Source organism: Balaenoptera ricei, chromosome 8 (genome assembly GCF_028023285.1).
Source record: "Balaenoptera ricei isolate mBalRic1 chromosome 8, mBalRic1.hap2, whole genome shotgun sequence".
In the NCBI taxonomy this organism is placed as follows: domain Eukaryota; kingdom Metazoa; phylum Chordata; class Mammalia; order Artiodactyla; family Balaenopteridae; genus Balaenoptera; species Balaenoptera ricei.
This window is the reverse complement of record NC_082646.1, coordinates 12,928,940-13,069,965: the sequence shown is the minus strand read 5'-3', so window position 1 is coordinate 13,069,965 and position 141,026 is coordinate 12,928,940. Positions and strand designations below refer to the sequence as shown.

The following is a 141,026-nucleotide window of genomic DNA, read 5'->3' as shown; positions in this document are numbered from 1 at the left end:
GACTTTAATAATTGTAAATGTTGGTCCCTCTTATTGTTCGACCCACGAGTACTGGAATTTTTCTCTGTATCTCTAGAATCTAGCAAATGCTTGGCACATAGTTGAGATCGAGGGTTGACTGTGAAATAAATGGCTAAATGAATGTATGAATGAAAAAACAGTAACCACAGATTAGGGGCTTGAGGGTAGTTGCTGTACCACACGTGGAGGTGCTCCTCCTTGGGAAGCTGGGGCGCCCAAAGAGGCAGAGAGCTGGAGTTTTGATGGGCGTTTTCTCTGTCCTCCCCACCCTCAGTTTTCTCTTAGAGACCAGAACTCCAGGGGGTGATGGAGACCACCCAGGGAGTCTGCCAAGCCCAAGGCAATTTGTGCCCTGCTTCCCTCTGGAACTCCCAGAATGTCCTGCACCAGCAGCGGGTGGCCGCTGCAGAGCGTAAGGGAGAGGCCTGAGATACTGCCTCTGGTGGCAGCCTTCCCCTGCTACCCTTTTGGTTCCTGGCCTGTGGCTGGAAACAAGGAAATCCAGAGTGGCCCCCAATCTGAGAGATGAGGGCTGGTGGGACAAGTCAGGGCTAGCAGGAGGGAAGCAACCCAATAATCAAGATAAATATTATTTTACTGTAGCACTTAAAAAAAAAAAATCAAGTTGGCAATCATGGCTGCCTGGTTTTATAAGTAAAGTTTTATTGGAACCAGGGTTGGGATTACAGTGAGGTGAGTGAGACAAGGTTGTGTAAGAGCTGGGCTGGATCTTGCCTCTATTAAAACTTTAATATCTTGTTTCAGTTTGGGGAGGATGAATTCCAGAAACTGAAACAAAATTCCTCCTCCTGGGATTTCAGTTCCCATTCACCCCCTTGGCAGACCTCCTGGACGAAGCTCTGTACAACTATATAGAGTGGCCTCATCCGGGGAACAGATCACGCAGGTCACCTGGCCAATAGCCACTTCAGTGGCAGATGCAGCAAAGGCAGAAATCAATGCCCAAGGACCACAGAGGACAAGCTAGCCCTCAGGGGAGGATACGGGAGCCCTTGCTCAGGGCCATGATGTTACATTAAACCCCTGCCATGTACGAGGCGTCCTGGGGAGGAGGCAAGAGTAGAGAAAACCGGAAGCCCTGATAGGGAGTTTGAATCTGGAATCTGCTGCGTGTTGACCCCAAAGAGACTTAAGTTTTCAAAGGGAAGTGATTCAATTACCTTAACTTGGCAAGGTGAAAACTTCTTTGCTCTCAGTAGACATTGGGCTTCAGAACCGTATTGGTTATGTATTGCTGCATAACAAATGATCTCAAAACTTAGGGGCTTAGAACAGAAATCACTTTTATTCTCTCTCACAAGTTTCAGTGGGTCAGGGACTCAGTGGAGACACAGCAATGACAGCATGTCTCTGCTCCGTGTGGCCACAGCTAGAAAACCCGAAGGCTCAGGACTGCAGTTATCTGAGGGCTTCACTGGGTCTGAGGATCTGCTTCTAAGATGATGCACTCGCACAGCTGGCAAGTTGGTGCTGGCTGATGATGGGAGGGTTCGTTCCTGTCCACGTGGGGCTCTTCACAGGGATACTTTAGTGTCCTCATGGCATGGTGCTGCCTTTCCCCAGAGTGAGCAGTGAGAGACAGAGAGAGAGAGAGAGAGAGATCGAGATCTTTTTATTATCTTGCTTTGGAAGTTATTTAGCCTCGCTCCTGCCACATTCTATTAGTTAGAAGTGAGTCACTACATTTGGTCCACGTTCAAGGAGGGGGGAATTAGACTCCACCTTCTGAAGAAATGACTGTCAAGATATTTTGAGGACATTTTAAAAACCACCGCAAGAACGAAGTTGAATTCAGTTATAGAGAGATAAAGAAATTCACACTTCTGCATATCTCAGTTATGACTATATGTTTAAACCTGCTACATCCATCCTAAATACTTCTTGGATCTGACCGTTCCTCACCATCTGCACTGCTACTTCCTTTGTTTGGGTCACCATTATCTCTCACCAAGACTCTGTAACAGCCTCAGAACTATCAGGACTTCTCTGCTTCACTTTGTTTTCTACCCCATGGCCAGAGCACCTTCTTTCTAAAATGCAGATGAAAAATATCACTTCCCAGCTTAAAACCATGGCTTAATGGTTTTTAATGGCTTATTTTTTTTAAACTGACACATAATTCACATACCAAAAAATTCAATATTTTCAAGTATACAATTCAGTGATTTTTAGTAATTTCGCAGAATTGCTGAGCCATCACCACAATCAATTTTAGAACATTTTTATCACCCCAAAAAGAAGGAAACCTGGTACCCATTGGCAGTCACTCTCTATATCCCCTCAACACCTCTATTCCTAGGGAATCACTAATCAACTTTCCATTTCTGTAGATTTGCCTATTCTGCCTATTTTATTTAAATGGAATCATATAACATGTGGCCTTTTGCATGGCTTCTTTCACTTAGCATCGTGTTTTCAAGGTTCATCTGTGTTGTACCATGTGTCAGTACTTCATTCCTTTTTATGGCTGAATAATATTCCATTGTATGAATAAATCAGATTTGGTTTTTTGGCACAGAGCAGGCATTCAACATTGTTAGTCCCCTTCTCCTTGCATTAGAAAATTCTGTCTCAGACTGACCCTTAATTTGTTTCTCTGTGAATTTCAAATATCCGGTCTTGCAGCCACAGGAAATACATCTTTCTTATCCACGATGTCTGTCTCATATTTGGAGTCTCTGCCCTTAAAAGCCTCTCCTCTGCAAACTCCACATCTTCACTTCCTTCAGCAGCTCTGCTCCAGTCACCCACGCTGATGGGGGCGTCACCTAGACTTCCTTGTAAGGCAGATCCACCCCTGGGTACTGGCTGAATTATCTGTGGTTTTAGGTCATTTCTGTCAGCATGGGAGCCCTGTCTGATTCACTATACCTCGTAGAGCCTTTGCACATGGTAAGTACTCAGTTAAGATGTGTTGACTAAGCCTGCCTCCCTTGGTCAGAATGGGTCCTCTAGCCCTGAGTCCCTCTTCCCTCCCTTGGCTGCTCCTTGAGACCAGGGAGTGAGGCAGATAGTAGTACTGTAGCATCATTCATTCATTCATTCATTCATTCTTTCAACATTTACTGACCACATACTGGTGAACCAAACACCATGCTAGGGACCTTAATAAGAAATCTGTTATTTCCCCAGGGCCGCAGTAACAACGTACCACCAACTAGGTGGCTTAAAACAATAGAAATGCACTCTTTCACAGTTCTGGAGGCTAGGAACCCCAAATCGAGGTGACAGCAGGGTCATGTTCCCTCTGAGGTTCAAGAGAAAAATCTGTTCCATGCCTCTCTCCTAGCTTCTGGTGGCTTCTGACAATGCATGGTACTCCTTGGTTTGTAGAGTCATCACTCCAGTCTGTCTCTGTCTTCACATGGCATTCTCTTGGGTGTCTGTTTCCAAATTTCCCTCTTCTTAAAAGGACACCAGTCACATTGCATTTAGAATCCATCCTACTCCAGTATGACCTCATCTTAACTAATTGCATCTGCAAAGACCCTATTTCCAAATAATGTCATGTTCACAGGTTCCGGGTGGGCATGAATTTTGGGGGGAGACTATTTAACGTAGTACAAGAAATGATTCCAGCTGTCAAGGAGTTCATTGTCTAGTGGAAGGGGGAGCAGACACACTAACAGGAGTGATGGAGTGAAGGGCATGTTGGAGCAGAGAGCTCATGACAGGGGGAGGGAGAGTAGGAGGAGGGGAAAGGAGGACATTTGAACCAAGTCTCCGAGGGGGATAGGAGTTGGTAAGGGAAAGGATGTAAGATGGGTATTCCAGGCAGAGGAAACATCATGAGTAAAGGCCTGGAGAAATGCCCTGGGATGAGTAGAGAACTACTAGGAGTTCGTGATGCTGGAGCATAAGGTGGGGATCAGGAAGTGATGATGAGAGAGGAGGATGGGGAACTGAGCAGGGCTGTGGAGTGCCTTGAACATCACTGGCCTTATCCTATAGGTGATTGGAAGCCATCAAAAAGTTTTAGGCAGGAAAATGATAAGGCCAAATATATTTAGAAAGTGACTCTGGTGTCTCTGTGAGATGAGCTGGAGGGGTGAGACTGGAGGTCACTGCAATGGACCGAATGTTTGTGTCCCCCTTGAATCCATATTTGAAATTCTAACACCCAATGTGATGGTGTTAGAAGGCTAGGCCTTTGGGAGGTAATTAGGTCATGAGGATGGAGCCCTCATGAATGGGATTAGTGCCTATATAAAGGAGACCCCAAGGGAGTGCTTTCACTCTCTTTTCCACTATTTGAAGATACAATAAGAAGTCTGCAACCTGGAAGAGGGTCTCATCAGAACCCGATCCTGCTAGTACCCTGATCTCTGACTTCTAGCTTCCTGAATAGTAAGAAATAAATTTCTGTTGTTTGTAAGCCACCCAGTCTGTGATACACCATTGTAACAGCCTGAGCTGACTAAGCTAACAGCCTGAGCTGACTAAGCTAACAGCCTGAGCTAACCAGCAAACTGGTTATAGGCTGTTGCTAGTCCAGGCTAGAGATGTGAGGCTGTCAACTGCTGTTGTGGACCTTGTCCAGTTTGCATGGACTATTCTAGTGATAAACACCATGGACTTGCACCACAAATTCCATTTTGCAGATAGAACTTGACCTTTGTAAAAGGAAGGCAGAGAAAGGAATCAGAAATTGTTTTCCCAGAGCAAAGGTTGGATTTCCAGAGGCTCTGAAGCCAAGGCTGAATTTCTCAATGAGCTAGCTGGGCTCCACTTGGCATTTAGACATCCCAGGGTTTGCTTTCCATTGATTTTCCAGCGGAAGCCTTCTCCACATCCCTGGTCTTTTCTTACATTCTCAGTCCTCTGTCAGGTGCTGTTTCTGGCAAAGACCTGAAACCTCTCAAAGTGCCCAGCTGGTAAGGGAGCCCTTGGGGCCTGAGTGACCTGGGGATGCCCCTGTCCTGTACGACTGTGTAATGCACCTCTTTCCTGGGCTACGGAGATCTTCCATGGGCCAATGCAAATGTGAGTGGCTAGGAAATCCAAGCATTGCAGGACCCTCATCTTCCCAGCCCACCTGTGCCCTTGATGTTGGCTGTTTGACGTGAGAGGCCCTCTGCCTTTTAGTACATTGTGATGCAACCTACTTTCTCCAGTCTAGACAAAGGAGATATTCCACGGGCAGCTGTAGTTGTGAGTCTGGGATGTTAGTGTCACTGTGAGTGGGAGGTGATTGGCAGTTGAAAGGCCTAGGGGACAGGCTGTGGGACCACCCCTTGTCTGGTGGAAATAGGGTGATAAAAGACGTGTGCAAAAATGCAATCCAAGAGAGACAGAATAAGGGGATGGCTGAGGGAGTGGACAATTCCTGTGGCAGCCCAGACAACTGCTTTTATTGATTCGTTCTACAGGGAAACACTGTGAAAGGCTGAAATGGACCAAAAAGATAATTAGGTGTCCTGACTAGCATATTCTTCTTTTTTTCAACTTTTCATTGTCTTTGAGCTATTTTACAGCTCTGCAAGTGGTAGAAAACCGATAATAATGCAAAGGCTTGTTGTCTTTAAAAATGTAATTGAATTGTGTTCAGTGGAATGCAATTGGTTATTGCCTGTGGATAGACCCATTTTACATCTATTTGTAAATTCATGTCAGCATTCCTTATTTGCATGTTGTTATGGACTGAATGTTTGTGGCCCTCCCCCCCCCCCCCCGCCCCGCCCCCAATTCATATGTTGAAGCCCAACCTCCAGTGTGGCTGTATTTGGAGATGCAGACTCTAAGGAAGTAATTAAGGCTAAGTGAGGTCATAGGGTGGGGCTCTGATCTATAGGATTAGTGTCCTTATAAGAAGAGATACCAGAGACCTCATTCTCTCTCCCCCTTCCCTGCACAGGCACATACCAAGGAAAGGCCACTTGAGGGCATAGTGAGAAGGCAGCCACCTACAAGACAGAAAGAGAGCTCTCACCAGAAAGGACCCTGCTGGCATCCTGATTTTGGACTTCCAGCCTTCAAACTATGGGAAATAAATTTCTGTTGTTTAAGCCACACAGCCTGTGGTATTTTGTTATGACAGCCCGAGGAGACAAAGACATACATATTTGAGGTTCTTTTGAGTTTTCCTTTGAACGAGTTGTAATATCTCAGTGGTTCCCTCATTAATTAATGAATGAAATAAGATTTTCGATACAGATTGATTTTATATTTGTATGTGAGAGTCATGATTTTATCTTTAGGACAGAAGTTATTCTTTGACCATTAACCATTCAGCTTCCGTGGCCCAGGCAAACTGTGCTGATGGTTGGGAATACGAAGATGAATTTAACACAGTCCATGTCCTTACAGGGCTGGTTGTCTGGTAGAGGGCAGGCAGGGAGGCAAATCAGTGATTGTCATAGGGTGACATTGCTGAGGCTGCATTGGAGGAGGTGGCTTCAGCAGGGATTTCAGGCAGGATTGGGTTTTTCTCAGTGGGAAAAGCATGAGTTTGGGAATCAGACAGGTCTAGGTCCAAGTCCTAAATCCACCACTTCAAAGCTTTGCAATTTCAGATAAATTAATTTTCTTATCTGTAAAGTAAAAATAGTATTTTAGTCTTAAGGGGTTGTGAGAAATAAACAAAGGTGCTGTGGACAAAGTGCTTAGCCCAGAGCCTGGCAGGTAATAAATACTTGATACATGTTTGTCTTTTCATCCCTCCTTGGCTGGGATCTCAGAAGTGTAAGGAAGGCCCCCACTTCCTTTTGCTCCCTGTTAGATGACACCTGAAATTCCTTCAGAAGAGGAAAACCCTTTCATTACACAGCTAGCAAAGGGCTTGCAGTGTAAACAGCCTGGGACAGGAAATACAGTGACTGCAATGCATGTTAACAAGTAATTTGCTGATCCCAGGGCTTCCGCCTAGAGAAAGTTTTGATAAGAATAACCCCTTGCCTGTGAGTGCCTTGGAAAGCACTTTCACATCTCTGACCCCATTTAATCCTCCCAGCGCCTTCTGGAGAGGGTAGGGCCGGGATAATCATGCTCTTTTCAGGGAAGAGGGGATGTGGGCCCCAAGCAGTGAAACTAACAACTTGCTAGCTCCAGGTTCGCCAGCTAGACCTGGGACTCTGGACTCAAACAACTCACCCTTTCCTCCAAAGAGCAAGAGAAGGGAGAGAAGGAAGGAGGGAGGAAATGGAAGGAGGGGAAGGAGTCGCTCTAAAGAAGGGAACTGGGAGACCCGAAACGCAGAGAAGCTCGGGATCAGCTCTGCTTGGAGGAGACAGAGCCTCTGAGGGTGGTAGATCAAGGTTCTTCAACTACGAGCTGCCTGATTTTTAACCACATTGGGTCTCAGTTTCTTTTTTTTTTTGGTAAAATGGAGGTAGTAATGTCTATTTCACAGGGTTGCTGTAAGAATAAATAGGATAAAGGAAGCCAAGTGTCAGGCACAACACTAGGGGAGAGGGCTGCAAGCCGCACAAGGGCAGGGACGAATCTGCCTGTTCACCGTTGGATCCCCAGCAATCCGTAACGCGCGGGGTACACGGGGGTGCTCCATAAGTGTTCATTAAACGGATGAATAAATGAGTAGCATGTGCTCAATAAAGGGCCACCATTGGAATTGTGCCGGAGAAATGGGGTTGCCTGTGGAACTAACCAAGTCTGGGGACATGGAGGGGAGGCTGGAGGAGCTGGGTCTGCAGGCATCTCCAGGTGGCTGTGAGGAGGACAGGCTCAAGGAAGGACTTGAGTTCTTGGGCACCAAGCCTCTGGGACACCTCAGCTGTGAATCAAGGGGCCAGGAGCCAGCTTACTCTGCACCCAGGCACACAGTAAGCCCCAGAGTGCAGAGGGATACTGAAGCCCAAGTCCATGCAGACAGGCAGGGGCAGCTCAAGTGGGTGGTCCAAGGGCCATGCACACAGCCCCTGGGGGGTGGGCAGAGAGAGCTTTGCTGGGGCCCCTGTGCTCAGGGTTGGGGGGGTTGGTCACCAATGGCCAGAAGGACCCAAAGTGCAACTGCATTTCCTGAACACTGCCTCTCCTCTGCCAGCCTGGCCTCACAAGAGGTTAGGATGTTCCATCAGGAGCATTTCCGTTCCTCCTATGACACTCCTGGGACCATGGATTCGTGCCCAGATCTCTAGTGGATTTCTGTGGATTCAGATGTTTTTGACAGAGCCTGTCTTTAGGAGAGGCCAGTGGGACCCTCCGTCCCCGAGCCTCAGAAGTCTCTGGTTGGCCTCCATCTGCATCTTCACTTCTGCTGTCTACAGCCTTCTCCACCCACTGTCTGGCTCCTTCCCACCATCATTTACCCTTGCTCAACTCTCCTTACGCAAAACAAAACCAAACCCTCTCTCCCTCACCCCTACCTGTCTCGTCTCATAACATCTTATCCTTTTTCCTCCATATCTTGCTGTCTTATGTTCTCATCTCTCCTTTACTTCTCAGGAGATATCCCCCCACCCCGCCCCACTCCAACACCCCACACCCTGTTTCTAAATCCATCCAATGGTCATTCTCAGGATGTTTCTGGAGCAGCATTGGACAACGTGGACCTCTGCCTCCTGCCCCCACCCCCGCCCCTCCTGCGCCCCCGGATTCCCTGACATGAGTCCTCCCTGCTCCCTCTGACCGCCTGGCCTCTCCTCTCTTGGTCTCCTTGCCGGTTATTCTCCCTGGGCCCCTCCCTTTCCTGGGGATGCTCCTGGGGTTCTGTCCAAGGTCCTCGCCTCCTCTCTCTCACACCTTCTCCCAGCCTGAGCTCATCCTCCCATGGCTTTAATTACCATCTGTAGGCCCATGACCGCCTCTCCAGTGTGGGCTTGTCTCAGGAGCAGCAAACCCATACGCAGAGCAGCGTGCGAACATCTCTGCGTGGATGCCTCAGAGGCACGTCCATCTCCACATGCGCACGCTTGACCGAACGCATTGTAAACGCCCCTCCCTGCCTTCCCACCGTGGTCACCCCCTCAGTGAACATCCGTCAGAGATCTGGGCGTGATGCTTGGAGCCATTCTCTCTTTCACCCTCCAAGTTCAGTCCTGTTTGATTTGATCCAGTTTTCCATGAGGCTTTCCCCTCCTAATTAGCTTCCCAATCCACTCCCTTATCTCCTTTCCAGTGGCCCCCACCCTGGCATGGAGGCCTCCTTCTGTTCCAGCCTCTGCCCGGGCTCCCTGCCTCCGGGCTCGCCTCTGCTCACTCCCCTCAGCTCAGCCGGTCTCAGGCTCTGCCTCATGCCTTTTGCTTTCTGTCAGGAACGTTCCCTTCCTTCAAGGTTCCCTCAAGGCTCGCCTCTTTGAAGATTACTGCCAGAGTTAGAAGGAGTGGTTCTGGAGCCGACGGACCTGGTTCAAACCAGAGATCCCCATCATTTGTGACTTTGGACAAATTTCATAACCACTCTAATCTCGGTTTCTCCCTGCGTAACTGTGGTCACTGTATCACAGATTGTTGCCAATCGAGTGTGTGTCTCTAGCTGGTTTGTGTTCTAGAGAATGGTGCCAGTTGCTGGCAGACAGACAGGAATCTTTGTTTTGGAAAATGACGCACTTTGGAGTGTGACAGGTAAAGCTCTCCAGCCAGCCCTCTCACCCACCCCCACAGAGTGAAATCCGGGAAGAGGGGGCCAAAGTGGCGCAGGTGTGGGGAGGGTCTAGCAGTGCACTGGAGGGCAGAGGCTGAAGGGAGGACTCAGAGGATGTGCCTGGGGGAGGTGGAACTTGCAAGAACAGGTCTGGGTTTTAAATTTCCAGCTGTTTGCTGGGCTTAGAGAAGCGCCCATCTTTTCCCCAGCTACTCTCAACTTTCGGTAAAGTTCTAAGTCCCTCCTTATGTTAGTAATGTTTGGGGGAAAATTAAGGAAAAAGCAGAGCCACCCCACCTGTCATTTCTTTTAGGAAGCCTTCCTTCCTGGATTCTCCCTGCACCCACCCCACCGCTGGTTAAGTACCCCCCTTCTGTAGATCAACAAGAAGACAAAAAAGGCATGAACTCCAGAACTGAGGCAGAACAGGATTGAGAGAGAAGAGGACATCAGAATGAGAGGGAATCATGAAAATGCCAGGTCCTGGCAATTCTCGGGAATCTTGGAGAGCATGGGGAGGGGAACCATATTTATCTGAAGACTAAAGGAAAGGGTGATTCTCAAAGCCTTAAAGGGGCTTCAAGAGAGCATTTGGATCATTGAGAATTAAATTAGATGATGTACTTAAAGCTCCTAGCACTGAGCCCAACACCTAGGATACTCTTCAAAATTTGGGAGTTGCTATTTTTCAAACACATGATAATGTCCTATTTTGTATTTGGCAAGGGTACAAAAATCTCATCAGAAGTGAGGTGGGCACACATCTGCAGGAGCAGGTGTGGACCTCTCCTGTATCTTCCCTGGCACCCAGTCTCCCTGGTGGGGATGCACAGCCTCTGGTCATGGTCTCCAGGCAAGGGACGGTCTTACCATATTTGGAAATGTCCAATGTTGTTGTTATCGTCAGCTACTATTATTTTTAATAACACTGTTCTTCATTCTCTGTGTTCCCGGAGCATTTACTGTCGGTCTCCATCCTCTGTCGCTGAGTACTAATCTTAGATGACTATTTTTCTCTTTAGATATAAGAAACCTGGCTGGTTTTCACGTGTGGTTTATGAAAATAGAATGACTATTTTTTGGTTGCGTCGTGTATTCTGTCTCCTGCCTCCAATTATACTGCAAGCTCTTTGAGTCAGAAATCGAACGGACAGTTTTCCTTTGGTTCCTTTTGTCTTACACACAATAGTGGCTCCACAGATGTGTTGCTACTGTGGGTGTTAATTCCCTCCCTGGTTGGACCCCGAGAGCCCACACCTGGGCAGGAGGCTGGGATAGGCCCCTGTTCTGTTTTTGTCTGTTTCTTTACTCCAGTCTCTTGAGATATTCTGAGGTGCCCAGATGTGGTCATGGAGAGAAGGAGACAAAGAAGGGGGTCTTTGAGAGAGAAGGGTGAGCAGTGAGAAGTGAGGGACACCCCTAGGGCGTGGAGATTGCTTTCAGTCACAAAGTCTACTTCATGAGATCTCAACCAGAGACATGGTCCTTGGTTGAGGAAGTGTGTACACTTGTGAGCCATGTATAATTATTGAATTATAGAAGACTGACATCTTCTAGGCTGGAAAGGACCTCAAGGTCATCACATCCAACTCCGACCCACTACCAGAATCTCCTCTTATATCTCTGCTAGGTTTTATTCAGTCTTGAACATTTCTAATGATAGAAAGTTCGCTGCCATCAGAGCAGGAACTTTTGGTTACCTAATCGTATCTCTTCTCTGTCACCCCATTTCCCTTCCCAATGAATGATTTTGACAAGGGCATGGGTACATGACATAATTCTAGCTAATGAGGTGGAGGAGAAGCCTGCTAGGGGCTTCTGGGAAAGGTTTCCTCCCTTTTTAAAAAGACACAAGAAGAGCTGGTCTCTTCTTCTAGTAGAAAATTGAGCCTAGATGTGATGCCTGGAACTGTGGCCGCTATCTTGTGACCGTGAGGAAAGCTATGTTGAAGGCAGGGTGGAAAGACTGAGGCTAACAGAGCAAAAACATTTAAAAATAAAACAAATAAACAAGCAAGCAAGTGAACAAACAAACAAACAATGGGGGAATTGGTGTAGTCATTGAACAGCTAAGTTAAACAGCATTGGGTTGTATCTACCAATTTAAGCAAACCTCAGAAGCTGCTAACTCATTTTAAACATGTAGTCAATGAAGTTTACATGAACTGCAAATAAACCAGGACTCTCTCAACCTAAATGTATGTGACTGAATTCTGAACCTAAATAAAGGACTTTACATTTGTCTCTGTTAAAAATTTTTTTTCATTTCTGTTAAATTTTATTTTTTGGTTTTGATCTAAGCTCTTATCTTTTACAGACCTTTTCAATGACGAATTTAATGATACAGAATATTCCTAGTTCCTTTCGACTCTACCTCTTTTACCCATAAGTTTTCAATAAGCACACTTTCTTCATCCAAACAAATGATGAGAGCTGAAGCAAAGCAAAAGAGAGAGTCTGTAAAACTACACTGGAACCTCAGGGCACCAATGTACAGACATTTTGAACCTACCTTGCTGTACCAGGTAGCCCATATTTCTCTATCTTGTCCACATTTGGAAAAATGCCTTGCTGAAATCAGGGTGTAGTGACTATGATATACGGATTCACCCCGCTTTATAAAAATGGAACTCAAATTAGCAGACCTACGCTGGGTCAGTGTGCTCCCGGGGTTATGACCTTCTCTGTACAAGTTTGTATGTGGTGAGGGGATGGTCAGTCTTCTCTGCAGACATAGCTGGGTCCACAGTCCTGGCTTGGGGATGAGGACTGAGGTCAGGGTGGGGGGGCGGGCGGGGCTAGAGGCTGGGCACCTGGCTGGAAATGTAGAATGATAGCATAAGTTTTTTCTTGTCAAAGTCCAGATAGGTTATCTCAGGCCTCTCAGACAAGCTACACACACTTCGGCTGCCTTCCGCTGGACATTTCTCCTCCTGAGCTTCCTGACCCGCTGCCAGGGTAGGGCTCAATCTGATTGATCCCAGAAATAGATCCCCAGGGGGCTCTTGAGAAGGGAAGACTTGGTGGGGGAGATGGTGGCCCCCTGAAGCCTCTTCAGCCCATGGGGGGCCTAGATGAAACTGGGAATTCTGGGAGAAAAGATTTATCCTATCCAGGAGATAGGGACATTCCTGAGCTGCCCTGGCAGTGACCCACTCTTGCTCTCCATCCATGATTGTGTACAAGAGCCAGCCTGGTCCCCTCCTTGCATTCTTTGGCCCAGGAGCAAGAAGAAGGCTGACTCTGAGATGACCACGTCCCGGTCCAGTGATCTGGGGACTGGGACCGCCAGGCCCCGCTGCCCCCTCCCAGCTCTCCAGGGCCTGCTAGCTTGTGGGCAGATGTGAGTAGGGGGGACAGATGGCACCTTTATAAGGCCCAGCCCAGATGCCCCCAGGGCCCTCTCAATCAATGGCACTTGACACTCTGGAGATACACTCTGCTCCAGGCCCGAGGGTTGGAGGTTGCTGGAAGATGGGAGCCTCTCCCTGGCCTTCCGGGTCGGCTCTTTCCCAGTCAGAGGAGAGCCCGGTTGGAACAGAAGCTGTGTAGCTCCTGCAGGAGGAGGATCTCATAATTTGGGGGCCCCCAGGTTTCCTGGATCTCTTCCCCTGATTGTGAGCAAGGGGACCTGGCCCGATAGATATCCCAAGCTCTGAGCGGCCAGCAGAGTGAGTGGCTTGACCTTTTTGGTGACCTGCCTACAATGCCTGAGCTGGTGGGGAGTGGGAAGAAGGAACTTGCTATTTGAGTTTGGGGGTGATTTGTGGGGTGCTGGAGACCTGGCGGAGCCACCTCATGGGGTCAGCTCTATTGTCCTCTTCCTGTGACCCTAACGGTCAGCTCCCCAGCAGGAGAGGAGAGGCAGCAGTCTCGGGCCTGGCTTCAGGGAGGTGGGGGGCGGAGAGCAGTCAGGGCTGGGGCTCTGTCTGGAAGCATCAGAGAGAGGGTGGGGAGTGTGAGGTGCGGGGGAGAGATACACACTCGGGCATGCCCGCTCACTCTCACCCAGATTCCATGCATTCAACCAACTATAGACTCACAAAAGCAAAGCCCCGTGTGTGCCGGAGGGAAGTGGAGCCTGTGGGTTCTGTAGGTCTGGGTGGAGGGGACTGGCATACAGGACGAGGCTTCTGTCCCGGGCTGGCCCAGAGCAGCAGCTGGGGGCTGGGGTGAGCGTGGGAGAGGGGACAGTGTCTTCTACATGGATGGCCATTAGAGGCAGGTACAGAGTCCAGGGAGGTCAGTGAAAAGAGGCGTGGGGAAGTGGTCAGGTGGGCGGCCAGCTCCAGGTAGTGGTCTTCCCAGAGGAAAGGGTAGCTCTGGAGGGCCAGGGGCCCGGCAGGTCTCATCCTGGAGCTCCAGGGAAAGACAGGAGGGGAAGAGGGAGGGCAGGGAAAAGAACTGGTGGTAACGGGGTCTGCCGCCCACTGGGCACCTCCCAGTCCGTCCCCTCCTCCCTGCAGTGTGGGAGAGGGTCGTTACTCTCCCTACTCCAGCGTTGGGTGGGGGGGAGTTAACCTGCTCACCCATGGCCACACGAAAATAAGTGGCAGAGCGGGGTCTGAACTCAGGTCTGTCCAGGGCTGACCTCCCCCTGCTGCAGAGGAGGGTTTAGAGGAATGGAGGGGAGGAAGGAGGAGAAGGGGGTTCTCTCTGGGGCGAGAAGTGAGTAGCAATGGGGCGGCTGGGATCCTGAACTGATCTGCACTTGGCTCCCCACGACCCTGAGCCCTGGCCAGTATGTCTCGGGGTCCCCAGTCACTCCATCCTGTTCCCACTCCCACCTGAAGTCCTCCAGCGGCTTCCTCGGGGGAGCTCACCTTGGGGCTGAGGACTCCCTGGCTGCAGTGCCTCGGGGCAGGGGCACGCTTCCAGGGCTGCCCAGCAGGGGGAGCTCTGCCCCACCAGCCCACATCCTAGGGTCTGACTGGGCTGGAGGGGCCGAGGCAGCAGCTTCCATTCTGCCCTCTGAAGACAGCTGAGGCCAATGAGTGGAGGAGCCTGGCCGGCTCTGGGGGAGGCTCCCCGGCCCTCTTCTCCCTGGCCTGCCCGGCCTGCACAACTCCTGGCCTCCCAAGAGGTTGGACATAAGACTTGGGCTGGGCTTCCCTGGTGGCGCAGTGGTTAAGAATCTACCTGCCAATGCAGGGGACACGGGTTCGAGCCCTGGTCAAGGAAGATCCCACGTGCCATGGAGCAACTAAGCCCGTGCGCCACAATTACTGAGCCTGCGCTCTAGAGCCCACAAGCCACAACTACTGAGCCCGCGTGCCTAGAGCCCGTGCTCCGCAACAAGAGAAGCCACCGCAATGAGAAGCCTGCGCACCGCAACGAAGAGCGGCCCCCGCTCGCCGCAACTAGAGAAAGCCCGCGTGCAGCAACAAAGACCCAATGCAGCCAATAATAAATAAATAAATTTATAAAAAAAAAAAAAAAAAAAAAAGGCTTTGGCAATTCGGCTCCCAAGCCCCTTCCAGGGGTGAGCCTGGGCCTCCCACCTCCTCCAGGCCTAGAGGGGAGGAAGAACATGTGAGATTGTGAGGGGTCCTGGGAGAAAAGGCCGTCCTCAGGAAGGGGAGGAAAGACCAACCAGGGCCTGGGAGCTTGCTCAGGCTGCACACCCCCTGCGGGGATTTGCGGGGGGTGTGTCTGGGGGTAGCGGGTAAGGTGGCCACTTGCTCCCCAGGCATCGCTCCACCTTCCACCTCCCACCGTGCCCCGTGCCTGGCCGCATCTGGGCCATGGCCACTCGGGGCTCAACCAAGGAGGCTGGCCTGGCGTGGGGAGCCCGGGGGCAGGAACTTCCCTTGCCCACCTCACCACCCCAAACACTCCACAGACACACTTCAAAGTCTCCACTGCCGAACGCGCCTGCGGAGGAGAGGGGCAGAGGCCAGGCATTTTGGGGGCACCTCTATCTGCGCCGTCCAGTATGGCAGCCCCTAGCCGTGTGTGTCTGTTTAAATTAAAATGAAAAATAAGATTACACTGACATCCAAGTCCGTGGCTAGTGGCTGTGTACTGGAGAGCTTAGATACAGAGCACCTGCATCAGCGCGGACAGTCCTATGGGGGCCCTGGGGTGTGTGGGGGGCGCTGAGCCACGAAGCAGGTAGGAGCAGGTTGCTTTCCTCACAGTGTGTTTCGGGGGGCAGGTGATCTGGAGGGTGGGGTGCTGCCATCTGAAGCCCTGGGACTAGGGAGTCAGGGACGGGCTTTTTTGGAAGGGGGGCAGACATCCAAGGGAGGGTCCAGTGGGTCCCAGCAGGTGGGGCAGGCCAGCAACGTTGAGCCCTGCCTGTGTACCTAGGCTCTGAGCTCCCATGTGCGCATTTACAACCTGAGAAGAATAATTCCCATCAGATGGTGTAGGAATGGGGGCCTGAGAGAGGCCAGGGCTGGCCGTGTGGCCTGGGGGCAGGTCCCGTCACCTCCGGAGCCTCAGTCACTCCCTGGAAAAGCAGGACCAGTGGAGGCTCTGGTGAGCTGAGCGCTCAGGGCTGTTGGCTGTGGGAAGCAGTGCAGACGGAAGATCTGTGCTGTGTCTCCCGTCCGGAGGGGCCTCAGAGGGCCTTGAGTTCTACTTCCTAGGTTCTTTAAAATTATAATGCATGCGGAGCCTGCTGCCAAAGGAGGATTTGAGGCCGCTAACCCCTTATTTTACAAATGAGAAAACAAGCTTCGGGAGGTTTAGGGACTTACTCAAGTCACGTCTTCCTGAAGTTCTCTGATGTTTGGAGCCAAGAAAAGTTTCATAAATGCAGCCTCGGCCTTCCAGCTCCACCTCCCACCCCATCTAGACGCCACCATCCCCTTGAGGGATGTGGGGCTGGGCCGAAGCTGAGGGTGAGGACTCGGGCCAGAGGCTTGGGGAGAAGCGGCCGCCGGGGCAGGAGAGCCCAGTCTGGAGACAGAGCTGAGTGTCTGGTGGGGGTGATGGGAGGGGGCTTTCAAGTGGCCAGTGCATCCTGGTGAGGATGAGGCCCAGAGATCTGGGTTCAGGTGGAGCCTGTGTGCCGAGTGACCCCTTGGGGGTGTTAGGACTCCTGTCCTACAGGGCAGCAGTAGGCCTTACTCCCTGGACACCTCTGCCCTGGTCTCTACACACTTCCAGCCCTGGGAGTGCTACTGTAGTAGCAGTAGTATTAAGAGCAACAACTTACTGACCGCCAGCTCTAAGACAGGCATCGTACTAGGTATTTCACCTGCATTCTCTCCTTTAATCCACTCAACAATCCTATAAAGTAGATTAGAGTCCCGTTTAACACATAATGTAGCTATGTGTCAGAGAGGTTCAGTGACTCGCCCAAGGTCACACAGCCAGTAAGGGGTTGGCTGTTATAGTTTTCCAGCTTGTTGTTTGAATCCCAAGTGCTGGGAGCTTTCCATCAAACGCAATGGCCTTTCCAGCACCAGGCTCTGGCTGAGAATGTGCTTCCCGGGGTGCTGGGATGCAGGACTTTGGCCTGTCAGGGAGAGTTACAGTCTGTGGGGGGGGTGGTGCGCTCCTGGAGAGTCTGGTCTTTGATGGGGGAGCCCAGCTTTGATCTCCTTTTGAAGTTCCGGCCTCTGGAACCGGCAACTTCAGTGGGGAGGGCCCAGGGAAGGGGGAGATGAAAGGGCAGAGGCAGCCGGGGTGGGAGAGAGAAGGGAGGGCGTGGGGGGCCGTGAAGAGACATGAGAGAGAAACAGATGTGAACCGAGAAAGGGGGCGAGGCAGCTGGTGAAAGGGAGAGTGAGAGGCCGGTGGGGAAGAGGGACTGGGGGCAGGAAATGCTGCGGGCAGACAGAGGGACTGGCCAGGCCCGGGGCGGAGAAAGGAGACAGGGCCGAGTGGGCTGCGTGGGGCAGGAAGGAGGCGTGGGAGGGGGTGGCCTGGGGGCAGAGGCAGATCCCGGGGCCCCAGCTTCCAGCCTCTTCTGCCCGGAAATCTGGGCTGTGGGGTGAGCCTGTGCCATGGGCCCCACCGGTCCCTCACCTGCCATCCTCCCTCTCCTTCCAGGCGAGGCACCTCTCTCTCAGGCTAGTTCGCCAGTTGTCGGTGTCTAATGGTCTGGAGGTTCCAACAAGTTTCTGGCCAAGGCCTCATTGATGGCATCAGATGGCCCAAGGGTTGGGGTGAGGGGGAAGGGAGGAGCTCCCATCCTGGATTTCCCTGGAGTTTATGGCTCAGGCCTGCGCCCAGGCAAGGGGGTGGGGAGAGATTGGGGGGCGGTTTCTGCCCGCGGCCCGTGCACCTGTTCCTGTCTGACATCTTCCTTCCTCCTGCCGGGAGGGGAAGTGAGAACACGTGGTGGGAAGGGGCCAGTGGCGGGAAGCCAGCTAATTCCCGGCTCGGCAGCCTCCTTCCGCTCCACCAAGCCGCCAGCTCGGAGCCCCCTGCCCACCCCGACCCTGTCCCTAGCTCTGTGCTCCCTCCCCGCCACACTGCCCAGCCTTGATTCGTCACAGTTTCTCCCCTGTCCGGGGCACCCTGGTCCAGCACCTTTCAGACCCTGGACCCAAACAGAGGGCCTCTCCGGGGCCCAGGATGGCACCCTTAGCTCTGCCGACGGTGGGAATGTGGGTGAGGTGGGGTGGGCCGTGGGGGAGGGGAAAGGCAGCAGAACCCCTCCCTTTCCTGGGTTTCCGCCAGCCGCACCCAGGATTATATCCACCCCAACTCCCTGTACTTCAGAGGGGCCGGGAGGGCTTCCAAATTAGGATTTATGGGATTAATGGCTTTTTTTCTGCCTCCCCCTGCCTGTCTCCCTCACTGCAAACCTCACGCTCTCCCCGCCCCGGGCGGTGGTGTGGGCCCTCCCTGGGGCCCAGACCTCACAAGAAGGCTCTGCAATAGCTGAGCTGCTTCCCTTGGTTAGTGGGGGCGGAGGGGAGGCCAGAAACCCTGCCTGGCGCCCAGCCCCTTCCTCACGCCAGCCCGCAGCACCCTTTCCTTGGCGAGGGGGAGGACCTGTCAGAGTAGGTAGACAGCCGATCCCAGTGGCAGGTTCTCCGAACGTGGCTGTGCAGGGGCCTGGGGGAGGTCCCTGCATCCCTTTGGGTCTTCACTCCTCCATACCCGCTGCAGGGGTTTGAGGCTCAAGGCAATCGATCTGCAGAGGCGGCTGGGGGATGACGTGTTGCAGGAGCACAGAGCTTGAGAGGCAGTGGGGTGGAGATGGGTGGCATGTGCGGGAGCAGAGTCTTGGCCCTTCTTGGGTCCCAGGACCCAACTGGCTCCTAGTTGGTGGGGAACGGTCTGCAGGGGCCACCAGTGAGTCCCTCCTGGGTCCTCCCCCCATGCCAGCCCTCACACGTCTTGTGGGACTTTTCTCACACTCAGCACTGCCATGTCGCTCCTGGCTGATCCTTCCCTTCTCCATCCTGCCCCTTTCTTTATCCTCTTCCACCCTGCTCATCCCCAAACCATCTCAAGTACAGGGCCCCGAGGTCAGCTTTCCTCATCTGTAGCTGGAGGGGGGAGGGGGGGCGGGGTGGACCCTTTGACCCAAGTCTCCAGCCCTATGATTCTACTGTCGCAGCTTGAGGGGCCTTCAGCTTACTTTAATCCCTCAAGAAGGCTCACGTGTTTGCTGAAACCCCTCTGACCTCACCATCTCCCCAAGTCAATATCTGAGTTCTCAACCCTGTGGCCTCCAGGTGACTCAGGATCCATGCTGCGGAGGGAGGCCTGCTCACCACACCCTGCAGAGCCCAGCTGGTCCCTTTTCAGCTCAGGGGCCCTCGGTTGTCACTTTGCTGGGAGCCCTTCAGGGGATAGGAACTTTGCCTCGAACTGTTCAGCTGAGCCAAGAGAGGTCAAGGTCAGGAGGAAATGTGGGTATGCAGCCTTGAGCCATGGTAAGAAAATGTGGCACCCAGGTGCCCATGATGGCTAAGGGGCGTCAGTGTTGCAGGGAGTGAGGCCACTTCTGGGAGAGGCATGTGCCCATTGGACCCATAGAAGGATAAATGGGGGCCGCTGGAACAAGAAGGAGCCCTAGTGATTATTTCCAACCTCTCTGTTTCACAGGTGGAGAAACTGAGGCTCCAAAAGGAGAAATGAAGGTAACACAGTACATTGGTGGCAGAAGGGGACTACATTCCAGACCTCTGGGCTCCTGGTCCAGGTTCCTTCTCCTGCACCTGTCTGGCTCTCCCCCCCACCCCCCTTTATTCATTGCTGAAGCCCCCAGCTCTGCATCGCTCCAGCCCTCTGTGCAGCTGGGCATTTGCACTGCTGGGAAGTGTGGTGGGCAGAGTGTACCTGTGGTCCAGAGGCAGGGTGGGCCACTAGGGGTCATGTGCTAGGGTGGGCTCAGCTGGATGGTGGCATATTCCACAACCTCTTCAGACCCTAGCATGGTGCTCCGTGGCCCTGGCATGAGTTCCAGGGCTGATGTGTCCAGCTCTGCATAGTGGATGTCAGTGTTCTTTGGACCAGAGCCCTAGGAATGAGGCAGAAGGGAGAGATGGCAGGAGGGGGTGGGGGAGGGGAGTAAGGACCAGATGAAGCGCCCCAGGGCCAGGAGTTGGGATGAGATGGGGAGGTGTGGGAGTGAGGTGGGTGCGTGAGGAGAAAAGGGAACCAGGGAGGATTGTACAGTATGGAGGGAAGGAGAGTGAACCAGAAAAACAATCAATCACCACAAGCATTTGTATGCTCCGCTACGCTGTGTCCCCTTGGACTGATGTGGGGATGGGCAGAGGAGGGTGGGTCCCGCTCCTGGTCCCACTGCACTTGCCTCCCAGAGACTATTTGGGCCACCCCTCTCATTTTGCAGAGGGAAGAGAGTGAGGCCAAGAGACGGGAAGTGATGTGACCTTCCAAGGTCACATGGAAGTAGCTGGCAGAGCAGCGGTGGCATAAAGTCAAACTTGGAGTCAGAAGACCTGGCTTTGGATTTTAGCTGGACCACTTGCCGTGGCTGGTCAGATTGTTCAACCCACCTGAGCCTGGTTTTTCATCTGTAAAACGGGGGAATAAAACAATTCATTACATGAATCACTGTTAGAACCCAGAGCTCCAACTTCCACCCTGAGCTCTTCAGTGGCTCTGTATTACTTGACTCTTAACTTGACTTGGAAATTACTAGAGTCTACGGCCATACCACCCTGAACGCGCCCGATCTTGTCTGGAAATTACTAGATAAGAGGACTCGGAGGGCAGGGGCTGCCATGAAGTTGAAAGGGCAGAGACCCTCCCGGTCTCGCATGGGCATTAGCTCTACTGATGGCCCCTGCTATGGCTGTGCCTGGCCCCTCTCCCTCACAGGGCCTCGGTTTCCCCTTCGGCAAAAGGATCCGTGATCTCCGAGAAGCTTGCAGCTCTTAGCCCTGGACCGTTCCTCACAAGCTCCTCTTCCTCAGCTCACTGCCGACGTTTAGGCAGGCATACGGATGGACCTGTCTGCAGAGCAGGGGCCGAGGGAGAGAGGGCTCTCCCCAGGTCGGAGGGCAGGGAGGGGGGCTCCCCGTCATGCGAGGCAGGCCCCTGTGACCCAGGCTGGTGCCCACTCTCTGCCTCTTGGTGGAGCTCCCTGCATGGCAGGAAGGACGAGTGTCCTGATTTCAGCAGCGTCTGTCTGGTGCCCATCAGTGACTGCAGTCAGGAACACGAGGCTGCGCTAAGATTAGAGCAATTAGCTCCTGATTTCTCAGAAGTGAAAGTCACACCCTGATGCCTTTCCTTCCTCAGCCCCCTGTGCTTCCAGAGCCTGCCTGGAGGTGAGGGTGGAGGAAACACCTCTTTTCCAGGAGGAAGGGGTCTGGGGGAGGAGGTTGGAGGTACAAGAGGCCAGAGGTAGAAGGAAGGGGAAGGGGGCTGAACAGATGGGAGGTCTGGCTCCCAAGCCATGAATTGGAGGGCCGGTGAGGGTGGCCCAGGGCTGGGAACGTGGGCTCAAGGCAAGCGGGGCGGCATGTGAGTAGGAGTTGCTGAGGGCATAAGCCCTGACTCCCTTTGTCCCCGCGGGGCCCTGGAGGCAGGCGGAGCGTGGACACCACAAGTCGGGACTCCCATAAGGTGGGAGGGTGGCTGGCACTCTGGGATGGTGTGAAGACCATCCTGCGGAGGCTGGGGACGGATGCACTAACTCTGTCCTCGTTCCACACACCCAAGGTGTGGCAGGATGAACGGACCCTACCTCTTGACCTTCCCATCAACATGAGGATGCCTGTGGACAGGTGCTTCAGGGGGATGTGAGGCCGGGGGTGTCCTGGGGCTGCCAGACTCAGGCAGGGACCCCTCAGTGGGATTCCCACTGAGGCTGTCTGCTGAGAGACCACCAGCAGTGGGCCCAGTAACTTCTCTATGTGGGCCCTTCCCAACTGAGGGCCATCTGTATGGAGCAGGCTTGGCTCTGATCCCCACAGAGGCCTGGGAGATTATGGGGTGATGGCAAAGGTGGTTTGGGACCATCTCATGCAGGTGGGTGGAGGGGAGTTCTCCAAGGCAGGTGGGGCTGCCCTGGAAGCCCTGGCACTTTGCCTTCTGTCTTAGCAGAATCCATCTCCAAGAGGCAAGGGAGGAGTGCCCTGAGACTCCTGCTTGGACTAGGGGAAACTTTGGCGACAGGTCAGGGAGTCAGCACCCTGTAGGCCAGGCGTGTCCCTGGCCCCAGGCACCAGCCTTTCTCAGGCTCTGCTCCCCATCTCATCCCAGAAGGTACACACCTCTTGGTAGAAGTTTGGGGAACTGGTAGAAGTCTCACCCTGAGTTGGCCCCTGGCAAACTCAACCATCAATTCCATCCAAAGGTCATTCCTGCCCTGGAGTTCCCACACTCCCTGCTTGGTCGTTGGAGCAGCCATGGAAATGCAATGCTCAGATCTGCCGCGGGGAGCATGGCTGAACGACAACCCAGCCGCCGCCTGGCTGGATCCACCACGGCATTTGCAGAGGCCACATGTCCCCTGGCTGCCCCCTCCAGTGACTGAGCACGGCCGGTACTAGTGGAGACCCATTCCTGAGGGGCAGGACTCCTCTAAGGCTGGCCTGAACACTCCCCTTTGGCCCCGGGCAAGCTTCCCAGAGCTGAGCTGAAAACTGAGGCTCCTCCTTCCTTCCCCTCTCCTTTCTCAGGGCCAGACCTGTGTGGAGGTCAGAAGCCTGCCCCGCCTTCTCCTGTCCCCTCCCCTTTATCTGTCACAGGTGTTTCCCCCAATGAAGCTCTTGTACATCAAATCTTGTCTTGCTGTCTCTTCTTGGAGGCCTCAGATGATCAAAAGTGGTACCAGGAGTGGTCTGAGAAAATAGATGCAAAAGCGAAAGTGGAGATTTGGGTCTGGCTCACTCACTGCCTGGCAGCAAGGAGGCCCCACCTTGAGTGGAAAATAGGACCCAGAGAGTGCCTGGCACAGTGTGGCAGCCCAGGGGTGAAGCTTCCACCAGCGGGGGCCTGGGAGGACATCATGGTGGAGGGGAACGCTCTCTCAGGCACAGTGATTCAGGCTTTGAGATGCGCGGGAAGCGACGCCGCAGGGGCAGCAGAGTTGGCTGGTTATTATTTAGTGATGTTGGCACTTACAGAGGGTTCATGAGAAACTGAGGGCCATTGACAGTTAAAGACTCAATGTGAGAGCTAGAGACCCTCTCAGGGAGCTTACACAGAGGCCCCATCTCCTCCAGCCGTGGGCAGTGGACACAGCAGAGAAGCAGATGTAGGACGTGAGAGCGGGAATCACGGGGCTCCAGAGATGCTCAGCCACGCCAGCTTTGTTATGCTAAGTGTGAGCTCAGGCTGGAAAAATCTGCAACTCTGAAACTGTGTTGAGGATAAAGGGATAGAAGCCCCCCACCCTGCCGGAGGATGTGTCCCTCAGAGCACATGGAGGTGCCCAGCCTTCCCCCATAAGAGCTAACACCATTCCAGGCTTGCCCTGCGAGGCGAGAGGTGCCCCCCCCCCCCCGAGAGCTGCCTCCACCTGTGTTCCTGGCTGCCAGACTAATAACTAAGCTGGGGACAGCGGGACCTGATGAGGGAGGAGAGATTACACCCAAGGAGCAAGGACTGGCACACACTTCTAGCACGTTCCAGCAGAAGCCAGGCGAGCATTCCTGGGTGGGATTTGGGGGGATAAGCAAGACTGCATTGACCTGCAGGGCCCTTTCTCAGGACATGGGATTCAACAGCCTGGCAAGGACCGCTGAGAACAGGGCAAATTCACTGCTAGGGGATATGGCATTCCCCAGTGCAGAACTGGAATTGACATGCTGACACCACAATAAGCCCATGGTCTGCGGGACAAGGGCCAAGTGGAGACCTCTGAGACTGCCCCCACCAGCCAAGAGAGTAAATCAAAAGTGATATGGTACCCGAGGTCGGGGAGAGATCGGTGTCGTCGTAGAGCCCTAAAGGACACAGGGATGGGGGTCCCTGTCTCATCTCCATTTAATTCCTCAGTCTGGCCTCACAGGATGCTAGAGGATCACTGTCGACCACCAAAGGCTCCATCAAGCGGCAGCCCCACTGTAGCTCCCAATGCCAGCTGAAATGCCAGCTCGGTGGCAATACTCTGAAAGGCCTCTACATGGCGCCGTGGCCCGAACAGGAAGAATGCAAGGGATGAAAACAGGTGTGACCCCACTCACCATCACTCCCAATGACCCAGCCGGTGTCCCCCCCCAATGACTCTGTGTGTCTGATTCCATCTTGGCGTCTCCTTCTTGGGGGACCTGAACCAACACAAAAGCTTCAGAACTCCATCCCTCCAAATGTTGTTGCATCCAGTCTTCCGCTTCTAGCCTGGGCTGTCCATCCTCACAGGACTGAGGAGATGGAAGCCCCTCTCCTTAAAGGTAAGGCAGTGCTTCTTCCTCCCACCTCTTCGACGCATCTACTTTGGAGCCTCTGGAAGTCCTCCCTGAGATCTAGTCCTGAGCCAGCCAGCTCTTCAAATGGTACCTGCCACCTGAGTGGACTCTTAGCCCAGAAACCTCGACAGAAATTGAGGGGAGGGTCACGCCTTGCTTAGTGCCCTGGAGCGTGTGGGAAGCGTGGGGCCTGGGCCACCCAGGCTGGGGCCACTGGGCTTGGACGAGCCTCTAGTTGCCGGCCCCTCAGACCCCTGCAGCCTCCCCTCTGGAGCCCTGCCTCGGTGAATGGTGCATGCTCTCTGCCCGGCTCCCTCTCACTGCTTGTTGGGAAGGAGAATTGATGACAACATCAATAACGTGACTTGTATACAAGCTGCACTGCCAACAAACCTGAGCGCTGGGGATAAATCCTCTCCTGGCCCAGTGATTGTTCTGTAAGCCAAAAGGAATTACACTTCTCTTGGCAGCAACACCAGCGCCTCCCCAGGATGCCGGCGTTGACCTCCGTACACCACCCCACAGGCCATTCTCCCAAGCGTCCATCCACCTTGATGCCCTAATCCCGTGGCCTCTGGGTTCAGGACACAGAGTGCGCCCATCCCCCAGCCCCTCCTGCCCGTGGCGAGGTGGGTGGACACTAGCTTACTCTGCCCTTCGTCCCAAGGTCACCTTGTGTCCTGAATGCTTCAACTCATTTGGGGTTTCTGTCAATCCAATATGGCAGAACCTGGGGAGGCAAGGCTATCAGGGAGGGGACAGGGTCAGAGCCGTGTGCTGGGGTCTGGGGCTTGTATGAAAGAGAAGAGGGGGAGGAGGGGTCATGGTGGTGGGCGGGGGCTGTCCTGGAGCTGGAGCTGCCAGGCTTGGCCTGGTTCCTGCCGTGCCCCCAGGGAGGGCTGTGCCCGCCAGGCTGAGGGGGCAGCAGTCAGAGAGCAGGGCCGAGAAGTCGTTAGTGGGGATTAGGGCCAGCTGCAGCTGTGCCATTACATCACAGCGACTTTTATGCCGAGCCTGGGCCCACTCCTCAGGAGATCCCGCTGGAGTCTTCCATGACTTTCCAAATCACTCCCTTCCATCATCTTCCCTCTACTCCAGGCCTCAGGCCCCCTGCCTGCCCTTTCCTGTTTCTTTCTCCTCTCCCCCGCTTTCTCCTTTCATCCAGGGCTCTGACAAGGTTACTGACCCCTAACTCGGGGCTGAGCTGAGGAAGGGGAAGGCTGATTTGGAGAATCCTGAGGGGGAATGGCTTTCTCTTTTCTGGAAACACTGGGGTCTCCGCACTCCCTCCTACCTTACCCAGTTTCAGGCCTGGGGATAATGTGCTTTCTCACTGTCCTGAGGCAGGGGTGGGTAAGATGAGGCTCTCCAGGTGGGAGATTCCACCCTGCCAGGTGCTGGTTGTGTGGCCCAAAGTGACACCCGATCTCCCACTCAGGACTCTAAACCCAAGCTCTCAGGGCTGCCTTGCGGCTCTCAAGGCCCCTAGAGCTGAGGGGCAACCAGGCAGCAGAGCTGGGCGTTCTGCTGTGTGCAGGAAGCCTGGGGCCTTGGAGGGCCCTGCATGAGCTGGCGCCCACTCTGAGGCTCTTCAAGCCTCTCCAGGTAAACTCCCCACAGGTCTGGCCATCACCGTGACTGCTGTGTGGTAGGGCCTGGACTTGGGAGCCAGAGGACCAGGGGTTTGAATGATGCTTTCCCCAATTACTTGCTGGATGATCTTGGGCAAACCTCTTCATTTCACTGAGCCTCAGTTTCCTCATCTATAAAATGGGGGCAATAATAGGATTTATCACACTGATTGCTGTGAGGGCTAAACAGAGTCGTGTTTGAAAAGTCTCAGCAAAGTGTCTGGCATGCAGTCCGTGCTCAGAACTGTCACTAGACTCCCTTTGCTGGAACTGGCAGGGCCAGGCAGTACAGGCGGGGACACAGGGGTGTGGGCACCCTCACAGGGGAAGGGGTTGTCCAGCCGCTGTCTGAGGAATGGACTTTGTGTCCACTGTGAGTTCTAACTCACTTCCCAGCCTCGAGGTTGATTGAGGAATAACAAACGGCTGGTAGTCTTCTTACCCCCTGCGTAGAATCATAAGGGGGGGCTGAGTTGGTCCTCTGGGCTTGGCACCCTGGGATAGGAATGCTACCTCCCTGGAGGCAGGATTTGGCATCTCAAGGCGGGCTCACTTTGGCACCTCCAACAGAGGGGGAGGATGGCTAAGCTGTGGAGGCCATGACCTGGCTCTCCCCTTAGTGCCAGGAGAGAATGTGTTATCTTCAGGCCCAGGCGGTCTGGCCTGGGTCTCTGGGCTGGCACCGTATGTATGGGTACTGCCCTGGCCCCAAGTCTGCTGAAAGGAGTGGGCTCTGGGCGGAGGTGGCAGCCATTCAAGTGGACGCCGGCCCTCCGAGCGGCTGGGAGTGGGACCAGGAGGAGGGGCTGGGGCTGGCTTTCTGGTGGTCATTGGCAGGTCCAGGGACTGGGGTGCAGGGTACAGAGCCAGGGGGCGGGGCTGGGGGAGGGAGAGCTGGGCATCAGGTTGGGGCTCTGCCCTCACTGGAAACCCCACCCTCCTGCCCTGGTCGTCACGGTGCCTGTGGTGGTGCAACAAGGAGGGGTCTCTCCCTCCCTGGGGGCGCTGTCCTGTGCCCTCCCTGCCCAGTCTCCTCAGCCTCCTCTGTGCCCCTTCCCTCTCAGGCAGCTGGGCTTGTGGCCAGGCCGGGTGCAGCTGGGTTGGGGACAGCATCCTCAAGGTTCAGGGGTCCTTACCAAGGGGCAGTAGGGAGGGGAGGCCCCCAGATCGTAGTAGGGGGGCTGGGCGGGCAGCTTCTGCAGTTCTTCCTCTTCCTGCTGTGGATGCTTCTTCCCAGGCTCCAGGCGAAGGATCTGGAAGAGGAGGGGCTGAGCGGCTGCACGGGCTCTTGCACGGGCCTCCTCCAGGCGGCCCTCTTGGAGGGACGTGGATTCCCCTCCTAGGTTCCCACGCGCCCCCATCCTGCATTCACCACTTTGGCGGCATCTGGGAGGCACAGGGCAGCCTGAGCCTTTGGCTTTGCAGGCTCTCTCTGACCAGCCCGGGGCCACACATCAATGGTTATTTTTAAATGAATGATCTGAGAGGTGGAGAAAGAGGTTCCCCTCGGGGGGCCCTGGGTAGGAAGGGTCCTAATTTGTCATTTCTCAGGGTAGAGGAGGGGAAAGCCCCGACCACGGTCTGTAGCCTGGACTTGGCCTTGTTGGAACTGGCCAGGGCTAGTGGTGCGCTGGGGACTGTCCAGGAGTTCATGGAGTTGGGAGCGCTCTGCCTTCACGTTGGGCCCCCGCCCTGAGCCCATCTCCCATTTTTTCGACCCCCTCCCTCACTCGAGCGACCCAGGCCCACCTGGATGTCCTCAGGTGCAAGGTGGCTCTGCCTGTTGGGAGAAGGCTCCAGCTTCTGGACGAAGGGCGGGGTAGTCCTGGGGGAACAGGATGAGGCTCACATGGGGGTCTCTGCCCCAGTCAGGCCACCTGACAGTTACTGGTCCCGGAGGCCCCCTCGCAAGGATGGCCCCGGGCTCAGGAGGCCCAGGTGGCCTCCTGAGTGGCCAGAGCTTGGGAGATGGTTACTCAGCATAGTGGGATGGAGGCTGAGAGAGCCTCTGCCATCTTCCCAGCCTGTCCCTCCCTCCAGCCTGGGCCCAGGAACCAAGTAAGTCAGGTGTCCTAGCTTGAAGGACAGTGGGAAATCCACATGGGCCATCAGCAGGGGCCAGGACCAAGGCGGGGGGACTGAGGCCTCAGGTGCAAAGCCTATGGGGGCACTGTAAGTCTCAGTCATCGCGATAAAGAATGTTTTAATGCAATATTTAAAAAACCACAATGAATGCAAAAATCCGTGATGAACAAAATATCAACATTTTAAGTAAAGACAAGGTAAGTAATATGGCCATGCCAAGCCATATCAGAGCCTGAGGCAAAAAGAAAAATCAGTATTACTAATCCTGTCTTTATTTAAAGTGTTGATATTTTGTTCATTGTGTATTTTGGGCATTCATTTTGATTTTTTAAAAATATTGCATTAGAGTCTTATTTCTCACGATGATGGAGGTTTTTGGTGCCCCATTGAACTTGGTGTCAGAGGCGAGTGCGCCACTCAGCTCACCCTGGTCCAGCTGGGAGAAGGTGAGCTTGTGTGAGGCATCTCACCTCTATGCCTCAGTTTCCTCACCATAAACCGTGGATTATAATCGCGCACGTACTTCTCAGAGTTGCTGAGAGGATAAAATGCATCTTCGTAAACCAGCGTAAACGTTGGGAGGTGCCTGTGTGCAGTGAGCTCTCTGAAGGCTTTAGCTCTACTGCAGGAGGGGTAGGTCTCCCTCCCGCCTTGCAGGTGGCAGGAGGAGGAGATGGGGCCTTGGGGGCGGGGTAGCCCTGAGCCCCTTACAAGTCCGGGTGCTTCAGCAGGAGCCCATGGGGGTGGGCAGCGGAGGGGGCGGGGGACGTTTGGGGGGACAGAAGATGGGCTGGTTCGCACTCACCCGCCCCCGTCGACCTCCAGCCTGCTCTTCTGCTGCCGGTGATACAGAAAGAAGACGGTAAGAGCCACACCGAGGATGAAGACCACGGCCACGGTGCACCCCAGGAACCCGGCCATACTTCCTGGGCCCCCCTGGGGGAGGGGCTTTTCTGGAACCAAGAGACCAAGGCAGAGAATGAGAGAGTAGGACAGAGGGAGACATAGACAGAAGAGAGGGAGAGAAAGAAAACTTTTGGAGTCAGAGAGGTGGGCAAAAAGTAAGAATCAGAGCCTGAGGCAGTGTCCTGCCCTAACCCCTTCACCTGCAGCTCCCCTCCCCATCATGCTCCAGTTCTCGGGGGGCTGTCCCAGTTAGGGCAGGACAGACCTCATATGCTGGCTCCCCAGGGCCCTGTAATCCCAGCCTCTGCTCTGATCTTGGGATCTGGGGCATGGAGGTGGGAAAGGGGGATGGGGAGCACAGGCCAGGCTCAGGGGTGCTCAGGGGTGGGGGTCCCCACGCCTTCATTCCATCTCTAGCCCTGCAGGGAAGATCTCTATTGAGGAGTTTAATTTCCTTCCCCTTCCTACCCAATTAAACAGGCAAATGAACTCATTGGTGCTTTGCCCTCCCAGCTCTGGAGAAAGTGTGAGGATGTGGAGAGGGGAAGATGGGAGCTTGAGGATGAAAGGGGATCCTTGCGGGAAACCTAGTCTGTCCAGCGCCCGAGAAGCTGAAAAACCCATAGGGCTGGAGTCTAAGGGGAGGGGACTAAGCCTCCCGCCCGCTGTCTGGACCCGCCTGGCCGTTGCCCCGGGAGCCCTGACCCCATGGGTGGGAAGTGGGGCTGGGGTAGGTGGCAGCCCCTCTCAGCTTGCTCTCTGATGACCTGGGCAAGTCACCCAGTCTCTCTGGGCCTTGGAAAGAAAAGGGCCTGGGAAGTTGTGAAGTTTTGTCGAATGATTTCTCAGCCTGAGGGGCGGCCACTGTGGGGGTGGTCCCTGAAGACAAGGACACCAGAGCTGTTGGAAGTGAATCTGTGGCCAGGGGAACGTGCTGCTTTCTGGCCAGCCCTGCTGGCCCAGGCTTGGCGTGGGAAGCCGTGGATGGCGCCAGGCCTTTCCCTTCCCTCCCCCTGCTGGGCTCCATTTCTCACCTCTGACCTTCCCAACACCCAGGGAGGAAGGGACTGAGGAGAAAATCATATACACTCCCTTCCCTCCTTCCTCCCCACACCGTATACCTAATTAAACAGGAGAGCACCCGAATAGAGATGCTAAATTGCAGTTTGCAATAAACATCATGGAGCCAATTTCCTAAAGCGGGGTTGACAAGCACCTGCCTCTCTCTGTCTCTGTCTCTCCGCTCCATTCCAACGCCCTGAAGGAGGGGGTGTCTGGCAGAGTCCTCCGTAACAGATTGGCTCCCAGTGAATCTGCCGCCCCTCTGGCCGGGCTCCTGACCGTGCCCGGAAGGAGGACTCTTTGCAAAGGCTCTGGGCCCAGCATCTATCCATCCACAGCTGGTGGGCTGTGGTCCCGCTGGGAGGGCGGTGTCTGCGTGTGTGTATCACAGGGACTTAGGAACCTCAGACTCCTCCATGGACCCTTACCCTCCCCCGTCTCTCCTCTCCTTTCACAGACCTCTCGGGCTGGGATCCTGCAATCAATTGAACAAACCTCGTCCTCTTTTCTCTGAACCTTAGCTTCTTAGCACCCACCATCATCTCCTTCCTGGTCCCTCTTCTTTATCTTCAAGCCTTCCTGCTTCCACTCCTGCAGCCTCTGACTCTGCTTCTCCTTTGGTTTAGCAAGCATTTATTGAGGGTCTTCTGTATTCCAAGGCACTATTCTGACCCTGAGCAGCAGAGATGCATAAGTGCACATACCCTGCCTGGCTCATGAAGTTCAGGTTTTTCTCCTGCCATAGCCAGCTCAGCTGGGTGGGCCATCCCTGTGTGGGATCCAGGCGGGAGGGAGACACAGCTTCACGTCAGCCCTTGCCCTCAGCTCCCTGCTTCCGGGTGCCCTCTCCCACGCCCTCTCACCCATCGCCCCCTCAGTGACTCTGGGGCCACTTCAGCAAGACAGGGAGGCAGCCGTCCTTCTAAGGGGCCTTAGAGCATGCTTATAGTGCAAACAATAATATACGCTAATGAGTTTGTAAAGGCACTAACGTGGTCATTAAAGAACTCAAGGGCCAAAAAGGGTGGGATGCTGCGGGCAGGGCCTCAAAGGTGCCAGGGCCAGAGTGGATAACTCTGATTTTGTTCCCTCAAATTGCCCTCTCTCCATGTCCCACCCTCTCAAAATATAAGTGCAAATTCCCTTGGAGGCCTTGGGCCCTGCCTGCTCCACACGGAGGGCCCCACCCTGGTGGAAGAAATACTAGTGGAGGGAAAATGAGAGATGGGGAAGAGAAAAGGGGAAGGCAAAGAGAAGAATCAGTCTGAAGTCTCCAACATGTCAGGCGCTGCCCGGCGCCTTGGCTGATTTGGGGTTAGATGCTCACATCAAGCCTGCAACATTAGATAATGCTATTCCCAGTGAGCAAAATGAGGTTCAGAGAGGTTAAGCGCTTCGCCCAAGGTCACCCAGCTGGTCAGTGGCTGAGCGGCCCTGGAACCTGCATCTGCGTAACATTCCCCAATCAGGCCATGGGGTCTTCTTAGCAGTCCTGGTCCCTCACACGCATGGAGCTGCCACTCCCCTCTCCCTTACCAGACACAGCCCTACCTATCCCCTCACCCCCAATTGCTTTGTCTCCGGGCCTCCTCCCCTTGACAGCTGTGAGGTGGGGGCCTGGCACTGACCCCAGCTGGAGCCCTGGCACTGAGCCCCCAGACACTCTCTGGTTACACCGGGACAAATCTGTTCCCCTAGCCCCAGCTCCACAGGCTTTAGGGCAGGACCAGTCACCTGCAGGCAGCCGGGCTGGCCAGGGCTGGAGCATAGGGCCTGGGAGAGCTGGGAATCAGGGTGTGAGGGAGAGGGGGGCAAGGGGCCTCCCGGGAGCATCTCCTGTGAGCCAGGCTGGGTGCTGGGCTGAGGTTGGTCACATTGGCTTTATTCTACTAAAAAGGCTCAGAGGGCTTCCCTGGTGGCGCAGTGGTTGAGAATCTGCCTGCCAATGCGGGGAACACAGGTTCGAGCCCTGGTCTGGGAAGATCCCACATGCTGCAGAGCAACTGGGCCTGTGAGCCATAATTACTGAGCCTGCGCGTCTGGAGCTTGTGCTCCGCAACAAGAGAGGCCGCGATAGTGAGAGGCCCATGCACCGCGATGAAGAGTGGCCCCCACTTGCCGCAACTAGAGAAAGCCCTCACACAGAAACGAAGACCCAACACAGCCATAAATAAATAAATAAATAATAATAATAAAAAAAAAGGCTCAGAGAGGTTAAGTTAGTTGTCTGGAGTCCCACAGCCAGGAACTTCACAGCTGGAATTGGATCCAGGTCGACTTCTGAAGTCCCTTTTTTCCCTACTCTGTCAGCAGGGGCTTGTCGCTTTGCATCCCAGATGCAGAGTCTGCATCTGTCCTGGCTCAGGCTTCAAGGATGGCCCCCAACCAATTCCTTCTTACCTGTCTCTGGGGTCACACCAGTGATATCCCCTATGCCTCAGTGCACTCACCTGTCACTTGGGGACAGTGTGCCTGGTTTTTGGGTCCCTCAGACTGAGAAACTGAAATCCCCAGTTGGGAAGTAAACACAGACCTGGATTTTGTCAAGGAGACTGCAGGCCAGTGGCAGTCAGGAGCTTCTTGGCTCTTCCTGGAACCAGACCGGCCCGCTGCACTGAGGCCCCATGGTGGGGGGTGGGAGGAGCTTTAGATCCCACACAGGGGTCCAACAATCTCAGTCTGCTTCTCCCTACCACCCCCCTTCTCAGCCATACCTCGTTGGTCCTGAGTCCCAGCCTTTGCTCAGTGATGGAAAGCGGACCCAGACATCCTGCTTCACAGCCTGCTCACTTGCCTACCTGTTGCCCCCCGCTCAGTTCCATAAACACATCCCAACACCTTCCATTTGCCGCGCACTGTGCCAGCTGCTGGGGGTTCTACCCCCTGGATAATGGGGGAATCTGACATGTATACAAGTAAACACTCTATTTTATGATTCATGCCTCAAGAGAAGTCTGTCCAAGGTCCAGTACAGGTGTAGGGAAGAGAGTGATTAGTTTTGGGAGTTCTTGGCTTCACAGATGAGGGGCCTTCTGAACAGGGTTTTGAAAGCATAATAGGAGTTCTCCAGGAGAATAAATGGAGAAGAACATTGTAGGCAGGATAAGGAGTGTTGCAGGGACACGTGTGTGAGATGTGGGGTGTATAAGGGAAATTCCAAGCATTGGCTATGTCTTGGAAATTGGGTTCAAAAGAGGATAGACAGGGCATGAATCTGGGGAGAGGTATGTAGGGAGTGGACCTGGCCCAGAGGTTAGGTTTTATCCATAGGTAATGTAACCCTTCTCTCCTGCTGCCCCTGCCTGGGGACAGAGATGCTGCTTTCTCAGGAGCTGGACTGACCCAGGCTCTCCTGTGGGCTGACCTTCCAGGGCTCCTTGGGGAGCACTTGGCCCTCCTGCCCACGAAGCTGTCCTGGGTCGGTCCGCTGTCTGCTTGCCTTCTGTGGCACAGGCCGAAGAGGTGTTTCTGGGGGACCAGGAGCTCAGAGGAAGCTGGGTGTCTGGACTTGGCGCGGATGCTGGTAGGGAGGATTGGCTGGGGGTGGGGCTGATTTCACTGCCAAGGGCCCGCCCACCCCCCGGGTCAGAGTCCCTCTGGCAGTTTCTCCAGCCCAGGGGTGCGGGAGTGGCTCCTTCCTGCTGGCCAGTGGTGGGCAGCCAGGACTCGAGTCCTTGTGTTCAGCTTGCTTCAGCTCCCCGTCTCCCTGTCTCTCTCTCATTTCAACACTTTCTTCCCATGACTCCAAGTGGGGCGGCTGCTGCACCATCACACTGGGGGATTGTGGGAGTATCCTCTCTCCTTGCCCAGGAGGGGATACATCCCTCTCCTCCCCTGCTCAGTCCATACAGAAGAGCACCCTTTCACGTGCTTTCTTGTGACCCAGGTGGTGAGGGAGCCCACTCAGAGGCCTGGAACTGAGTGAGTCACAGAGCCCTTTCCTCAGCCCGATGCAACCAGCACAACTACCTGGCCAGCACGACTCAGACTCAGCCAGGCCTCTGCCTTCTCCTTGCCTTGGGCTACAGGCCTAAGAGGCTGACCTTAGGATCTGCTGGGAGACCCTGCCTCCCTCTTCCCTGAGGTGGGCTCCTGGTCATTCCCCCTGCCCTGGGCTGGGTTGCCCTTCGGCTTTGCATCTGCCCTGGTGGGTTAGTATTAGTGCAGAAAGCCTTTGGCCACAGAATTTTCTCTGGTTCTGCACTCAGGTGGAGGTCAGTTTGCAGTCACCTTCTTCGGCCCCTCTGGATGGAGGCTGGGGGCTCTGGGCTCTGCAGCCCCGCCCTCGTTTCTCCCTCACCTCTGACTTCCATGTCATCTGTCTGGAGCACACATGAATTACGGAAAGTGTTTAGCACTGTGCCTGGCACATAGTCAATATGTAATAAATGGCTGCTATTTTTGTTGATAGCTACTCCATAAATGCATATTGACAGTGGTGATGATGTTGGTGATGGTGATGTTGATGGTGGTGATGATGTTGGTGGTGCTGGTGATGACGAGGATGGTGGTGATGATGTTGGTGGTGCTGGTGATGATGAGGATGGTGGTGCTTCTCCCCTCCCTGGAGTCCTGGCTTCTCCCCTAAGCTAGCATGCTGGGCCAAGTTACACCTGTGGCCACCTTAGCTTACTATCATATATAATATGATACCATACATGTATTCCATGTGCTTTTACTTAAATTAGCTCATTTGATGCCCCCCAACCCATTGCCTCTGTTGACAGATGGCTAACTGGAGGCTCAGAGAAATTTAATAAAATGCTCAAGGTCACACATCTCACTGATGACGGAAATGAGATAGGAACCCAGGTGTCCGGGTTCTCAGTGCAGAGCTCCGAGCGGCCTTGATGAGGATCTTCTCCCTGTTCATCTGCAGGGGAAGACAGGCCAGCTCCTTCTTAGTTTGCCACTTACTTAGCTGTAGAATCTTGGGCAAGTCACTCAAATTCTCTGAGCCTCAGTATCCTCACCTGTAAAATGGGAATCACAACAGGGTTGTTCTCAGATGTAAATGAGCTAGTGCATGTCAGAGCCCTCAGCACAGTGCCTGCGCCCACTCAGTGCTTAATGAGCATTGGTTCAAGGAAGGCAGGGGACATGTCTGCTCCTTGGGCAACTCCCAGGCAGCTCGGGTTGGGACCCCTGCTCTAATCTCGCCTGTGGCCCTCTCTCATCCCTGCCCTCAGCTTTCCCTAGTCCCTTGCTGGTCACGATCTGCAAAGCCAACTTGTCTAGACCTCTGCGGGCCTTAGGACATCCAAGTGTGTGTGAGTGTATGTGTGTATGGGTGTATGTGTGTATACGTGTATGGGTGTATACGTGTGTATGTGGGTGTATGTGTACATGTGCGTGTGTGTGACACAGAGAGAGAGACTGTGACACTCCTTGGGGAGGGCTGAGGGCAGTCACTTCCCACTCTGCACGCAGCATTCCCGCCATCTGGAATGCTCTCCCCAGTGTCACCAGGGTCCCAGCCCCTCCCACCCAGCCCTTCACACCTTGAGTTGTCATTAGGAGGAGAAAGGAACATGAGGGAGGCTAACTTTCCCAGAAGCCCGCCCCTCGCCACAGGGTTTGCTCCCAGAGCCCTCTGCAAAGTTGGGCCCAGCTGGAGAGAGTTACTGGGATTTCACGCACATTCCTTGGGGGAGAGGGACTATCTCCCTGTTGAGGACCCTGCCAGGCAGGACCCTGAGCCCCAGCCCTCTCAGAGGGAGGAAGATGAGCGAGGCTATTGCCCAGCCAGCTGGAGAAGGCCAGGGGGCACAGGGAAGCCATTTGTCTGTCATGCACCCTGTGGGCTGGGCTGGGCACTCCCTCCCGCCCCTCTGCGTGCCCTCTCCCCTCACCTGCCAGCTCCTAACTCCTTCCTGCCTCTCTCACAAAGGGCTGCTTTGAAGGGGAAAGAAGGACCAAATCTGAGAAGGCGCACAGAGCAGTGGGGAAAATAATGGCCTGGACGCTCCAGTATTTCTAGTGCTGTGACCTTAGCTGTTCTGAGCCTCAGTTTTCTCCTCTGTAAAGTGGAGACATGGCAGAAATAAGTGAGATAACGCACAAGGAGCTCCTGGGGTAGAGCGGCCTCTATGAATCGTAGCAGCAGTGATAGTAGTGTTCTAACATCAGTGGTGTTCTCGGCGATTCCGACATTGAAGCACAATGTTGGTTCCCTCCTTTGCCTGGATTGCGGGGGAGGGACTGAGCACCTCTGGTGAGCTCCAGATTCTTCCAGCCCCAGCAGGTGTTCCTTCATTACCCCTCACTGCTGCCCTCGGGTGCCACGGTCCAGCACCCAGCAGTAGGAAGCCTGGGCAGGGCAAGGGGCCCTGGGCTCTGTCCTCACAGAAACCAAACCTCACTGGGCTGGGGTCGGTGTCCCCTGACGTCTCAGGCAGGCTCCCCAGCCCACTTCCCACTCTCAACTGCTGGGCACTGCACAGCAACTTCCTGCACTGTTGGAGCCTCCACTGTCCCCTGCGGAGGGGGAGAGACCAGGACGTCAGGGTGGCCTTGCGGGAGCCTCGTCTCTCTTCTAGTCTGGTTGGAGCTCTTACAGCCGTGGCCTGCCTCCCTGGGGCTGGGATGAGACGTCGTGAGTGACAGCATTAAAGCAGTCACGTCTGACCCTGCCCCACTGTGGCGTGATGGTATCAGCTCTGTGCGCGGAGCAGGAAGATGTGAGGTCCAGGGCAGCTGAGACCATTCCTAGGCATGGTCTGGCGGTTGGACTGAAGGCTACGATAGCCGGTGGGTTCCAGAGCAGGCTCAGCCACAGGGCACGGTCTGGAGCTGGTTCAGGGTGCCAGTGGTGGGTGGGAGGAGGGGGCAGCAGACTGACTGCCCCTCCCCCGCCCCGACAGGCACGCTGCCCGGGGTCTCGGAGACAGCCTGTCGTCCAAGCCCCTGCTCCCTGCTTTGGGGACCCATCACTCGTCCCAGTCTTGGTGGGTGCCCAGGGGGACCCTCACCACCCACAAAGCCCAGGACTTCCCCTGCACGGTTTGAGGGCTGGCCAGGGAAGGGGCTGCATCTCCAGCTCTTTCAGGCTCTTCCCCCCCTGCTCCCCCTCTGAACAGGCTCTGGCTTTTGGGGAGGGGTCCCATGGGTCCCATTATGGACCCATAATGGTCCCCACCCCCCCCCCCCCCACCCACTGCCTAAACTTCCTGCTACAACAGTCACTGCCTATGAGGATAAACTTCTTCCATTTTATTTTATCTGGGACAAGATGAGCCATTTCCAAAAGGAGTGTTACTAGGAAAATAAGAAGAATAGGAAATAAAAACATACAGGGGTGGTCAAGTTCATGGAGGACCTACTTCTTCTCCTAAGGTAATTTACCATCTAGCCACAGACTCACTAGAAATCTCTGAAGGTCAGTGCTGCTGGCAGAAAGCTTGGGCAGAAAGCCCTGGGAGGAAGTGAGGTCTGTCACTGGAGATATTCTAGCAGGGCCCTGATGCTTCCTTGGTGGGGAATGACCTTGACAGCTCACTACATAATGATGGTCCTTCACTTCCGCATAGAACTTCACGGTTTACAAAAGGGCTTTCGCTGGCCTTCTCGAGTCTTTGGTGTAATCCTAGGAATTAGGCAGAGCAAGGATTAACATCCCTGTTTTGCAGACGAGAAAACTGAGGGACAAGAGAGAAGTGGCTTTTCCCAAAGTCACAGGGAGGTGGTGGCCACACTTGCTGGGATCCACATGTTGAGCCACCAAGGCAAAGCGGCTCCACCCTCAGGGCGCCCGTGGTTCTTTCCTGACCCAGTCTCTCGTGGACGCCCATCCCACCTACCTGCCCCTTCCTCCAGGGTTGGACCACATTTGCAGGGTACTTAGCAGGTGGCTGGAGGTGATTCTGGAGTTAATGGGGCCTCAGCAGGGAGAGTGGAAACATCTCTACAGGGACACATTAGCCAGATAAACTGGGGGTCTTGAGGCTTCTGGGAGGGGCTGGGTGGGGAAGGGGACCTGAAAAGGCTAGAATTCTGGAAGCAAAGAGCCAGAAGCTGAGGGGTTATGTCTGTCTCCCTGTGAGTCATGGGTGTTGATGTTTTAGCTGTCTGTCCATCCTGGGCAGGGGTCCTCTGCAGGACCCCTCTCCTTGTAGCCTCTCCTTGTGGCAAATCTCCCAAATCAAGTGTATATTGAGAGTAGTACTCGAAATGAGGGGATTTAGATCTGGAAATTCTATGTTAAAATGCTGTGAAATTCAATGGTGCTTCTCTGGGCCTTGCCAAGGTGGGGAATGCACGGCACATAGGAGGAGCTCTGGTTCTTAGAGGGGCTGCGTTGGGCTGCAGGGGGATGAGCTCCAATGCCCTGGGGTCGCTGGGGTCCAGGGGTTCGGAAGACTCAGGAAATCTGGAGGACTTCAGGATCTGGACACTTCTGGGGAGGTCAGGAGGAGAGGAGCAGCTTAGTTCTGGCAAGTTCTCTGAGTGGCACCATGGCAAGCCTGAGAGATTTGATTACATTTGTTCACCCCTCTCAAGTTGAGGGGAAAACAACCTCAAGAAAAGAAACAGGGGACACCTGGACTCTGGGTCCTTCTTGGGAAAAACACTGGAAGAGGTCAGACTTGGATTGGGGGTGGGCGTCTGGGTGGGGGAGGTGTGGGATGGTATTGCCTGTGCGCAGGCCACGTGCATCATAACACCTGCCCCTCACTGCAGCCCGTGAAGTAGGCCTTATTGTCTCCATTTTACCCCACTTGCCCCAAATCACCAAGCTAATAAGAGATAGATTTGACTGAACAGATTTGACTGACAGATTTGACTGAACCTAGGTCTGTATGACTCCCAAACTGGGCCCGCCCACCAATGTTTGCGTGCGCCTAGGCTGTGCTTCGGGATTCTGGATACTACCTCAAAGGGGCCTGTGTATGTTCCACACATTTCTTAAGTTATAAGCTGGTGTAAAACTGTGACCATGGTGGCATTTTGTTTCTTTTTAATGGGAGGTTCGGTAGGGAGCAAAGAGCACTTGGCTTGGAGTCAGAAGGCCTGGGTCCAAGTTATGAGTCTACCACCCACCACCTGTGTGACTTTGGGCCAGACGTTTAACATCCCTGAGCCTCGGGTTAATCATCAGCTAAATGGGGTTCCTTCCTGACCTTCCCAGCTGGCTGTGAGGATCCTGGGGTGCCGAGTGCCCTCCGGCTACCCAAAGCGCCTGGTCTAGTCTAGTTGATTCCTGATGCAAATGTTTACCTGGAGGTCCTCCCCACGCTGGGTATTCTACATCTTCTCCAGATCACTTCTCGTTTTCCAAAGTCATCTGTGATACCATCTCTTCCAGGAAGCTTTTCCTATGAGCCCCGCCTGCCCCTGATGACTCCATCTGATACCAAACGTGGTTCCCACAAGCTCAGTCAATCCCCGCCTGGGATACTTGTTGCTTTGTGTACTGAAACTTGTGTCAGGCCCAGGATGCCCCCAGGAGTTAGGCTGGTGTGGCCTCCTCTCCTGGCTCTTCTCCCACTCTGTTGTCAGGACATGACTCTGCCCTTTAGGAGCGCTGCAGGCAGTGGGCAGGGTAGTACAATGGTTAGAGCATGGCCTCTGAGGCCAGACTGCCTGGGTTCGAAGCCCAGCTCCCCACCAGCAAACTCTGTGACTTTGGACAACTCTCTTCATTTCTCTGGTAATGATGGTAATAGTAATTCTAAGTCTGAGGTAAGGATTTAATATCATAGAGTAATTTGAACAATGCCTGACACTTAGTGAGTGATATTATAAGTCTTAGCTATTATTAAAAGCTCTTGATTCACTGTGCAATTTCCAAATGTCATATAAGTGTAAGGAATTCTTACTGTTGTTAGCCTTCTGGGACTCGATTTCCCCATTTGTGGGTTGGGGCAAATGATCTTTGAGGTTGCTCTGGTTCTAATGGTCTATAATTCTAAAATAGGTAGATAGATGTCTTGCTTGGGATCTGCACATGTTGTGCTGTAGGGGCAAAAGGATAGGGCAAAGGGCAGGGCACCGCAGGACCCAGGCTCAGGAAGGGAGAGGATGATCGCTGGGAGGTGATGGCAGAAAACACCTAAAATTTAGAGGCAGCAGGTGTTGGAGGGTGAGTCTTCCCAATCAGGGGGGTCCTGTGTGCTGTTTTCACCCAGAGCCTGCAGGAAGGCCAGTACCAACCAGCTTTGGGCCCCAGTTCCCTTGTGAGCCTGTGATGTCTCCTGAAAGAGCTGCATGTAAGGGACCTACACTTTTCATTGATCGAAACCCCAAGTCTTTCTAGGGTGAACTCTGGAGGAAAACCCTGGAGACACATAGCAGCTGGCACCCCGTAAGTACGCTGTCAGAGGAGACGTGGGGAGCCCACTGCCACTGTGGTTTTCCCAGTGGGGACCGCTTCTCTGCTCAGCCCTTGTAAAGGCTTGGATCTCTGCTCTGCTAGCAGGGCAGATCCGTCACTTCTCTGCAGAGGAGCATGGCGTGGGGTGTTCTCACCGGTGAGGGGGCTGCTGCCCACCTTCCCCCATACTCCCCCTGCTGCAGCAAGCCAGACTCTTCTGGAAGCTGCCCCTGCTCACTATCACCCCAGACACCTGGCCTCAGGATCAATTACAGTAGATAGAGGCAACGGAATGGGGCGTGGTGATTCATCACTGTCAGGGCTGCGGGGGACCTGTCACCCCAGCCCTGCTTTGTCTCCAGGGGTAGCCCAGGAGAGGTCACCAAGCTCCCATCTCCCCGGTTCTTTGTTCCATACGTAGAAAGTCATGAAATCAGAGAGGCGAAGGGTTTTGCTCAAAGTCACTGGGTGAGACGTGGCAGAGAGGAAGCAGAGCTCAGCCTCCTGATTCCCAGTCCAGGCATCTTTCCAGCACATTACCTGCCTCCTGCCTTTGGTCCAGCCCTGACCACCTGCACTTCCCTGCCAACCCATTATCATCAGCAGCGAAAAGCCCATCTGGGTGTTGCTCACCGTCCCCTGCCTTTTTTTTGGTGAAACTCCAGGAAAACTGCATTGCTTAGGAATCGATCGTGGGGAGCAGAGGAAGGTTTCCCAGCTAATTCCACCCAGTGTCATCATCATGACACTTCGACAGCTCATTTCAGCCATAGGGCATTGCTTTGTGTCTTGTGTCAGAATTCCTGATTGCCGAAGGCTGGCCCTTCCTTCCTGCTACTCTGGGACTCTTCCAGAACACACACCACCCTCCCTCCTCCTCTGGCTCTGCCTGTCCTGTCCCCGCCTCCCCAGGGCCTCCTAGGCACCTAGAACAGGGACCTGTCCCCAGATGGCCACAGAGTGGCTGCTAACCCATCCTCCAGGGAATGCATGACAATGGATTTTCCAAAAAAATTTTTTTTAAGTCTAGGACCCTTTCAGAACTCCAAATCTCTGATAGTCATATGAAAGTGTTGACATCCTTAGTCATCAGGGAAATGCAAATTAAATCACGAGATACCTCTATGCCCTTGCCAGATGGCTAAACCTAGAAGGATAGATGATACCAAGTGTGGGCAAGGAAGTGGAGGCATCAGAACCCTCTTACACTGGGGCATAAATTGGAAAACTGTTTGGCTGTATCTATCAATCCTAATTCCGTTCTAAACAGAAATGAGTGTTAAGTGCTCCAAAGTTACATACAAGACTGTTTGCAGCAACTTTATTCATAATTGCCCCAAACTGGAAACCACATACATATTCACTAATGACAGAATAGAGGACTACATTGTGGCACCATTCACACGATAGAATATTACACAGCGAGGAGAATCACGGATACATCTCATAGACATCGTATTGAGTGAAAGAAGCCAGACACACAAGTAAGTGTGCACTTTGCATGATTCCATTTATGTGAAGTTCCAGAATGGGGGTGTTTGCCTGAGAGGGAGCTTGAGCGAGCCTCCGTGACTTGATCTGGGGCTGATGACGTGGGTGTATACATAAAACATGGTTATAAAAATATGGAGCTGTTCCCTTAAGATTTGACACTTTACTGTCGGTATTGGTATTCCTCAATACAATTTTCTTTTAAGTTAAAAATAACAAAGGGTTAAAACCTGACACAGAATCCTGGAAAGTAAAACAATGGAAAGTTGAGACCCACCCTCTTGCCTCCCACCTCAGGAGGCTCCGGGGCATTCCTGAAGATGAAACTTTGGAGGGCTTGCTGGAAGCCTTTGCTCTGGAGTAAGCGTGGCCTCAGGTTCCCACAGCTGGCCCCAGTCCCCCACCCCCCGGCGGTGGTCTAGCATAGGAATCCCCACCAAGGCCACGCCCTTGAGGGACACGTCGCAGCGCCTCAATGCCTTGTCCCTCCCACTAGCTGGTGGGTCTTTGCGTGGGATGATGCAAGTCAGGGAGAAAGGAACTAAGGGGATGGTCACCCCATAGCCAGGAAGGCGCAGAGCTGGGATTCTACTTGGACTTGGCAAGAGTCCTAGTGCCTGATGTCGTTTCTATGACAGGTTCTGTTTCCATGATGCAATTTGCTGCTGCTAAGGGCAGTTGCACAGTGGTGAAAATAATAGTAAGAGCTAATATTATCCTAGCTTAACCGAGCACTTACTCTGTTCCAGGCATTGTGTTAAGTACTTTATAAAGGGATGATTCTCCTTTAATCCCCACAGCAACCCTCTGTGGTAGGTGCCACTGTTATCTGCTTTACAACTAACTTTCTCTCTCTATAACTATCTTTATTCATCCCAGCAGTCTGTTCACATGGATTGAGAAATAAAGCTCAGGGAAAGCAAGCAACTTGCCTAAGGTTCACACAGCTGACAAGTGGTAGGACTAGGGATTGAATCGAGATCAATGGACCCTAAGGCCCTGCCTCTTCCCTTTAACCAGGTTTTCAATAGATGTCGAGTGTGAACTCAACTGATGATAGAACCAGCATCTGAAAGGATCCCAACAGGCTGAAATGCTGACTTTGTCATTAAGATAAAACTGAGCAGAGATACATGAAAAGCGCCACATTTAGGAGAAAAATAGACAGCCCAAGTACAGGGTGAGAGAGATCTGCTCAGAGGCAGCACACATGAAAAAGACTCAAAGGTTTATTCATCCACCCATCCATCCACCCATGCATCCAGAAATTTAACCACCACGACTGAGCCCCTCTGTGTTCCATACCATCACCATGAGGTCAGCTGGGTTGGCTGTGCCACAGAGTAAGAGAGAGTACGCTAGGTTCAGGGAGGACATGCAGATAGTCTCCCACCCCTCCACCCCCATCGCCTGCTGGTCAGATCAGTTCCTGGAAACAGCATTTATTCCCTGGCCCTCAGAATGGGAGGGAGCTGATAATGGGTTTTCTTCAGGAACAGCTGGAGTAATGGGATTTTTTTTAAAGGCTCTTTTTTTCTTAGAGCAGTTTTAGGTTCACAGCAAAATTGAAAGACACAGAGAATTCCCATATACCCCCTGCCCCCATATATTCACAGCCACCACTACCAAAATCTCTCACCAAAGTTGTACATTTGTTACAATCAGTGAACCTCCAGAGATACATTATGACCACCCAAAGTCCAAAGATAACTGGGATTTTTGATGTGAGTCAAGTCACATCAAGTCAACTCCGCCAAGGCTTGAACCCAGGTTTGCCTGACTCCTAAGTCCAGGTTCCTAACAGATGTGTTGCTAAGTGGCCTGATGACTAGAGGGAGAATCATATGAAAAAGAGGTTGGGCCAGGAGTAATCATCTCCAAATACCTGAAGGACTGTCCTAGGAAGGCCAGATCACGTAGCTTCTCCGGGAAATACCTAGACCAATGGGTGAAACTTAGGGGAGGGAAATTTTGTCTGAATAGAGAAGTTGCCTTTTGATGCTAGGGCTTAGCTCTAGAGGTAGTGCGGTGCCCCTCTCCAGAGGCACCTGGGATGCTTGGAGGACAGCCCTGCCTCGGGGAGGTTGGGCCATGCCACCTGCAAGATCTCTTGACTCTCACGTGGATGAGTTCATTTTGGTTCAACCTTTATTGACCACCCACTCTGTCCACCCTGGGCTGGGTGCTGAGGATGAATAAGATGGGATCCAGCCCTCCAGGGGCTTACAGCCTGGTAGGAAGGCAGCTTGTGTGGTCCTATCACTTGCTGACTCTTTTCTCATCCATGGAGGCTCTCTCGAGGCTGAGGGTCCCATGGAGATGAGCTGGCCACTAACTGAGGAGCCAGTGGGTGTGAGGAGTTCAGGCTGAGGACACCCCAGCCTGCCGTTCTGTGAGTCAGTTATTCCCCCAAAGGTCTTTGCTCCCTGTGGAATGGAATACCTTCCTCAGAGAAGGCTCTGGAGGGGCCCTCTGGCTAGTCCTTGGGCAAGGAGGAAAGGGCTTATGGGGCCCAGGTGTGCCACCTTCCCTCTCTGTCTCTCTCCGAGGGTCCCCCCTCATCTGCCTAACTGGACTCTAAGGAGACTATCACTGTCCTTCATAAACCCCATTTGCTTCTCCTAAGGTGGTAACACTACGGAGCAACAACCCCATTCGGGGCGGGCCTGCGAGACTGCCTGCCCGAGCTTTTAACTCAGGATCCCACTTTCCCTCTGACAGGTGCCCAGAGGCCAAGCACTCAGGAATGTTCTAAACCCAGAAAACCTGCTCCATTAGTGTTACAAGCACGGTTCCATCCTGGCTCCCTACTTGCCTCCAGGGACTGGCCTCCATTGCAGTCACTTGTCATCCAGGATCCCGTCTCAGAGGGGATGAGGATGGCGATGATGCAGATGATTGATGATGGTGACAATACAGAGCATATTTGGCACCCAAACTCTTATGTGCATTAACTCACCGAATCACCTAACTACCCACCCCGCAGTCCCAGTCTCCCATCTCATGACGTGCCTCTTCCTCATGATTGACACCTTGGATGGCCTCTGCCTCCACACCGGGGGCTCTGACTCTGGCTGTTCATTGGAACCTCCTGGGTAGCTTGTTGAAAATATAGCTGTCTGGGTCCCAACCCTAGAGCTCTGACCCTATTGGCCTGGGGGTGGGGCCTGGATATTTGATTTTTTAAATCCCCAGGTGATTTGGGTTCTGTGTCCAGGGTTTAGTTCCCTGGCTCAGTGGAGCCTGCGGTGTGTGTTGATGATGCCCTGGGGCTGGTTCTTGAGCCAAGCAAGGCCATTCCTATACCTTTCCTAGCTCAGGATGAGTTTGGATGCAGCAGGGCCAGAAGGGCCAGCTTAGATGTGGCCCAAGGCAATGAAGCGAGGGTGCCCTCCAGCTAGGGAAGGCGTGGCTGGCAGAGAGGAGGGAGGGAAGAGGGCAGTGCTTGCAGCTTCTCATCTGGGAGTTGATGCTGGGGTTGGGGAGTGGGATTTGGCCTGGCTCTGCCATCCGGCCTGTAAGCCAAGGCAGAAAATAGGGTTTGGGAGCCCTATACGCCAGTACCAAGCTGGAGCCCAAGCATTGCTCCCCAGAAGTGTCTGGCTGTGGGGAGAGGACAGAGGGGGTCTAGGAGCAGGGTCTGGTTGCTGCTTTCCTCAAGCTTTCACAGAGCCCTTTCCTCTTCCATTTTCCCACCAACCTATGTGCCTCTCATTCCTCAAAACCACTGCAGATACCATCTGTGCTATTATGACTTATAACAGGAAGTGTATATTTGGCCTTCGTCTTGTTCCTGGCACAAATCCTAAAACCCTTGGAATTTCCTAAGGAATAAGAGTGAGAGAGGTGTCTTGTCATTCTTAGGACATCCTTTTCAACCAGGCCTGAGTTTATGTTAATGAGCTGGCTTTTGGAAAGCACCTAAGGATGGGGGTTGGGTGCCAGGCGAACAACCAAGTTTGGAACTTTCGACCCCACCCCTGACCTCTGCGGAGGGGAGAGGGGCTGGAAATTGAGTTCAGTCATCAATGGCCAATAATTTAATGGATCATGCCCATGTGAGGAAGCCTCCATAAAACCCCGGAAGGACAGGTTTGGAGAGCTTCCAGGTTGGTGCTGGGAGAGGCTAGTTCCCTGAGGCATGGAAGCCCCACGCCCCTTTCCCATATACCTTGCCCTCTGCATCTCTTCCTTTTAACTGTTCCTGAGTGGGATCCTTTTACACTAAACCAGTAATCTAGCGAGTAAACCGGTTTCCTAAGTTCTATGAGCTGCTCTAGTAAATTAATCGAACGCAGGGAGGGGGTCGTGGGGACCTCTGATTTATAGCCAGTCAGTCAGAAGCACAGGTAACAACCTGGACTTGTGATTAGCACCTGAAGTGGGACGAGTCTTGTGCGACTGAGCCCTTAACTGTGAGATCTGATGCTGCCTCCAGGTAAATACGGTTAGAATTGAATTGATTGCTCGGTGGTGTGGGAAAAAACTACATCAGAACTGGGACCAGAATCACACTGCCTTTTCCAGGAAGTCTTCTCCACGGGCCCTGTCTGACCGATGGCTCCACTCAACACCAAGTGTGGCTCCCGAAAGCCCAGTTTACACCCCAGGGGTGTTTGTCCTATTCTGGGGCCGGGGTGGGGAACCGAGCCTTGGGTCACATCTAGTATACCCCCAAGGGAGTTAGGCTGGTACCACCCCTTCCCCTGGACTCCTCCTACTCCTACTGCTCTCAGGACATGGCCTTGTCCTTGAGCATGTTTAGCACATGCTTTCTGATGGTCTGGTTACCAAACCTTAGTTTTCTTTCTAGGCTCCAGTTCTCCACGTGCTGAACAAGTGTGTTGGACTAGAACGATCTCTTTTATTAGAAGAATTAATATAAGATGCTAAATTCCAAGCCGTCCTGAAATACTCTTAACACACCTTTGGTCTGGGGAACTTCTACACATCCTTCAGGGCTCAGGGGAAAATTCACCTCTTCTATCAAGCCTTTCAGACCTTCCCAGACAAAATTAGTCACTCCCGTTCTGTGCTACCATGGCACTTTACACATAGCTCTGCTTCAGTCCATGGCCAGCATGGCACTGTTTTGGGGTTTAGGACCCTGGAGGCTCTGAATTCTTTGAGACCAGGGACTCTGGGTGGGACTATCACAGGGTCGCACAGTGCCTGGCCCAGCGTGGCCAAATGAATGAATGCATGAGTGGATAAATGAATCCCTCAGTTCATCAAGTTCATTCCCTTAACCATCTGCAGAGGGTAAGGTAAGGAGGATGGGAGAGAGGACTCCTTGGTACGCAGAGAGGAGCTTTGGCTGCCCAGCTATCTCAGTTCTGGGCCCACAGTCGAGGTAAGGCAATGGTGGGCACACCCCAGGGGGACCTTGGCCTCTCAGGTGGATCCTGTCTCTAAGCCATTCAGCGTTTTGTCCTCTGCTCTGCTGAGGGTGGGGAGGGAGCACAGGGGCAAGGGTTGAAGTTTGGGCAGAAGTAGCCTAACTAGCAGAAGGTTCTTCCAAAGCCTAGCTCAACTAGAAAGCTACGTGTGTCCTGGCCTCCTGGTATCTCGGGGGATGGGGCTGGGTCTGGCTTCTCCAGCCCGGAGAGGCTGTGCCTGGGACTAATTGGCTTGCCCTCCTTCGGCTGCTGGAGAAAGTCTTGGCTAATTTGCCGGAACGCTCTAGTTAAATGCCAATTAGGACATTCTGTCCATTGCTCTCTTCCAATATATTAATAATGTAATTAAGCATTTATTGCCTGTGCAAATTAAAAATTAACTTAAACGGACAGCCTGGAAAACTGAGGAAGTGACCGCTTAAACAACCAATTTGCATCTCACTCGAGTATCAACATCCAAACACAGTCTAAGGTGCTGGGTTTGACCTTCCAGTGAGGGACCCAGCCAGCTGCCGACAGCTGCTGGCTTCTCCTGCTCCCGCCAATTCCGCCCGCCCCAAGCCCATGTTCGGAGGGCGTGGTCCTGCCCCACATGGGCGGGAGGGCCTGCTGCTGGGCAGCTACCTAGGCTTCCAGCGTCCCCACCCCCTTTTCTCAGGGGTGTATGGTGTGGATTTCAGTGAAAGGAGATGCTGCTGGGGGTGGCTGGGAGGGGGCAGTCACTGAAGCCCCTGCCACTGCCACCCCTGGATCGATTTGTCCTGCATTCCAGCCCAGGAGATGGGAAGCAGATGGTGCTGGAGCGGGGAGGGGCGAGGTAACCAAGGAACTAGGAGACCTTCCTTCCAACCAGCCCCCTGGGGGGCGGGGCAGGGTCTCTGAGAGCTTGCAGGGGATGCAGTCGGCAGTATCCTCCAAAAAGATGAGAGGATAAAGCTCCTGTCTCTGCCCTGTCCCCAGGGACCTGTCTAACACGACAGGTGTGACATTGCTGGTTTTCTTCTCCAAACCACCACGGGAGGGGACTTGGCAGGAAGGAGCAGGACAGTGGGGGGGCGGGGGGGTGGTGAGGAGGGGATTTGGAGGGGCCTGAGTAGGAGCTCTGGGGCAGGAGGGCAGGGGACTCTAGCCAGCACAGGGCCCTCCCTCTACACCACCGGTCCCCAGACTCTCAGGCCGCGTGTTGAAGGGCTCCCTGCTTGTGTCTGAGCAGCCAACCCCTCCCGATGCTGCTGTCCGCGGCGGTCCCATGTGTGTGCAAGGCGGTTCAGTGGCAGCCCGGGAGCTGTGCTGAGGACTCAGGCAGGACCCTCACGTTTGCCCTTGGGGCTCCCGCAAGAGGGCGGGTTGGGGCTCCTTTGGCCTGGGCAGGGGGCTCCTTCGGGGTCCGAGTCAGTGTTCCAGAGCCATGGGAACGGGGCCCGGGGTGGAGGCCGCCTTCCTTGCACTGGGGCGCTGGCTCATCCCCGCTGTACCCTGTCCTGCCCCCAGGTCCGTGGGGAAGGGCCCAGCTCCCTAGGGACACGAAGCAACCGCGGTTGTTTTAAAGACTTTATTTATAAAAAAGTACATTTTTTTTTCCTCAGTACATTTTTCAACCCATCATTTTTTTTTTTATACAAGTAAAAGGGGGTGATGCAAACACCCCCTGGGTTAGAACCAGGAGAATCTGCTGGGCCGTCCCTGGGACCAAAGACAAAAACAGTGACTAAGAAATTGAAGCAAAGGTAGTGCATCACACTCAGGGGGGAGGGGAGGGGGCAGCTTCTCCTGGATTTTGTTTCCATTTATACAAAAAAAGAAAACAAAAAAAAAAAAGAAAACCATTTGTTTTGTTTGTTTGTTTCCGGCCAAGAATCCCATTCCTCACAGCAGGAGTCAGAAGAGCAGCAGCACCTGTGGGGCAGGGGCTCCTCTGGCCTTACAATCGGGCGGCAGCAGCGAGGTCCCAGAAGCCCTCACCGCCTGGGCCACGGCGCAGGGGCCTGGGCACGTCTCCCCGTGGGCCTGGGGCCTGGTGGGGCCCACCTGAGGGTTCCTGGTGGCAGTCAGGCCTAGAAGGTCTCCGTCTGGCCCCCGGGAGGCCTGGCAGCCCTCCCCTCCTCCCATGTGAGCTGCCCACACCACCTAACACAATCCCCGATTCTTCTGCTTGGAGGATGGCAGAAAAATTATTGCACCAGTGACTCGGGCACGCGGGAGGGGGTTGGCATGGGGGCACATGCCTGGCAAACAGGGCCCCCGTGAGTCTCTCTTATGGCCCGAGCGCTGGGAAATCAGTTTTTCCTGAAGGGCTTTCAGCAGGACCAGCCCAGCCCCTTGGCATGTCTGTGGGGCCGGGGCACCTGTGCTTGGGTCTGTCGGGGGGCGTGCGCCAGGCCTGACGCATGGCTGCGCGTGCCACGTGGGCCAGGCCTGACGTGGCTGCACGTGCGTGCCTGTGTTCCCTGATTCCATGCTGCCGCTCTTCAGATCCTTCTGATCAAAGGGGACTCAGGGTTGTTACACATTAGAACAGTATCAAAATCTTAAGGAAAGAGGGGTATTGGTGGAGTGGGGGGCGGGCAAGGACGGGGAGGGCAACAAGAGGCAGGATGACCAGTGGGGAGGCCTTGGCACAATGCAGACCAAGTTTATTTCATTTCCAGCAAAGGCAGAAGCTCAGCTCATGTTGGGGGCACGGAGGAGAAGCAAGACTTCTTCGTCTCTCTGCTGGGCCAGACCTCCACTGTGCCAGCGGCTGTGGCTATGGGCCCAGCAGTAGTACCCACCGCCCCACAAACTCGGGGCACAGAAAACCCCGTCACCCCAGGCCCAAGGGCCGACCCCGGCCTCGTGCCGACTCTTGGCCCCGGGTAGCAGCTGCCCTGCTGGGCATGCTGCTGATGGGTCCCTGCCAAGGCAGGAGCCTCCTACGTGGCCCACACATGTGGCACGGACCCCACAATTTGTGCTTTGCTGGAGGGGAGGGCTTGGAGGTGTCTTAAGGGGGACTCAGTGCTTTGGCTGGGCCCGGGGGCCTCCTAAGTCCATCATATAAGGAGGAAGAGGGGGTGGCAGTGCAGATAAGGGAGACACAAGAGGAAGAGTCCTTTCAGTCTTGTGATTTCAAGGGGACAGAGAATGCCTCTATCAGGCAGGCCCCTGGGATTTCCTCCTGCCTGGGGGCAAGGGGACCAAGCAGAGGGGCCAGGGTGGTGTGAGGTGGGATGGGGCAGTGATGTAACATGGAAAAGGTCCTCTGCCCTGGGGGGGACACTAATACTGCTGGGAGATGCAGCCCAGCTCCTCCACCCCCTCTGCCCTGTGGCTAGAAAGACCCCAGAAGTTTCTCCCAACTCCACCCCATCCAGTACCCCCAATGCCAAGAGAGGGGAGTGCCGCCCCAGGGCTGGCATGGCTTCAGACTTCTGCTACGTGGCTACTGGGTGGTCCGGGCTGGGGCTAGGGCAGTGGGGGCTGGGGGAGGGGCGCGACCCAGCTGGTGGGTCCAGGGTTGCCAGAGCAGAGATGGAGCTGGCTGGGGGTTCCATAGCAGCACCGGGGAGGGGAGGAGTAGGGCGGGAGGCTGGGGGCTCCCTTGGGAAGCCTATGGCAGGGTAGGTTGGTGCCCGTGGGGCACAGAGTGGTCTGCCTTCCTCCCCCCAACACTTGCCATCCCACAGAGCCCCTGCACCCTGGGCTAAGTTCACTGGAATCCTCATGGGCAGGCATGAACCTGCCTCTCCCATCCCAGGGTCTTTCCCATCTAGAGTGCTAGGGGGATGGGGTAGGCAAATGGAGGAACTGAGGCACTTTGAGCTGGGGGAGCAAAGAAGGGGCTGGGAGGGGCCTTCCTCCATGGTATCCTGGGGAAGACCATCAGTCTCAGGTGATTGACAGGAACCCAGAACCCCATTCAAGAAGGGAATCTACAACTCAAAGGGAAAGCTTCTCCATGGTTCCCCACCTCATCCAGAATGGAGACCAGGGATAGCTGAAGCAGGACGGGGAGGGTGGCGAGCAGGAGCTTCGGACTCAGGATCCCTGGCTCCCCGTGCCCCTCGCACTTTCTGGCAGGCCCGGAGCAGCTACCTTGGCCTTTGTGGGCCAGGAGCTACCTGCGCTCTGCAGGGTCTTATCAGCCTGTGTTTGCAGAGCTCCTATCGTGCGGGCTTCCTTCTCCGGTGCCCTCTGCATTGATCCTCCTTCACCTGTAGCTCCTGGAGGTAATTCCCTTCCGGGATCCCAGCTCTGACTCCCCAAGAAAATCAAGAGTTGCTAGCACTTGATGGATAGGGAGAAATTCAAGAAACTTCCATGCTATGAGAAGCGGTTAAGAGCCAGCCTGAGATGCTAGGGTGGAGGCACCGAAGGGCCTAGTCTCAGCTCTCCCTGGAAGCTTCTGAAGGCTGGCCCCATCCTCAGCTGGAAGGAAGGGGGAGAGGTGGAGCAGAGGGGCGGGCCTTGGGCAGTGTCCAGCCGGGGTAAGGCATGTGACCCCAGGGGGAGCACAGGGGTAGACACGAGCGGCGTGTGTGTATGTGTGTGTAAGTGTGCATACGTGTTGGTAGAAGTATATGGGAAGTGTGGGCCAGAGTCTACCTGGAGTCCCGCTATGTGGGGAGCAGACTGGGGTAAAGAGGAGGACACACCAGAGCTGGGCCACCTTAACTCTCTGGAGGCCAATGAGGAAAAAAAATGTAAAACTAACCTTGCCAGGAAAACACACTGCCCAAGGCCTCAGGTGGCGACCTCAGCTTGATTCACTTAACAAACAAAGACGACCCTGGGTGCTTTGGAAAAGCCACCCCCCCTCCCCTACCCCTTGGGCGCAATGGCTGCCTAGACCGGGGGTCCGAACTCCAGCTGGTCAGCTCACGGTGGGATGGGGGAGGGGGTGCCGGGTTCCCTCCCCCAGGGAAAAAGGAGCAGCATCTGGGGTCGGCGGCAGGGGGCTTTTCCTCTTGGAGCCCCTTCAGCCCTCCACCCGCAGAGACAGGACACAGACAAATTCCAGTGTTGGGGGCAGGGGAGGGCTGGCTCCCCAAACCCCGGAGGGACGTCTAGGTACACAAGACGGGACTAGGGCTCCCTGCGGAGGGTGGCAGGTGGGGTCAGGGGAGGAAAGGTACCAGCAACACCGAAGCCACAGTGAACACACACCATGGGGGAGGATGGGGGGGAGGCAGGGAGGAAATCAAAACAAAGCCAGGCCGCGTGCCCTGGGCTCCCAGGTACCCCAGCAGCTGGGTGAGTCTCTGTCGAGCTCCTGGAGCAGTGGACGGTGGGGGGCGGGCAGGGGGCGTGCGGGTGTGGGCTTGGGGCAGGGTCTCTGTAGACAGGGCTACACGTACCACTCCTTCTTGGAAATGAAAGACCCGTCGTTCTGAGAAACCATGTTTTCGGCCAAGTCCAGCTGCTCAGGGTCGTACTGGTAGCCCAGAGTCCGGTCCCCGTAGCAGCCGTCCTGATGGGCCTCCGCCTCATCCACCGTGAAGTAGGGCCGCTTGGCGTCCTCGTCGTATTTGGGGTGAGGGCCGCCCACCTTGCGCTCGCCGCCTCCGCCCTCCTCCTCCTCTTCCTCCTCGTAGCTGCTGCCGCCCAGGGGGCCGGCTTTCTTCTCGTCGTCCGAGTCCTCAGGGTACTGAAGGTTCTGGGCCATGGGCGGGTGGTGCTGGGGGATGCCGGCCTTGCTGTAGCCATTGCCGTACACGTGCTTCTTGGTGCTGTAGTCGCCCTTGAAGGTGTGCCGGCGCCGGCGCAGGGCCACCACGATCCCGCCGACCACGGCCAGCACCAGCAGAATGCTCCCCACCGCGCCCCCGATGATGGCCGTGGGCACCGGCCCGGCGCGCCGCCCGGGTTCGCGAGGAGACGGGGTGTAGGGGAACTCTGGGTGAGGAAGAGAGATGGAGGGGGGACAGTGTCAGTGTCTGCTCCTGGGGAGTCAGCAGGGGTGGCAGGGGAGGGAAAGCCAGGAAGTGGGCCCGAGGTCCCCCCAGCACCCCACCCATCCAGGAGCCCAACACGCTGCAGCGTGGGTAGCTGGGGCCAGAGAGAGGCAGAGACAGCCTCGTAGCCCCAGAGCCCCCAGGCTGACTTTCTCCTTGGATGTGGAGCCAGCCCACCCATGACCCCGTGTCCAAGTAGACGCCAGTCACCGCCATGACACCCCGTGAAGTAAGTATGCTGTTAATTTCCCTCCAGCACACGAAGAGACGGGGCTTAGAGAAGTCAAATAACTTGTCCGAGGCCATCAGCCAATGACGCGTCGTTGATTCTCTTGCACCGAAAGCCTGTGCAAGTGTCACCACTGCCCCTCTGCCCGACACCTGCTGGTCACTGCGCCCCAGCACCACACCTTGGCTTCTGAGACTCGGAGCCTGGAGCAGACCGGGTGCCCCACGCCTGATTTCATCTGCTCCGAGGTGCTGGCCCCATAGATGCCCCGTGAGTGCCAGAGACCCGGGCTGTGGCTCTTGGCTGCAGTCTGGCCCTGCAGGGCAGGGTGGGGGCCAGGGTGCAGCCAAGCTGGGCTATGAGCATAAGACACTCAGCATGGCTGTGCAGAAAGGGGGCGTGAGAGTACGTGAGTAGCAAAGATGACAAGTATACACAAGCGAGCACGCGTGCCGGCATACACCCTTGTTGTCGCCACCGGCCCACACACATGTGCTGATGTGATGAACGTGTGTGTACGAATATGTACACACTGAGGGCAGAGCAGAAACGAGAAGGCAGAAAAGGTGAAAAGAGAAAGGAAGTGGGTGGGCAGGGCGAGAAGGCTGGGCGGGTGACTGTCGGCCAGTGGGGCCAGGCCAGAGGCCGAAGGGGTGCCCAGGTGATGCTGAGGGAGGCGGTTCCCAGCACCACCACAGGGTGGCACCGGAGACCACGGCTGGCCTTGGACAGGAGGAGCCGGTGGGCAGGTCCAGGGCAGGCCTGGAGGGCTGACCTCGGCTGCTCCCAGCCCTCCTCTCTTCAGGCCAAGGGAGGCGGTCAATCTGGGCATATGTTCTGGCCTTTGGGAATCTGTTTCTGCCAGTTCACTCCCCTATTCAGCATCACTCCCTCCGTGGGAATCCTGTTCCTCCTATGAGACCAGTCCCTCCTCCCAGAGGTGGAGCCGGTCTGGTGTGTGAGCCTGCGGGGTGCTGTCTGCAGCGGGAGCAGGGCAAGGATTCTAGAAGAGAAGAGGAAGCGCCTTCCACGAGTTCGGGCTGGAAGGGCTAATGAAAACACGGGGGCCGAAGAAGGGAGGCGATTTGCCTGCGTCACATGGCTGAGCTGGGACCACCCAGAGACTCCTGCTCCGGGCCTCTCCACGGGGCGGGAGTTGGCAGAGAGAAGCACAACCACTGAGGACGCAGCTTCCCACTTGTCACCACTGCGTCCTCGGTGCAGGTCACCGAGTGGCTGCGTGATAAATATTTATTGTATATTTGTCCTCACCGCCCACTTCCAGAACAGTCTCCCTGAACCTCAAGCGTCTTCTCCTGGTTCACCAGGTCCCATCTGTTCACCGCCCTGAAAAGGGCTGCACACTTGCTCCCTGCGAGGTGGGAGGTGTTGCCACAAGAAACGCCCAAGAGGCAGCTGGCAGGAACCTAGCCACCTGTGTACTTTCAACCTGCCGGCTCCCTCTTCAGTTCTTACCCTGTACCTGCGTGCTCTCTCCTCTCGCCACCTGCCGCATCATCGCTCCATCCACCCACCCACCTATCCACTCAGCAAACATGTACCAGGCATCTGTTTCGCTAGTCACAGGATACAAGGAACTCACAGCCCAGCTGAGGAACCAAATGACACTCTTAAGCAAAGCAGCACGCGGACATCAAGGGCGCTGGCAGATAAGGGCTTCAGGAGTGCAGTGCAGGAAAGTCCTGTGGCCTGGAGTTTGAAAAGGCTTCTTGGAGGAGAGAAGACTTAGGCCAAGCCTTGAAGGATGACTAGGACTTGGAGAGGTCAGCAGAATAAGAAAGGCATCAGGTGGAGGAACCTGCCCTTCCTCTCTGACATGTTTCCTTTGCCTTCCAATAAACACAAGGAGTCCTTGACCCTCGGCTTTCTTTTTGGAGCCTTCTGTCTGCAGACTGCACTGCTGGGCCTTCTCTCTGCTCCAGCCGCCTGGCTGGGGGCTCCATCCTTGGACCTTACCCTCTGCTTTCTGTCCTAGGGACAGACCTGGCCTCAGTGTCATGAGTTACCTTGATCCTGCTGGCTCTCCAAACCATCTCGGGTAGCTAGCTCTCCCCCAACTCTGGGGCTTTATCTCCAAAGGCCTCTGGGACAGCAGTTCCCAAGCTGTGGCCATGGAACCTCAAGCCATTGGCTCAGAGGGCTGGCAAAAATACTGGGGTCAAACGCTTCGGGAAATGTCGGTAGAGACAAAGCATCAGAGCCCTTTCATCTTCTCAGGCACACTGAACTGTAAGAGGAACACACAGTGTTTCCCAGCCTACTGGAACACAAACCCCACCCTCCTGACTCAAGGACCATTCACAGGAGAAGTATTTGGGGACACACTTTGAACACTCTTCTATCTAGCACAACCTCACTTGGAATTCTCTCCACCCACTCAAGGCCCATCCCTCCCAACATGGTTCACCGTCTTCCCTCCAAACCCACTCCATTCAACACCACAACTCCACCACCATTTGTCTACTCTTCCAGTTTAGAATCTTACTTATCTTTGACTCTTCCTTCTCCATCTCTTGGGTCAAAATCTGCCACCAAATCTTGTTGACTCTTCCTATTCAATAGCTTCTCACTTGACACCAGGTTTTACTTTTATAGTAGATCTGTGAATCTCCCACCTTCATTTGGTCTCTGCCCCGCCTTTAGTCACTCCAGCCACAGTCACCAGGTTAATTTTCACTGTGTAGACACTACCATTCCCTTTCTCAAAAGACTAGCAATGACTTCCCCATTGCCTGTTGGACCACGTCAGTCTGGTCTTCAAAGCTTCCATCACGCAACTTGATCTTGGGTCTGGCCAACTCACCGTTCTTGCTGTCCAAATAGATTCTTTTTTTTTTTTTAAATTAATTAATTAATTAATTAATTAATTTTTGGCTGTGTTGGGTCTTCGTTTCTGTGCAAGGGCTTTCTCTAGTTGCGACGAGCGGGGGCCACTCTTCATCGTGGTGCACGGGCCTCTCACTATCGCGGCCTCTCTTGTTGCGGAGCACAGGCTCCAGACGCGCAGGCTCAGTAGTTGTGGCTCATGGGCCCAGTTGCTCCGCAGCATGTGGTATCTTCCCAGACCAGGGCTCGAACCCCTGTCCCCTGCATTGGCAGGCGGATTCTTAACCACTGCGCCACCAGGGAAGCCCCCAAGTAGACTCTTTACTGCAGACCTTTGTTCATGCTGTTTCCCCTGCCAGGAATGCCCTTCCTCATCTCCTTCTGCCTATTTCAGTGCTTCGGTCCCTTCTTTGTGCAGCCTTCTCTTCTCCAGCTCACACTTCTCTTTCTCTTTAGAATGTTTACATACCAGTGGTCTGCAGCTTTCATTCTGGTATAAACAATAGCTTACTCCATTTCGTTAATCATATACTGACATATTACAGTAAGGCCTGATAGAACAACCTGCAGTAAATGCAAATTAGGATCTACCATGATTGGCTCTGGTCCTTCTGCCAGTTTTCAAGTGGCTAAAGTTCTTTTCTTCTGCAGGAACAGGGAGAGGGGTTGAGGAAGTGGCAGTGTCATGGTAATTTGGGACCGACTCAATTCAGTGTGTTCCAGTTGTGTACAATATTAGTTCAACTATATTTACTTTTATGCTTTCTGTAGCAACAGAGACCCAAGGAGAAGTAAATACCTCCTACATTTCACTTGACTAGACTGAATTTTTTGGGCGCCACTAATCACAGTATGGTAGAGTTTAGTGTATTGCCTGTTTCACGAGAGTGGCTGCTGTCCCAACTAGTCTGTAAATTCGAATTCAAAGTAAATCTCGAACCTGACCTCTTCTCACCATCTCCATCACTACTACCCTGATCCCAGCCACTATCATATCTCAACTGGATTATTGCAGTAGCTGCCTAACTGGCTTCCCCAATTCCACTCCTTTCCCGTACAGGCTATTCTCAACACGGCAGCCACAAAGATCCTGTCAAATCTGAGAGCTGAAAATGCTCTACATGATCTGTGTCTCTGCCTTCATCTCTTGCTTTCCTCCCAGCTTGCTCCACTCCCAGCTTCCTCAGGGCCTTTGCACCGGCGGCTCTGCGCCCTGGAAAGCTCCTCCCCCAGGTGTCCCATGCTCACTGCCTCAACGCCTTCGGGGCTTGGCTCCAACTTCTCATGAAGGTCACCTTCTCACTAAGGCCTCCCCTGACTACCTTATCGAAAATCACAGCTCATGAACTCCCACCCCCAGCACTGTGAACCCCTCACCCTGCTTTTCTTTTTTCCTTATCACCTTCAAAATGACCACATAATTTTTCAAACGTATTTTATCTGTTATTTGTTGTCTGTCCTCCTGTGCTAAAGCGTAAGCTCCACAGGGACAGGGACTTTGGCTCATTGACGTACCCCCCGCCACCTAGACGGCCTGGCACGTGGCCGGAGTTCAAGAACATTTGGTGAATGAATTCTACAAAGGCAAGGCCATGTCTCAGAGGTGAGCCTCTGGGTCTCTTTCCTCTCTAGGGCCTTCTGTTTACCTTTTCCCCACCTGAGTCCTAAGTATGTTTACTCTTCCCTGGAGATTTTTGGGACCAAAGGGAACCCTGGTTATCTTGCCTACTTTAGGGCCAGCCTGCCTAGAGGCAGAAGACCGGTTAAGATGACCTTCCAGCAACGCAGACTTGTGTGGAGATGCCAAGTGAGGGTGCAGAAGGAGTGCACGTGGGGACCTAACTCATTTGTAAGCAGAGGTGGCTGTCTGGTGTGGAACGGAGCGCCCTCCCCTTCCACCCCTCCAGCTGTCACATTCAGCCAGTAGCTCCAGTCTTTGTGCCAGTAGCAGAGCCTCAAAGGCCGCAGCTGGCGGGAGAGAAGAGCTGGGCCGTGGGGGTCATCTGCGCTTCCTGGTGGGGGACCAGCCGGCTCCCCTCACTTCCTCTTACGAAGGGGGCAGCCCAGCCCCACTGCTGAAGGCTTGCAGCCTCCCCTCGGGGATGGCAGGCTGGCTGGGACCCTGGGGCAGTGGAGGCTCCGCATTCCTTTGGGGCTGGGGGGGTCTCCTGACTGAGGTGGGTGGGCTGGTACAGGGGCTTTGGATGGATCGGAGGTGGGGCGAGGGTTAGGGTTTAGTCTGGTTCGAGGATCCAGAGGAGGTTTGGGGTCAAAGAGAATGTTCGGGCTTCTCAAACCAACGCCTGCTGCTTCCGCAGGCAGGCAGGCAGCCAGCGCTCTGGCACCAGAAGCCTAGGCCCAGAAGCTGTGAGAACTACACCTCCCAGTGTGCAGTGCTGCGGGCCCAGGGAGGGGGGAAGGCCTGAGGTCAAGCTCTGGGGAGCCCTTCTCCTGCTCCTGCAGCTGCAGCAGCTGTGCACTGCGCAGACCAGCGGGCAGGGCCTCATGGCGGTGGAGGGGAACTGAATCCTCCCAGGGGTGTGGACGCAGCTGCCTCCCCACAGGCTCCCCAGTGCTGCCACGGGCGGCCGGAGGCGGCCACATTTGCCCACAGCACAGCTGCGGGCCCCGTCTGCACACTCAGCACGCAGACATTGCTCGCCTGCTTGCCTGTGCACGTTTACACGCTCAGGGGCACACGCCCACACTCACGCCCGGGCACGCACACTCGCAGGCTCACACAGCCCTCCCTTCCAGATGGACCTCCAAGCCCCGCCAACCCTTGGCCTGAAGGACTCCCGGCCTAATGCGCAGACCCTGTTGCCTTCACCCCTGATGGCTGAGCCCGCTCAGCGCTGGAAATGGAAACTGGGGACGCCCTGCACCCCGGTGGCCTTCCTGCCCGGCTCCTGGGAGTGCCCTGGACACTCTTCTCCGGACAAACCCAGTCCCAGGGACGGATGCTGCCTTCTTTGGCCTCTTTAGTCTGGTCGAGGCCATACCCTTGCAGCCCTCCCTGCCCTCAGCGTTGCCCCCAGAGGGAGGATGGAGGGGAGCTCACAGGTTTGTTTTGTGACTAGGGGCCAACCCCATGAAACCGCCCCTGGGAAATGGGCTTCTCTGCGGGCCCAGGCCCCGTGAAGTGTATCTGCAAATTCCGGTGGGTTTGTCTCTTCTGCTGTCAGTCGCACGGCCACAGCCTGGACCTGTCGTTTCCCTCTAGAAAAACCCTCCTTGTACATACAGCCCCTAACTGGTCCCCCAGGTGCCATCCACACAGCCTCCCAGGCGCTCAGTCTCGACCGCCCTCGTTGCCACGCTGCTGCTTTCGGAGGCCGCCCGTGGCCGAGAGAGAGGAAGCTCTGCTCCCCCTGTTCCTGCCCGCTCGGCCCCAGCCATTCTCCTCCCACACGCTTCCTCCATCGCCGCTCACCCACCACTCATCCTTGGAGGAACAACTCAAAGGCCACCTCCTCTGGGATCTGCGAGCCCAAGAAGCCTGTGCCAAAGTGTGTCTGTGCAGGTGGTGCAGCGGCCCTGTGCACGCGTGCCCTGCACACACGTGTGTCTCTGGCACGCACCCTGCTGCACGCCTTCCTCTGCCCTGCTCTTCATTTCCCTCGCCAGATGCGCCCAGGGCAAAGCTATTACCTGTACGATGGCCAGAATGAAAAATTAAATTTCCACTTATCCATCTCGTTCATGCATTCCTTCCAGACCAGCGGGGCTTGGAGCACAGGGCATGGCTGTGCCCCCCGGAGACCAGCCGATGCGGGAGGAAGGCTGGTGGGGTCGGCGGCTGTGCGGAAACTGCCCGTGAGTACGAGAGCGAACAGCTCTGAAAAGGCTCAGGCCGCCTGGCTGAGTCCTCCTGAGGGGGCTGAGAGACCTTCCCTCGGGACGGCCAGTGAAACAGCCCCTGGGCCCATCAATGATTCAGGGAGCATCACGCTTCCCTGGCTCCTGCCTCACTGGGCTGTCAATGACAGAGTCCCCTTATGCAAGGCCCTTCTCACCACCCATGTGTGTGGCTTTGGTGACCACCCCCATCCTGCCCTGTACTTGGGGAGCATGCGAGGACACGCTGCGTGCCTCTTCCAGCTGGAGCCCTGGGCGGCCCCGGCCCACCTTCCCCCCAAGGCCACCTAGGCCTGACCACAGATCCCACAGAGGGCACCACTGGAGCAAACACGCCCAAGGAGATGGCTCACCTCCACGCTGGTTTCCCTCTCTTTTCCCAGCCTGGGCCTGGGAAGTTGCTCCCTTTCCTTCCTCCCTGCTCCTGGACCTGCTGCGTCTGCCTGATGAGCAGTCCTGCAGTCACGGTGGTCCTGCATTCTCCTGGGCTTTGGGAGAAGGGAGGCCCTGACTTTCCTGTCCCGGCACTGCCTCTGGGGTAGGGCAGTACCACTTAGCCCCGTAAGCTTAGTGGGCCTCTGGCCGGTCCACTCATGCTGGGCAGTAGGATCAATGGGAGGTCATTGCTCCCGGGTTTCTTGGCCTCCGCCCCTGATTTCCCAATCAGCATTTTCCCCAGGGAGGCTGAGTGGTGGCGGGGGAGGCAGTGGTGGCGTTGGTGCTCCAGGGCTGGGTGAAGGTATTCCCATGCAGGAAGTCCAGGCTGTGTGCTAGGCCGTGGTATACGGATTTGGTGTGATCAAAAGAAGCCTGAGATAAGTATGATGATCTCTGTATTACAGACTAGGAAGCTGAGGCTCAGAGGGGTGAAGGCCACACAGCCAGGAAGAGCCAGTATGTGAACACACTCGGGCCAAGTCTGTGCTGTCCCTCACAGGACCTGCATCCCCTCAGCTGGTCATGCTCCCTTATGACATTGTTCACCCTTATCTGCCACACAGCCAGAGCTCACGCACCTAGGAGGCTGTTATTGAGCTTTGCTCAGACTTTCTCCAGGGGGCGAGAAGTGCGTGACACTGGCCTTCCCATCCTTGCCAACTTATGGGAACCCCCAAACCCTAGAGTGGGGGAGGGGCTGTCTCAGCTTTCCCCAGGCTCCACCTCTGACACTTCTTTTTTTTTGCGGGGCAGGGGGGTTAAGTAGAAAAGAATAGCTCTATCGCTTTGCCAGGCAAAGGGGGACACAGCGGGCTCATGCCCTGAAAACTGTGTGTTCCCTCTGATATTTCGACCACCTTAACCAGTCCGAGAGCCAAGAGCAGGGAGTTGAAGAAAAGAGCAAGTGACAAGTGACTCCACCCTCCTCCCAACCCCGGCGAGAGAGGTGACAGAGCAGCCCCGAGGACAGGTAGATGCAGCCCTTGGACAGCTTTGGGCTGTTTTATCAGCAGCTGTGCCTTGAATGTACCCACAGGTGAGGTCTCCCACTTCTGGGAAACAGGCTCAGAGCTAATGAATCCTCAGGACTTGCCCAAGCTCTGTGCCTGGAGCCAGGAACCGCCGCCCAACTTCCAGTATCCCTGAACCTAGCTCAACATCTCCCTGAGGTCACTTCCTATCCAGCTCAGTAGCAGCATGATGTCACTTCCTGTCCTAGGAGGGTCTTTCTGTCACTTTCTCATCCTGGAACTAGCTCAGATACAGGGTTAAAGACACCCTGGTTGCGAAGTTGTGATGGTAGTTTACCCCTCTATTGGCTTGTTTTGATCTTTCCGTTAATAATGATAATGACAGAGACAAGATAATAACCATAGAACACGAGCCATTTATTGACAGACTGGTCTGTGCTAGGTACTTGGCCTACGTTATATAAATTCTGACAACAAGCCTTCAAGGCATGTCATATTGTGCCCATTTTACAGATGAGGGCTTGTCCAGCTGTCTGACACGGAAGCCCATGCTCCTTTCACGTTCCATGTGATGTCTCCCCCAGAACATCCCAGCCCCTGTGTTCCCTTTGCTCTAAGAGGTCAAGAGGCTGAGTCTCCCTCCCATCTGCCCTGAGAGAGAAAAATGCAGGGAAAATAGCAATTGAATTGCAGGGCACACAAACCACCATGGTCTTTGGCTCTATCCTGGCTTTCCCTCTGTATCTTTGCTTCAGGTAAGCCTCGCCCTCCAGCCCACGCAGGTTTCCTGAACTGCAGGAGCAAAGCTCGGAGGAGATGAGCTCCTCCCACAAGCCCACCCCACCAAGGCAGCAACACAGGTGTGTTGTCGGCAGACCCATGGGCAGGCTCTAACCACGCCCACCCCCAAAACAGCATTGCTGTAAACAGCACTTCCTTCCTCTCTCCTGCAGCCTCCCTCCTGCCCCTCTCTGACTGCGGGGGGAGTCACCCTGTCTCACGCACAACCTTCACAGAGGAAAGAGAAAAGCAAAGCAAGACCAATGGCCAGAGCTCAAGGGAGAACCAGAGAAGCAGGGAGAGGAGACGCAAATTTCCTACAGTGACACAGCCCATAGGTGGCGGATGCTGGCAGTGGAGGAGGCAGTGGGCGCGGAGAGGCAGGGAGTGGCAGGGAAGGGTGCAGCTTCCTACCTGTGATATTGACCTCCACCTGGCCTGAGCGGGTGCCGATGGGGTTGGTGGCCTCACAGACGTAGGTTCCTGCCAGGCTGTAGTTGATAGGTCCCCTGAAGAAGAGAGTTCTGTTCTGGGCCTCCACACCCTTGGGGAGGGAGCCATTCAGCCTGCAGGGATTGGGAGACAAGGCAGACGGTTATGACTTTCCAGCCCCAAGAAGCTGCCCCTGTGTCACCCACCTGACTTCAACACCATCAGCCCTTTGGCTGAGTTAACAGGCAGCATCTGTCTCGGAAGGGGTAAAAACAATGAAAAACAACAGTCATCTCTTGCATTTGGCAGTTTTGTATCATCCAGTGTTTCCCATTTGCTCATCACAGCACTGACATGCAGACAGGACAGGTAGATACTGGCCCCACTTAACAGAAGAGAAACAAGGTTCAAGGCCAAGGAAACATAGCTAGAAAGTGACAACTGGAGTTCTAGCCAGAGCTTTGGACCCTTGGCACAGTGCTCGTTCCACCACACTGGTTCCTGGTAGTTGGTCCTTGGTTTCCTGGGTAGCCGGTTAATAGTCTGGGGTCCTAACCCCAAATCTACTAAAGCTGCACCACTGGGGTCATGGCCTAGAATTTTAACAAGCTACTCAGGTAACGAGATGTGACCCATGTTTAGGAATTACGTTCCATTTCACCATCTCATTTTCTGGCTGGGCATGTCACAGGTCTTTTTCACGTGGGGAGAGTCCTAGAAGGTTCCTGAACACAGGAGACCTTTTCCTTCCTCCTGATCCTCCATGCCACAAAACTATTATTCTGTTGGACCCAGAGCTGAAATTGGCAAGCAGGCCCTGCCCACTCGCACCTTCAGAACTACTTCTGGTTCCAGGAAGTGGATGGTAACAAACAGCTAACGTGTGTCAGTGCCTTCTACTCCCTAGAAAAAGAATGTAGACACGATCTGGGCAGCCGTCTTCTGGCCACCCATGTCAACCTGCTTCTTAGTTTCCCCATGCCCCTGTCTTTCTGCTTTCTGTGTGTTCCATCCAGCTCTTCTCTGGGAAGAACCTTGGCTCAGGCCATCAGAGCTGGCAGGGGGGTGGGGGGTGAGACTAGACCCTTTGAGGTCCAGGCCCAAAGTCCACGAAGCCAAGAATGGGAGGATGGGGCTTGGGGCGAGCACTCTATGAACACAGGCATTCTGGGCTGACTGCTATCTCTTCCCTGAGAATCTGGGGGTGCTGGAGAGAAGGAAAAGGAACAAAGAAAGATCTGGGATGCTCCAGAAAGCCAGCTTCCCTGGGGACACCTCGATAAAAATAAATACTGGGGGCTGGGGTGGGAGTGACTCAAACTGAATCACCAAAGGGGAATGACAACATTCTTTATTAGGGAGCCGAAGGAAGGCAGATCACGAGGGAAGCCCCCCTGGCAGAATGGTTTGTCCCAAGGACCCTGATGCTGTCATACAAGGGGGTGTATGTATGTGTGTGTGTGTGTGTGTGTGTGTGTGTGTGTGTGTGTGTGTGTCTCTCATGGCCCCTCTCTCCTTCTCACCGAGCAACCTGAGCCTAGACCTTCATTTCCTCCCTGCCCAAGGTTTCTGGAGGTGGGGTGGGTGGGCCTCCCTGTGACCAGCAAGGTTCCGGCAAGGCGACCAGCCAGCCCCGCAGCACTTACGTGGTCCAGTGGTACTCGGTGGCTGGGGGGTTGGCATCAGCTTTGCACTTGAGCTTCACATCCATCCGCTGCAGGTACCAGTTCCCATCAAACCCCTCGATGGTCACCTCGGGCTCGTCTGTGGGACAAGAGGTGATGTTTGAAAAGGGTGAGGTCAGGAGAGCAGGACTTGGGTGAGGGAGGCTCTGATGGGGAAGGGATGGAAGGGGAAGTGACATGGAAACAGCAGGAAGAGGGGGAAGAATGACAGGGAGGGTGGAGGTCACGGACCCTCGGAGCAGAAATAGCAGGGGAAAGAGAGGGTGGGCAAAGGGAGAAGAGGCGGGGAGGACAAAGAACCCCCAGAAAGAGAGAGGGAGGAGGAAGGAAAAGAGGAAGGATAAGGGGTGAGGGAAGGCAGGGTGGGGAGAGTGATGGGAGGTGAGAAGCAAAGGAGGGAGGGCTGGCGAGGGTGGGGGTGGTGTGAGGGGACCACGGCGCCTGCCCCACCCCGGGAGACCCAGCCCTCCGACACTCTGCCCCGCTCACACTGCACATTGAGGGTGAGGCTTTCCCGGAAGCGGTCCATGTGGTAGTTGACGATGCAGGCCAGGGATTGCTGGTGGGTTTCCCGGCTGGGCACCAGGCGGTAGCGGCTGATGACGGTCACCGTGCCATTGGGGTTCCGGATCTCCTGGTACTCCGCCTCACCCTTCAGCCGCGTTTCCCAGGACACCACACTGGGAGGCTTCCCATTGGCCGAGGTGCAGGTGGCCACCAGGACCTTGTCATCCTGCCCCTTCCTGGCTCGAAGCACTGCCTGGGTGCCCTCTATCCAGTTGGTGGGTTTGGCTGTGGGGAACCAGAGAGAGCCATGAGTCTGGCTCTGTTGCCTCATCAAGGACACACAGGCCAGGAGGGCAGGTACCTGCCAGGCCTTGCTCCAGGTCACCCTGGCCATCCATGCCTCTCAGCTGTGCTTCACCAAAGCCCCTCCCAGCACTTCTCACAGGGACGTCTTCGGGCCTAACCCACAGCCTTCCTGCTCTAATCTTCGTATCCCCTTTTGTCAAGTGGAAGTCTTCTTGGAGTGCTGCTGTGCTCAAGCGGCTCTCTCCTTTACCATGGCGTCTGCCTCCTTCCTGGCCACCTGGAAAGTGCCCCACGGTGGGGCTCCAACCTGAATAGTGATCCTCAGCTCTGTCCACAGCGAAGGCCCAGCCCCCATCCCTAGTGAACTGAGACAGCCTGGTTAGAAGGGACCAGAAGTGCCACGTCCAGAGCACGGGAGCATGCCGACCCAAGGAGAGCATCTGGGGCCACTGAAGATGGCCAAGCGCCCAGGCCACAGGCCCCACCCAAGCAGAGAGGAGTGGTCAGGTCAGCTTACCCATCACAGTGAGATTGAGCTGGCTCTCTCGATTGCCGGCAGGGAAGGTGGCAAACTCGCAGATGTAGACGCCCTCATCCTCCAGCTCCAGGCGGGAGAGGCGAATGGTGCCATCTGTGAAGGAGGGCCGTAGGAACTCCACGCGCTCGCGGTAGGGCGCCAGCACCGAGACGCCCATGGCCGGGTTGTAGATGGCCACGTTCTGCTTGGAGCCATTGGTGGCCTTCTGCCACGTGACCTGGGTGATCTTCACGCCGGGCAGCGGGTTGGCGAAGCTGCAGTGCAGCACCACGTCCGTGCCGATGAAACCGTACATGGAGTCGTTCACCTGGACCACCTGGGTGTGGGCGCCTGGCCGAGGGAGATGGCAGAGGGTGGTCAGGGACAGCCACAGCCCCCGCCCCAACTCCCTGTGCGCTGCTCTTCTATTTTCCAGTAGTCATTATTTAAAAAATTCTGACTCTAAAATAATAATTGCTTGTTATAGAAACACTGTTGTGGGCAATACTAAAAAATACTGAGAAGAAAATGACAACAACCCATGATCCCACCACTCGGACAATATCACTCATCATCTGATAGGAAGTGTTCTCTTTTACAGCCTTCTCTATACATCCAGGTAACCATCTGTTTTTTTAAACAAAATCAGAACCGTACCGTAATCTGTTCCATAAACTGTCCTTTCACTTAGTGATATATCATCAGTGTTGCTCCATGGCAGTAAATATCCGTCCACACCCTTATTTTTGATGAGGGTTGAATGTGCTGCTTTTTGAGCAGAGGCTCAGCAGAGGAGCCACCAGCTGCTTCACCTTCCTGGGCCTCGGTTCCCTCGTCTGATAAATGGGGCGGATAATCCAGTCCTCTCTAGCTCACAGGTTGCTAGGAGAACCAAATGGTATGACGCATGAGAAAGTGTCAGGAGGCAGGAAGCGCTGGGGGAGCACCGGGGCCCACAGTGGCCATCATTATGGACACCTCCACTGCCTTCTCCCTCAGGAAGGGCTGAGGGCCCGGGCCCTGGGGTGCACTGGCTTGGCCCCTCTTACGCAGCAAGGCAGCCGCACAAGGCTCAGCCTCTCTGGCTCTAACTCGCCTTCACAATCAAGTCTGGATGTCTTAACTTGGCATTTGATGTCCTTATCACCTGGGTCCTGCCTTTCTGTCCACGTCTCTCCATACATGAGGCCTTCCAACCAGGTCAGACTGGACCCCTCCTTAGAACGTGCCATATTTCTGTGTTTCCTTCTCCCTCTTCCCATTTATGTATCAATTTCTGAGTCTATTATCAGCACTGGAGTCACGTCAATGAGCGATTCAGTCCCAGCCTCCAAGGAGCACAGAGCCGTAGATGCTACATGTCTAGGCTCCTGTTCCTCTGGTTCCCTGGAAGGCCCTGCCCCTTTTCCACCTGTGGATATCCCACTCAGGCCGCCTCCTTTGGGAAGCTTCCCTGATCCTCCCACCCTTATTACAGCTCTTTTCTGCCTGGGAATGTGGTTGTTCACACCTCTGGCTTCTCCTCTGCCAGACGGTGAGCTCCTCCAGAGCAGCGTCTGTGTCTTTTCCATCCCTGTAGCCCCAGCGCCTAGCCCAGTATCCAGCACACAGTAGGTGCTCAGTAAATATTTGTGGCCAGACAAATGGCACTGGAAGCCGTGAGAGGAGAGATTTGCAAGAGGGAGGGAGTGATCAGTGGCATCGAATGAATGAATAAATTCCCTCTACTCTCCCTACCGATTTTGCTTTATTCCATCTCAAGTGGCTTCTGTTTGGGCTTTTCCTTAACCCTGAACTTGGCTCAGTCCTTCCCTCCAGCGGGCTCACTCCTGAGCTCTGTCATCAGCCATCCTTCCATTCTTATTTCAGTTACTTTATTGAGTGCCATCAATAACATCAGTGTCAGGCCCTGGACTGACCCAGAGCCCGAGGGGTGGCCTAAACGCGCCCCCCACTACGGGAGTCTGCTGCTCCAGCCTGGGAACTCGGGGCTTACGCTTGCCTCTGCACGATGGAGGTGTGAGCAGGCCACACCCCTCTGAAGGGTCCCGAGACCACGGTCAGTGAAGTATGCTGGCCCCCACACCTCCCCTCAAGAAGGTACAGGCCAGGTCTCTCCAGGCACTGCGGTATCCCCTGTGTTTGGCACACAGTAGGCACTCAAGACACGCCTGCTGAATAAGTATACCATTGGCCCTCCAATCTAGGCCCTCGCCACGCTCTGAAAGCTTCCCTGACGGTCCCCTTCTCTATGCCCGCTCACGTCCACACAGCCCTTCAAGGTCCACCTGGGGTACCACCACCCCACCCCTCCAGCTGTCCCTTTGGCCGGTCTGGGCGGTTCTGACATGTCCCCGGCAGAGAACACTGTGGGCTGGTGGGAGAATCATGCGGGAGACACCCAGCAGGGGGTCAGGAGGGCTGGCTTCTAGCCCGGCTCCGTCTTGAGCTCGGCTTGGCACCTTGGCGGGTCACTTCCCCTTCCCGAGCCCTCTTTTCCTCCCCTGTAAGGGAGCAGGCTGGACTCCACGATGTCAGTGGTCCCTTCTGGCCTTAACAGTCTGATTCCCTGAACTGCAGCCCAGCCCAGCTGTGGCCTCACCCCTGACACAGTCCCACAGTGAAGTCAGTGGGCCAGTAAGCCCAGTACTCCTGCTGACTGGCCAGTTGGCAAGCACCTAAGCCCTAGCCCTTCCAGCAGGGTAAGTGGGTGCTCCCTCCCACACGCCCCAGCCTCTACTCGCCAAGCCTGCTGGCGGCTGCCCAGCGGCTGAGATAATGTGGGTATAATTGGGGAACTTTCACCACACAAAGCCGGGAACAGGAAAAGCCAGTTGGGAAGGCTCGGGCCACAGTGGGGGGGTGGGTAGGGGTGTAGGCACCAGGATCCACCTTGGGATTGGTGCCAGGGCACAGTGGGGCCTGCAGCGGGACACAGCCCACCAAGCCCGCCGCCACCCCATCTCTTTTCACCCGCTGGGGATGTAGGGACAGGCAGGGTTCAGTGCCTGGAGCACAGGCTGACATTCATTCGCCACGTCCTCAGCAGTGACGTCACCCTGCAGAGCTGTGAGCGTCAGGAGGGGAGACGGCTGACTGCGGCCTGGGCGTGGGGAGGAGACGCTTCTGCAAGGGGCTCAGGTGCCCCAGAAGCCCCCTCTCACCCATCAGCGCCTCACCAGGCTGAGGTGGCCCTCCCCATCCCACGTCTGTTTTGGGGTTGAGGCTGCTGTCTCCTCTCCTGTGTGACTCTCCCAGAAGCAACCCCATGGCAGGCGGGGCAGCGAGGAAGGTGCCTGGGTGCCCGCTCACTGCGCACTAAGTGGGTTCCCTGGGTTCCTGCCCCTCTGCCCCCGTGATGAGCGGGCAGGCGGGCGGGAGGACCTCTAAGGAGCAGGCAGGTGCATCCTGACATGGGCCTCTCTGCCTACAGCTTACTGTTAGCCTTGTCTGCTCTTTCCACTGTAAGCATCTTTGCCGCAGATGCCTTTGCCACATTTCTGGCCGCATAACTAATTGTCCGTAAGGCAATTTTGCCGAAAAAGATAAAATAATAAAACATAAATGAGGGACATTAAAAAGGCCATAATGAAACAGGAGAAATGAGTAACAAAATTAAAAAGACCTTATTGCAAAATACAAAATATTTGAATTTAAAATGTGTGTAGGGACTTCCCTGGTGGTGCAGTGGTTAAGAATCTGCCTGCCGATGCTGGAGACAGGGGTTCAATCCCTGGTCCAGGAAGATCCCACATGCCGCGGAGCAACTAAGCCTGTGTGCCACAACTACTGAGCCCACGCGCCACAACTACTAAAGCCCGTGTGCCCTAGGGCCCGCGTGCCACAACTACTGAGCCTGTGTGCTGCAACTACTGAAGCCTGTGCGCCTAGAGCTCGTGCTCTGCAACAAGAGAAGCCACCACAGTGAGAAGCCCACGCACTGCAACGAAGAGTAGCCCCCATTCACTGCAACCAGAGAAAGCTCGCGCACAGCAATGAAGACCCAATGCAGCCAAAAATAAAAAATAAATAAATAAATAAATAAAATGTGTGTAGATGCATGGCAATACGGTGCAAAGAACTGATTTTCTTTTGTGGGTTGTACTTGTCTAAGCAGTAAGCACTTGCCTTCCAAGTCTTTCGTTCATATTATTTTATACATTTGTTGATTCGTCTCCTCATTTGGTATCGAACTTTTTCTTTTCTGCTAAAATTTCTTCCTTCATTAAGAGAGGTATCAGTTTCCAAACACTAGGGTGCATGTTTGTAACTGAACTTTGTGTTGCGTTGGGAAAGCCTCTGCACTGCTGTGTGTTCTCGGCACATTGTCTTATGTCCATTGATAGACTTTCCAAAAAGTTCTATGGGAAATGTAGGCTCAACTCTGTGCCTTCGAGGCCCTTGGCCTCTTTCTCCTCCAACGTAGTGTGTTTCAAAATACAAAACCAACTCTTGGGGCAAACCATCATCTTCTGTCAGCTTGATAAAGCCATCAGTAACGTCACTAACTGGAAGAAACGCTAGCACATCTCAACTACTTGAAACCAAACTGTCAAACCAAACTGTCAACCAGTTATTTTCTCTTTCATGGCAAAATCGCCTCATGGCCAATTAGTTATGTGGCAAAATGTTTGCAGTAAAAATGTTTTTGGTGAAAGCACCTAGAACTGCTGCTGTTAGCAGGGCCGGTGAGGGGACCCTGGCAGGTGGGCATAAGGGAACGCTTGGAGTATGGGGTTTGGGGTCACTGCGGGCGGGGATCCTAGAGTTGTGGAACTGGGAGGGGCTGGGAAGACTGGTAAGGGCTGAAGACTCTCCTTTACCTTTCCCCCCACTTTAGGCTTAGGGACCCGGAACCCAATCCACGTGTCTTGGTCGGGGGATGCGGGGGTGAGGGGACTATGGCCCTCATTGTTTAGATTGGGCAGATTGGGAGGCTTTCAGAGAGGGGGCACACTCTACCCCAGTGACTCTGACAGCCAGGGTGAGAATGCTGCAGGCACCACCGAAAAGTGAGAAAGGGCTAGTTGAGGGCGGGGACCCAGGAGAAGGGCCCTCCTCTGTGCAGGATGAGGTGGATTGCAAGCCTTCTCTGGAAGGTCTGAGAGAAGGGGTGCACTGCAGGGGAGTCCCCTTGGGGACCACACAGCCCCTCTCCTCTGCTGGTCCATGCCTCTCCACCAAGCACTCCAGCCCTGACAGCCCGAAAACTGATGCTTATGTCTCCCCTACCTTGCCCAAGCTCCTCCCACCCTCTGAAGAGAAGGTCACCATCCCCATCAGGCAGTATGGTGGGTTGTGAAGAGCCAGACAGTGTGGGTTTGCATGCCCCGCCTGTCGCCTATGAGCTGTGAAAATTTGGGCAAATGACTTAACCTCTCTGTGCCTCAGTTTGCACTGAGGATGCACATCTGTAAAATGGGGATTATAATAATACCTATTATAAAAGTTGTTGTAATGATTAAATGAGTAAATGTGAGACTCGAGGACAGCACTTAGCACAAAATTAAATGCTCAGTAAATGTTAGTTGCTATCATCATCATCACCACCATCAACATCACCACCACCATCATCACCATCATCATCATCATCATCATCATTTCTCATTTATGAAGCAGGAGGCCTCCCTTCCCGGCACTTCATTCAACAAATATTTATCGAGCACCTTCCCAGTACTAGGCACTGTACTGTGTGCTTCTAGTCCCCCTCTTCCAGGAAGTCCTTCTGGACTCCTCCTACTTAGCTGACACCTCTATTCATTGCCCAACTGCATATAACATGAATCTGTACCCTTTTTTGTTTCCTCCATGTGTGTTTAGCATGTTTTCTACTGTAACCCCCCGTCTCCAAATAGACTGCAAGTCCCTGTGGGAGAGGGAAGGAGCAGGTTTGACCTTGGGTTGAGCTGATCATGTCACGGCTGATGCTGGCAGGGTCCAGGGCTTGGAGAGTACTCTACAGACTCTCTCTGGTTCCCCAAGCAGCTAGGGCTGGTCCACAGAAGGTACCATCTCTTCTTCCCCACAGGCTCTCTCTTACATGAGAAGCAGAGGCTGTCCCAGATGTGGGAACCAGGACCACCAAAATGGTAGCACAGTGGAGCTCAATGGACCATGCAACGCATCATTTTACAAAGGAGGAGACAAGGGTCCAGAGCAGTTGGGTCACTTGCTCAGGAACACAGAACAGCAGTACCCAGCCCAGTGCTCTTCCCAACCTGCCATAAAAATAGACTCAGGTTCTCCATCTAATGCTCCAGGGCCTCATTCTGGGTGGTGTCCCTCCTGTGTAATCTCAGTGCCTCCATTGCTCCTTTGGAGAAATGGCACAAAAATACCAGTTACAATACTGTAGCCACAGTGCCTGCGGGCTACCTGCGCTGGGCTTGGCGGGCAGGTGGGTCAAGGGGCTGGGGGCCAGGGATGGAGCCCCCATCGGAGTCCAGTGACTACGTGTCAGGTGCAAGGTCAGAAACAGGGACTTTTGGGAGCCCAGGTGGGGGGCACCTGCAGGAGGCTGCTATGCACAGAGCAGGAAGAAGCCAGGGAGGTGGGGAGTGAGGGTGAAGAGATCCACTGGGACCTGTGTCCTTGGCAGAGGGGTTCTTTTTTTTTTTTTCTCCAGTTTTCTTATTCTTTTTTTAAAATACTATTCTATTTTATTAATTAATTAATTATTTCTGTCTGTGTCTGGTCTTAGTTGCGGCATGTGGGATCTTCGCTCAGGCTCTTCATTGTGGCATGCAGGCTTCTCTCTAGTTGTGGCGCGTGGGCTCCAGAGTGTGTGGGCTCTGTAGTTTGCGGCACGTGGGCTCTCTAGTTGAGGCACGTGAGCTCAGTAGTTGTGGCATGCGGGCTTAGTTGCCCCATGGCATGTGGGATCTTAGTTCCCCGACCAGGGATCGAACCTGCATCCCCTGCATTGGAAGCCAGATTCTTTACCACTGGACCACCAGGGAAGTCCCAGCAGAGGGGTTCTTGCATCCTAAGGATACCATAGAATGAGTCTGTTTCTTTTCCTGACCTCATGCCCTGCCTATTTTCTCCCTGGCCACCCTATGAGCTCCAGGGTCTGGGACCCAGGTCCCGGGGACGTGTGCATACGTGCCTCAGTTTCCCCACTGGCGCTGGGGTCAGGCAGTTTGGGCTCCCTTCGTGGCTTCTCAGAAGTGCTGAGCCAACAAGGCAGGCATCAGGCCGGCCCCCGAGACGTCACGGACCTGCAAAAGCCCCAGCTCAGCAACAAAACACAAAGGCTCCTCAGCTGTGGCCGACAAACCTGCTCCCCAGGGCCCTGCCCGCCTGCCCTGCCTGCCATCGAGCTAATCCGAGGCTGGGGCCACGGGTTCCCACGCAGCGGGGTGTGGCCCAGAGCGGGGGCTGCTCTCCTCCCCGTACCCACCTCGACCAGTTTGTCCCCACCTTTGAAACCTAAGACCCCTCTCTCCCTAGCCGAGCAGGCTGGGACTGGGCCCATGTGGAGGGTGAAGGGGAGGGCCGGGGCCGGGGGATTCAGAGATTTCTGGCACAGGCTACCTCTTCTTCGGTGCCCGACTCCTTTCCTGAGACTCTGCCCGGGTGCCCTCAGTTGGGTGGGCAGAAGTGGCAGGCCTGGCCTGGGTGGGAGGCACTGGGCCCTGCAGAAGGGGAGTCTCTGAAGTCGGCATCCTTTGGGATCCATCTCTAGGGCTTTCCAGGGATGCTCCCCTGCTCCCTGTCCTGGAACTGGTAGAAAGGAACAGGACATCCGGTGAGAAACCAGCTAAGTGGTAAGTGGGAATGACTCACCCATTGGAGGGGGAGAGCCTCCAGACGAAACCCTGCTGAGTCAGCACAGTGACCTAAAGGTTATAGGTCCCCTCCTCCCAGTGCAGCTACTTCTCCAAATGTCAACTCCCAGGGCTGCCTAGCTCCTCACTTTCTGGTGTCACGGCCTAACCTCATGGGGGAGAGGCTAGTGAGGTAGAGGGTGAGATTCGGAAGGATTCCCTTTCCTAGGGTCCCCTCCTCTGGGAAGATTTTGCCAATCAGTGTCGCCTGGACCCAATCGTTCTGCCAGCAAGAACCCACATGAGCAGGGCTCTCACTGAAGTCGTTTGAACTTGTCCTGTCTCGTATCTATGCCCTGGGCATGTTTCCCTACTAGTTCTGGAGCTCCCAAGTGCCCAGGCTGCATCTCCAGCCTCCAGCCTCTCCTCTACATCCAGGATGGGGTCCGGGGTGAGCCAGGGCAAAAGTCTCAGTGAGGAAACAGAGAAGTGGCAGCTGGCCCAGCTCCCGTCCCTGCACCCCTAGCCCCCCGTCACTGGGTCTGGACATGGCAAGAAGGCGTGAGGGCTGAGTCTAGGCTGAGCAGCCCGGGCCGGTGCCACTGTTAGCTCAGCACTAATGCTGCCCCTGCCTCCTGCAGAGCAGGGGCTTTGCCTGGTGGGATTCTCTCTGGGAGCAGTGCCTACTGGGACGGCCCCAGGTGTCCTGGATCCTTGCGTCCCCTCCACATCCACCTTACCAGCAGAGGTGATGACATGCCGTGATCCCACAGCCAGGGGCTAACTGCTACTGTCCGAACCCAGGCGCCTCCACCCCTCATTTGGGGTCACAGAAACCGCCAATGCTTTCCTCTGGGCCGATGCACACCCTCCTCTACTCCCCACGCGGAGCTGGTTAATGATGAGCTGTGGGGCTGGTGCCCGGCGCCTGGGGCGCGTGAGCACAGTGCGTGGGAGAGGAGGGGGCCCGGCAGCCTGGGCAAAGCCCCAGAAGGAGCCGGAGTGGAAGCCTGGGATCTTCCAGACGGGCTGGGCCGGCCCTGCTCTCTGGCAGTGTGGAAGTCCCTGGGGAGTGGTGGTGGTGGGGCCTGCTCTGGTCCCATCTCTCCCTGAACCCTAGGAGGAGAGGTTGGGGGATGGGGATGAATCAGGGAGCTGGGTTTTGCCTTCTCCCACTGAGGAGCAAGTGGCCAGAGACACCTGGGCGGCTCTCCTCTAGGCCTGTTTTCACGCTGGCTGCCCATCCCCAAAGCCCAGGGTAGGCTGGTCTTGAGCAGCTCCTGACTCCATTCCTAGCATCCCAGCAACAGGGAGTCTCTCTCGGCTCTGCCCCCTCCGTCTCTAGCCTTCAGGCTTCGTCTCTCGGTCCTCTCTGTACTGCTCACCTGTCACCTTTCCTCTGGCCGGATGGTGGGAAGGGAGGGTACTTACTGGAAATTGGGAGAGGTGGGCTCTGGCCCCCACTACTTGGTCACTTTTTTCTGTACGGCCTTAGGTAGGGCAGTTTGCTTCTCTGACCTTAGTTTCCTTTTCTGTAAAACAAGAGTGCTGGACCCCATGTCCCTGGAGGACGTGACTTTGGATGTCACCTGTCCAGCTCTCTCTCTGCCCCTGCTCTGCACCTTCCCTGGATCAGCCTCTGGAACTTCTCTACCAAGCGGGTGCTCTACCTCTGTATACTGCCCAGCTCCTCCAAGAAGACCTCCCAGATTAAGTGGAATGCCAGGAAAATCCAGGCTGCACGACGGCAGAGCCGGGGCCCACAGGGCTCTTCCACGGCCACGTAATCACCAAGCGCAGCTGGTGCTAGCTCCTAAATGCTTTTGAATTCACCTTTGTTCTCCATCCCCACCAGCTCCAATCCAGACTCCTCCTAAGTCACCTCCCTCCAGCTCAGCCCCTTTCCTACCCACCCGCACCTCCAGCAGAGTCTCACTTCCTTATTTTCTCAACATTCCTGGGCTGGGAACCCCCAGTGAAGTAAATCCCACCCCCTTTCCTTTGAACCCAGCACCTACCATCTCATCCCTGCAGCCCTGTGCCCTTCTTCTCCCCACGCCTTGCCCCTGGTGCAGGCCACCATCATCTCTCACCCAGTCTACTGTACTATAATGCAAGGATACATACCTGCCTCCAGGCTTCCCCCTCTAATCCATTTTCTGCTCTCTAAAATACAAATCATTCTCAATTTAAAATCCTTCCATGGATTCCTACAGCCCTCAGGATCAAGTCCAAAGTCCTTTTGGGCTCTGGACCTCATCTCGGGCATCCGAGACTCCAGCTGCCTCTCCCCTGCCTGCTCTCTCTCTCCCGCCGCATGGGACAAGACCACCAGTTCCCTGCCACGTTCTTCCTTCCATTAAAAACACATGCCCCGGGGCTTCCCTGGTGGCGCGGTGGTTGAGAATCCGCCTGCCAATGCAGGGGACATGGGTTTGAGCCCTGGTCCGGGAAGATCCCACATGCCGCAGAGCAACAAGGCCCATGAGCCACAACTCCTGAGCCTGTGCGTCTGGAGCTTTTGCTCCGCAACAAGAGAGGCCGCGACAGCGAGAGGCCCGTGCACCGCGATGAAAAGTGGCCCCTGTTCGTTGCAACTAGAGAAAGCCCTCACACAGAAATGAAGACCCAACACAGCCAAAAAATAAATAAATAAATAAATAAATAAATAAATAAATAAATAAAAAACAAAAAACCCCCCACATACCCTGCTACCTGCCCACACCTCTTCATCCTTCCTGAATGACCTTAGCCTTGACTTTTGGGGAGGCTTTCCCCCCTTCCCCCTACACCCCAAGGGTCCCAGGACCTCAGCATACACCTGTCATAGCATTTCCCCTACTGAGCGGAAAGATCAGGGCTTCAGCCCAGTGCCTGGCATCTAGTAAGCATAAGGGGGCCTCAAGTGGTTGGTGGAGAAGGCTGTGAGCCGGCTGGGGTCCCAGGCCAAGGTTAGCCATTTCTCAGGTCCGACTGCAGCTTCCTGGAAATTGCACATTAGCCAAGGAGGGGAGCCTGTACTGGAGGACACAGCATGGTGTGGCCAGGTAGGGCTGGAGGACAGAGACAGAAGGTGAGGCCTCACATCTGCACGGAAGGGAAGCAGGTCAGGGCCTGAATCTCCTCCTTCCTGATGGAAACCAGGAAGCTACACCCCCAAAAGGTGTAGGTCTGCCTGACCTCTTGTCTGCCCCCCAACCCCATATCCTCCGCTTGCTTCCCACTTGCCACCTTCTGATTCTTTCCTCTGTCCTCTGCCCCAGTTCCTAGCACCTGGCCCCACTTCCTTCCTCACTCCAGACCATAAGGTGAAAAATACTCTTCTCACCCAAGCGAGCTGTGGCCCTGAGACCCTGAGGCCCTGCTCCTGAGGTCTCAGCCCTGCAAAGCCTGCACGCTCCCCAGCTCCATGCCCCTCACTACACAGCCTGGATTTCTCCCAGCCTGGCCAGGCTTTTAAGGCTTCAAAGACCTGGAACCACCTGGCTCTCAGGCCAGGATTCAGACAGGTCCCCTCTCTGCGGCCGACGCCAGCCGTCTCCACCCCGGCTGCAGCAGACGACATATCTCACAGCAGACACACGGCAGCCCGGATTCCCCTCAGCAATGTGCGTTTGTAATGACACATTTTGGGGAGTGTAGGCAGCAGCCTCCTGGGAAGGCTAGTGTGGGCTGGGAGAGGTGGGGGGCTGCCGGGAAAACAGAGGGAGAATTCCCCAAGCCTCCCAAGGCTCAGGGGTGACAGATGCATTGTCTCAGCCCTGTGGGTTCCATGCCGACGGTCACCACCTGTTTAGAAGTGGTGGTCTCTTTTTTTTTTTTTTTTTTTAAGTTTTTAAATTATTTATTTATTTATTTATTTATGGCTGTGTTGGGTCTTCGTTTCTGCGCGAAGGCTTCCTCTAATTGCGGCAAGTGGGGCCACTCTTCATCGCGGTGTGCGGGCCTCTCACTATTGCGGCCCTTCCCGTTGCGGAGCACAGGCTCCAGACGCACAGGCTCAGTAGTTGTGGCTCACGGGCCCAGTTGCTCCGCGGCATGTGGGATCCTCCCGGACCAGGGCCCGAACCCGTGTCCCCTGCATTGGCAGGCAGATTCTCAACCACTGCGCCACCAGGGAAGCCCAAGAAGTGGTGGTCTCTTGATCTGCCTCTTACCAGGAGGGGCCTGTCAGACTACCCCAGTGCCCAGCTCCAGACGCCCAGGTGGCTGCCTGCCCCAGTGGCAGGGGGCTGGGCCCGTACAGGGAAGGGAAGGCAGTCAGGTGGGTATATGGTGCCAGCCTCAGGGAAGGCTCAATCTAAAAGGGCAGGGTTGGGGTGGGAGACTGATGGGGAAGGGGTTAAGAGGAATATGGCGGCGGGTGGGGGGATGTAAGTAATTCATTCATCCATGAGCACTGACTTTGGATTCAGATAGACCCAGGCTTGTATTAGCTCCTTATTCGCTGGGTGACTGAGCAAGTTGCATCAACCTCTCTGTGCTTCAGTTTTCTCATGTATAAAAGGGGAACACTTATAGGACTGTCTCCTGGGGTGGATTTGAAAATTAAATAATTCACATCAGTTCTTAGCGCAGTGCTTGCCACAGTTACGCTACACAAGTGGTTGTATTATTGTCACTATTATAGTCTTGGGGAAAGGAGCTACCTAGGAGTCAGGTAAGCTGGTTTCCATCCCAGCTCTACCGACCCGCCATGTCATCTTGAGCAAGTCCCTGCTGTGATAAGGCCACTCTCCCAGAGCAGGGGCCCTCAACCTCAGCACTGCTGACACTTGGGGCCTGATAACCCCTCGTCGTGGGGACCGTTCCGTGCACGTGGGGCATTTAGCAGCATCGCTGGCCTCTACCCGCTCCACGCAGTAGCAGCCCCCCTCAGGTGTGACAGCCAAAAACACCTCTAGACATTGCCGAGTGTTCCCCGGGAGGCAAAACTGCCTCCAGTTAAGACCACTGGCCCAGAGGAAAGGGCATGAAGCTCAGGCAGGGGTGTTGGAGTGCGGGATGGAGGCGCAGGGCAGACCGAAGCCAGCTGGGTGAGGAGGGGAGTGGGGAAGAGGGGTGGGGGCACTCCGGAGGGGAAGTGTCCTGATCTCTCTTGGGGCAGAGGAGCTGCAGGCTCCTGTCTGGAGAGACTGCTCCCGACCTGGTAGGAGCAGATGCGTGTTTGGGGGGAACAGGCGGAGAGAACAGGAGGCCTAGGGCGTTTGCACCTGACTGCTGTTTGCTGTCAGAACATGGGTGACAGAGTGGCGTGCAGTCCTCAGAGGACAGAAGAGCATGGGGGAGGGGGAGTCGGGGACAGAGGCGCAGACAGGGAGACACTCAGTGCCAAGAGGCCGCAAAGACAAGAGGGCTGTGTTTCTAAGAGCAGAAACGAGGTCGGCAGCATCTTCCTTTGGCTGGTAAACTGCTATCGTTTCGGAAGGATTGTCACCTCATTTGGTTCCTGCTTAAGTGAAATCCACAACATGTGTTCTCTGCATTAGTGGAGTGCTTGTGCTTAATTAGTGGCAAATTCTTTCATATTAAAGTCATTAAGTTTTGCCGTTTGCTCTTCTCACCCCCGGCCTGGCTCGCCTCTGTCTTTCCTTTTAAGGCAGGTGGCCTGATTGCTGCCGTGCAGGTTGTTCAGCCTCGAGGCCTCAGGAGATGAGTGGGCGTGCGCACGTGCGCGCGCGCGCGCGCACACACACACACACACACACACACACAAACACCACCCCTCCCTGTGGCATCTACAGCACCAGCCCTTGTGCCCATCCCACCCTGGGCTGGCATTTGCGGCTCCCAGCACCTCTGTCCACTCCCCAGCCTCCTCCACGTGGGCTGGCAGCTCTGCGTCCTGTCGCCCCCGCCCACCCCGCCTCTGGGGGCTCCTCCTGGGCAAGGCTTTAGGGTCAGAATTCTTCCTGCCGGGAGGGACTCTAGGGCTGGAGTGGGAGGGATCGTCCAGGCTGCAGGGTGTGGGCGGGGCCACTGCTGCTCACAGGACAATGACGGGGTGGCAGGACTACACTGGACTTGCCCCGCCGGTGCAGCAGTGAGGGTCTCAGGAGGAATGCTGGGGTGCGGGGGGGCGGGGTTGGGGGGGAGACGGGCTCTTGACCCCGCCCCACAGGAGGGCCTCGGTCTCACTGGTCCCTAGTGCTGAAATGCAGCGGCCTCTGCGAAGATGCTTTGTAGCCACAGCACAGTGGCAACCCTGGACTCTTGGACACGGCGTGGGGGTCAGTGATTAGGGCCCAGGACAACCTCTTCCCCTCTACTTGCTTCTGAACAGGCTTAAGAAGGAGAAGGGGCCTGAGAGGGAGAAGGTGGCCGCTGCAGGCACCAAACTTGCTATTTCATTTCTGGGCAGGACGCATGGGTCCGTCCGGACCAAATGAGCAATACTGTAGCCACATTGCAGCCCAAGGCTTAGCTCAGACGTAATGTTCCCAGGCAGGGCAGGAGGGGCCGGGTCTCTGCTGGGCCCCCTCACTGTACAGATGGTACAAGGACAGAGCCAGGCCTTGGGCGTTGGCTCCCGGGACGCTTTCTGTTGACTGTGGGGATGGGGGATGGGAAGAGGGTGCTCCCGGGCCTGCAGACGGGGCCTCCTCTGGATCTGGACTCGGGTGCAGGGGAAGTGTCTCGGGTGCAGCAGAAGGGCCCTTCCCTGCACAGCCCCTCCTTGGTGAAGCCCCTCCTGAATGTCTGGGTTGCCACAACCTGGCCCCAGACGTCAGCAGGTCAGCCTCCCTCTCCACATGTCCCAGTTCAGGACTGTCTCCATCCCCCCAAAGCCTTCCCTGCCACCCCATGAGCTCCGCTCCCAGGCTTCAGGCGGGCGGGGAGCAGTCTTGACCTGACCCACTCTGGGCAGCATTAAACCTCCATACTGGGCAGGGTCTAGGGTGCAGACAAGAGGCGAGGGCAGGAAGCAGGGAACCGGCAAATGCTCGGGTCACAGTTTCTCTCTGATTGACCTTCTTCAGCTAGTGTTGCCCCAGGGGCCTCCCCTAAAGGGTCTCCAGCGGGGGGCTGGAGGTGGGCCAGGAAGGCAGGCCCCTAGGGCCCCTCAGGTCAGGGCCGAGGGCCTGCTGGGGTAGAGAGGAGGAGGCAAACCCCAGTCCTTATGCTCCCTTGGCCGAGGGGAGAACCCAAACCCCACAGAGGAGACACTGCCCGATGCCTCAGAAATTCAGGCTTAGGTCTGGGTAGCATCTGAATGAGGCCTGGGGTGGCCTGGGTCATGGGATGCAACAGGTGAGCAGAACTTTGGGAAAAGGGAAGAGAGAGTCTTTGAACGGTCCTTCCGTCACATCCAGAACACCCTCCCCTTTCACACCCCCGCGCTCAACCCACCCTGGCTCAGCCGCCACCCCCAGCCCCGCTCCTCTCCCCAGTCCACGGCTCAAGTGAAAATGACCTTTGCTCCTCCAAACATAAGCAGGAGGTGCTGGATCCCCAACCTCTCCAACACCCCTTAGCTGTGACACCCCCAACTCACTGTTACCCCAATGGTAACCCAGAAGAGCATCCTCCTCAAGCCGCAGTACGAACCCCCAAACCAACCCCAGCCAAGTCGCCATGTCAGCGCCAACCTAGACCACAGACCGGGGTCACGACCCTAACACTTGCGCTAACCTCTTCCTGGTTTTAACCACAGAATGAAGCACAATCCTAGATGTGGTTCTAACCTCAACTCACTCCAGATCTGAACTCAGCCTCAGCTCTGTGGTACCCCGGAAGGAAGGCAGTGACAGCTCACAGTTTTTTTCCTACCCAGGAATCCTCGACTGGGGTGGCCAGAGAACGCGGGGTCTTCAAAGGGTCCTGACATCAAGTTGCAGGGATAGGCTGGCTGAGCTTGAAGGCCTCCCTCTGTGGGTGGATCTGCCTGACGGGGGGCTCATCCTGCTCTCTCCTCACGACACCCCATGGCCCAGGACCTTGTAGACATGTCTAGCCCCTGGGCTGTCCCTTCCCCAGCGCCCAGGAGGCTGAAAGGGGTGGTGATGGGGTACCCGCTACCCAGTTTGTCCTGCTGTGATTTCAGCATCAGCGATCGCTAGCAGTGGGACCCACGATCACGTCCCACACCTTCCCCGAAGCCCAGCCTGTTCCACCTGTAAAACAGGCCTAAGCACGTCCACCTCTTTGGCTGGGGAAAGGATGGAGTGAGGGCATCTGTGTCAAATGACCCCTCCTGCCTGGCCCCACGGAGCTGCCATCTTCCCTCCCCCTCGTTTCTCCTCCACTTCCTTTCTCAGCGGCGCTGAAATCATCACCCTCTTCTTGGCAAAATGCTGAGAGGAGAAGGTCCCTGCCGTTGTCACAGCCTGTCCTCTTCCCACCCTGTCGGGCCAGGGCAGGTGGGGTGAGAGGGAACCCAAGAGGCAGGGGGAGAAAACCCCAAGCCCTGGTCACTTCCCCCCAGCCCTGCCCACTCTCCCCCAACACGGGCAGTGCCGTTGTTTCGAGTGGGGGGGGTCTTTCCCATTCTCCCCACCCTCTGTTCCCCGCCATCCCTCTGCCCAACATGAATCTATCAGGAACCTCGCCCAGTCCCACTTCCAGCTCAGACTTGTTAGGGTTTCAGGAGTCACTGGGTAGGGGCCCGGCATGCCAGGACCTGCTTCTCGTCCTGCCTTGCAGAGAGAGCTAGCACGTAGTCAGCAGGGCACAATACCCAGCGGCGGGGATGCAGCCCAGCCTCTGAGGCCACCTGCTTCCCTTCCCTTCCCCGCCCTCCCTCTCCTTCCCATTCCCATGCCCTCTTCGCCCTGCCCACCGCATTGCCGGGAGCGGCCCCCGAAAGCCAGGAGTGGCCCCTGGCGGGAATGCGTATGCGTGTGGTGGGGAGCAGACCCACATGTTCTACTAAGTCTGGGAAGGGTGTTGCCTGCTACCCACAAGTGCCCCAAGACTGAGCCCATCCCCTTAGCAGCAGAAGCCAGGGGTCTCACATGCTCCCCTCCCTCCCTAGCACAGAAAGTACAAAAGGATGACGTTCCCTGCCGGGCCCCTGCCAGCCCCCTGCCAGTGGACGGTAAGAACAGTTAACACATGTATATTACCTGTCTGTGTCAGGCCGAGGTCTGAATGTTTACAGATATTAACTCACTTAATCCTCACAACAACTCCGGGAGCTACGTACCATTATTGTCTCTATCTTAGAGATGAGGAAACAGAGAGGTCAAGTAACCTGCCCAAAGTCACACAGTCGGCGAAGCCTATTTGACATGGCAGCCAGGCTCCAGAGGCTAAGCTCCTCAACACAACACCGGCTGCCCGCGGCCTCCCTCCCCCCACTCCATGAGGAGACGAGTGGCCGGCACACACCTACCGAGCCCCAGAGTCGTGGGTGAGGGTGCACGTGACACCTGGGACCCTTGTCTGTTGGCAGCCATGCTGATGGGGCTGGGAAGGGCTCTTCATTGGGAAGGCAGACACCATCCCCCCCTCTCATCCAGGCTCTGGGTGAGGCTGAGCCCCCCAACCCCACTCCTATCGGGACTACTGGGCCGGCTGGGCCCAGGGCCGCCCTGGCCAAAGGGATAATTCTGGGCGCTCCAAATGCACTCTTCCCCCGCTCTCTTTTCCTCCCAGTCCAGGAGCTGAGCAACTTGACTTCCAGTCTGATCTCTGGCTGTGGCTCTTCCTCTTTCTGTCCCTGGGATGCCCCACCTGTGAAGGCTGGTGTTCACATCTTCCCCCAGGGCCTCCGGGGATGTGCGGCTCGGAGGACCAGGCGTGCAAAGGGTTAACGCTGGCCACCGTCAATTAAGCACCTATGATGTGTCAGGCACTGACATATAACCTCACTTCCTCTTCATCGCCATCCCCGGCGGGGCAGTCCCCTCAGCCTCGGGCCCAGACAGGAGAGTGACTGCCAACCTCTGCCTTTCCCAAGGCCCCAGAAATGTCGGGTTTTTCTTTTCCTTCTCATTTCTCATCCCTGCTCCTCCCACCTGGCCTGTACCACACTTCCACCACCACGTCATCCCCCCCACAAGCCCCGCCCCATCCACTCTGGGTTATTAGCTACCCTGAAGCCCCCGGAAGTGGGCAGCAGATGCTAATGAAAAATGGGCAGACTCTTCATGGCCCTCCCTGAGCAGGGGGCTGGAGGGGGTACTTGGGGGTCCAGCTCAGCCCACAGGGTGAGCAGGAAGCTTGGACACATCTCCCAGCCAGCTCCACCAGCGGGCTTCCCATCAGAGGCTGCTGGGTGGGATGGCATGTCAAATTAGCTTAACGAGTGAGGCCCCAGCTTTAATTGGGGCCCTCTGCTTTGCAGAGCTGTCTCAGGCTTTCATTTTTAATGCTGGGAAAGGGTGGGTTTTCTTTCTCTCTCATTCCCATGCATTTTCACCCTGGCTAATGGCTCCTCACTCAGAAAGGCCCCTACAACTGCTAATTGGGTTTAATTACTGGGGTAATTAATGATGCTATTGGAAAACTGAAATGTTGTGGGTGAATTCTGTGTATAAACAGATAGGAAAGTCAAAGGGACAGAGCACTCAGACAGACCCAGGGAGGAAGGACCAGGCTGAGAATCCTTCAGCTGTGGTGCATTCCCTTAGATGGGGACCATCTGGCCTAAGCTCCCACTTATAGGGGAGGAAACAGAGGTGCGGAGAAAAGCAACTCATCCAAAGTTGCCAAGAAGTTGGTGGGAATGGGGAAAGGAGGAGCTGGCAAAGCTGGGCCCTGGAAGAAGAGCAGTGGGAAGGTGTGACTTTAGCCACCTGGGCTCAATACTGTGAGCGTGGATGTGAGAGTACCTGGGGATGGTTATCAGCCAGACACCAGTCCATAGCAGTATACTGTGGTTGTTTCTCTTGTTGTGGTTACAAAGGCCCTGCCTCTGGGTCACTGGATAAGCAAGTAGCTCATCAAGCCCGGAGGCAGTCAGGTGTAGAAAGAAAGAGCGGTGGGTGGGCCGGTAGTGGAAGGCTACGACCTTTACACCTCCTCTAGCTGCGATTCTCTCTCCCTCTGGTCTGTATGGAAAGGGCTGGATGGGCATCTCTTAAGGCATCTCCTGTATCTTTCTTGCTTGGCTCACACTCACCAGCCTCATCCTGAAGTGATGAAGACATTTAGCCCTGGAACCTCATGGTGACCTAGAGATTTTGTACTCTTCTGGGGAGGGAGGAGACTGGAGGAAGGAACATGAGATGAAGGGAGGGGAGAGGACCGGCTGCCTGGCTGTGGATGTTTGGTCAACTCTAGGTGGGTCCACGCGCCCCTAAGGCCTTGATGATGTCTCCATGCTGAGGGCCCCCAGCATGCACCTGCCAACTGGGCAGCTCCGCACTGAACTCTTCTCTCCAGCGGCTCCCTCACCACCCCCGTCCCTCCCAGGGCCCCATCACGTCAGTCACCTCATTATATCCATTTGACTCTCCTTCCTCTGAATTTCTAGAATACAGCCCTTGACCTCCTGATCCTTACTGCAGCTCAACTGGGAATTTAGGCCTCCACCATTTCTAATCTGGAATCCTGGCACAGATTACACTAAAAACAGCGAATCTTTAGTAAGTGCTCACTATCTAAGAGGTATTGTTAGGCGTGGAATCTCATTTCCCCCTCACAAAATTCCTCCCAGTGAAGTCTTCCTGTGCACGTTGGGAAGCTGAGGCTCAGGCTGGTGAAGTGGCCTGTCTAAGCCACAAGTGGATTTGAACACAAAGCAGACCTTGTCACACCAGTGCCCTCCCCACCCCCACTTTCCACTGCCCCGGGCGAAATCTAAGGCAAATCTGAGCTGCTTAGCAGCCTTCACAATCTGTCCCTGCCTGTATTCCCAGCTCCTTCTCTGGGCCCTCCCATGTCCCCATCTGCCACACCAGCCCCTGTAGAAAGCTCCCACCCGATTCAACACTCAGGTCCCCTGGCCACTAGCTCTGTGCTCAAGCGCCCACAGCACAAGCTTTCCCCGGGTGCCCGGTGTGGCTCATCTCTTACTCTGAAGCTCCAGTGCCCACACAAGGCAGGACCCCGATCTGTGTTTGCTCAATGAACTGCAAGCCCAGCTACAGTCACATCTCAGAGGACAGACTCAGGGACGGGGTGCTCTGTTGACTGCTCCGGTCATTAAGATCTTTTAATCAAGACTTCTTAGAAAGCTCACGATCAAAGACCCCCTGGAGAATGCCATGATTATGTATAAAAAGGAAGGATTCTCTATAAGAGAAAGACTGAGAGACCCCATATGTGAGAGATGCATCCAATTCCAGGCCCCAGTGGGAGGTGGGAAGACCCCCCCCCAACCCTTCCTTTGCAGTCCAGTCCAGGGTGCCAGGGCTAATCCCATCAGTCTGCTCTTCCAGCCCCATTTACCCTGATGACCCTGGAACGATCGTTTACCTCTGGAACGATCCAGAGGAAGGTGCCACCCATGTGGTAGATGTTGAAATTGAGATCCAGAAGGGTGAGGTGATTACTAGAGGCTATATAATAAATTAACTGAGAGCAGAGAGTGAATCCAAGTCTCTTGACGCTTCTTTTACTCTTCTGGTCCCAAAGGGATGAGGAAGAGGAATGGTGTAGACACAGCGCCTGGCTGAGTGAAGGCCTCTGGATAGGAGTCATTGGTGGGCAGGCTGGCGTCCCACGTCCTGTTTTCAGAGACCCAAGCTGGCCCAGATCAAGGCGAAGATGGCCAGCACCCCTCTCCCCTACTCCCCTCAGTGGCCCCAGGCTGGGGCCCTTAAGGGTGAATCAGGAGGTGCTCTGGAGTTCACCACCAGCCTGCCCCCTCGGGGTTGGGGGTGGAGGAGGAAGAAAGCCTGAAGAAGCAGGTCAAAGCAGATCCTCCCCACGTGCCCCACCCCCACTGAGAGTGGGCAGAGCCAGAGCCTGGAGGACAAGAACCCAGGCGCCCTGTCCCGACACGTCCCAGAGAACAGCTTGGGTGGGAAGTGAGGGAATGAGTCAGGGCTTGGGGGCCAGGGGTGGGCGGGGAGAATGAAGGGGAGAACAGAGAGCGACAGGCAGGTGGCTGGGAGGTCTGTCCCACCTCAGAGGACATGGGGACCAGGGCTGGCAGGAACCAGGGAAAGGGTGGGTTTCCAGGGTGGGAAGGAAGCAGAGTTGGCTCAGCGGGCTTTGGCCCAAGGCCCGGGCTTCCCAGGTTACAGGCTCAGACACGCCCCAGGAGCAGGACTGCTGGCTGTAGATAGGGCAAGGTAGGAAGCAGCACCTAGCCTCCATTGTCTGGGGAAAAATCCTGCGAGGCCTAATAATAGTGACCTAGCTGTGCCATTTCACCCTGACAGTAAGCTACAGTTAACAGGAGGCCCGGCAGGCAGAGGTTGGGGGAGCTGCCTTTAACTCCTATCTCCCACCCCCCCCCCATCTCCCCATCTCCCATCAGGCCTGACAACTCTAGGTGCTGCCCACCACAGCGGGGAGGGGCTGGCCCGGGGAGGGGCAGAGCCCCCGTTGCTCAGGGGAAGGCCCCTCACCCACAGTGGATGTAGGGGTTGGACAGGTCGGGGTGAGGACTAGGGCAGGGAGACACTTTGAACCCAAGACAGGCCGGTGGGAACTGGTTCTTGGCTCATGGCAGAGAAAGGGGGGGATGGCCAAGGCTTGTGCTTTAGTTTTTTTCCTTTTATGAGATGTGAACTCAAGCAATTAAAAATATGCACTTTATTTTACACAATCTGCCCTGTTGTGTCTCTTCATCTTTGCTCCAGCCCTGTTCCCATCAGACAGGTTGGCATTTCCCAGCAACTTTTCATTTTCAAAGTGAATAGACAGATTGTGTGTGTCCCTGTTTTATATGAGGCTCAGTCCTCCCTCCTTTGTGGGCTCCCTCACCCCTAAAAGTAAGTACTGGTATTTGTGCTTCCTGCCTCCCAGAATTCTAACAGCAAGCTGTTTTATTTCCTCCAATACTGATTGAACCACTCCTACGTTCCAGGCACTGGGACGTGCTTCCCGTTTAGGATCTCACATCATTCTTACTTCCATCTTTTGGAGCAAGTACTGACGTTCCCATTTTACAGAGGAGGAAACTGAGGCCCAGTGGTTGAGAAATTTGCCAACTTGCAATGCTAAAAAGTGGTGAGTCTGGCTTCTGTGCACTTTCAGAATGAGACTGCCCTCTGTTTTTCTGTCTGTTCAGTTAGAACCTCTCCTAAGACCAGATTTCAGCTTTCTAGGCAGGCAGTGCCCAACTCATTGGCTGACATTCGTAGGTTCTCTGCGGATTTGCTGAAGTGAATAAGATGGACTTCCGCAAAGGACAGGGCGGGCATCAGAGGCTGAAGCCCTCGGTGATCTGCCCAGTCTGGGTCTCCTCTCCCAGCCCAGTTTTGGGAGCAAGGGAGGGAAAAGGAGCAGAGTCTGGGGCTTTGGAGTGGCTGAGCTCTCCCCATAGAGCCAACTGGTGTCCGGACAGGTAGCTGGGCACCACACCTACCCAGGCCCTGCCTTGCCCCACATGCCGCCCCAGGCACCAGTTGGCAAGGGCTCCAAGTGGACTTGGGCAAGAAAGCATGTCCTTAGAAAGGCGACATCCATACCTGACCCTCTGGGCCAGGTGGCAGCAGCAGAGGGCAGTCATGCCCAGCCAGAGGTTGAGCCTCTGAACTGCCCAACCAGAGGTTAGAGAGAGGGGCTGTCATATACTACCCTCTGCCTCTGACAAGGCTTTACCCCCCAAAACTCTACCTAGGTGACTAAATAAATCTCTTCCCCTTCTTTCAAGGTCTTCATAGTAGGAGATCCTACCATTTTCCCTGGGAAACTGCTAAAATGTTCTAGACACTTCATTGACAGAGAAGTCCTTCCTAAAGTCTGTCCTCAATTCCTCTTACTGCAGTGGAAGCACACTCTATCCTGTGGTGTGCTGGGGCCTGTTGGATCAGGTGCCAGAGCTGGACATCAGGCAGGTCCTCCTCTTAAGGAGAGAACGGGAGAGGTAGGGAGGGGATGTGGGTGGTAGCAGACAGACTTGGGCTGAGCTCTTCCACTCACTGGCAGTGAGTGCTCATGAGATAAGTTTCCTTATCTGTAAAATGGACTTAATGTGTGATCACTATATGGCTATAAGGATTCAATAAAATAATGTATGTTCATGGATAGTGTGACATAGAGTAATTGCTCAGGAGGTGGCAGCTGGTATGTAGGTACTTTGGGGTCATGGACAGAGCCAGTAAGCTGAGACCATCCCTCAGGGCTGGAGTAGGCCCTTTCTAGCATCCCAAAGTAGGCTCCAGACCCTCCCCAAAGACCAAGGCTACCCCCATTTGTCTGGATTCTAGAAGCTGCCCTGTGCCCTCCTGCAGAAGAATAGACAGCCCCAAAGCTCCGTGATAGATCTCAGACAGCTCAATTGTTTTTCCCCCAAATCAGCATCCTCAATCTGGTGCGTGGCCTGGTCCTGGAGTCCTATGGCAAGTGGCTGGGGACCCAGGAGAGCTTGGAGTGTGCTCCCCGCAGAGGGTAAGGGGCCTCCGGGGTGGGTGCCAGCACAGACCTGTATTCATACTGTGGGCCCTGAAGATGCAGAAGAAAGAAGGACCAGAGGGGCCGGAGGTGTGACGAGGGCTGAGGGGCTTCTCCTGACCTCCTTTCCCAGTGCCTCTAAGAAAGTTCTGAGTGTCCTCGCGGGAACTCTGGGACTCTATCCCACATCCAGCCAGCCGACGCCAACTCTGCCAGCTCCACTCTCTCCCTGGGTCCTTCTCCCACCACCCCAGCCGGCCACATCCAGCACTGTCAGGGCCCGGCCCCGAGTCCTGGAGAGCAGAGGCCCCCGTCCCAGCTGCCTGCCACACCCCTGCGCTCTGGCACCTCGGGCCTCTGGGCCTGGCTGGAGTCACAGGATGGCCGGGAGGGCTCCTTTCTGACATCTCTCCCGGCTCCCTCATCGCTCACAGACGTGTGAGGGACGGCGGCAGGAGCCTGGGGTGCGGCCTTTTGAGAGACACTGCTGGACTCGCTGGGCATGGGCACTGCTTTCCAGAGCAGGCATTAGGAGACAGCTGAGGAAACCGTGGCTCAGAGGTGCTCAGACCACCACGGTCCGTGAGCAGAGGAGCATGGACGAAAACCCCCTCCCCTCTAAGGCCTTTCGAACGAGGACACTGCTTTTCAGGCCCACGAAGATGGGGAAACTCAGAGCCTCTCCGGGTCTCCGTTCCCCATCTGTACAATGGGAATTCTAACCTCCACCCCGCCGGCACTAGTGGGTCTGCTGAGGGCATTTGCAAATGAGACAAGCTCTGCAGAGAACGGTGCTGCCGCCGATGACGTGCCTGGCTACTACCGGTCCATGATTTGAGGGCATGGAGCAGGGCCGCGTGCCCTGCAGGGGTGAGGCCCCTCCTGAGAGCTCTGCCAGGAGGCCCGGAGGGCACGGGGGCAGTGATCTTGCCCCCGGACCTGGGCCTTGTGGTCTGGCCCCGCTAGGCAGACGTCCCACCTCCCCTCCCCCAGGGACGCTGCCCTGTCCGGCTGCCACCAGCCCTCAGCCTGTTCTTGGCTCTGAGGGTCCATTCATCTTGTTGTGATGCCATTCACCAAGCGCTAACACCTAGTTCATGAAAGGGCCGGGGCTGGGAGTCAGGAGACCCAGGTGCTGACCCTGGTGGTGCCATGAGCCAGTGAAACACGTGGCTTTCTCTTTTGAGGCCTCAGTTTCCTCATTTCAAATACAGGAGCTGGACAGTCCACGCTTCCTTCAGGTTCCCCCCGGCCTGGCCAGCCGGGGAGTCTCTGCTCTGTAGCCAGCCCGCAACCGGCTCCGCGCACAGAAGGCAACGAGCTCTCGGGCTGCAGGGAGATGTTACCGGCTGGGCAGTGCTCACCTCCACGTGTTCCCAGGGCCCCCCGGGAGCAGCCGGTCGGCAGGAATGGAGCCTCTAGGATGCCACCACAGCACGGCAGGCAAGAGAACAGACTGGATTTTGCAACCAAGGCGTGGCTGGTTCTCGAGGGCTTCTCCTCCTGCCTGGCGTGGACAGGCGTTTCTCAGAGCTGGTTATTCTCCGAAATGGCCGGGGCTAGGCCCGGTTCTGGGATGGGGGCGGGTGGTGAGGGAAGGCACCCACTCTGCAAGACGAATCCCCACTCTCGCCCACATCAAGGGCCAGCCTGAAGGAGTGCCCGGTAGCGAGGGCAGGCTCCTGGGCTGGAGACCTTGAGCTCAAACCCAGGAAGTGAGGCATCTGGTAGTAGGTGAGGCTCTGGCCATGAGTCAGGTCTCTGCAGAGCCCAGGGGTTGCGGGGGATGGGCCGGGCCGGGGAGCAGAGCACTTGCCCAGCTGAGTTCTGGTCTTGCCTCTACAGCGATTTGCTGTGTGCTTTCCATAAGGTCCTTCACCACTCTGTGCCCCCTTTGGGTCATCTGTGAAACGGGAACACCAATGACTGTTTCTTAATACCTCCTGAGGTTACTGTTAGGGTCAAACCAAAATGACCTTGTGAATACGAAGGAACTGTGAGATCTTTCCAATGCTTTACTTATGTTCCATCCCCCAGAGTAACATCGAGAGCTGAGTTTGCACCCAGAAGGTATCAATACTTGCTGCTTCACATTCTCCCAACACCCCCGGTGGAGAGGCAGGCCCTGACTCGGTTTCTCGGTAGAAGCTCAGAGAGGTGAAGTAGCTGAGACCTGGTGCTGGGGTTTTCTGGGGCTTTACCCCCGAGCTGTGTCACCCACAACGGGACTCAGCACCCCAGGTAAGTGGACAAGAGAACTTGGTGGGGTCCCTCTCAGCCTGCAGTCCCTAGAATGGGAGCCCGAAGCCCAGATCCGGCCTCTTCCAGACTCCTCCCTTCCTCCTGCTCAGGGGGGCAGCTGGAGAGGAGATGAATCTGGTAGAGATGTTAATTAGTTCTGACAAATTAATAAAGAAAGCCTCATTTATTCTCCAGATCTAATTTCCTTCCCCATGTTTATTTTCCTGCCCAACAAGCTGCTGATAAGGAAATGGAGGGAACGGTGCTGGCGGTGGGGTCAATCTGGATGGACGCCGCCCCCATCACCCTGCCTCCTCCGTGCTGGCTGCCTGCGTCCACCCTGCCCCACCCCTCCACTGCTCTGGGAAGCCAACCCCAGACATTAAGCTGTCAAACCACTCCCAATTATCTCCCTCCGTGCCCGCCGGCTCCAGGGGCGACAGTTGTAGCAAGCTGGCGTTGACTCATTCTGTCACTGGTCTGCCCTGCTCTGGGAAAATGCAATTTAATGAAGTCCGATGGCAGGGCTGGGGCAGACAGGGTCCCAGGAAAAGGGGGGCACCAGCTTGGGGACAGCGGATGTCTCTTTCTGTGGGACAGTGCCCTGCGATGTGTCTGACTGTATCTCACCTTCGGAGCTGAGCCGAGGGGTCATCCCATACCTCCCCAGCCTCCACTCCCCTCTTCTGCAGCTCTGAGCAACCAAGACATTGACCTTCTCCATGAGGGGCCTCCACCTCCCTCGGCTGCCTGTTTTAATAGCGTATGGTCATGACAGCTGGGAAATTCTTCCTGCTGTTTCATCTTGATCCCTTTCACTGAAAAGCAAGTGCATTTCCCCATGCCTTTTCATACAGAGCCCGGGAGAGAATCAGCCACCACCAGATGCCATCCAGGCCAGTCCCAGGTTGGGGAAAGAGGCTGTCTGTATACTGCGCCAAGCCAGCTCTGTGCCGCAAGAAAGCGTGTCTTCCCTTTTGATTTTGGCTGGGCCGGGCCTGGCCCTGCCACTTGCTCCTGTCCTGGTCCTACCTCATCAGGGGCGTCTGCTGGAGATCCCAGTTCTCTCGAGTTGTACAGCAGAGAGGCTCTGGCATCAGGCTCCTGGGTTCAAATCCCAGCTCTGCCACTGGCTAGCTGTGTGACTATACGCTTTCTGTATCGTACTTGTTTCCTCATCTATAAAAATGGAGAAAATGCCAGTAAACTCCTTATAGGTTGTTGGGAAGCTTAAGTGAATTTCTACAAGGGAAGCAGTGAGAGCGGAGCCTGGCGCAGTAAACGTTAGCTCAAGGTGCTGCCGCCCATCACGCCTGCCAGCACCCAGGAGTACCACGCCTTCTGCAGATGCAGGGCCCCCACGTGTGCTCTTCCCTTTTCTTTCTCCTCTTTCTCCAGTGTCCCTTCATCCTTTAGGTCCCTCCAGACTGGGTTAAGCCTCCTTGCTGTGTGCTCCCACCAGGCCATCTCTTTGGCTACTGCCACACCTGTAGTAACCTGTTCACTGTTCCCTGCTAGACCACAAGCTCCATAAGAACACAGATGGCGCCCACCTGCTCAAGGCTAGATCCCAGCACCCTGCCAGGGCCTGCACGCAGGCCTTAGTGATCAGTCACCGAGAATTGATTGATGCCTGGTACAACTGGAGGGGCCAAGGTGCTGAGCTTCCCCCACCCCAGTGGAAAGGGTCTGGGACCCTGGCGGGTTTGAGAATCGCTCCTGGCAGAGACAGAGGGGGCCAGGTCCTGTCTGGCTCCGCTCTGAGGCCCAAAGGTAGTCAGGAAGGGCCTTCACGCTGGCTGCCAAAGGGACAGAGAGATGTCTGACAGCAAAGGCACGTGGACATCCCCAGGGCTCAGGGACCAGCTGGCCCCTGGGAAGTCCCAGCACCACATTCTTCTGTGCCCTTCTTGGTCTCTGCGTGCCTTGGACTTCCCCAAGTGGTGAAGTTTAGTCACTGGTCCCACGCATGTCACTGTACAGCGAGGATGGGTCAGCAGGGACCGCACAGGGACAGCTAGTCTAACGGTCTTGCTGTACAGATGGGAAAACTGGGGCCAGAGAGTGCCCAGGGTGACTCGGCGACAAGTGGCTGAGCAGGACTCCTAACTCCGAGGCTGGTGCTCTTTCCCCGAAAGCACACTTGGCCCACGTCAGCAATCCCGCTTCCTGTGTGACTTCCACATTTGATTCCTGTCACCCTGCATTATTGCTAAGGTAACTCCCTCCAACTTCAACGCTCCAAGTGAGATCCCCAAAGGGTCAATCACGTACGACGCAAGGTAGCTCATTGCCAGGTTAATTGAACGCGTGCTCGGCCCTTCCACATCATCTACTCCACCGCATCACGCCTCTTCTCCAGGACCAGTCACCGCTCTTCCCAACCCTCTGGGTTCAGCTCCTTCAGAAAACTGCTCCCGTGAGCCCCTCCAGCTCCAGGCTTGGGGACCCCACCTTAGCACCAGGGACGTGGACCTGGGGTGGAAGGAGCGCCTCACCCAAGGCCACATAGCTGGTGTCCCTGGTTGCCATTGTGTTCCTGCTGGTGCACCGAGGGCAGGGCTGTCTTCCTTCTCCCTCTGGATCTTTCCAGGGGCTACCCCAGAGTTTCTTGAGATGGAGAAAGCCCAGAGCTGCGAGAGAAGGGCTTCCGGAGGCCGAGAGCTGACCCAAGCACAGGAGGGGCCCTCCCGGGCCCCCCCAGTGTCCACCTCTCCATCTATAACTTGGAGTACTAAGCGTTGTGAGGGCTCAGAGGGGGTCTGACTCTCCTCGCTGGGGTAAAGACAGGCCACCCTGCCCCCTCCCAGGAGGGTCTCTCCAGCCAGGTGGACAGATGCAGAAAAAGGGCTGAAAGATCAGCTGGGCCTGTGTGCACGCCAGGGAGTGAGGGGAGGAGGTGGGAGGGGACCTAGATGAGCTGGGACACGGGGCAGCAGGTGGTGAGCCGCTCCCAGGACAGGACAGCCTGCATCCCAGGCCACGGTGACAGACCCGAGGCTGGGGGAGGGCTCGGACATTCTTCCACTCAGCCCGGCAGAAGCTTCTAGAAAAAATGTGCATGGCTCCGGCTAAGAGCCTGCCGCTCACATGTGGAATTCTCCAGCAAGTCCTGGACCTCTCAGAACCTTCCTCAAGTGTAAATCAGGGATGCCCACCCTGACCTGCATAGGATGCTAGGAGGATGAGGCGAGAGCACTCTAGGTGCTGTAAAACCCTGCAGGAAGCGGGGCACCGTCGGAGGGCTTGGGATGCACAGGTCAGGGAGAGCTCCTGGAGCGGGGTGTGGCGAGCAGGACTTTCAAGGGCACTGTGTGGGTGTGTCTGTGTGGGTATGTGCGAGGGCTGCGTAACTTCAGACCAAGGGTCACCACAGAAGGCCTCACTGAGAGAAGGACATTTGAGGAAAGGATCGAGGAGGCGAGCCCGCCGGCCGTGTGGCCGCCTGGGACAAGGGCATGGCAGGCAGAAGGAGTAGAGGTGCGAAGGCCCTGAGGTGGGCGTGTGCCTGGTAAGTTTGGTGGCTGTGGCTGGAGGGGAGAGGTGCAGGGGCCAGATGATGGAGGGCCCAGGCTTCTCCTCTGAGCGAGACGGGAGCCGCTGGGGAGTGTGAGTAGAGGGGGAACACAGGTTAGGTTTGGACAAGATTGCTGACACAGTAGGGAGTGGAGGCAGAGGCACTGGTCAGGAGGCTCTTGTAATCACCTGGGACATCTCAGCAGCCTCTGCAAAGATGGGGAGGGAGAGCCAAGGCCAGAGGCAGAGCAGGGCGGGGGAGGGATGCGTTCAGGTCTTGGGAGCCCACCTCTCCCACCTCTCCAGGTAAGACAGCTGGCAGCCCACTCCCTCTCCCTGCAGACAATCTGTCTTCCCCATCCTGGGCCTGAAAGGGAGGTTGGGAGGGGCAGGGGTGAGGAGGAAGCCTGCACCAAACAATGGCCTTGAGCCAAGACAAGCACGATGCTTGTTCCCCTTTATTTATGATTGTTATGGGGAGAAATAAAGCCTCAGCTAAGCCAGGAGCCAGGCCCTCTCTCCTCTCTCTCCTTCCACCTTTCCTTCCGTCCCACCTCTTCCCTGGGCACAGGGCTTCCTCTGACACACAGAGATCAAATAACTTTTCACTCAAAGGGAAAGATATTATCTCCCCTTACAATTCAGCACCAACACCATCGGACTGACATCCCCAGATTAAAAGGCAATTAGGCAGCTTTGTTTCTGCAGGGGCAGGAGGTCTGCCAGGCACCCTTCTTGGGAACCGGATCGCACCGTGGGGAGGGCCAGCGGCTCCGGTGGCTCCCCGTGGAGAAGGCTGCCGGCCTCACTTGGTCCCGCCCCACCCTGGCCACCAGCCCCTCACTGCTCTGCCGGCAGCAGGAAGGACCCGATTCCCTCTGCTCCAGAACTGCTGGTATCTGTGAAGAGGGAGGGACTTCCCGACGCCCCCAACCCAGCACCACTCTCTTTTTTCCACATCCCCAGCCCTCGGAGTAGGCGTGGAGGCTTAATTTGTCCCCCTCATCACCGTCCTCCCAAGAAAATACAATTCTGTTTGCTTTCCAGCCTATTTCAAATAAACAGTATGGAATTGCCCCATCAGGGTTTCTAATCTCTTGGAAATGACATAAAAGACAAGAAAAGAGAAGGGGTGATTCCTTCAAGCCAGAGACCCCGGGCCTCCACTTCCTTCCCTCAGTTAATCTGTGCTGATAGCACATGTGAGAATAAGTGCTCTCCCGGCCCTTTCAGAGCATTTGTATGCCCCCTCTCATTCACTCCTCAAGGAAATCCTCAAAGTACGTGTTATTATCAACCCGCTTTTATACTCAGTTGGCCAATGTCTATAGGAGGAGAGAGGGTCACAGAGGACCCTCAATTCTTCCCCATGGGGCTGGGTGAAGAGGAAGAGGGTTTTAGAATCTATCGTTTGCCTTCTAGTAGTTTCCATCTGGCAAGGACACTAGGACCACTGATATCCCTGCAGGCTGGGGTGGTCAGGGAGAGTCCATTCATCCTGAAGGGACCCTTGAAGGATGGGGAGGTTTTCATCAGACACAGGTGTAAAGGCCACCACCCTTACCTTGTCATAAAGCTCCCTGGGCAACTGGGCTCCTGCTCACCTCACCGGCCTAAGCCTCACGCTGCTCTCCCCGTCTCCCGCACTGGGCTCTCTCCTCCAGGATATTTTGGACACTGGCTCTTTCAAGTCTGTGAGGCGTTACTGAACACATACTGTGTGCCAAGCACAGCGCTAATTCATTTGGGTAGAGGCGATGGTGGAAGCGGCAAGAGGTAGGAAGGTAGAGGAATAAGAGAGAATAAGACATTTTCTTTCTCTGTGCAAGCTCAGTCTAGCAGAGGACCAGACATGAAAACAAATAATTACTGAGTGATAAGTGCTGTGTTTTGTTTGTTTGTTTTTTAAAGTATGAACCAAAATCCACCGGAGTTCAGATGAGGAGTGGTTCTGAGGGTGATGGAGGAGCACAGAAGAGGTGAGATTTTTAGCTGGGTCTTGCAGGATAAGCGGGAGTCCCTCAGAGGCAGAAGAGGGAACAGGAAGAGGGAAGACGGTCTTTAAAAGCCTGGCTGTGGCTAACGTGCTGGCTGTGTGGTGCGGAGGTGACACGAAAGGGAACTGGCCGCCAGTTTAAAGAGGGCTCTGTACCAGACAAGGGTCTGCACTTCACCCCCTTCACCCTGCTGGCAACTGGGAGCCACTGGTGCTGTTGAATCAGGGTGGTGACATGGAAAGAGGCACATGGGATGCTCAGTGAAAGACATCAGCCACAAAAGGCCACTCCGGGTATGATTCCACTTATATGAACTGTGCAGAACCGGCAAATCCAGAGACACAGAAGTAGACAGTGATTGCCAGGGGTTGGAGGGGGTGGGATAATGGAGAATGATGGCAAATGGGTACAGGGTTTCTTTTCGGGGTGATGAAAATGTTCTCTATGAGGGAGTGGTGATGGCTGCACAACTTTGTGAAGATACTAAACCCCACTGCATTGTACACTTTAAGAGGGTGAATTTTATGGTAGGTGAATTATGTCTCAATAATAAAAGAAGAGGCACATGAAGAAGGATGGGTGGCAGGGAGCTAGATCCCACCCCGACAGAGGCAGGCCGGCCACTAGGAGACGTCTGCAAGGTTGCGGAGCCCCCAGATGTGGTGTCCCCTGCTCAGCACAGCTGCTCTGAGCGTCGACGTTCTGAGGTCTTCTTCCCTCCTCTGCCCCGGACTGATTCTCCTGGGGTGGGGGGCACTGGGGAGATCCTGGGACCCCCACCTCTGGGCAGGCTCCCCGCCCACATCCAGGTGGCGGCACCTTATGCCTAGGACCAGAGCGACAGACGGGTCACCTGACAAGCCACACCACTTATTTTTGAAGACAGGCGGGTCCCCTGGTAATAGAGCAGGCACGGAAGAGGCTTTGCCATATATGGGGAAATTAGGGCAGAAAATAACACTATGAAAACAGAACTGTCTGTCCAGAAATAGGAGAGAAAAAGCCTCACCCTCATCCCAGTGTGTCTGAGTCTGTCTGAACCCCCGGGAATCCAGGGACCATCCAGCTGCAGAGCTGCCCACAACCCCCCAGGCTCAGAGTTCTTCTATCTGCCACGCACTTGCCGGGGCCACCCTGCTCACTAGGGCCAGGGGGTGGGGTGGGTGGGAGAGCCCTGGGTACAGGGGGCTCTGACAAGAGTCCTTTGTGCGGGGCCCTGAGTGCCTCTAAGGCGGCTGAGGGAGCACTCACTCCCTTGCGAGGGAAGCAAGGGACCCCACTCTCAAAGTCCTGTCACGTGGAAGGTCCGTGGGGACTGAGGTTCCCTGGACACTGGCCAGGGAGGGGAAATGCACCAACCATCAAAGTGGGTTGAAAGTTCTGATGCTTGTAAAGTGAGGGGTGTGCATGTGTGTCATCCCTGGCTGAAGGAGATCTTAAGATGCCTGGATGGGGCGAGGAAGTGGTTTGGAGGCAGGGGTGGCTGAGGCTTAAAAGTGCAGGCAGTAACTGCAGGGCTTTGTGCCCCCAGATTTCCCTTCTAGTCCCAGGTGTGGGTAGGACAGGGCTAGCTCCCCAGTCTGCTGGTGGCAAGAGCTTATGAATGGAAGCCAGAGGGAGCCGTGTATAGGAAACCCAAAGGAGCCTGGGAGAGAGCAGGGCTGGGCTGGGCTGGGAGAGGGGATGCTGGGGGACTTCACGCCCTGGCAGGCAATAGCTTTATTTTGGCTCTGGGCTTGGGGGTGAGGGCAGGGCAGAAAGGAAAAGGCGAGGCAGAGCCGGTCTGAGGGGGAGGACATCACTGATTTTTCCCAGCATCCCCCAGGCCACTTCTCTCACCACAAACCTCAGTCTCAAGCCACTTGGTTGTCATGGAAACAGGATGGAATGGAACAGATGGTCTCCACTAGACAAATTCCAATTAAACAGGGCAGAGATGGATCGGGAAGGGGGTATGATGTGACTAGGCCACAGAAGGCCCTGCCCTCCAACCTAACCTGCCTACCCTCGGCTGCCCCAGGATGGACAGCAAGCCCCTGGTCACTTCCAACAGACCATGGGCTGGGGTCAGAAGGAAATTCTGCGAGGAAGATCTCAGGTGGCTGGAGAAAGCTGCCTGGGGGGACTCACCACCCAGCCCCCTCACCCTCACTCCTTCAATTCTCAAAGGTGAGGGGCTTGGAGAGGGGCTGCACTGGGGGGGACCCACATTTAAATCTACAGAAACACTGAGACAGAGACCCATGCACGCATGCATGTCCAATCAAGCACACGTGTGCAGTTAAATAGTGCTGTATACATATAGACGTGTATATATGTGCATGGTTGCAGGCACAGAAACACATGGGGGCACATGCAGAATGATTAAGCAAAGTCATTAATCAGAGACACATTCTTAGAACAGTACAAAGAAAATGCTTTAGGAAAATAAGCAATTTACTTCAATTTACTTAATAAACATGTATTAAGAATCTATCAAGTGCCTGAAAGTAGGGATTATACACACACAAACACACACACACACACTCATACACACACATGAGTGATATCGTCCCGGGCTTAAGGACACGGGATCCATGAACTAATACCGTGATCATGTGCTATGGTAGGAATGTTCACAAGTGCCATGACAGTACCAGGGAGAAAATGATGAACTTGGGGAGAGGAGTTAGAGAAGAAAGGGACTTGCAGGAGGACTGGGACTTTACCAGGCAGTGAAATCAGGCCCACCAAGCAGAGGGGACAGTGCGAGCAAAGGAATGAAAAATGAGGGAGGGCGTGTAGAGGGGACAAGCCCAGGGTGTCTGGCCAGTGGAGTAGCTAGTGGAGGAGCAGACCCCCAACAAACCCTGGCATGGATGGCACAAGTTCTAAGTCAGACACAAACACCTGCACCTAGCAATGCACCAACACACACCCTGGGAAACCACACATCCACACACACCTTCACACATGCGCGTCTACAGAGCCCCCTACTCCCTAGGGGTCGATGCATGGGAGGTAAATACTTAGTAAATGTTGACTAAATGGCAAAAAGATGCTTTTGTTTGCCACAAACAACACAACATGAGTATGGGAGGTGTCAGGAGAGAGGGAAGCAGAGCAGTTTTCGCATCTTGGCTGTGGGGTTAAACAAAGTGCCAGGAAAACAGCGAGGTGCGCGGGGGAAGGAAACCTCAGAGCTTACTGGGCTTGAGAAGGAGGGCAAGCCAGCAGCTCCCATCGGTGTACTGTACATTTACGGGGCACCTACTGTGTACAGGGCACTGAGCTAGAGCCTGCAGAGATTGTAAGGCTGAGACCTCTCCTGCAAAGACCTCAGCGTCTAGGGTGAGGGGAGGAAAGAAAGACAGTACCGGACAACATAGTACCAGGAGATTGGGGAAGGGGCCATTTGGGAACCAGGTATTTCACAGGTATTTTCACATGTTGGGGCTTTGGGCTCAGCCAGCAGCAGGAGCCAAGGCCCAGGGGCAGGAGTGGAGGAGCCAGGAGCAGTTAACTCTGGCTGCAAACTTGAATGTGCCCAAGTCAGGCAGGGGGAGATATCTTTGGAAAAGTAGGTTCTGGCTACAGCAAGAGCCTAGACCAGTGGTTCCCAACTGGGGGTAACTTTGCCCCCAGGGGATGTTCAGCAATGTCTAAAGACATTTTTTCCTGTCACATGGTGGGGGGTGGTGGGAGTATGCTACTGGCATCCACCTGGTAGAGGCCAGGGATGGTGCTAAACACCCTACAATGCACAGAATTACTTGGCCCAGGACGTCAGCAGTGCCAGCTGGGGGGTGAGAGCCCTGGCCTGGATCACGGAGTCTGTGTTTAAGACAGCAGCACTGGGGAGCCCAGGAGGGCTTCAGGCAGAGCAAGAGCATGCCATGCCCCAACTTCTCCTCACTCTCAGTGTGTGCAGGCCACACAGGAATGGGGAGAGGCCCCCGGATGTCTCAGAGGGTGATGGTGGCGGGACTGGCACGGGGGTGGGGGTCTGACAGAAATGGGACCAATAAGAACTGGCAACAAGTCAGATGCAGAGAATGGAGGAGAATTGGTCAGAGCTCCACTGAATGCAAAATTGGGGTTCCAAGCACAGAAATGGGGAGAGTCCAGCGAGGGCTGTGTCCTGGGAAGAGGAGGATTGCACGCGGGGCCTGAAGCGGGACTGTCCAGCTGACAGTCAGACCAGCTGGTCTGGGGTGCAGGTCAGGCTGAAACTGGACAGAGCAGATAGAGGGGATTGTTCTCTGAAGGCCAAAATCCTCCACACGGCCTTCCCAGTGCCCTCCATCGCCACAAGCTCCCGGCTCCCCCATCCTGAAGACATTCCAGACAGTCTAGTCTTCTTTCATGTGTGTCTGCATCTGGCCTCCCTCAGACTGCCCTGGTCATTCTCCTCTGCCGCTTCCCCCAGCCACTCCTACTCAGACTCCAGGTCTCAGCATCAAGGTCACTTCCCCGCAGGAAGCCTCCCCCAGGTTAGGGCCCAGGTGTCTCCTTGGCAGCCCAATGCAGCACTGTGCAGACTATAATCACTCGAGTAACTCCCTAGACCCGCTCTGTGTGCCATCCCAGAGCCCAGAGCGGGAGGACACCTGTTTTCAGACAGTACATCACAACTGGGCTCAATCCCAGCTCTTGCCAAGGACTGAAACAGGCAGGAGAGGCTCCCAGTGCCCTCGCTTCAGCCCTTGTCTCCTTTCCCTTTTCCCTTTTCTGCCCTTCCTTTGCCATCTCCCCGTCCCCTGACCACACGGCTTACAAAAACAGTTCTAGAAAGAACTGTTCTGATAGCCACCAGGACGGGATTGCACCAAGGAGCCAGGAAAAGGCATGGAAACCCCGACAACTGCCAATGGGAAGTGTTCCAGCAGTTACAGATGAAAAATGCCACCCAAAGGCCAAACCTCAAGGACACGTGCCCTGCCCCCACCCCAAGCGCCTTTGAATAAAGCCTTTAATGTCAATTTGAATGGCTTAAAGTACTTTTTCTTGACATAAGGTTCTGGCACTTAATAGATGCTCAAAGAACATCTGTTGACTAACTGACCTCACCTAAAGGATTAGGGAAGAGTTACCCACAGGATCACCCCAGGACCCCATCTGGCCAGCAGAAAGGGCCCAACTAAGTCAGTCAATGGGGGCCAAGGAGAGAGAGTACTGAGATGCTCTCTGGGGTGGTCGAAGGGCCTGCCCTCCCAGCAGGCAATATCTAGGTGCATCCAAAGAGCCTGTGGGAAGGCTGGCAGGTCACTAATTACTCTTGGAGATTAAACACCATGCTGGCTCTAGAGACCAGAAAGCAGCTGGGAGAGGGGGAGGGCAGAGCCTAGAAGGATCTCCAGGGTTGGAGGTGGGGGAGCTGAAATTGGGGAGAAAACACTAATGATTTACTAACCAGAGTTACTAATTATTAACCAGCTAGACTCCTGGACTTGAGGGCCCACTTTGCGCCTTCACCCCTACACCAGTGTTGAATCCCGAGCACCTCTGGAACTCCCCAGCCCCGTTCTGGAGGCTGCCCCACCTCCGCCCCACCCACCACAGACTGTCCCCAGCCCGGCCTCCGTCTTTATCTTCCCCCGCCCTTCCCAGTGGCTGCTACTATTGAATATCGACTCCTACTCCCCACCCTGGTGGGGTGTCAGGAGGGAGAGGGATGACAGCGATAGAAAATATTATTTGGGGGCGTGTCTGGGTGACCCAGAGGCGGCCAAAAGAGGAGCCATCCCATCCCCTCTTCACTTCTCACCTCCCCGCCCCCTCCCTCCGAGGGTAGCCCAGCTCCTTATCTCTCCCTGCTCAGCCTCAGGGTTTGGCAGGTTTGGCAAGCGGACCACCATCTGAGGCGGGCTGGGGTGGGGATTTGGCAAGGAGCAGCGAGCCTGCGGGACAGGGAAGAAGGGGCTCCAAGCCACGCCTCCTGGGTTTTGGGGGCGGGGCGCTGGGGCTCAGGCGGGTGGACACGTGTTGGGGGGTGGAGCCTGGCTAACCTCCTCTCGGGTTCAGGATGGAGGCTTCTGGTTTACCCTTAGGATAAAGAGAAGCCCAGACTCTCCAGGGGCCAAAGACTCATCTCACCAATGGGCACGGGAATCCATGGCTAAGAAGCCCGCAAGGGTCTTCTGGGGCGGGGAGGGGACGTGCTTTTAGTGCCTGGACGGTACTGATGAACTGCCTGCGGCGGTGGGGGGTGGGGGGACGGACTTGCGGCTGCAGAATCTGTATCACAGTGTGTGTATCACAAGGTCAGATGGTGAGGTGCCTCACCCCGCCACATGCCGTGGCTCGCTCTCCCAGCGCCGTGACATGCCACAGAGCCGCTGCACCATGGCACGAGGCACCAACGGGCGACAGGAGAGGCTGCCAGGAGACCACCCCACCGGAGGCATCCCTGTGGGCACCGCCTCCCACCGGTGACCACACCCATTCCAACCGGTCCCCACCCGTGCCAATTAGGGCACAGGCTGCTGGGAGAATTAGGGGGCTGCCCCCACCGCCTCACAGTGAGGTGACTGCAGGCAGAGGGTCCCCCCCCCCCCACTGTCCTCTTTATGCCCTGAATCTCTGCAATATGCTCCCTCTCTCAGGCCCCTCACCAGCTTAATTCCTTAATTCCCACTGGAGATAAACGGATCTTTCACTGCAATTTATTGTTAATCCAAAGGAAAACGGGTTGGGAAGGGGTGAGGTGGAGGTGGGGAAGGGTGAAGGCAGCTAACCCACTCCCTCCTCCTGGCCCCTGGGACAGTGGTTGCAGCTGGGGACGCCTAGGCTGAAATCCCTGGGCCAGTCAGCCAGCGTTTGGAGCATCACACCTGTTACCGGGGATCTAGACAACTTGGTTCCCAGGAAAGCATCTGAGACGGAGGGGGTGTCAGACTTGGCTGGCTGAGCTCATGGGAGAGAAGACTCCGGGTGCCAGAGGCCATCTTTAAATGCCTGAAGGACCCCCATGTGCAGAATCAGATGTGTCCTACAGGATTCCAAGGTGGCAGAAACAGGACTAAGAGGTGGGAGCTTCAGGGATACAGACTTCAGCTCAGTAAAAGGAAGAATTTGGGGCAGTCAGAGCTGTATGGGCTTCCATGTAGGGTGGTGAGTTCCCCATCACTGCAGGTATTCATGCTGAAGCTGGATGATCAACCAACAGGTAGGGATGTGGTTGGGGGGTTTTAAGAAGTGAATGGGTGTTACATTATTTGACTCCCCTTCCAACCCTGAGACTCTAGGGTTCTGTGACTTACTCTTCTGGTCCTCCCCACCTTCACCTGCAGGGCAGGAGGCACCCTCAGCTGCGGGCCCAGCTGGGAGGCTCTTCCCAGACCTGGGGCTGGGAGGGGCCAGGTGGGCTCAGATGTATAACCCGCCTTTAAGGATGAAGGAGCACGCAGCCCCAGCCTAGTCGCCCCCGCCCCTTCATGTCCCAGCAGGGAGGGTTTAGGGAGAGTGACGGGCTTAGGTAAATACCTCATGAGGCCCCAGCTCCTCCTCTCCATCTCCCAGCCAGGCCACTGTCTTACAGGCATGCAGAGGTGGCACTCTGAGGTGTCACCTGCTGCGTGTGAGGTCAGAGGGCTGGTGCTGTCCCATGCTGTACTGGAGGCATCAGTGCACACGGGGTTGAGTGGGTGCTGGAATGGGCCTGCCACCCCTCTCCCACCACACACCCAGGGCAGTGGGAGTCCCACAAGTGCTGGCATCGGGCTCTGGGGGCAGCCGGACTCCTGCACCTGGGGTACCTTGGTCGAGGGCATGTAACTCTTGCTTCTAACTACCCTTTAAGAAGGGAGCACAGGATGGCTCCAAGGGTCACCAGGCACCTTTCCAGGTGACCATCTGGGCAGGGGGATGGTTTTCCAGGAGCCCAGGGGCCTGAGCGCCTGACTCTTCCTGAGTTGATCACCATGGAGAGGTCACAGGAGCCCTGCTGAGGGACACCCCACCCAGCGGGTCATGAACTGCTGGGAGGGCTCCTGGGCCTGGCTTCCCAGCCCCTGGGAAGTGACCTTCCTCTAGACCCAGGGTCCCTAGGCGTGCAGTAGCTAATAACAGCCAAGTGGTGTGAAGACTCACTCTGTACCAGGCACCGTGCTAATCACACCATATGGCCACATGCATTCTTTACCACTTCTAAATCTCCCAGTATCACATCCCCATTTTCCAGTGATGGGAACTCAAGTCTGGAGAAGACAAGACATAGATATATACACGGCCACATGTAAGTAATAAAAGGCAGAGACTGCTTGGCTCCAAAACAACCAGTGGGTTCAGTCAATTTGCCGGGAAAAAAATAGTCAAACCAGTTGTTTGTGATCCTATAGACAAAACAGTTATCTAAGATTGACCTTCTGCATTCTCTAACTGGTGGCTGGGGGACAGTGCAGACCCTGCCTCGACAGCCATCGTCTTTGACTGCCTGCCTCTCCTTACTCTTCCCCTCACCCCCCAGGATCCAGACTCTGCCCTCCCCGCAGGGAGCTGGGTGACAGCCCCCCACCTCCATGGGGGAGAAGATGGCAATCAGAGTCTGATCGGGAGCAGACACACACACACAGAGCACGTGACCTCATGCGTGGGCACACACATACACACACAAACCATAAACCTCTCTCATACACACACACAGGACATAAAAACACTTGCAAAGAAACACATAAACCAGCACAAATTATCATTACAGTGCAAACTGTGTACACAAGTGCGGAGGGGGTAGGAGTAATGGAGTGATGGGAGATGGGAGAGGATAATGGAGCTGTTTCCTGGGACGGGTGCTTCTGAACAGAGCTGGGCTGTGTGTGGGGGGGGGGCGCGGGGGGGGTGACTTGCAGAGAAGCTAGCTGGTGGCACTGTCTGCCCGCTGTCCCAGGCTCCCTGGAGGGAAGGGGGAGCCACAGAGACCCTTTCCAGTTATCCCACAGCAGTGCTGAGAGGTGGGGGCCAAAGACTGTCACCTCTCCTCCTCCACGACTACCCCCTCCTTCGGTTCCAGCCCAGAGGCCCATTATCTGACTCCTGGGAGGCGTCGAAGGTTGGGAAGGGTGCTGAGGCCCAGGCAGGGGCGGGCACAGGGGAGCAGGGGCAGGGGGTTGTCCTCTAAGTTCCCCAAAGGCTCATCCATCAACCGAGCGGAGATAATCAGAGTGCGCAGCCGGCCCAGGACACTGATTACTCTCTGGGCACCGTAAACACAGGGAATAAATCTGGGAAGGGGCTGGGGAGGAGGTGTCTCGGTAGCAGGGCCGGCCACCCTGCCCATCCATCATTCTGAGAGATGCAGCAATCTAGGCCAATGAGATCAGGATGGTTTGGGGATGGGGGAGGTGGGCAATCATAATAAAATAATCCAGTGCAGTGTGGCTGCTCTGCTCCGATCTTACTCACACTCACGGAGAAGCCTGTCCCTGCCTCTGCTCCAATTTTTACCCAGGAGCCGCTGTAGAAGCTTCTGCCACTGACTTAAAACCCTCAAAGGAGGCCTGGCCCAGAGGGCACACAAGAGGGGCACGAAAGTGGCTCGACTCAAAAGCACCCGTGGGCATCGCAGGCCCTGGGGCAGGCAGGCTCTGGGCAGAGCTGGCTCCTTTGTGCTGACAAGGCAATCCTTAGGTTTGCATGGAGGTCAGATGGGTCTTAAGCCCTCCTTCCTCCTATTGCTTCCAAGTACTTCCCGGGTGCCGGGCGGATTCCAGCTCCAGGAACCGATCGCATAGCTCTGGCCTGTGTCTGGGCCACAGAAGTTGCACTGTAATTCAAACTAACGGAGCATGGATAATCTAGAACAGCAGAGGGTCTAGGAGGAATTTCTCTTTGGCGTCGAAACATATCAGATGACTGTTTTGCAGCTGAATTACCTTCCTAATTAAGCAAGGGAGTTTGTGAGGCCTGAGCGCACGTGGTAATCTGCAGGGTCAGTGTGTGCCGGAGGAGCACTGGCCCCAGGTGACCCTCGAGAGGACAATCCACACGTGGGCCATCTGGAGTCCACTCCTGGTCCTTGACCACAACACTGGGAAAGGGTTTTGATTTTTCTGCTCCCACGATCCTCCTTCTTGGGACAGTTTCATACCTCAGCTGCAAGGCGGCCAATGCCTCTGTCCCCGTCTCCCTGGCTTGAACCTGCCTGTGGTACAGGAAGCACCAGGCCCTTTCATCCCAGGAGATCAAAGCAGCCGGCACAGGTGAACACTCTAAATCCTCTCCCTGCCCCTCTCCCCAGGTAGGGGCCACCTCCCTTGCCATCTTTTGGGATCTCTGGGTGAGGGCAGGAGGGACGGGAACCTTCCAGAAGCTTAGGACAGGCCCTGGCATAGGAGCAGTTTGCTGAGCTGTGGACCCACCCAGGATCTGGGGCCAGCCTGGGAACACCTGCTGGGGGCAGTTCCAGGCAGATTCTCTGAGAGGAGCTATTACACCTGCCTCTAGTCTCACAGTGAAACATGGTGGGAGGCCCCCAAACGGCATCAGTGATGCTCAAAGGCTCAGGGGATGAAACAACAATAACGTCAAGACATTTCCCTCCAGCACAGGCACATTAATACTCTCAAGACACAACGGTGACGGTGGCAGGATATACCAGGAATGTAACAACTGTACTTTTAGTACTTGTAATGTATCCAAAGGATAAGTAGTAACAACCGCCGAAACTCCCTGATGATAAGCACTAATAACTCCCCAATGCTCCAGGGAGGCCCCAGGTCATTCCTGCACCATCAAAGGGGGCAGGAGGGTAGGCTATAAGATGCTATGCAGGGGGGATGGGCATTCTTGAGGCAAGGTCCTGTGTTACTCCAGGCTTAGTTAGCTGTCTTCTTCCATCACCCAGAAGAGAGGCAGCTTAGCCAAATCGTAGGATCATGGACACTGGACCTGATTTCCTGGATGTGAATCCTGCCTCTGCCACTTACTAGCTATGTGACCAGAGGCGAGTTACCTAGCCTCTGCTCAGGTCTCCTTTGTTCATATGTTAAAGACGGGGGGAAGGATCCTCCACAAGAAGGAGGTATTGTTATGAAGACCGAATAAGTGATTACACGTGAGATGTTTACAACAGTGTCTGAGTGTCTAAAGACTCTTGATAACAGTTCGCTGTTATTGTTGTCATCATACTGTCCAAACAAGCAACAACGTATCCACTTAGCGTGTACTATGCAATGATGTATCCACCTACTACAGTGCTGTCAGCCCATGGTGTGGCCAACCCTGTGCAAGGCCCTAGGGATTCCAAGCTCTGTCAACAATGAGCCCTGTCCTTTTGGAGCTCTCAGTCTTATGAAGATAAATCCCAGGCCCAAATAACTATAGCAAGATGCAGAGTGGTTATTGCCATGGGTGGCATGGATGAGGTGCTGGGGACGGGGGGTGGGGGCTTTGAGTGAGAGAGGTTATCTCCAGCTGGGGGCTTCATGATAAAAGTAGCTCTCGACCTCAGTTTTTGGATATGGGAAATAAGGGCGATTTGGGGGGGAACAGCATGTGCAAAGGCACTGAGGTGGGAAAGCATGGGGAGTGTGGCTGGCTGGGCCAGCCATGCAGGGAGGGGTGGTGGGAGCTGAGCCAGGGAGGGGGCAGCCATCAAATGCTTCTGGGCTTGTGAGTATCCTTCTCAGGCACGCTTTAGGTATATTCATCCAAGAAGCAGTGTAGGCAGTTTGGAGCCAGAGAGCCAGGAGTTGGGGACGGAGGTGAGCCAGGGGCTGCTGCAGGAGTCCCTGAATGAGGACGCAGCTACCAGCCCCTCCTGCAGTGGGATCAAGTGGGTCAAGTGGCGACAAGGCTGGCTTGGCTCTGAGGCACCTCGTCTACTTCCTTTGTCCCAGCAGCTGACAGCATTTGCCCAGGAGAGACCAGGAGTGACGGAGGGGATACCTGGGGCGCTGCTCAGGGGTCAGGGAATGGAGCCCATGGAGTCAGCCCACCAATCCCACTTGGGGCTCGAATTCCAGACAAGCTGCAGGGCCTTACAGGGGAGCATCAGGGGCTGGCATAGATCTCCAGGCCCCGTTTCTCCAGAGCAGGGCTGACTTGCCTGTGTCTTCCCAAACAGCTTGGCGCTCCCACCTCCGCTGACTGATTTGGCGGGCGCTCACGTGCTGAAGTGTGGGCTGGCCTGTGTGACCCCCGTGTGCGCTAAGAACCAATTACTCCGGCCTGGCACCCTCTTTCCTCTACAAGACTGAGGCTCCAAGAAGGGGCAAGGTTTTCTTTGCCCTCGTCTTGTTTTTCATGGCTACATCCACTGAGCCCTGGTGGTATTGTGGTGACTGGTTGGTCTGCGGGGGAAGAGAGATAAAGCAGAGGGGGAGGGCACAGGCAGAGGGGCTGGCTGTCAACAGACACCAGAATCTGCTGAGAAAGAAATAATCCCGTCTTTGGTGGGAAGAACCCCAAGATGGAACCAGGGCTCCATCACAGCGACTGTGGGCAAGTCACTCCACCTTGGGGAGAGGGGAGGGGCCAGGAAGCCCCTGCGGAGGCTGCCAGCTGGTGAAACTGCATCTATAGGGAATGAAAAATGCTTCTCACATGGGGTCCCCAGGTCTCTACCCCCGCCTTTTGGACAGAAAGATGGGCTAAGATTCAGGCCAAGGCCGTGTGGAAGGCTCCAGACTCCACCTCTGCTGCTAGGACGTGTCTCTCAGATCTGGGGGGGTGGGGGTGGGGTGGGCGTGCTGTCCCCTCTGCCCTCTTCTATGGAATGACAATGATCTGCTGAGCTTCTCAGAGAAGGCGGACTCCTATGCGTAGCCCTGGAGGGAGCTGTGTCCTTGTCTCCTTAAGGTGGGGAGCAGAACTGAGGGTCCAAGTGGGCAGGAGGGACTCCATGTTTCCAGCTTTGGGGAACATGCATTCCAGGAATGTGCGGGTGCGGGTGGGGAAGGAGGACCCTGCTTAGGCCCACAGATCAAACTCGAACTCCCAGTGGGACATGCTTGTGCCCATGGCCATTGGCCTGTTTTGCTGCCTGGGCCACGCCTGCAGCTGTGTTCCAGTGGAGCCACCAAGCCAGCGGAACTAATGTCCTCTAATGAGATCCGGGCCAGAGTGGCCAGGCGGGTTTTATTGTCTGTGGCTTGGTAATGAGACTCCTCATAAACTGGGAATGAAATTGGGGTCTGCGTGGACCAGAGAGGGGTGGGGGATAGCCCAGGAGAGGGAATCGACTCTGCCTACCAAATCCCACCCCCCCTCCCCCTCTCCACTGTTCCAGTCAAGTCCACAATGCTGTCTGAGCACCGTTCTGCCCCGGGCCAGGCCCACACGCTGGCTGTGTGCCTGCCTGTGCCCTGAGGCTCTGTGCTCACACCTCAGGGGCCAAGCCCACGTCTCAGGTCAGATCCCCGGGAGTGGTGCTCTAGCATCTGAAAGGACATGCTCCCCTTGACACGCCACCCCCCCCCCCCAAGCTGTTCTGTTGTTGGGCATCTTGTGCTCTGTGCCAACCTGGGCTCTGTGGTCAGCTCCAGCTGGGCCACCCTCCAACCTACGTCCTTAACTTATCCCTCGCTTCTCCAGGGAGCCGCCATGCTCTGCTTGTTGTGGGGCAGAGTGTAAGCTGGCGGTTGCTGGCAAAGTGAATGACCACCTCACCGGATACATTCTCTCGTGGCCTGGCTCAGCCTCTTCCGCATCTGTCCAGCCCAGCCCATCTCATCTTCCTCATCTACTGAATTTGGAGTCAGAAGACCTGAAATCTAATTTGGCTACACTGGCATGAGATGGTCAGCAAGGTACTAAACCTACATCTCACTTTTCTCATCTGTAAAATGGGAGAACTACTGATACCCTTCACATGGGGTCACTGAGAGGATCAACTGAAACTATGAACTGAAAAGACTGTCACAAACATCTTTATTATTATTGGTGAAAGGACTGAACCTTCAGCTGGAGAAACCAAAAGGACTTTCTGCCAGTGAGAAGGGCGTGACCCCAGGACAGAGTCTCTACCTCTCTGACTGTACCATCTCGCCTGAAGAGCCGGTACCGTGGACTGCTGGGAAAGGGTCCTGTGGCCCACCTTTCTCCCAAGTGTGGAAGTTCGCAGGGGCCGAATCCCAGGCCCTCCATGCCAGCCTCAGGCTGCTGCCCCAGCCAGCACTCCAGATGGGCCACGGTGCCCAGCTGGGCCCCAGCCAGGGAGTGAGGCAGGTGCGGGGGAGAGCCCTCGGTGACAGGCTGCAGAGCAAAGGTGCACAGCACCTGCTGCTCGTGCCATACATGACCACCAGGGCTGGGTTCAGGTAGGTGCCTGCAGCCAACCAGGCCACCTGAGTCTCCCAGGGCTGCTGCAGCCTTTGCCATCATTTCCAGGTGGGGATGAGAGGTCAGCAGTGGGCAGGCAGCTGTGTGGTTCTTTCTCAAGGGATTGTGAAATTGGCACTGCCCAGGTGGTAGACACAGTGGGGGCCAGGACCACTCAGAGGAAAGGTGTAGGGAATAAGAGCAGCTACCACTACTGCACATTTATCACATGCCTGGCAATGCACTAAGCGCTTTTCATACATTACTGTCAATCTAATCTTCACAAACCTCCTTTGAAAGCTGTATTAGCAGAAACCCATTTTACAGATGGGAAAACTGAGGCCTACAAAGCAACTTAACCAAGTCCACTCAGCTGGCAATTGGTAGAGATGGGATTCAAATCCAGTCCAGCTGGCCTTGCTTTGCTCTCTCACTCTGCTGGGTGGCCAAGATGGGGTGATCTCCAGGTTGTGGGAAGAGGAACTGAGCTATCTGCTGCTCCCTCTTGACTGGGGCCTGGGACCACTGCTACTCTGCCCCAGAAGACTGTGAAAGGCACAGATCCCATGAGTCCCTGAGAATACATAAGCATTGCCCCTCCCCTACCCCAGAATAAACCTTGGGATTATCCATTGCCCTGAAGAGCCTACAGTCTGCTGTCAGGAAGACTTTCTTTGTGTCCTTCTTGGGTCTCTCCTGTTGCACTGAGTTCATCTCTCCTTGTCAGTGTTCAGATATTAGGTTTGATGTGTTTTCTCCTAGCTTTTCCCTCTCCCCATTTCCCAGTTCCAAACAGCGCAAGAGAATCCAGAGCTTAAAGGGTTAACCAGACTAAGGGGTGTTATCTCCAGCTCAGGGCTTTCCCTGTGCAAGGTGATCCCTGCTCAGATCTTAAGTTACCTCCTGCCCCAGCCAGCACATCTGCTGCTGGCTCTGCAGACCTGGTCTCTATGGAGAGGGGCGGGCATCATGGGGCAGAAACATTTGTCAGCTGGACTCGGGCACCGGGTCCTGGGATCCCAGGACTGCCCTCTTCTCCACTCCTTGCCCCTCATCCCCACTTGTCTTTTCAACAAGGGGGCTCCTGCTTTCTGCTGAATGAACTGGGATGCTTCCAGGTACATGTATGTTGCCAACCTGGGCACACATATGGTTCAGCAGGGCTTTTCACAGCCCACGACTCAGAGCTCCTTTTTAAATGCCCAGAGTACATCACCTTTCTCCAGCTGATCCTTTCCCCCAAGTATTCATGCAGGAAGCAAAGATGCCAAAATAGTAGCTGAAACTCTATTTCTTGTGGCCCCTCCCAGCTGTTCAGGAATCCTGAGAAGCAGCGGAAAGTCTCTCCAGGTGAGCATCTCCCTGTGAGGATGCAGAGGCCCAGTCTAAGGCCAAGGGCAGAGCAGAAAAATAAGGCAGTGTCTAGGCTTCCCAGCCCCAAAGGATATGGCAGCTCATCTTGGAAGGAGCTGGCTAAGGGCAAATCCTAGGTCTCCTCCAAAGTCACCCTCACTGACACTCTGACATAAACACAGGTGTTACCAAGGCTCACAGCCACTCACAAAATCCTAGTTGGAAAGCCATAAGAAATCAATTGCATGTGAATATACATTTGATGTATATTTATGGCCCCTGCACCATGGTGACCCACAGATCCCAGTGCACACACCTCCTGGTCCTAGCCCCCGTGGGTCTGCATGTGCATAGTAAATTGCAGATGACCAACACATGCACACACAGTCTTGCACACGTGTGTGTGCACCCACTCTATACTGAAGGTGAGGCCATATGCAGATTGTCAAAAATGTTACAGCCTAAGTCCCATAGCTGGCTAATGTCCATTCTAGCCTGGCCCACTGGCTAACATTCAAAGTTAAAAAAAAAAAAAAATCAGCAAAACAGGTGAATATACAGACACCCTCACTCTTTCCCCCAGCAGGTAGGAGCCATTCAATTTACCAGGTTAACCAGGAAAGATACAATCAGGAAAATCGAAGGTATATTCACACCTCCCTTGGGTATTTTCTGTTTGTGCTGAACAATGAACATTAGTCAGCTGCTGAACAATGGCAGTATCATAGGCACAGCAACTGGGGCTGACCCCCTGCCCCCCACCCTCCCCAGCCTGGCCCACTTGCTCAGCCGTCAGCACTAGGGTTCTGGCCGGAGACCATCCTGGCAGTGTACAACTGGGTCCCGGGTCAGGCCAACGAGGTGGATTCATTGTGCAAAGCTGAGCAGCCGAGAAGGGAACGGATATCAGAGTCGAGGCCAGTATCAGGCAACAAGGGGCGGCCTGTCCCATAAACACAGAGAGTCAGGCTCAGAGACACTTTCTAGACCACTCAGCCCAGGGTGCTGGGCCCAGGCTCTGCCATATCTCCTCCTCCCTTCCAGCCTTGACTATTCGGCCTTGAATCTGAGTCTGAGACATTCCACAGCGCTGCCTCCGAAATGGGCACTGGGATTCCTGCTTACCCGCGCTGCAAACCCCAGGCCAGCAGGATTGGTTTTGCCATAACGTCCTGCCCAGCAGCCAGAGCACACCACCGTCTGTGAGCGATGGGGAGAGAGGAGAATGACCCAACAGTCCTGACACCCCAGGTTTCGAAGGGAACTACCATGACGGCGAGCTCTGCATAGGCAGCAGAGAAGGGGGTGCTGTGGCCCGACAGGTCTTCCGAGGGTGTGTGTGACACCTGGGGCGTGTGTTCTCTTTCCAGACAAAAGGTTTGGGGAAGCCAATTAGGGAGGGTGTGGTGTAGGTGGGACACCAGCTCAGCGCACCTGCTTCTAAGACAGGTTCTCTGCCTCCTCTCCAGGGCTCCTCCTGTCCCTCTGGGATGCAGCCCCCGTGCCCCACTGGCCCCGGCCTCTGAGTGAACAGATTCATCTCAGAGGCTTGTGGGGCTTCACCACCCTGCCTGGGAAAGTCTGTGTTGTTGAAAACATACTTCTGTGCTTACACATCAATAGCCGGATTTGGAGTGTTTTGAAGTCCGTGGGCCACCACACACAGCCCGGGGGGCTCCTCTCCTCCACCCTCCACACTCCCTGCCATAGCCTAGGAGAACCCAGAAAGGAGCATCAGGCTGGCAAGTCCCCAGAGAGAAGCAGCAGCGGGCAATCAGGAGGGTGCCTGAGGGTGATGGTAAACGGGGTGTGGGAGGGCGACTTCTGGGCCCACCAGCCTCTGTCCAAGTGTCATGTGGGCACTACCACATCCACCTCCCTCCCTTCACAGAGGCACCAGGGCCACAGGCACCGCGTAGAGGAGGTTGGTGGGTCGGGGAACTCTGCCTGCCCCGCTGACTGACGCTACCCAGCCATGACAATTACGATCAATCAAGGAGGCTTATTAACTGCCTATCTGAGCTGTGTGGTTCCTTCTCTGCGTCCCACCTCCTCAATCTGGATTTTTGGTGGGGGGAGTGTCTACACTTGAGCCAGGTGACAGTGTCACCTCCTTGCCCCCACTTCCTGAGTGGGAGGAAGTAGGGCAGGCCTCCGGTCTCCCAAAGAAGGAATGAACTACCAAGCACAGCACCACAAAGCTGGGGAAGAGAGTAACAAAAGGAGGGGAGAATGGGGGGGAGTGAACTTCCCCTCCCCAAACCTTCCCGCTCTTTGTCTGACCCAGGATTAGGTTAACCCCTAGTATGCTGGGCCACGCAGGCCTCAGGAAAGCTGTCCTTTTGCTGGGTTCTGGGTGCGGGCAATATGGGATTGAAGGGTTCCCAGAAGCCCAAACCCTGGTGTCGGACAAGTGCTAAAGCCTGAGCTTCTAGCATCTCCTGCTGGCTTCCCAGGAGGTCCAGGGAAAGATAAAGACCTCTCATTCTCACCAGAACAACCCTGCTGCGCGGAGGGACTCAACCATGCCTCTTTGAAATGGGCAGTGACACCTGTGTGCCCAGGAACTTACCCTCACCCCGCACACCTAGCAGGGCAGCGCCCCCCAGGCTGCAGGGCCGGGGGCACCATGGTGCGGGCTTTCACAAACCACTTTCTCTGCCATCGGCCACTCCGAGGCATTTTCGGAGCCCTGGCAGTGAGCTGGTGGCAGACGGGGTACAAAAGTGAATGCGGCCAGGTTCCTCCCTTCCAGAAGTGCAGGCCAGCCCCGCAAAACACACAACCTGGCTGGCCCTCAGATAACAGACCGCCCTCCGAGTCTGCAACATCGCACGTACCTCCTTCGCGGAGCTGCCGGCACAGCCGAGACCCAACATTCTCGCCCCACGCGGAGCCGGTCTCTCTGTACTTCGGCCCCTTATTTTGCCACCTAAGGTCGGGGCCACGTGCTCCAGCCAAGCCCCCACCCTGCCCAGCCCCCTCCCCAAGCCCCCCATCTAGCTAGCGCGGGAGGTAGTCTCAGGTTTCCTTCACGAAGGCTGGAGGAACTCCCCCAAACCCCTCCCCCACCCCACCCGCCAGCCCCGACTGGCGCGCGGTGTCCCCAGCCACCGTGGGAGCCAGGCAGCTTCCCCAGGGACACAAAGGGTTAAATCCAGGCGAGGGGACTCGGTCGGATTTGCCTCCTAAACGCATTTTCCAGTTCATTCCCCAGCACAAAACGCCCGGGCCAGTCCCAGCCTCCGCCCCCACCCCATCCGTCAGAGGGGCCACCGCGGGCCACCCCCGGGGTTGGGCGTCGCGTTAACCCCTCGGCTGCCAGCATCTCAAGGAAGGACACGCGGGGCACCCTCGGGAAAGTGGGTCATGCAGCTACCTGGCTGGCACGAAGCCCGCGGTGCCTCCTGCGGGGAGAGCCCCCCAAACTGCGATTGCAGTTCCGAGGCGAAGCCCAGCCCTGCGCAAGGCGGGGAGGTTGCGATCTCGCGCCGCCGGGGCCTCACCCTCCGGGTAAAGGAACCGCAGGTGAGCCCTGCCGCAGGAGCGGGCTCTCCGCGTCGGTGGTGGGGCGACGCGGTGCGGCAGCGCCCGAAACCATCTGGCAAAGGGGCTGGTAGAAGAAACGAAGCCCCCCTGCTATCCGCCAAGCCCTGCAGCCCACCAGATCCGAGACTGATGCCCTCCCTCTGGGGCTGTTGTCTCGTACCCCGAGACGGTGATTACGGTGATTATTTTGCATTTATGTAACATGAAGTGTTTCCAAACTGCTTCCCGAGCTGAGAGCTGGTTATTAAATAAATAGAACGCTATTACATGTTATTATTTTTGTGTGAAAAACTGCGCGGAGAAAGTGCTTTCTTGCTACACAGAGACGTGCATCCTACTGCTTCCCTGCAGGGCAGGCTGTTCGGTTCCTCAACCTCTCTCTCTCCGCCGTGCCACCCGTTACCCCCCTTACCTAAGCCGTCACCCAACTTTTCTGGCTCCTTTCACTCCCTACAACCCAGACGTGCCCGCCATCCAGCTCCCAGTCCCGGGGGAGGCACTGGATGGGGGTGGGGGTGGGGGGGAAGGCAGAGGCGGAACGCGCTTACCTGGGAGGAAGAAGGCGGTCAAGCCGAGAGCGAGTCCCCACCAGCGTCCAGCGGCGCCCGCAAGCCCCATCCGAGCCATCGGGGTCCGGGGGTCCGGCGAGAGGGGCCGCGAGGAGAGCGCTCCTCGCGCTCCAGAAAGCAGCCCGGAAGACGAAGGCGATCCCTGCAGGCCGGCGGGCGCTCTGAAGATCCAGGTCAACCTCAGCCGTCGGCCGGGGCGGGGTGGGCTGGGTGGGATCGGCGCGGACGCAATCCGGGCCCCGGGCGGCCGCCGGCTCAGAGGCTCGGCAGATGCCCGCCGCAAGTTGCACGAGTCATGCCCCCTTCTCCTCCTCCGCTCTCCTCCCCGCGCCGGTCCCCGCCCTCTTCTTCCACGCAGAGCCGGGCTGGGGAGAGGGACCCACCCCCGGCGCGCCCAGCTGCCCGGCGCGGGCTCCCGGCCCCCGGCGCGCTCACACCCTCCCGCTCGGCTCCAACTTGAAGGCGTCCATGAGCGGCCGTCCTCCGAGGGCGGCGGGACGAGCGAGGGCGGCGGGCGGGCGGCGCGGTGGGCTCGGGGCCCAGGCGGAGGGCGCGCGGCTCGGCGGCCCGGGCGATCGGGCGGTGCGGCTCCAGGCGAGGAGAGCGACCCGGGGCGCCGCGTCCCCGCAGCGCCGCAGCTGCTCGCTCTGCCGGGTCCCGGCGATCCGCAACAATGTGGAGCTGCCCGGGCGCCGAGTCGAGCCGCGCTCGCTCCTCTCCCTCTCTTTCTCTCACTCGCCGAGCTCCAGCCTCTCAGCCGCTCTCCCCGTGATGTCAGCCCGAGGGGGAGGGGTTAGCGTTAACCCCCTCCTGGCTCCCACGCGCGGCCCGCGCTCGGCCCCGGCCTCCGCCCCGCCGCGCACACCTTCCGGCCGCAGGCAGAGGCGGATCCCCAGCGAGGACCGTGGGGTCGCGCTCAGGCCCACTGCTCGGGAGATGCCCCTTCGGTCGCCCTTCCGCCGGGGAGAGGGCCGAAGGGCTAACCGCCCTCCTCCGTCGCTGACAAAGGGAGGCAGTGACCCCTAGCGGCCGGCGTCAGGGGAGAAGCCGCTCGCTGGGGGTGGAGTTAGGACGGGGTGGAGGCGGGGCTGTGGAGGAGGGGGCGTGCAGTACGGAGAAACCAGGATCCAGCAGTGTCCGAGGCGAAAGGGCTTCTCCAGGCCCTCTCCTCCAACCCTGGCCCCATTTTACAGATGAGGAAACAAAGGCTCAAAGAAGGGCAAAGCGGGTCGCCCAGGGGCATGAGCAGAAAGGGGCAGGGTTCGGACTAGAACCCAGTAGCTCCTGCGTCTCTGCATCACCTGAACGCTAAATGGAGAGGCAGCTATGGGGTGGGGGTGGGGGGATCCTCCGGAAGCTGCCAGAGAAGTCGGTGGTGGGCATTCGTGGGTGAGATGGGGCCACTGAGGTTTCTGGTCTTTTCTAATACACGCTCCCTTCAGGAGTTCCTTTTCCAATAACTGAAGCCCCCTACCCACTCTAAATAGAGCAAGAAATCTTGCTCTGCCCCCTTCGTGGAACCTCTGTTTTGAGCGATTTGCAGGATACCCGCGTAAGGGACCCATCCAGTGTCCGCGGCAAGGCAGGGACTCTCCGCCCCATCCCATTCACCACCCACCACATCCGGGTGTGGTTGGCTTCCTGCCAAGGCGGCCGGGCCCTCTGGACCCTTGGCAGTCCAGCGCCTGCCCTCTGTTCCTTCCCTCTGGACCCCATCCTCTCCCTCAAGAGGAGACAGACAGAAAGAGTTTCCCACTAAGGAGAAGCAAGTTCTTCCCGGACGCCTGACCAGACAATGCTCCCTTTGCCCATTGCTGCCCTTTGCCCAGCAGGCAGGAGCAGAGGGGAAGTGGCGCGTTCCTGATAAAATGTAAATTCTAGTTCCTGGGAGTAGGAGGAGAGAAAGAGGATGGGCAAGGAGGACACCACTTTCCCACTATTTGGGATCTGGCCCTGGAGTGTCTCTTGGTTTCCTGCTGAAGCCTGTAGACTAAAGCGCTCACATGAACATTCACACTCATACAACCATCTTTTACATTTAACAAATGTAATTGGGCTTTCTTTGTACCAAACACCATACCAGGCTTGGGGATACAGAGACATCCTCATTGCCCTAAGGGCACTCAGTCTAGTTAGGGGGCAGAGGGGGAAGACAAACAGAAACAGATGTTATAAACAAGCATTTAATGTGTGTGGTGTGTCCCGGAGATGTGCACACATGATTTGATGGGTCTCAGAGAAAGTGGCCAGTTCAGTCTGGGGTGGGGTGGGGATCAGGGAAGGCTTCTGTGGGGAAGGCACACAGGGGCTGAGTGAGTTATCTATCAGACAGAGGCAAGTGCTGGAGGAGAGAGGCATTAAGCTGTAGCCTGAGCCTAAGACTCGGGGAAAGGAGAGACCTGCACCAGGAGGGTTTTACCTGGAGAATGCCTTATCAGTTTGGTTTGTGGTAGTCCAGTCTGGCCCTATGCTTTAAGGACCAGTGCTGGACTGAGGTCACTGCAGTGGTCTCAGACTCTGCCTCTGAATGCTTGATTAATTCACCATTGGGCTGTCAGCTCCTCCAGGACAGGACCACTTGTAGGAGCTGGACTGGATAGGTTGAAGGGGCAATTCCAGGTGCACCAATGCCTGCTAGTTCCCCGCTTATGTTCTCCCATCTCTCCATCCTTGGTAAGGCTTCTTTGATCTTCTGCTACTAAATGGGCTTCCAGAGAGAGTGTGCCTGGGGGTTGGCATGGCTGCCTGGGGATGGGTTGGGTGGAGAAGATGGAGGCGGATTAAACCAGTCCCTGAAACACGCAAAGCACCAACATGGGTGCCAGCTTGTATGTGTTGTGTGTGTGTGTGTGTGTGTGTGTGCGCGCGCAGGTGCGCGTGTGTGGTGGGTTGCAGTAGACAGAAAAGGGAGCCAGGAAGGGACAAAGAGAAATAAGATAGAGCTTGTTTACTCAGACAGATGATTCACTGAACAAATATCTTTTTGAGCATCTACTATGCTATGTACTGAGGTCACCAAAGTGAACAAGAGCCAAGACCCAACTCAAATAACTATATTATAAGATGGAAGTTGTTCGCTGCCAAAGAGAGCCAAAAAAATGCTGGCGTCTAGAGGAGAGACTAAGTGCTTCTCATTGTGGAGAGCAGGGAAGGCTTCTGGAAGAGGTGGCCTTGAAAAGTTGATCAGATTTGGACCAAGGGAGATGAAGGGGACAATTTCAGTGGAGGGAACAACTTGTACAAGGACATGAAAGTTGGAGAGGTTGGGGCCTGTTTGCGAGCAGCAGGTGGTCCAGCTTGTTTTGCATTTTGAAAATCATAAGAGAAAGGGACAAGTAGGTGCAACTAGATTGTGAAAGGTCTGGAATGTTTCCCTCAGTGACGGGAAGAAACATAGGACCAAGCATCAGGAGACTAAGTTCTGGTCCCTACTCTTAAGCCGGAAGGAAGCCCAGGAGTCATTCTTGCTTCTTCCCTCTTCTTTGACCATCATATTGCAATTCAAAAACAAATGTTGAGTATGCCTCCAATAGATGTCTCAAGTCTAGTGACATGGCCCCATTTCTACTGTTATCACCCTAGTCCGTGCGCTCATGATTTCTGCCTGATCCTTGCAATATCCTTGCAGTAGAGCCAGTGCACACTGAGGGGAGGGAGTACAATGTAATGCTCAAGCACACAGGACTCTGGAGCTAGACTGCCTAGATTTGAATCCTTAAACTCCAATTCTGTCACTCAGTAGCTGTGTGTCCTTGGGCCGCTGACTTAACCTCTCTGTCCTCAGCTTCCTCATGTGTAAAATGAGGTGGAATAAAGTACTTACTCATGGACTTGCAAGGATTAAATGAGTTAAACACATTAAGTAATTGAAACAATGCCTGGTGTACAGGAAGAACGGTTTAAGTGTTAGTCATCGTTATTACTGTAATCTCTCTCCCTGCATCCAGTTTTGCTCCTCTCTGCCACGGTGCCAGAGGGATATATGTATTTTTAAAACTTTTTATTTTGAAATAGTTTTGGGCTTACAGAAGAGATGTAAAAATGGTACAGAGTTTTCATGTGTCCTTCATCCAGCTTCCCCTAATATTAATGTTTTACATAACCATGGTACCTTTGTTAAACCTAAGAAATAAGTATTGGTTTAATACTATTAACTCAACTACAGAATTCATTCAGATGTCTTTTTCTTCTGCTAATGTCTACTTTATGTTCCAGGATCCAATACACAATACCCCATTGATTTAGCAGTGGATTGTCTTCCAATGCAAATGATTAGGTCCCAATGCCTGAGAAGCCTTCCTTGGCCAGCCAGCCTCTGAGGCCAGTGTCAAGTTCTCAGTAAGGCCATTGAGGCTGCCTGCTTCTGCAGCCCTTTCTCAGCCTGCTCCAGGGCTTTGAGTAGGAGCCGCTGGGCTTTCCTGAGGTTCTGGCCACCAAACTTGCTTCTTTAGGCTTCACCGAAGCTGTTCCGTCTGCCTCAATGCTCTTCTACTTCTTTTGACCAGCTACTTGTCTATCCTTCAGGGCTCAGTTTACATGTGTCACTTCCCCAGGGTGGCCCACTTTGCCCTTCAGACCAGGCGAGTCCCCTCCTATATGCTCCCACAGTTTCCTTCGCATACTTGTGACCACTTTCAGTAGTTGTTTATAATACTTGGTTCACTCCCTGCTGGGCTATCAGCCCCTCCAGGGCAGGACCACTTCTGTCTTGTCCTCTGCTTTATTGCTGGCACCTAGAATGTGTCTGGCACTCAGTAGGCACTTAACAAAAATGTGTTGATTGACTAACACATCTTGTGCAACTTTCTACCAGTCACTTCTCCTCTCTGGGCCTGTTTTCTCACCCGCAGACTGATGAATTTAATTTTTTCAGTGGTTTTCTAACTGTGGTTTGAAAGCCCTAGAATTTCCTGGGATCCCTATTCCCTGCTTCAATAGGAACCATGTTTAAAGAACATAACTGTTTCCATGCTCTTCAAACATTGGGCTTCTGAGAAAGAGTCTTCATAATGGACTCTGCTGCTTAAAAAGTTTGAACCCCCTGACATATTATTACATTGTATATTATGCATTGCCTATAGTTGCATCATTTTATAACTCCATGAGTTTTGTTTTATTTCCTGCAGGCAATGGTGAGCCATTGAAGGTTTCTGAACAGAGAAGTGCTTATTGGGAGCTGTCGGAGCTGGCCTTCCAGGAGATGAATCTGGCAATAACGTGGGTAGGACAGACAGATGAGGACTGGTCAGTGAGGGAGGAGGGGGGCGAGGAGAGAGGGTTGTCATGGAAGCCAAGTGAGGAGAGAATTTAACGGAGGAGTTTTCCAATAGTGTCTGATGCTGCAGAGAGCAGGTGGGAATCAGAGGAGGCCTTTGGATACAGTGGCAAAAACGCCGGTGACCTCTGAGAGGGTGGTGTTGGGGGCAGAGCAGGGGCAGAACCCAGATCAAAGTGGAAGCAGAAGAATGTGGAAGGTGAAAAAGCAGAGGCAGCTGGTGTCCACCCTGCTCTCGAGGAATTTGGTGGTGAAAAGAATGAGTAAAATGGACCAGAATCTTGAAGAGGATTAGCACAACAGAGACCAAGGGGCTTATTTGCCCCTTTGTGATGGGAAATCAAAAGCTCCTGAGCAGGGCTTCCCTGGTGGCGCAGTGGTTGAGAATCTGCCTGCCAATGCAGGGGACACGGGTTCGAGCCCTGGTCTGGGAAGATCCCACATGCCGCGGAGCAACTAAGCCCGTGAGCCACAACTACTGAGCCTGCGCGTCTGGAGCCTGTGCTCTGCAACGGGAGAGGCCACGACAGTGAGAGGCCCGTGCACCGCGATGAAGAGAGTGGCCCCCGCTTGCCACAACTAGAGAAAGCCCTCGCACAGAAACGAAGACCCAACACAGCCATAAATAAATAAATAAATAAAAAAAAAAAAAAAAAAAAAAAGCTCCTGAGCATCCTGAGGCAGAGGGAAGAGAGCTAGTGGATGGTGAGGATTGGCAAAACAAGTGTAAGAAGTGAAAGAGGGTGTACTTCATGGGGCAGGCCCTGGAGGAAGCGTGGCCGGTGGGATTAGGGTGGAGGAGGGGTTGGCCTTGGAAAGGAGAGGACTCATTTTTCTCTGAGCCTGGAGGGAAGGTCAAGAGAGCAGTGAAGATGGAAGTTTTGGGGGTGGAAAGCAGGGAAGTTAATAATAAGGTCATTGCAGTAAAGTAGGAGTTGGAGTTAACTGCAGAGAGAGTCTGGAAGGTGGCCTCAGACCTCATAAAGGAGAAGGCCAAAGGAGGTGGAAGTGAGGTGTGATGAGCAAGCTCCCAAAACCCTGATGGGAAAAGGAACAAGCCTAGCCTGTGTGATTTCACAGAGAAGAAACAAGACCAATGGGCATATGCGTTGGGGAAGTAGATTTCAACTTAGCCTAAGGAAGACTGTTCAGGGAACCGACAATGGAATGAACTCCCTGTCCCTTTTCAGACTGAAGCCCCAGGTCCGTTTATCAGGGATGCCCTGGATGGGATTCTTGCTCTGACGTGGAGAGTATACCAGATGAATTCCACATTCCCTCCTGGCTCTGAGACTCAATGACTACAGGAATGATAGTCTGCTCAAAGGACAGGCCCTTGGGCTCACCTTTCTTACCTTCTCCACAGCTGAGGGCAGTGACTAGACAGAGACCAGCCCTGAGGAAGGTGCCCTACCCAGGAAACTGTCCCCACCGTCCCCCCTCGGCTTCCACAGGCTCTTCCAGAGAGGCAGCTGTTGGGCTTGGGGAAGGCCCAAAGTCAATACAATACAGACTTCCCCTCCTGGCCATCTCCCAGGCCCCTCGGTGTCATTCACTAATTGGCTAATAAAGCTCACTTTGATGTGAGCAGAGTCCTGTTAAGAAGTCCCCAAGATTCCCCAATCCCCTGAAATCTGTTGATAGGACGAGATGAACTTGAACCTACCTTAGAGTGATATGCTGAATGGGAGTCACCCTCTCCTGTGTCCCCAGTCCCCAGTCTGGGGTCAGTGGAGGCTGAGGGCAAGGCGAGAGAAGAGGAGGAATCTCATGGAGGAAGTGTGGCCAAAGCCCTAGCCAGCCCCAGAGAGGACTGGCTGGCATAGGTCCCCCCTTTATTAACCTGACAGGCCAGCCTCACCCCAGGCAGTGCTCCCGGGGGGTAGTCGGGAAACCACAGCATCTAATTACTGTTGTCATCACCCTGGTAGCTGTGGTGATTATGATGGTGCCTCCGTATCCCATATCCCACAGTGCTTAGGAACATTTAATTATTGTTATTCTTACAGAGATCCCTGCAGAGCCTCCCTATTGCCACGACTGCCATTGATCTTGAAGATGACAGATCAGTGGAACGCAGCTGCCCCCCACGTCCGATGATCTACTATGTCAAAGTGGTACCTCAGTGGCTAATAGGCAGCTAGCCTCTCCCTTGTGGGCCATAGTTTCCTAGGGATCTCTGTGGCTCTGAGGGCTGGAGCTCTGAGCGATGATTGAAAGGCCCCAGTTCCCTCTTGAACCACCCAATTCTCCAGAAAGATGGGATTCCAGAAGGAAAATCAGTCTACACCCTGCCTCTGGTTGGAAGACACTCAACACGTTCCTGTGAATCACCACATCCAAAACCCTAGGGAATTCTGGATGTGACGGGGAGGAGCATGCCTCATTTGGGGTGGGAATACTTAAAATTCAACAGTGGTACTAAGAAGAGGGTTTCAGTGAGGATACCCATGGACCAGGGAGCTTAGACCAAGAGACGGGAAGAGGATGGGTCAAATTCCAGCTTGGAGCATACCCAATGCAGAAAGAGGTGAAAGGGAAAAAGACTTAGAGAAAGAAAGAAGACACTCAACCTCCCACCCACACTCTCTCCCCTTCGATGTTTCCTTTAGATTCAGGCTGGAGGGGGGCATTGTGGTCAGGATAATTATCAGGGTCATAGAGAGGAAACAGATTTTTTTTGAGAGCCATATGGAAGCCAAGAAATGGAATTTATTGTAAGGGAGGAACAGAGTTCCTGGGTCAGCCCAGCCCTGCAGAGAAAGTGCATGGTGGACGCTTGTCCTGGGAGTGGACGTGAGGCTGTGTGTCCTTCTCCAGGGCGCTGATCTTTTCAGGATCTGATGAAAGCTGTGTCCCTCTGCCCTGCAAACAGCACACATGCCCAAGGAAGGTGTTTACATGGCAACCCGCAGGAGCCCAGCTGGGGCCCTGAGTTAGCAATCCCTGCTGAGAAAGGGGTCTTTCAGGAAGGAGGCAGCCCTGAGCCCAAACTCCCTGTGATCTAAGCTAATGGGTGTTAGTGACATGGAGGATCCAGAATGAGGCAAATCTAAGCGAGAGTTCTGTAATGCGAAGTGAGAAAGAGAACAAGCATGATACTTACACTTCATTGAGGTTCTGTAAAAAATCCACACTTAGAAAGAGAAAAATGCAAAGGCAACATGGAGAAATGAAAATGTTTTGTGAGTGAAGTTTTTTTTATTTTAAAAATTTGCTTTCATATCATTATGAAGTTATTTTAATAGTAGACTTAGTTTTCTTCTATATTATGTAAAGTGCTTTCCGTCCAGAAATGAGCCTCTCTCTGAATTCTATTTGCTTGAGGTTAATATTAATGCCCTGTACTCCTTGGCACATGCTTCTGGAGACAGTTGCTCCAGGGCAGTGCCAAGTGGTCTGGGGAGGCCATCCAAAGGGTGGGTCACTGAATTTTGAGAACCCTCAGGAGGCAGTTGGGCAGGGAGCGGACACGTGATTTGGAGTCAGGAGTCCTAGGTTTGCATCCTGGACAAGAAGGGTGGTCACCTGTCCCATTTTGCCTGGGGCTGAGGGGGTTCCCGGGACATGGAACTTTCAGTGCTAAAACTAGGAAAGTTCTGGGCAAAGCAGTGAGCTGGCCCCCTATGAACGAGACACTTTAACCTCTCTGTGCCTCAGTTTCCTCATTTGTAAAGGGATGCTGATGACTTCCAAGACCTTTGTAAAAGCACTTTGTAAACTCTACCATCTTCAGCCCTGTTGGGATGATGATGATGATGGGTGGGGTAGCATGGGGGGACGGAGTGGGGAAAGGGGTGGTTCTCCCCAGCCTTGAGATCTGAGAACCCAAGAGCCTGTTCAAATGCACACTGTGATGTAGATACATGGAGAGCTTGAGACAGCCACTCTCTCTCAACAGGCTTTTAAAAATAATTCATTCAACAAATATTTATGCACCACCTATGACCTGGTACCATGCTAGGCATTGGAATAAAGCCATGTACTACTGAGACATGCTCCCTTTGTGGCTGGGGCCAAAGTCTAAGGAGGAAGAAAGGTTCTATTAGGAAGTGGGATGATAAGGAAATCAAGGGGCCTATGGGCGTGTCAGGTGAGTGGGGACCCCTCCCTAATCTAGGGTCAGGGAAGCTTTCCTGCAGAGGTGAGCTGATCCCCGAGGGGTGAGAACTGGCTAGCCGGGGATGTCACATGGAGAAATCAGGCAGAAGGAAAGGCAGTGAGAAGGCCCAGGGGGCTGGGTGCATCAAAGGGCTGAGAGTTCAGTCTGGTGGGTGTGGTGCAAGAGGAGCGGGAAGTGGGGGGCCTGGGACGTGCATGCCCAGGTTGTGTGGGCCTTGTACACTGGAGTTTAGACTTAATCCTGAGGGCAGTGAGGAGCCGTGGTGGTGTGGCAGAGAGAGCAAGGATGTTTCACACCTGGCCACTGGGCAGCCCCAGCGCCTATTAGGCTAAGATGGTGTTCCTGGGCCCGGCACTGGGTTTGGCCTGTTACAAGCCACGTCCTCTGGACCTGAAGGTGCCAGCTGTCTTTTCTGCTCCCAAGGCCCCTGAGCCCGGCCCATCTGCTGAGCACTCCTGCGGCTTCAAGCGTGGAGTAGTCAATCTGTACCTTCCCCTGGCAGGGGCCCTGCTGCCTGGCACAGACTGGGGCTCCAGAGAGTAGAGTGGCACCTCCCCTCCCAGGCACGCTGCTGTCACCACAATGGGTGTGTGGGCCTGATGGCTGCTTGGCAATGAGCTCAGGGCGTGCCAGGGGCTCCCACAGCCCAGGCAGCTGATAAATAATGAACAATTACACCATCGACCCAGGTACAGGGAGGTGGGTGTGTGCCCACATGCATGTACGTGCACACACATGCTTGCGTGCACACACTCAGATTCACTGAAACTCAGGTGAGCACATGGAGAGATTCCCTGCTATGTGCATGAGATGAATAGGCACACATCACGTTACATTTGCCCAACACTGACACACAGATGGTACAAATGCTCCACATCTAGCCTCCCATAGATGCCTGTATACCTACACTGGCCCAACCTCCATATCAAGTGTTTAGCAAAATGCCTGGCATATAGGATTATTATTTTGCTATATTTTAGTATGATACTATACTAAGACACTTGAATGTGTGCCCATGAACCAATATACTCATAGCCACATACATTGCCTGTATGCGCCTTTAAAGGCAGGTGCCGACACAAGAACTCTGTCCTTCCACAAATCTGGTACATATACCCCCGTGCCCACAAACAAGCTCACTCTCAGAGACACACAGATTGCCATAATCGGCTTTCCCAGTTGCACCTACACACAATCACAACAGCAATAATAATAATAGCAAAACCAGGCTGGGTGATTGCTTTATATTTTTCAAAGGCTTTTCAGGCCTGTAATCTCATTTGATCCTCACAGCAGCCCAGTGAGGTAGGTGGGTGGAGCAGGCATTATTACCCCAGGTTTACGGTTGAAGAAGCAAAAGCCAGAGAGGTTAAATACACCATCTGGGAGGCGGCCTGGAACCCAGATCTGACTTCTCCGTCGTGAGCTTCTCCTGGCCTCCGATGCCTGTTTGACGACTGCTAGCTGTCGCTATGGAAAGCAGGAACCAGGGTGGGGGCCTGGTGCTAGATTCTGGACTCCTGGTCAAAACATTTCCCGGAGTCAACTGGGCTGAGAAGTGGGAATTGGAGGCTGATAAAGGGAAACCGCCATCATTAGAAAACCCATAAAGTCTCATTTACAACTCCTGTCAGATGAAAGGAGCAACTGACTGCGTTGGAGGGAAAAGCAAATACGGATTTCCTTTAGGATTGCCCAGCCTCAGACAGCTGATCCCAGAGGGTCCAGAGGTCCTGAGTTGGGGGGGGGGGTCCTGTCCCATCAGGGCTCTCCCCATCTCTGTGCCCTTCTTCTCCCCTCTGTCTGGGCTGGCCTCTGGGTCCTTCAGCTCTGGTAGTAGAAGAAGGGGAGAGAAAAGGACAAAGAAGGCGCCTCCCCCTTCCCCAGACCCTTCTCTCCTCTCGCACGGCATCTGAAGCCTCCCTATTTTGCTCGGTCCTGAGCCTTCAGGACCCATTCTGTCCCCAACCTGGTTGGGGTGGCAATGGGGAACAGGCTGCCAGCCCGACTTGACCTGGCCTGTCAAGTCCGTAGAAGCCAGGCCCTGAGGCCTCAGATCCAACAACTTTAAAAGTGATGAGACAGCTTTCTTCCAAGGCCTGTGCTCCACAGGGGAGGTGCCTCCTAGTGAAGGAACAGGCAGAGTGATCATCCCTTCTTTTGCTTCTGATGGTGCCGTTGCTTCACTTTGGTTTCATCATCACTGTGTGCCTTAGTTTCTGCATCTGTAAAATGGGCATCCTAAGAATAGACTTACAGTGTTGCCATGAGGTTGAGGTGAGATGTGTGAGCCCCCAGCACTGTGCCCCGCACACTGTTGCGCTACTGAGGAAGGAGGGCCTCTCCTGCTGGGGCTGGAAGGGTGGAGTGGCAAGAGGTGCTCCCCAGCGTCCTGGGTGTGCCGGCTCTGGCTGGGAGGGAGGGAGGGACAGGGAGGGGACATCTGTTTGACACTCTTGTCAGCATCTGTTACCTAGTGTGTATTTTCCCAGGAGCTGATTACTTTACAGCATGTGTTGATAAACATTTGGAGTCGGAAGGAGTGAAAACTGAGCAGAATGTTAAGTGGGTGGTGGTTTGGTCAGGATGCTGAGAAAAGGCTGGCTATGCCGACAGGAGGTGGAGACAATGGCCCTGACCTGGTGGCTTCCTAGCCTGCCAGGCTCCTTTTGCTTTCTCTCTCTCCCCTCCCCTACGCTCCCTGTGTTGGCCCCCAGCAGGGTATCCAGAGATGGTCCCAGAGGCAGCGTGTTACAGCAGAAGAGGGGTGGGATTAGGACTCAGGCAGTTATGGGTTCCAGTCTAGGGCCAGTTCCTCAACCTCCCTGAGCATCAGTTTCCCCTTCTGTAAAGTGGGCTTAACATCCACTCCACAGAGTGAAGCGAGGGTTAAATGAGAAGGCATCAACCATGCTGGTACGTGGAACTAAGCACTCAGTAAACACTGGTTCTTTTCCCAGTTTACCCAGGGGGAAAATGTCGCCCTAGTCTTGATTATGCTTTGGATGTTAGGCAACCGTTTCTTATGTCTACTAAGAGGAAGTGGGCTCATGTTCTGTATAATGCAAACTTCCTCACTTCCAACCCTGGTTGGGCCTGGAGCAGGCAACCCAGGGTGACTGTGAAATCTTCCTCCCTAAGTCTTTATATTAACCTGTTCACATATGACAGTAGCAGTCAGCTAATTATGTGTGTAGTTGTCTGCCTGGTGTCTTTCTCCCTCACTCGTCCACACGCTTTCTGAGGACAGGGGCAGTGCTATCTGGTCATAATCAAATGCTCAGGGCCTAGTCCAGAGCCTGGCACCGGCAGGGATGGACGACTCTCACCCATTCTGCTCTGATTGGTCCAGAGCAGAATGGCCAAGATAACCCCTATCAGAGCTCTGCGGTGTCTTATCCCATGGCTGTTTCTGAACTCAGAGCACTGGCTGTACTTCCTACTTGGCCTTTGGCATAGATTACCTCGGATTAACTTTTCCTGGATCTCTTGTCTCTCAGAGGTTGTGGGCTTCTGGAGGACTGGGGTATTTAGACCCTCAAGAGAAGGACATGCAACGTCGACAGATGAATGGATAAAGAAGATGTGGGAGATTATCTATCTATCTATCTATCTCTCTCTCTCTCTCTCTCTCTCTCTCTCTCACACACACACACACACACAATGGAGTATTACTCAGCCATAAAAAATAATGAAATGATGCTATTTGCAGCAACATGGATGGACCTAGAGATGATCATACTAAGTGACATAAGTCAAAGACAAATATCACATGATATCACTTATATGTGAAATCTGAAAAAATGATACAAAGGAACTTATTTACAAAACAGAAACAGACTCACAGACATAGAAAACAAACTTATGGTTACCAAAGGGGAAAGGGGGGGAGGGATAAATTAGGAGCTTGGGGTTAACAGATACACACTGCTATGTACAAAATAGATAAACAACAAGGGCCTACTGTATAGCACAGGGAACTATATTCAATACCTTGTAATAACCTATAAGGGAAAAGAATCTGAAAAAGAGTATATATATGTATAACTGAATCACTTGGTTGTACACCTGAAGCTAACACTTCTAACAGCATTGTAAATCAACTATACTTCAATAAAAAGTGAGAGAATGGCGCCATCGATGCAAGGACAAAAGTAAAACGGATTCTCCAGCTTCCCTGGTCCTTGGCTACCTTTAATGCAGCTGAGGGCTGAGGCCTTAGAAATTCCATGGACATGAATAAATGAAGGAAGGAATGCTGCTCCTATCTCCCTCCCCCACCTCGGTGCACCTGCCACCCCCCGCCCACCTGCAAGCGGGCGTCCAGGGGCGTCTGAGGCTGCTGGGACGCCGGGGGTGGGAGGAGCATGACTGCCGAGCGCCACCTAGCGGGCGTGGGCCGGGGGAGAGCGCTTCTTCCCGGGACTGTGGGACGGGCGACTGCCTCACGGAGTCGGAGAGGCTCCAGCCACTGCCCCTGGCAGCCCCATGCTACCAGAGGCGTGGAGACCCTTTTCGGGAGCCCTGGCCCCGACGGCAGCAAGTTGGGATCGTGCGCGCCTGGGTGCTTACGAGGTGGACTCCCCTCAGCCCCCAGTTCTTGTAGTGGTTCCCGTACCTTCTCAGCCACAAAGAGGCCATTGCTGGGGAAGAGTAGCCGGGCTGTGGCAGGGAAGCTGGAGGGGGCGTGCGGCGGATACACACACACACACACACACACACGACCTGCCTCCTGCAGAGTGGGGCTGGGTGTACTGGTCCTCGGGAAAGCTCTGCCTCCTGGGCAGGCTTGTCCCCCTCCTGTTCCGTCTTCCTCCTCCTCCTCCTCCTCCCCTTCCCCCACCTAATTTTTGCATCCACCTTTGGACTAATCCGCAGCAAAATGTTCATCCCAGGGTGGTCCACCTCCCCATTCTCCCCAGTGTGTGGTCTCCTCTCCTAGCAAAGGTGTTCGTGGCACTCAGGGGCCCTTTTTAATACCAGGCGAAGCCAATATTGTTAGGAAGGAAGAACCGCTGTCACAGCTGCTGCAGACAAATAATATGCAGTAATGCATCCCGGGCTGATAGGAAGGTTTGAATATGCTGCTGCTCTGGTTTATCAGCACTTTGCCCTCTCCACAGAATGGCTAATGGATGGCACACTGCACCCAGGTCAAGTGTTGGGGGATTGCGTGGGGTGGGGTGGCAGTCAGGACAAGGCAGGGGTAGGAATAGGTTTGGCTGGAGGGGGCTGCTTCTGACCCTCCTACAAATTCTTGCTTCATTCCTTTTGCAATGGGGAAGTCCTTACCTCTCACAGCATCCGAATTCTGGGCACTGCGGCCCTTTAGAGGCCAGAGCTGCCAGGACTGCCCCAGGTGCACTATCAGTTCACCTCCATCAGAGGTAGAACCAACACCCAATTACCTTGTCCCATTCCTGGTCACCTGCCCCATGCTGTCTTGGAGCTGGCCTGCAGTGGGGGCGGGGAGGCTAGCAGTTGGTGCCTGTAATAAGACAACTGGGAGTGGTAGGAAACAGGCTCCTTGAAATCCCACTCAGTGCCTCCCTGAAAGCTCCTGCTTGCCATCTGGTTGCCTGTGTGTACACAGGAATAGGTTGGGTGCTGGGGGAGGGGCTGGCTGGGGATGTTGGCTTGCCTGGCTTAAAATACTTCTCCCTGGTCCCCAAAGCCACTGTGGAGGCTGCACCCTTGTATGTGTGTCCCCATTTGTGGGCAAGGTTGTGCCCATGTGGGTGCCAGGAGATGTGTGTTCATTCACATATTCATAGTCTATTGGGCTCGGAAGGGACTTTGGAAGAGATCCCCAACCCCCACCCTGCTTCTGCCACATCCATGCCAAGTGCTCATCTGGATTCCACTTGATTGCTCCTGGTGACGGGAAGCTCACTACTTCTTAAGGCAGTCTCTGCTCCAACAATTGGAATACTGAGTTGGAAATTGTTCCAGGCAGCCTGGACAATTCCCCCAACACCATAGGAAAATAGGGCCAGGACAAGGTGTCAAGAAACAGCACCCCAATATAGTTACAGCCAATGTTTACCGCATACCTGCTATCAGCCAGGCACTGCGTTAAGTGTTGCCCATATATTCACTCTCATAATCTTCAGAAAATTCTATGAGGTCATGTTTGTTGTTATCCCATTTTATTGAAGAGGAAACTGAGGCACAGAGAAGTCAAGGCCCTTGCCTGAAATTTCACAGCCAAGTAGTGGCAAAGCCAGGATTCAAAACCAGGAGGTCTGGCTCTGCCTGAGCTTAATCACCACATTATATTGCAGGCACCACCGAGAGAGTGAGAGAGAGAGAGAGAGATACACGTGTGTGTATCTTCACCACCATTTCCATGAAGCACAGCTCAGTGATGTTATAGGCAACTAGGACCCCAGAATAAGAAATTAATATAATACATTAGGAATTGCCCTTCTTCTTTCTCTTTCTCTCGTTCTCGCAACCCCCTTCCTCCCCCCTTCTCCTCCTTCTTCATCACCATTGCCCTCACCTTCATCTAAATTAAAAGTCATCTTCTGAGCACTTGTGCGTGTTCAGGGGTTCTCCAGAAGCAAGAAATTCATCTGGGAGTTTCCAGGCCAAGACAGATGTACTGGCCTAGCCAGACATTGGGGACATCCTCACAGTGAAGTAGTCTAGAATAGATGAGGTTGTAGATGGGGAATAACTGGGGAAGAGCTATATTCATGTTCCACATCAGCCAAGGGTTAGGTGGTACACGGTCCAGAGAGTTTTATGTTCAATTTTATGTGTAGTTTGGGATGAGGTTATCACTTCTCCTCTAATTAGTGCAAGAAGGCTTCCTCAGGCGCTGCTTTTGGGAGCTCTCCTGCTGTCTTGGCTTTGCCATCTGTCCCCAAGAGTGAGAACTGGATAGAGCAGCGGGAGGGCAAAGCGCTAGATTGGGAGTCGGGGATGCCTGGATCTTTGGCCTTGGGTCTGCCTCCAGCTCGGTGTGTGACCTTCAATAAATTACATTTCCTTCCTGGGTCTCCACTTCCTCACTTGTAAAATGAGAGGTTGAGACTTATTGGTCTAATAGGCTCCTTCAGTGGGTATACTCCCTGAAGTCTAACAGTTGTGGGCAGGTGGGCAGGTTGTGCACCGTGCAAGGATACTCAGGCAAGAGGTGGACAGGGGCTGAAATCCAGCCTATGCCCTTCTCACCAGCCCATGCACCATGATGGGGCCTGCATTCATCTGGAGAAAAAGGCATCTTTTTCTAATTTGCACAGAGGAATCACATGGCTCAGCAGTGGCCCTGCAAGCTCCCCACGCAGATCGGTTCCCCGTGGTGTGAGTCGGAGTTGGGGTGTTGGTAAGGGGAGTTCTTTAAATCAGAAAGTGAGATTGTAGATTGGGGGATAGAGGAAGGAACAAGGAGAGATTCCATGGTCCGTGAATGTCCAGAGAGTGCTGGGTGAGCAGGGAGCAGTGGGGAAACGCCAGCTCAGAGCTAAACTTTGGATAGAAAGGGAGGTGACAGTGGGTGACCCACATGGGTGGGCCGTTGGGCTGAGGTCAGGGTATCCCTGGGAGCAGTGGTTCTCCCTGTACCCCCCAGCCTAGCTCTCTCCTGTCTCCTGTCACCCTAAAGCAGTCAGTCCCTTTGGGGTGGCTCTTTTAGCCGAGCTCCCCTTTAGAGGGAGATGGGAAGGGGTTGGGTTTTGTCCAGGGCCCTCTGAGAGGGCTGTCGACTTTTAGAGGGTGTTCCTTACCCAACAAATGGCTTTGGAGGCCCTCTCTGGGCCAGGCCCTGTGGTGAATGGACAGGCGTGGACCCTGCCCTCAGGGAACTTACAGTCTAACAGTGCTTTTGTCCACGGGTCTAAAAGGAAATGACCCTTGTCCCCTGAGATAGCGAGGTCCGTGGACATTGTCGGACAGTCTGGTCCCTACCCTGGGCTAAGTCCAGTCTGAGGCAAAGGGTCTTTCCCTACATCTGGGGACTCTGAGAGGCTGCTCATTTGGGCCTCAGTGGCTCTTGAGAAGTAGGAGATCAAGTGGGGACAGGTTTCTGAGGCCCCCAGCACCTGGGGGGAATGTAGGGGTCACTTTGGAGATGGGGATGGGGATGAAGGGCTTCCAGAAGGGAGGAGGGGAGGTGTGTAGGCTGGGGGTCTCTGCTGGGGGAGCAAAGCCTCACTTTCACTTGGCGGGGGCTGACTGAGAAGGTGGGGACGTGGGAGTGGGCCCTGAGGGGGGCTTGTTCTGTGAGGTCACCCATGGCTGACCACAGCCTGGCTTCTGGAGACCACTTCCTGTCCCTCCCCCTTCCTGAGTAAACCTGAAATCCCCCATCACGTGCTATTTGATGCTCTTTCACCAGAGAAAGTACCCCCTTGTGTCTAACTCGAAGTGGTTCGTACTGCAGGTCCTGCTCGTTCTCACACAGCCCGGCAGTTACAAGTTTTGGGCGCCAAGCCTGTCTTCTCAGCAGTCCCAGGTGGGTGGGTGTGGAACGGGGCGCATTTAGGCCCCAGAGCTGTCGTCTCTGCAGTGGCAACTACAGGCCAGGCCTTATGCCTGGACCAGGCAGGCCCACCCCACTCTCCTGGGTGCCCCTACTCCTGTTCTTCACAAGAACGGGGCCGCAGGGAGGCTGGTCAAGTGTCTCTCACTCACAGGGTGGCTCTACCAAGTGCCACTTTGTTTTCAGGATGTCCTCTGCCCCCTGGCTGGCTTGCACGCAGTCTGTGATACCCGGTGAAGTGGGACATGGGCTCGGAGCAGCTCATGCTGGAGAGGCAGCTGCCCTGGGATGGGAGCAACAGTGGGTCCTCTACCCTGTATTACAACAACAGCAACAGTGACGATGACGATGATGATAATGATGAAGATAATCGAGAGCTGACATTTGCTGAGCTCTTACTATGTGCCAGACCCCATTCTAAGCGCTTACACACTAATATGTATTAGTTTGCTATTACTGCTGTAACAAGTGACCACAAACTTAGCGGTCGAAAGCAACACAAAATTATCTTACAGTTCTGCAGGTTAGAAGTCTGACACAGGTCTCACTGGGCTAAAAATCAAAGTGTAGGAAGGGCTGCATTCCTTCCTGCTGATTCTAGAGGTGATTCCATTTCCTTTCCTTTTACAGCTTCCAGAGCCTGCAGCCCTTGGCTTGTGGCCCCCTCCTCTGTCTTCAAAGCCAGCAATGTTGCATCTCTCTGATGTTTCTTCTGTCATCACATCTCTCTCTCCCCAAAAAGCTTCTCTGCTTTTTAAGTTCTCATGTGATTAGGTTGGGCCCACCTAGATAATCCAGAATAAGCTATCTCCAGAGCCATACTTTAAACACATCTGCAAAGTTCCTTTACCATGTAAGGAAACATAGTCACAGGTCCCAGGGATTAGCCACGGACATCTTTGGGGTCCACTATTCTGCTCCCACAATATACTTGAACTTTTTCATATGATGGACCAATGAGGTAGGTAGTGTTACTACACCCATTTCAAAGATAAGGAAACTGAGACACAGAGAAGCTAGGTAACTTGCCTGAGGTTCCCTTGCGAGTGGTAATATATTAGGGATTCAAATTAAGAGCAGCCTGACTCCAGAGTTGTACCTTAGTCACTGTGACAAAAGCCGCACCAGAGAGTGGGAGGCAGAAGACGTCCACGTTTCACGTGGTGAAAGGCAAGGTGCCCCTAGATCAGCCGAGCAGTGGTTCAATAACTGTTTATTGAGTACCGACTAAGTGCCGGGTCCCGGGAGGGGTTTCGGGAGGGTTTGACGGAGTTCCAGTTCAAGCCCCAGTACTAAGCTCATTCTCTTTCCACATCCTGTTGCTGTATGAAGGGATGGGGCACTCTAGCTGGGAGGTTAGCTGGGAGAAAGGATTGTGCTCAAGTGGGCATAGTGCCTGTGGCTCAGCTGGAGAACTGGGTTGCCCTGCACCCCACAGGACCCTGCTGGGCCGGCCCAGAGCCCTTGGGAGTCGGCTCACCGGACTATTCCTGCCCATCCATCATGATGGGGAATGGGCCCTCAGTGAGACTGGGACCTGCAAATCATGGAAATTAAGACCAGTTAGAGGGGGAACCGGCAGCCCCTCGGCAGGACTTCTGGTCACAGAGCCGGCTCGGGTACTTTATGGATGTTTCGTCCCATTCTGTGGTCCAGCTGGGAGGGAGAAGCAAGCCAGCTCAGCACAAGACCTCATCTAGATGCTTCTGGGCCACTTAGAGGGAGAGCACCACCTCAACAGGATCCACAGCTCCCGCCGCAACCTGCACAGGCCCTGCTTTCCTATCCACGGGGACCGCTAAAGTCAGCACTTAGTCCATGGAACCCTCTCAGCCTCACACAGCGGTTCCTTTCTCTTCATCTCTGCTCCATCCTCCACACAAGACCTCTGGAGACTCGAGCCTGGGAGCCGGAGGAGGGAGAAACGACGGCAAGTCACCTTGCCGGGCTGCGGGCACCTCGCCGCCCTGCCCCTGCTCCTCTCCCTCGGTGCTCCCACATCACCCGCCCCACCCGCTGGAAGGGCTCCCCCTTTCCTGCCAGGGTGACTCCCGATCAAACCCTTCTGCCTTCAGGAGGCTAAGCTCTTGGAAGGTGTGCAGACTGGAGTAGGAGGGCCCCATGGCCCTGGTGGTGCCGGTAGGATGGTGCCACTGATGCAAGGACAAAAGTAAAACGAATTCTCCAGCTTCCCAGGTCCTTGACCACCTTTAATCCTTGCCCCCTCCTTGCCCTTGTCCATCACCCCATGCTCTTCCTGTGATGAGGACAGAGATGGGCCTGTGCCCTATGGGGAGGGCTGGAGCCGAAGGGGCCTGAGAAGGGCAGAGACTTAGCTGGAATGGGGGGAGGGGTATCTGGGAAGAGGAAAGCTGGTGGTCTGAACCCTCCTCTGGGTGGAGCCTGTGACACTGCAGGGGGCACCCCTTGGCCCCACTCTGCCCTGGTGTCTGATTTTTTAGGTCAGGCCCACTGGGCTGGGTTGAGGTCGCCTTCTGGAGAAAGAGACCCAAGTGGGGTGGAGGGGGCCACCCTGCCCTGAGGCCTCTGAGCCGGCCATCAGCTGACCTTTGCTTCTTTGGTCACAGCGGCCCTGGACTCCCAGCCTCACCTGACTCAGCTGCAGGTGGAGCCTCGTGATGGAGACACCAGGGCCAGGTGGTGTGTCTAGCACAGAAAGGAGACAGAGCTGGATGGGATGGTGCCCACGCCCTGGCTTGCACAGGTGAACCTGGGGGAGGGAAGGAGATGGCCAGGTCATAGGGAAGCCTGGACCTGGATACTTGGAGACAGGTGGGTGAGAGAGGCCGCGTCGGGGAGAGGCACAGGCTCTGCCAAGGTACCGGCAGCTCCACCGCAACCATGAGCCCATCTCTTCCTCTCTCAGCCTCCAGCTGAGGCTGCTAAGGTCGTTAAACTCCACACTTCTGTGACAAATCATGGTCAACTCGACCTCCTGACTCATCTCACTGGCCCTGGGCACACGGCTTAACCTCTCTGTGCCTCGATTTCCTCGCCTGTAAAATGGGAATAACAATAGTATCTTCCTCATAGGATTATTATAGGGATTAACTGATTGAATTACTTAAAATGTATAAAATGGTACCCGCCACATAGAAAGTGTTATACAAATATTAGCTATTATATTATTACTCATGTTATTAAAAAGACCATACTATGCTTTTTAAGACTTTAGGGTCTGGAGTCAAGCAGACTTAGGTTGGGGTCCTAGCTGTTCCACAAATAAGCTGTGTGACCTTGGGAAAGTTGTATAACCTTTCAGAGCCTCAGTTTCTTTTTCTGTAAAATAGGTCTAATAATAATAATAATAATAATAATAATAATAATAGCAACTTCACAAAGTTGTTGTGATGATTAAATGAGACAACCGGATAAATTTGCTAAGTGAATTGTAACGTACCTAGCACAATACACTGCTTCATCTTCCTGTCTGGATATTAGATTTAGGACAGTTTCTAAGGAGCAGGTAGGACTCCTGACAAATAGTCATGACCTTCCAAGTGGCTGCTCTTGATTGGACACTGTGAGCACCGGAGCAGGACTCTGGTTCTGTTCAGAACCAGGTCCAGAAATGGCGTGGTGGTGGCAGCAGGTGAGGTGATGGGGACTTGGCCCTGCCTGGGCTTCTCACACTGAGAGTGCACGGATGCACGGCCGTGGCCAGACCCACGAAGGGCACAGATGGGCTTTGTCCTCAGTGGGCGCCTGAGGACAGCGATGGTGCACTCGGGTGCTCAGACTCAGTGGGGAAGAGTGAGAGAAACATCACACCCCAGACAGCATTCCCTGGCCTGCAAATCTGTTAGTTATACGCTCTCACAGCTCTCTATTTTTTAATTTGTTTATGGCTGCATTGGGTCTTTGTTGCTGCACATGGGCTTTCTCTAGTTGCGGCGAGCGGGGGCTACTCTTCGTTGCGGTGCGCGGGCTTCTCATTGCGGTGGCTTCTCTTGTTGCAGAGCACGGGCTCTAGGCGCGTGGGCTTCAGTAGTTGTGGCACGTGGGCTCAGTAGTTGTGGCTCGTGGGCTCTAGAGCGCAGGCTCAGTAGTTGTGGCACACGGGCTTAGTTGCTCTGCGGCATGTGGGATCTTCCCAGACCAGGGCTCAAACCCGTGTCCCCTGCATTGGCAGGTGGATTCTTAACCACTGCGCCACCAGGGAAGTCCCTCAGCTCTCTATTTTTGTCTTTAACAGCTCTTATCACAATTTGTAAATATGTAAATTTTTTAGTGATTATTGAATATTTGTCTCCCCCACTGAAATGTAAGCTCCTGAGAGTAGGGACCATGTCTGGATGGCTCATCATGGGATCCTAAGGTTTAGACCAGCATCTAGCACGCAGTCAGTGCTCAATAACTTTTTGATGATTGAATAAATAATAATAACAGTTAGCACTTATTTAGCTTTTATTATGTGTCAGCCATTGTCCTAGGCACTTGACATATATTGACCCATTTAAACCTCACAGTGTTCCTATGCGGTAGTTATTAATATTATCCCTATTTCAGAGATGAGGAAACTAAGGTACAGAGAGGTTGAGTTACTTGCCCAAGATTACACAGCCATCAACTGGTGAAGCTGGGATTCAAGCCAGGCAGTTTGGCTCAAGAGTCCACACTTTCAGCAGCAGTGTTACACTGCTTCTCTAAAGGAATGAATGAATGAAGCACATTAGATATTTATAACATTTACTGCATTTGGATAAATGAATTTTGGTGGAGGGAGTGAATGGTGTGACTCCTGCAGATTAGGCTGCATGGTCCTGATGAGTAGAACACAAATGGCCTTTGAGGACCCTTTGGAGGAAGTCTGCTTCCCATTGCCCAGCCTCCCCCCAGTCAGCTGCTGAAGGGTAGGGGTGACTGTGCACTCAGGGGTCTCTAACTCGCCCTGGTTTCTGGCTCCTTCTCTCTAGGATGAAGGAAGTGCAAGAACAGGCATGGGCTCAGGAACCTGAATTTCCTGTTCTGGCCTCTGCCTCCTCCCAGGCCTCCTGTGTCCCTAGAAGTACCTGCTGATGGGGTGGGGGTGGGGGGACTGCTTTGTCACTGCAGGAGGGGCTGAGGAAGGTGAGAGATGCTCCTACTCTTTGGTTCCTGGTTCCTGGTTCCTGCCACACCGGTCCCCCAGCTGTGCCCCCTTCCTGACTGATATCCCTGCACCCCCTTCAGCATTTCTCTCCTCCCCGCCCCCCTCCCCGGCTTGGTTCCTGGCATGATGGCTCTTTCTTCTGGCCAGACTTCCCCCTGCTGCACTCACCTCCTGCCCATGCACTGGCCTCTCCCAGGAACATTCCCATCCCGTGTGATGAGCAAACACAAGGAGCATGACCTCTGCTGTCCTCTCAGCAACCAGCCTTAGCTCCTCCCCTGAGACTCCCATCCTTCAGGGAGGGGGCATGTTTCAGCACAGTCCTGTAGTCCTCAGCACTGTTGGTCTTTATCACAACTGAGGTGTGATAAGGGGCAGAGCCCAGATAAAGAGCCAGATGTGGGGCCTGGTGAGACAGGCAGCTGCCTGGCACTGGTCTGTGCTACAGAAATATTAAGAGGTGGAGAAGCTTGCAATGACTTGAGATTCTCCTTTCAGGGAGGTGTGGGTAGAAGAAATCCTTTGATCACTTACAATGGATGGGGGGTTAACTCCCCAAACGACCACCTGAGATGGACCACGAAATTGCCTTCTAAGTGGCAGTGGGATGCGGGTGGTTAGGGGGAGGGAATCCAGTTCTCCTCAGAGCTTTGGCTTTGCTACTTGGGAATGCAAGTTTAGGGCCAGAGCTGAATTGCTCAGGACTCGAGGGGGGCATGGCTCTGTCCTTCAGAGTCCTCCTTCTCTGCCTTTGCTCTAGCCTACACCTCAGAGCACAGGCTCCACTCCAAACCAATGGAGAATAAACCTTCCAAGAACATTGCTGTAAACATCCTCTGGCTCTGGTTGAAGGGAGAAAGCTGAAAGCTGGTGGTTGCGAAGCAGAGGATCTGTATTCTGGTCTCAGCTCCATTATTAATACAAGTTACGTCTCTTCAAGCCTCGTGTCTTTACTTACAATGTGGGGTGAGGCACTTAGACCACATGACTTCTAAGGTTACTTCCAGCTTTAGGGTTTCAGGGAGTTGGTGCTGCTTGGGAAGTCCCTGTGACTTTGAATAATAAGCTACCCCCTGGGAGCATGAATTAAGAGGCTAGAAAGGGAAGGACCTACTTGGTGGTGGGCACAATGCCAGGGGCTGCACATACATTACCTCATTTAATCCTCACAAGAGCGCTATTCTTTTTTTTTTTTTTTCCCCGTAAACAGAAGAAACTAGGACTTAGAAAGGCCCAAGTATTGCTCAAGGTGACCCAGTATGAGAGGCAGAGATACAATCTGAAGTTGAGGTTGTGTGACTCAAGGTCTGTGCTTGGTGTCCTGCTTGGAGACAGAAGTGGGTGTGGGGTGTGGGCTGGGTGCGGGCAGGGATTTGGTGGTTGCTGTACTGAGAGCAGAGACTTGTCCCAGGCTGGAGACGATCGTATTCCTGGGATATCAGGCCCTGAGGAGGAAGGCAGGGTAGGGTGACAAGCGTGGCAGGTGAAGGCAGGGGAGGACCTTCGCAGCAGCTGAGGGGGTCTGTCAGCAGGGTCCCAGGGAAGGGGACACTGGGGGCTGCCTGGCCCCCAGAAGTG

The 141,026-nt window shown here is 54.8% G+C and overlaps 1 protein-coding gene across 2 annotated transcripts; it reads right to left on the bottom strand.

Annotated features, from left to right (window-relative positions):
• Positions 1-27,124: 27,124 nt before the first annotated feature.
• NECTIN1 (nectin cell adhesion molecule 1) lies at positions 27,125-116,925 on the bottom strand. Of its 2 annotated transcripts, XM_059929285.1 has the most exons (8): positions 116,429-116,925; positions 65,768-66,118; positions 64,927-65,229; positions 64,399-64,516; positions 62,735-62,886; positions 28,900-29,047; positions 27,759-27,834; positions 27,125-27,262 (listed from the first exon to the last, which is right to left on the bottom strand). In XM_059929285.1, exons 1-8 carry the CDS (start codon positions 116,505-116,507, stop codon positions 27,125-27,127), a joined length of 1,365 nt encoding a protein of 454 aa, XP_059785268.1. In that variant the 5' UTR covers positions 116,508-116,925. The 2 variants fall into 2 exon arrangements, with proteins under 2 accessions (XP_059785268.1, XP_059785267.1); XM_059929284.1 differs by lacking the exons at positions 27,125-27,262; positions 27,759-27,834; positions 28,900-29,047 and adding an exon at positions 50,706-53,138.
• Positions 116,926-141,026: the final 24,101 nt, after the last annotated feature.

Excerpts from the sequence above, each read along its gene's own strand:
- NECTIN1 (XM_059929284.1), bottom strand. The coding sequence starts at position 116,507 with ATGGCTCGGATGGGGCTTGCGGGCGCCGCTGGACGCTGGTGGGGACTC. Across the intron at positions 66,119-116,428 it reads GACCGCCTTCTTCCTCCCAG|GCGCCCACACCCAGGTGGTC; the intron begins GTAAGCGCGTTC and ends TCCCTCGGCCAG. Across the intron at positions 53,139-62,734 it reads GGTGGAGGTCAATATCACAG|AGTTCCCCTACACCCCGTCT; the intron begins GTAGGAAGCTGC and ends TTCCTCACCCAG.